General features: G+C 47.1%; 1 protein-coding gene and 1 long non-coding RNA gene across 7 annotated transcripts; both read right to left on the bottom strand.

Annotated features, from left to right (window-relative positions):
- Positions 1-4776: 4776 nt before the first annotated feature.
- LOC146041978 (uncharacterized) lies at positions 4777-9764 on the bottom strand. The gene is made up of 3 exons (XR_014463696.1): positions 9626-9764; positions 6611-6722; positions 4777-4895 (listed from the first exon to the last, which is right to left on the bottom strand). It is a non-coding gene; the product is annotated as an uncharacterized LOC146041978 (long non-coding RNA).
- A 13570-nt stretch (positions 9765-23334) lies between these two features.
- PAX7 (paired box 7) lies at positions 23335-137149 on the bottom strand. 6 transcript variants are annotated; one of them, XM_083161897.1, is made up of 10 exons: positions 136690-137148; positions 134705-134940; positions 133426-133555; positions 133082-133216; positions 69291-69490; positions 67814-67979; positions 67501-67697; positions 30530-30776; positions 26956-27014; positions 23335-25459 (listed from the first exon to the last, which is right to left on the bottom strand). In XM_083161897.1, exons 1-9 carry the CDS (start codon positions 136772-136774, stop codon positions 26989-26991), a joined length of 1422 nt encoding a protein of 473 aa, XP_083018023.1. In that variant the 5' UTR covers positions 136775-137148; the 3' UTR covers positions 23335-25459; positions 26956-26988. The 6 variants fall into 6 exon arrangements, with proteins under 6 accessions (XP_083018023.1, XP_083018022.1, XP_083018018.1 ...); XM_083161896.1 differs by lacking the exon at positions 26956-27014 and having other exon boundaries at positions 69291-69466; positions 136690-137149; XM_083161892.1 differs by lacking the exon at positions 26956-27014.
- Between the last annotated feature and the right edge of the window lie 7030 nt (positions 137150-144179).

Genomic DNA, 144179 nt, shown 5'->3' with positions numbered 1-144179 from the left:
CCGCATTACACCTCCTTACCCTATCTGCCCCCGCATTACACCTCCTTGCCCTATCTGCCCCCGCATTACATCTCCTTGCCCTATCTGCCCCCACATTACACCTCCTTGCCCTATCTGCCCCCACATTACATCTCCTTACCCTATCTGCCCCCACATTACACCTCCGTGCCCTATCTGCCCCCACATTACATCTCCTTGCCCTATCTGCCCCCGCATTACATCTCCTTGCCCTATCTGCCCCCGCATTACATCTCCTTGCCCTATCTGCCCCCGCATTACATCTCCTTGCCCTATCTGCCCCCGCATTACACCTCCTTGCCCTATCTGCCCCCGCATTACATCTCCTTGCCCTATCTGCCCCCACATTACACCTCCTTGCCCTATCTGCCCCCACATTACATCTCCTTACCCTATCTGCCCCCACATTACACCTCCGTGCCCTATCTGCCCCCACATTACACCTCCGTGACCTATCTGTCCCCCACATTACATCTCCTTGCCCTATCTGCCCCCGCATTACATCTCCTTGCCCTATCTGCCCCCGCATTACATCTCCTTGCCCTATCTGCCCCCGCATTACATCTCCTTGCCCTATCTGCCCCACATAACACCTCCTTGCCCTATCTCCCCCCACATTACATCTCCTTGCCCTATCTGCCCCACATAACACCTCCTTGCCCTATCTGCCCCACATAACACCTCCTTGCCCTATCTGCCCTCACATTACATCTCCATGCCCTATCTGCCCCCACATTACACCTCCGTGCCCTATCTGCCCCCCACATTACATCTCCGTGCCCTATCTGCCCCCCACATTACATCTCCTTGCCCTATCTGCCCCCACATTACATCTCCTTGCCCTATCTGCCCCCACATTACACCTCCTTGCCCTATCTGCCCCCACATTACATCTCCTTGCCCTATCTGCCCCACATTACATTTCCTTGCCCTATCTGCCCCCACATTACATCTCCTTGCCCTATCTGCCCCCACATTACACCTCCTTGCCCTATCTGCCCCCACATTACACCTCCGTGACCTATCTGCCCCACATAACACCTCCTTGCCCTATCTGCCCCACATAACACCTCCTTGCCCTATCTGCCCCACATAACACCTCCTTGCCCTATCTGCCCTCACATTACATCTCCGTGCCCTATCTGCCCCCCACATTACATCTCCGTGCCCTATCTGCCCCCCACATTACATCTCCTTGCCCTATCTGCCCCCACATTACATCTCCTTGCCCTATCTGCCCCACATAACACCTCCTTGCCCTATCTGCCCCACATAACACCTCCTTGCCCTATCTGCCCTCACATTACATCTCCGTGCCCTATCTGCCCCCACATTACACCTCCGTGCCCTATCTGCCCCCCACATTACATCTCCTTGCCCTATCTGCCCCCCACATTACATCTCCTTGCCCTAACTGCCCCACATAACACCTCCTTGCCCTATCTGCCCCACATAACACCTCCTTGCCCTATCTGCCCTCACATTACATCTCTTTGCCCTATCTGCCCCCACATTACATCTCTTTGCCCTATCTGCCCCCACATTACATCTCCTTACCCTATCTGCCCCGCATTACACCTCCTTGCCCTATCTGCCCCGCATTACATCTCCTTGCCCTATCTGCCCCGCATTACAACTCCTTGCCCTATCTGCCCAGCATTACACCTCCTTGCCCTAACTGCCCTGCATTACTTCTCCTTGCCCTATCTGCATGGCATTACACCTCCTTGCCCTATCTGCCCCTGCATTACACCTCCTTGCCCTATCTGCCTCACATTACACCTCCTTGCCCTATCTGCACGGCATTACATCACCTCTATTTGCCCACTGCGTAATGTTACTTCTGCCTTTGGAACACTCTTATTGATCACATTAATATAATACAGAGGAGACAAAATTTGACATTATAGTAACTGTAAAACTAAAACACTAAAACAGAGGTAACAGCAGCACAATGCTCAGTACACAATACAGCTGGGATGCAGGGAAGCAGAGGACAGATACCCGTGTACTAACAGGGACAGCACTGTACATAGGGCACACATTAGTACAATACAGCTGGGATGCAGAGAAGGTGTCCTTGTACTACCAGGGGCAGCGCTGTACATAGGGCACACATTAGTACAATACAGGTGAGATGTAGGGAAGCAGAGGAGGTGTCCGTGTACTACCAGGGGCAGCGCTGTACATAGGGCACACATTAGTACAATAGGGGACACAGAACATTACAGTAACTGAGACACTACAACAGCACAGGTAACAGCAGCACAATGCTCAGAACACAATACAGCTGGGATGTAGGGAAGCAGAGGAGGTGTCCGTGTACTACCAGGGGCAGCGCTGTACATAGGGCACACATTAGTACAATACAGCTGGGATGTAGGGAAGCAGGTGTCCCTGTACTACCAGGGGCAGCGCTGTACATAGGGCACACATTAGTACAATACAGCTGGGATGTAGGGAAGCAGAGTCGGTATCCGTGTACTACCAGGGGCTGCGCTGTACATAGGGCACACTTTAGTACAATACAGCTGGGATGTAGAGAAGCAGAGGAAGTGTCTGGGTACTACCAGGGGCAGCGCTGTACATAAGGCACACATTAGTACAATACAGCTGGGATGTAGAGAAGCAGAGGAAGTGTCTGGGTACTACCAGGGGCAGCGCTGTACATAAGGCACACATTAGTACAATACAGGGGACACAGAACATTACAGTGACTGAGACACTACAACAGCACAGGTAACAGCAGCACAATGCTCAGTACACAATACAGCTGGGATGTAGGGAAGCAGAGGCGGTATCCGTGTACTACCAGGGGCTGCGCTGTACATAAGGCACACATTAGTACAATACAGCTGGAATGTAGAGAAGCAGAGGAAGTGTCTGGGTACTACCAGGGGCAGCGCTGTACATAAGGCACACATTAGTACAATACAGGGGACACAGAACATTACAGTGACTGAGACACTACAACAGCACAGGTAACAGCAGCACAATGCTCAGTACACAATACAGCTGGGATGTAGGGAAGCAGAGGAGGTATCCCTGTACTACCAGGGGCAGCGCTGTACATAGGGCACACATTAGTACAATACAGCTGGGATGTAGGGAAGCAGGTGTCCCTGTACTACAAGGGGCAGCGCTGTACATAGGGCACACATTAGTACAATACAGCTGGGATGTAGGGAAGCAGAGGAGGTGTCCCTGTACTACCAGAGGCAGTGCCTTACATAGGGCACACATTAGTACAATAAAGCTGGGATGTAGGGAAGCAGAGGAAGTGTCCGTGTACTACCAGGAGCAGAGCTGTACAGAGGGAACACATTAGTAAAATACAGATGAGATGTAGGGAAGCAGAGAAGGTGTCCGGGTACTACCAGGGGCAGCGCTGTACATAGGGCTCACATTAGTACAATAAAGCTGGGATGTAGGGAAGCAGAGGAAGTGTCCGTGTACTACCAGGAGCAGAGCTGTACAGAGGGAACACATTAGTAAAATACAGATGAGATGTAGGGAAGCAGAGAAGGTGTCCGGGTACTACCAGGGGCAGCGCTGTACATAGGGCTCACATTAGTACAATACAGCTGGGATGTAGAGAAGCAGAGGAGGTGTATGCGAGATGTCAGAATAGGTGAGAAAAGATGTGGGAACAGACGAGATGTTGGTATAGACGGGATGTGCGTATAGACGAGATGTGGGTATAGACGAGATGCGGGTATAGACGAGATGCGGGTATAGACGAGATGTGGGTATAGACGAGATGTGGGTATAGACGAGATGTGGGTATAGACGAGATGTTGGTACAGATGAGATGAGGGTATATACGAGATGTTGGTATATACGAGATGTGGGTACAGACAAGATGTGGGTATAGACGAGATGTGGGTATAGACGAGATGTGGGTATAGACGAGATGTGGGTACAGACGAGATGTGGGTATAGACGGTCGCTGAGTAAGAAAGCACTGTATCAGAAGTAAGAGAGAAGAGGGCGGTGAGAACAAGAGGGAAGTAGGCCCTGTTCCAACGAGCTTACAATCTAGACTAGAGGGAGGGCCGTTTGGCCTGGAACTCCACTGGTTCATCACGGTTTGTCTCTTCCAGCGGCTCCTGCTAGCCGTGCCATCGCTATTGGAGACAGCTTCCACCCTTCACCATTTCCTCCCTCGCTCAGCTCGCTTCCCAGTTGTAGTGTGTATGGGAAATTGTGGTGCTAATTGTTACTTGCGCTGTTTCTGTTCTTTGCACCCTGTACCGTCCCTACTATTGCCAGATACACGGCACGCCAGTGGGCACTTGGCAGAAAATGGGCCAGGTCCCTGGTCAGTGACGAGAGAAGCCACTTTGAACAGGTCTAGGAAAGCGACACCTCAGTATATGTGACTGGCTTCCACCATTCATGGTAATGAATGCAATAAAGACAATACGTTGTATCCGGGGTGTGATAAATATGGGTGCCGGAAGTGATCCCAACAGTCGGGATCCCGACAGTCATTTACCCGACGTTGGAATCCCGACTGTCAAAACGGCGACAGACAGGTGCCCAAAGGCCACCCGCTATTTTCCCTCGTGGGGGTCCACGACCCTCAGAGGGAGAATAGAATAGGTGGCGAGCCCGCACGGGGCTTTGTCCAGGCAGTCGGGATCCCGATGTCGGGATAATGACTGTCGGAACCCTATACCACACCCGATAAATAATATGCTCATGCGCTATACTAAACATTTGTATTGAAGTAAGGTAACAGTAAAGCTGGCTTGTATGACAGTGTATTTTGCGTTAATATCCATGTAATCTTCTCTTCTATGTGTACAAAGGTAATTGATTATATAATATGCTGCAGCGCTCTTCTCCGAGGCTTGTAAATAACATCAGAGATCCTGGGGAGAGAAGAGCGGGAAGATGAAGAGGCGCGGTGATAATGACACGCCGTGCGCAGCGTCACAGTAGGACGTCGGCTTGGGACTGTACTGTGGAACGAGGCACTCGGAGAACAAGGCTTAAATACTGCATACAAAGGCCCTTATTCTGTTTCGAGCGGTACGGCCCGCGTGCGGCCGTACCGCCGATGTTTTCCGTCTGCACATGCGCAGAGGTCAATCTGCGCATGTGCAGGCGAATTCGCCGCACATAACGTTACTACGCCGCAAAGGGGGCGTATAGGGGAGTGAGGGGCTTCATGCCCTCATTTCCCTATGTATACGCCCCGCGTTTCATGGGCGTTCCCATGCAAACGCGGGGCGTACGCATGGTAATGAGGGTATGACGCAACTCATGGGGGCGGAAAGCTGACGTCGCCGGATGTCAGCTTTCAGCCCCCATACAAGCTAACACACGGACGATTGTCCGTGTGGTCTCAGCTTGCGGGAGCTGCTGGGGCGTGCGGACCTGCCTTCGATGGTCGACGACCATCGAATGCAGGGGGCAGCTCCCACCATGGTGGAGGCGTACGCCTCCACCATTTTCGTGCGGATCGCCAGCCGTCCGTGTACGGACGGCCGTGGCGATCCGTAGTGTGGGCGGGGATTGGTTTGTGCGGCCAGAGCACCGTGTGCGGCTCTGGCCGCACCAACCAGAATAAGGGCCAAAGTTATCTAACACCCAACTCCCAGCACATCAAACACTGGCTGGAATGTCTAACCCAGAACTTCTCATCCCTCTTCTCAGTGACAGACACTGGGGGTTATTCTAGTTCACTCTTTCTGACATATTCCTTCTTAGATGGACAAAACCATGTGCACTGCAGGTGGGGCAGATGTTACTTGTGCAGAGAGAATTAGATTTGGGTGGGGTTTTACTTCAAAGTGAGATCTATATTGCAGTGTAAAGATAAAGCAGCCAGTATTTACCCTGCACAGAAACAAAATAACTCACCCAAATCTAATTTTCTCTGCACATTTTAAGGTGCGTACCCACGGTACGATTTATGTTCCGTATGATATTGTATACGATTTCCCAGGAAAGTCCCAGTGGTCAAAAGCATAAGATTTGTGCTTAAAATAACGTACAATGTGCATAAGATATCATATACGATATGACATCACAGCTGTACTACACTATACTATCTTATGCTTTCTAGCCAGATTGAGTTGCATGCTCACCCGAGCAGCTCCCTGCCAGACGACCGGCGGGAGCGCGCATCGTACGTCGGATAGTGCGTACACACGGTAAGATATAGTGCACTATCTAGCATGCTACTCGAAACTAGCTAGATAGTGTGCTAGATTTTGCACTATATCTTACCGTGGGTACGCACCTTAACATCTGTCCCCCTGCAGTGCACATGGTTTTGTCCATCTAATTAGGATTTTGTCAGAAAGAGTGAACTAGAATAAGGCCCAGTGTGCAAGGGATCCCCAAGACTAATTATCATGGCATGTTTGTGGGCTGCTTGCAAAAAAGAATGCAAAACATATAATGAACATTGTAAGTAAACTGTAGGCCGTTGGCCGAGACACTTATATTGGTGCATGGTTTAATTGCAATCACAGATATGAAATATGCACGGAGTAACAATGAGTCACCTGGATAAGCCGTGCATAGTTTCATCAATAAAAAAGGATTTGTTTTCTATAAATACAGGTATATCACTCACCGTATCTATGCTGTATAATGGGAGAAGCAGGGTCCTCACCGGTCACCTCCCCAATGCCTTGTACACTTCCACAGGAAGGAGCTGCAGTCAGGATACTGTCACCACACCGTCACTATTCAGAGAGGGGGAATAGGTGGGGTACCAGGGGTAGGTTATAGATGTAATCAATGATATTTAAGGCAATGAGCCCTAAAGTAAGGAATACTATAAAACATTATCTGTAAAGTCACATTTCACTGTCATTCCCAATAATAAATACCAGGCTTCTATTTACCGATGGCTCACATGTTGTGTTCATTCTAAATGTATAGGACAGATACAAAAACACATATTAAACAAGCTCCCCTACATCTGCTCTTACCATTCAAAGGGAGACAGATTCCTTGTAACCAGTATGATGGAGCTGCGGGGACATTGATCAGTAAGGGTGGTGTTTAATGCAGTACTTTCCTATTCAATTGCGGTAGTTTCCGGATAGTTTTTAGACATGAAGTCAAAACTGCGTTGGCGAAACTTGACTAAAACATAGTTGAAATTGGAGGCAGTTCTGACAAAAACACACGGATCCTAATTGGACCATTCCAGATTTTTTAAGTCTAAACATTAGCACTCTAATTGAATAGGTTGAATGTAAATTTGACCAAAACACATAGAAAAGTGCAGATTTTTTGACTGTAGAAAAATCTGGCAACTAATACACCTTTTACACCAAGGAATAACCCAGGTTGGACCCAGGTCAGCCTTGGTGTAAAAGGGGCCAACCCAGGTCCAGTAACACTGGTCTCCTACCCAGGTCCTGACTAGGGTTGAACATTGGTTGGACCTGGGTCGTGGGTGGTGTAAATGGTCCCAACCCAGGTTGGGACATCCGGGTAGTGCTGAAAGGATACAGAAGTGCTGGACGCCTTTCCACAGTGTGCTGCAGTGGCAAAAGACAGCAGCCAGGAAAGATAGGGGCAGTGCACACAAATAATATTTTTTTGGGGGGGGGGGGGGCACATGGGAGATTCGGTGTGCTGCTGCAGGGGAAGGGGCTGGGGAGAGCACATGGGTGATGCTGCACTTTTATACCGCTATGTATGCTTGAGCAGTGAGTAAATCTTTTTTACTAAATAAACAAACCAACATTTTTTAATGCTAACTTGTTATGTCTTATTTTTATTTTAAATCATTGAGGCAGTTTATCAGTCCTAAAATGGACATTTTTAATTTCATCCATAGGGAAAAGCAGTGCTGACCCAGGTTCAGTGTAAACGGCACAGACCTGGGTCCCAGTGCTATGTAAATGGGGTATGAAGCTGGGTCCAACCCTGGAAACTCCCATGTTCAAAGACCAGGGTCCGACCAGGGATTTTGGTGTAAAAGGGGGTATAATTGAATACCCCTATAGCAGAATGCTGCGGGGACAGTGATGAGCTGAGGACTCACTAGTACTGTGACATACAGGAAGATGAGGGGGGACAATAATAAATATTACACACAGGTCCGACACTAATGACTGTAACACACAGATACTGCATGAAGGGTAGGGATGGACATCGGGTGCCTAGCACAGAATGGTTGCCGGTCTTCCTATATCAAATCCCAAAAGTAGCCATCACATAGCAACCGTTTCATAGTATAATCATCGATGTGGGGGCACATTACCCGGGCTTCCTATTCCACTTCCTGCAGCTGTACAGAAGCAGCCAACTATCGGACGTGCATTGGAAATCTGCATCCGATGGCTGCCAACCATCAAATACTGTACATGCCATATGATGGGGAAAGGTACTAACATCAAATTGGAAATATTGATGGTTGTTAACCATCGGTTTCTGATGTTTATGAATAATAACGGAACACTATGAATGTAATACAGAGATATGAGGGGACAATAATGACTGTGACACACAGTTATGAGTGGACACGAATGAGCGGAACACACCAATATGAGGGGAAACTAATGCATACCTCCCAACTTGTGTCCGGATGAAATAGGGACACTCTAGCGTCCGAAAAGGGGGTGGGGCGTATGCAAATGAGGGCGCGGCTTATGCTAATTAGCCGCTACCTCATTTTCATACGAGAATAGACGCTGTGCGCATGCGCACAGCGTCTATTCTACTAGATTGGGGGGTCTCCCAACTGCCACCCCCCGCAGCGGGACAATGCCTGCCGCGGGTGGGACATCGGGACAGGACCCGAAAATTGGGACTGTCCCGACGGAATCGTGACAGTTGGGAGGTATGCTAATGAGTGTGACACACATATGAGGGGACACTAATGACTGACACACAGATATGAGAGGACACTAATAAGTGTGACACACAGATACAGTACGAGGGGCAGTAATGACTGACACACAGCTATGAGGGGACAAGGCTAAAATGACACGAATCGCGTCATTTTAGCCCCGTCCCCTACTTGCAGACCCGCGAATCGTGGCGTTTGTGTGGATTGGGGGCGAGGCTGTGATACGACAGCCTTGTACCCGCCCCCCAACCTGCACATTTTGTTGTCCTCTCTGGGATTCTCCCGAAAGTCGGCAAGTACGGCCTAAGGTTGTCAGGGTTGGAAGGTCGACAAAAGCATTAGGATGACAATGGTTAGGTCAACAGTCAGCAGGTCGACATGAGTTTTTCCCATTTTTTTGATCCGACGTGTGCAATATCTCACGCCCTACCATCCACTAGGGTGTGGAGGGAGAATAGTGTGCCCGAAGCATGGCGAGCGCAGCGAGGGGACGCAGAACACTTACATGGTGTCCATGTCGTGTATGTCGACATTCAGGGCAAAAACGTGACAAACTCATGTCGACCTAGCCATTGTCAACCGAATGCTTGTGTCGACCTTCCAACCCTGTTGACCTTAGGCATGTCAACCTAATATGTGTTAACCATACCCGAGAGTGACACACCACTGTGGGGGGAGGGTAATGACAGTGACACCCAGGTGAGGTGCTGTCTCCCTGAGGTAAGCAGGCCAGTATGTACAGTATGACCATGACCAGGTGTTCCGGCCTAGGACGCTTACCTCAGTGAGGGTAGCAGCTGTGTAAAAGCTGCCCCCGGGCCCCGGCCAAAGGATTATGGGGAAATGAAACCGGAAAGCATACGGCAAAGAGTGACTAATTACACAGGCTGCAGCAGAACCACAACACCCAGAGTGCACCGCGGCTACACGGGCGGGCCGCACGGTCACAGGATGGGAGGCAGCCAATCCCTGGTCCCTCGCAGCTGCGCAGTACTAGCAGTGGGCGGGACTCGGGAGTTGGCGCCGCTGGTGCGGGGCTTGTTACAGCGGTACCGCTACTATGCGGCTGCGTCTGAGGTAAATGTCCCGCTATAGCGCTCCAGCCCCGTCACACACCCTGTAACATGGCTACCTATAGTGTGTGCCTCGAAGCACTACTACCCCCAGCATTGCTCCACGGTAATTGGGAGGGTTGTGGCTGGTGTATATATTATACAGTATATTTATTTGAGGTAGGCGATAAATCAGCTACAGAGCCAACAAGGGAAGATGTGAGGTAAGTGTTGGCGGTATCCATGTCTGTGTCACCAGGTAGGCAAAATGCGTCAACAAGGGAAGATGTGAGGTAAGTGTTGGCGGTATCCATGTCTGTGTCACCAGGTAGGCGAAATGCGTCAACAAGGGAAGATGTGAGGTAAGTGATGGCGGTATCCGTGTCTGTGTCACCAGGTAGGCGAAATGCGTCAACAAGGGAAGATGTGAGGTAAGTGATGGCGGTATCCGTGTCTGTCACCAGGTAGGCGAAATGCGTCAACAAGGGGAGATGTGAGGTAAGTGTTGGCGGAATCCATGTCTGTGTCACCAGGTAGGCGAAATGCGTCAACAAGGGAAGATGTGAGGTAAGTGATGGCTGTATCCATGTCTGTGTCACCAGGTAGGCGAAATGCGTCAACAAGGGAAGATGTGAGGTAAGTGATAGCGGTGTCTGTGTCACCAGGTAGGCGAAACGCGTGGAAGATGTGAGGTAAGTAATGGCGGTGTCTGTGCCACCAGGTAGGCGAAACGCGTTAACAAGGGGAGATGTGAGGTAAGTGATGGTGGTATCTGTGTCTGTGCCACCAGGTAGGCGAAACACGTCAACAAGGGGAGATGTGAGGTAAGTGATGGCAGTATGTCTGTGTGTCACCAAGTAGGTGAAACGCGTCAACAGGGAAGATGTGAGGTAAGTGATAGCGGTATCTGTGTGTGTGTGTCACCAGGTAGGCGAAATGCGTCAACAAGGGAAGATGTGAGGTAAGTGATGGCGGTATCTGTGTGTGTGTGTCAACTGCGAAACGCCTCAACTTTTTTTTAAAGTGGAACCTTTTTTACTGTTATATGAATTACATGGGTACTTGTTTCCTAGATGGGCGCCCACGATTTTGATCTTAGGCATCGCAAGGAAAAAAATTGCGTCGGTCGCATCGCATGCGGCCAAAAAATCGCATGCGATGCGACCGACGCGATTACCGCGATTTTACATAGGGAACAATGTTAAATGGCCCAATTGACCCGATTTCACATAGGGAACAATGTTAAATGGCCCACAGACCCCAAATACCCACCCTGAAGGGTGAAATGCCCCCCCCCCCCCTATTGTTAACGCCACCCCACGATCAACGTCAACCTGAAGCGTGGCGAGCGCAGCGAACCCGCGAGGGGCGGCGGTACGCGTCCTCCGACCTTTTCATACCCCCACTATCCACGTCGGCGCGGAGTTGAGAATAGAAAGTGTGGCGAGCCACCGAGCCCGAAGCGAGGGGATGCGGAACACGCTCCCGAAGCGTGGCGAGCACAGCCGGATTACTTAACATGTATTCCGCGTCCCCTCGCCATTTAACATTGTTCCCTATGTAAAATCGGGTCAATTGGGCCATTTAACATTGTTCCCTATGTAAAATCGGTAATCGCGTCGGTAATGGAATGCGATGTACATGCGATGCCCGCGATAGGCGCCCTTCTAGGAAACAAGTACCATTATATGTTATAAAGGCTCAATTTTATATGTTATAAATTGTTGTTTACCAGCGCACTTCTGTATCTTCCACTTTATTCCTTACTTCTTCCTCTACTAACAGAGAGGATATATATATATATATATTTGGTACTTGTTTCCTAGCACGGCCACACCGATTTCCATCGGGGTGGTCGTGTTGGAAAAATCGTGTCGGTCGCATCGCATGCGACCAAATCGCATGAGATGCGATCGACGCGATTTTTTAATTGAATCAAATGTGAATAGGGTCCCTAGGACCCGATTTTACATTTGATTCAATGTAAAATATTCCCTACACCCCCAATTTGACACCCTCAACGCCACCCCACGATTGACGCCAACCCGAAGCGTGGCGAGCGGCGGCGGCAGTGCGCGTCCTCTGACCTTTTCATTCCCCTACTATCCACTTCGTCGTGGAGTTGAGAATATAAAGTGTGGCGAGCCACCGAGCCCGAAGCGTGGCGAGCGGACGCGTATTACTTCACAGGTATACGCGTCCCCTCGCGGGGCTCACTGCGCTCGCCACGCTTCAGGCTCGCTGCGCTCGCCACACTTTATATTCTCAACTCCATGCCGACGTGGATAGTAGGGGAATGAAAAGGTCGGAGGACGCGCACCGCCACCCCTCGCGGGCTCGCTGCGCTCGCCACGCTTCGGGTTTGCGTCAATCGTGGGGTGACGACAGGGCCATATACAATGTGAAATGGGTCATATTGGCCCATTTCACATTGTTTGCTATGTGAGATGGACTTAATCAAGTCCATCTCATCTTGTGCCATTATAATGGCACAAGACCGATGCGATGCTCCCGATTTCAATGTTAAAAAATATTTTAACATTGAAGCCTATGGTAAAATCACGGCCGATGCCCGCGATTTTGCCTTTGCCGGCAAAATGGACCTGATTTCAAAGGAAATCGGGTCCATCGTGGGCATCGTGTACCTTAACTTTAAGGTACACGATGCCCGCGATTGTGGCCGTACTAAGAAACAAGTACCATATATTTAATATAGTATTTAAGCACACGCACACTTTTCCACAGCAAACTTACCGGGTACCTTAACCAGGCATCGGTCCACAAACAGCATACATGATTACAGGCTCCCTGTATCTAGCCCACCACCCTCTATTGCCTGGCATACCATCCTCTATCAGGAGCCCTCTAAACATTTTGAGAGCTTGACCTAAGAACAGGAGGTGGCCACACCTCCCACACTTAGGCCATGCCCCCACATGACAACCAACCTGAGGCACTCCAGCTACGCTCGCCACGCTTCGGGCTCGGTGGCTCGCTACGCTCGCCACAGGTTTATATCCAACTCCATGCCCACTTGGATAGTAGGGGTATGAAAAGGACCCCTTTTTCCCATTGAATTCCATGTTAAAATGGACTCAGTCCATTTTAACATTGATTCCTATGGAAAAATCGGGTCATCGCATCGCATCGCATCCGATGGTCGCATGCGATGCGATGTGCCCGATCCGACCCGATTTAGAAATCGGGCGTCCGGATAACTCACAAGTACCATATATATATATATATATATATATATATATATATATATATATATATATATATATATATACAGTCGACACACTCACCCAATCTCCGGAGCAGACCAAGTAAGAAGATACCAGCACTCAATTGTAGAAGAAAAAAGTAGAATTGTATTTTACAATGTAAGCATATTTATACAGACATTGCCAACAGCTGACCCAACAGCCGTTTCAACCAGGGGGTCCTGGTTTTCATCATATATATATATATATGTGTGTCCTGATGACAAGCTAAGGCTCGAAACGGCGTTGACCAATAACCGTAAATTTTGTGTTGCATCACAAGTTTGGAGTGATGTTTGTTCTTCTCCCATCTGCACTTTTGGGGTCTCCACCCCCCGGGAAAGAAGCAACACACTGTCCTGGCAGCTGGGCAGTGCCGGTCTCTTTCTACAGTGTATTATTACAGTATATTATTACTACGTGATTCATTGCGCCCTACGGGCGCTCTTCACACCGTCGTAAGGGGCTGCGTCCCCTTAATTTGTAAAGGTTTGTATTGAGAGAAATATGGAAATATGGTTAGAATTATATGAAAGATGCCTGTATTGCTACTTGAGTTATAGGTGAAATGTGTTAAATAGAGAGCATATGATTTGGAAGGGGGTGTGTATTGTTTTGTTTAATTAAAAACGGTTGTTTAGGTGTGTGTATGTGTGTGTGCAATAGTATAGTAGGGTGTTTTTGGGTCAGCGGCTCCCCACTGGCGGAGGTCACGACACAGGAAAACAGGAGGCTGGGTAGTGATAGGGGTGTGTGGGCATAAGAGGGAATAAAGAGAAGGGTGGGGGACACTGTGCAGCTTCTGCCAGTGGGTGAGGGTCCAGCATGGCAGCACAGGAGTACAGGACGGTGGCCCTGAGTCAGTGTCTCCTCCTACTGGGTGGGAGTTAGGGTGCATGAGAGCAGGAGGCTGGGCTATGAGGCTTGATAGGGGTATGCAGGCAACACAGCGCAGTGACTCCCCAGTGGTGGAAGTTACGGTTCAGGAGAGCAGGAAGCTGCGTAGTGATAGGGGTGTGTGGGCATACGGGGGACTAAAGAGGAGGGTGGGGGACACTGCAGCTTCTGCCAGTGGGTGAGGGTCCAGCGTGGCAGCACAGGATGGTGGCCCTGAGTCAGTGTCTCTTCCTACTGGGTGGGAGTTAGGGTGCATGAGAGCAGGAGGCTGGGCTATGAAGCATGATAGGGGTATGTGGGCAACACAGCGTCAGCGACTCCCCAGTGGTGGAAGTTACGGTTCAGGAGAGCAGGAAGCTGGGTAGTGATAGGGGTGTGTGGGCATACGGGGGACTAAAGAGGAGGGTGGGGGACACTGCAGCTTCTGCCAGTGGGTGAGGGTCCAGCGTGGCAGCACAGGAGTACAGGACGGTGCCCCTGAGTCAGTGTCTCCTCCTACTGGGTGGGAGTTAGGGTGCAGGAGGCTGGGCTATGAGGCATGATATGGGTATGTGGGCAACACAGCATCAGCGACTCCCCAGTGGTGGAAGTTACGGTTCAGGAAAGCAGGAAGCTGGTAGTAATAGGGGTGTGTGGGCATACGGGGGACTAAAGATGAGGGTGGGGGACACTGTGCAGCTTCTGCCAGTGGGTGAGGGTCCAGCGTGGCAGCACAGGAGTACAGGACGGTGCCCCTGAGTCAGTGTCTCCTCCTACTGGGTGGGAGTTAGGGTGCATGAGAGCAGGAGGCTGGGTGGTAAAGCATGATAGGGGAATGTGGGCAACACAGGGTGAGCGGGTCCCCACTGACGGAAGTTACGGGGCAGGAGAACAGGAGGCAAGGCAGTGATAGAGGTGTGTGGGCATGAGGGGTAGTAAAGGTTTTTGGCTGTTGCTGAGTAGGGATAGGCATTGGTGCAGACGCCATTGATGGTTGGCATTGATGGCGATTTTGCACCCTGCCATCGATAGTAGTAACATATTACTTGGATAACCATCGATTGTTGTAGTTATCGATGGTCATCCATTATATCTGACTGAATAGGCCGTGGGTTAATCAGAACTTGGTTGCGGGAGTTCCGGGTGTGGGGGGCGGAGCTATGCTCCAAGTCCCGGCACCTTAAAAAAATTTGAAACTTGATCGGTTCTTTTTTGCCATCGATGTAGGGAAACCATCTGGTCCTCCCACATCGATGGCAAAAGTATTCAACATCGGCCATAAACCATCGATTATTTGAAATCATTGATTGTTGAACTAGAACTGGAGGAGGGTGGGGGACAGTATGCAGCTCCCGGCAGTGGGTGAGCGTCTCCTCCCACTGGGAGGGAGTGAGCATGCATGAGAGCAGGATGCTGTATAATAGTGGTATGTGGGCAAGACATTGATAAAAGTTGTGGCGCTGGTGCAGAGGACCGTGGGGTCACTTCTGGCAGTGGGGGAACCTGCAGCGCGGCAGCCAGGGCCGGATTTCCTACCTAGGGGCGGCACCTGCTTGTGGCGGTACAGGATCCCCCATTGTCACGGGGGTACGTGAAATGCGGGGTCGCGGGGGTCCGCTGGGGGGTGGAATTGCCGGAAGGGGGTCAGGGGGGTCTGCAAATTGCGGGAGGGGGGGTGTGCAGGGATCCGCGATTAGCGGGAGGGGGCGGGGGTCCACAAATCGTGGGAGGGGGAGCGGGGGGAGGCTTGAATCGCGGGAAGGGGGGTCCGCAAATTGTGGGAGGGGGGTTGTCGGGGTCAGTGAATTGTGGAGGTCCGTGAAACGCAGGAGGGGTGCGGGGGTGCCGTGAATCGCGGGAGGGGGGTCGCGGGGGGTCCTGTGAATCACGGGAGGGGGGGTCGCGGGGGTCCCGCGAATCGTGGGAGTGGGGGTCCCGCGAATCGCAGGAGGGGGGGTCGCGGGGGTGGGGGGTGCTGGCAGAGGGGGGGTGCAGGAGTAATGGTGGGCATGTACTGTAGCCCTGGCTGGGCGGGGGGAGGTGATGTCAAGGGGGTGGAACGTTATACACATGAAAACGTTATACACATAAAACACTGGTCTTTTCCCTAGGGGGGCGTGTTTGTGTATGCCACTGGGCGGGAACGTTAGCTACACAGGGGATGAGTGACAGATCTGGCTAAATATATAAGAGATGACCACTTGACACTTATACGCAGATCGGCCATACCTTCACGTTGTTGCCGATAGAGGGTGAGATACAGTAGCTATAAAAAGGGAAGGCAGGACAAGTGAGGCATCAATTGCACTGTGTTGCTTGTGAAGAAATTGGAAAAAAAACGTGATTTAACTGAGTTTGAACACGGAATGACCAGTATAAGCAAAACGGCTGCACTTGTGAAGTGTTCGAGAGCAGCTGATATTACTGTTTACAGAGAGTGGACTACCAAGCAGAAAACAGTGTCTCAATGTCAGGCTTGTGGTCGTCACAGGCTACTGAATGCTCGATCTGACAGGAGACTTGCCAGAGTTGTCCAGACCAACAGAACGTCACATTGCGGGGAATCTTAATCAAGGAGCAACTGCGAAGGTCTCTGAATGAACTGTTCCGGCACATTACACCGTATAGGCTATGGAAGCCAACGACCTGTTCGAAAGCCTCTACTGTCTGCCTTGAACAAGCGCAGATGTCTCCAGTTCGCAAAGGAGCACAAGGATTGGACAGTAGGTGACTGGAAAAGGGTCATGTGGTCTGATGAATCGCATTTTCAATTACACCATGCAGATGTCAGGGTGCGAACATGGAGAAAGCAGCACGAAAGCATGGACCCCAACTGCATTGGCACAACACTTCCAGCTGGTGGAGGCAACATTATGGTTTGGGGGATGTTTTCTTGGCATTGTATGGGTCCTTTGATTCCTGTGGAACAACGTCTGATGGCCAAGGGTATTTGAGTGTTATGGCAGATCAGTTACATCCTGTTATGTTAATGGTGTACCCTGCCGGGGATAGATACTATCCCCTATAGGACAATGCTCCCTGTCATAAAGTTGGCATTGTCCGCAGATGGCTGGAAGAGCATGACAGAGACTTTACTTAGTTGGTGACAGGACTGATGCGCAGAGCGGTACAGTGGTCAGGACTGATGCACAGAGCCATACAGAGGACAGGACTGATGCGCAGAGCCGTGCCTGGTGCTGGGGACAGGACTGATGCGCAGAGCCGTGACTGGTGCAGGGGACAGGACTGATGCGCAGAGCCGTACCTGGTGCAGGGGACAGGACTGATGCTCTTTTATACAGAGGACAGGACTGATGCACAGAGCGGTACAGTGGTCAGGACTGATGCACAGAGCCATACAGAGGACAGGACTGATGCGCAGAGCCGTGCCTGGTGCTGGGGACAGGACTGATGCGCAGAGCCGTGACTGGTGCAGGGGACAGGACTGATGCGCAGAGCCGTACCTGGTTCAGGGGACAGGACTGATGCGCAGAGCCGTACCTGGTGCAGGGGACAGGACTGATGCACAGAGCCTTGCCTGGTGCAGTGGACGGGACTGATGCGCAGAGCCGTACCTGGTGCAGGGGACAGGACTGATGCACAGAGCCGTACCTGGTGCAGGAGATGGGACTGATGCACAGAGCCGTACCTGGTGCAGGGGAAAGGACTGATGCACAGAGCCGTGCCTGGTGCTGGGGACAGGACTGATGCGCAGAGCCGTACCTGGTGCCGGGGACAGGACTGATGCCCAGAGCCGTGCCTGGTGCAGGGGACAGGACTGATGCCCAGAGCCGTACGTGGTGCAGGGGACAGGACTGATGTGCAGAGCCGTGCCTGGTGCTGGGGACAGGACTGATGTGCAGAGCCGTGCCTGGTGCAGGGGACAGGACTGATGCCCAGAGCCGTACCTGGTGCAGGGGACAGGACTGATGCACAGAGCCTTGCCTGGTGCAGTGGACGGGACTGATGCGCAGAGCCGTACCTGGTGCAGGGGACAGGACTGATGCACAGAGCCGTGCCTGGTGCTGGGGACAGGACTGATGTGCAGAGCCGTGCCTGGTGCTGGGGACAGGACTGATGTGCAGAGCCGTGCCTGGTGCAGGGGACAGGACTGATGTGCAGAGCCGTACCTGGTGCAGGGGACAGGACTGATGCGCAGAGCCGTGCCTAGTGCAGGGGACAGGACTGATGCCCAGAGCCGTACCTGGTGCAGGGGACAGGACTGATGCACAGAGCCTTGCCTGGTGCAGTGGACGGGACTGATGCGCAGAGCCGTACCTGGTGCAGGGGACAGGACTGATGCACAGAGCCGTGCCTGGTGCTGGGGACAGGACTGATGTGCAGAGCCGTGCCTGGTGCTGGGGACAGGACTGATGTGCAGAGCCGTGCCTGGTGCAGGGGACAGGACTGATGCCCAGAGCCATACCTGGTGCAGGGGACAGGACTGATGCGCAGAGCCGTACCTGGTTCAGGGGACAGGACTGATGCGCAGAGCCGTACCTGGTGCAGGGGACAGGACTGATGCACAGAGCCTTGCCTGGTGCAGTGGACGGGACTGATGCGCAGAGCCGTACCTGGTGCAGGGGACAGGACTGATGCACAGAGCCGTACCTGGTGCAGGAGATGGGACTGATGCACAGAGCCGTACCTGGTGCAGGGGAAAGGACTGATGCACAGAGCCGTGCCTGGTGCTGGGGACAGGACTGATGCGCAGAGCCGTACCTGGTGCCGGGGACAGGACTGATGCCCAGAGCCGTGCCTGGTGCAGGGGACAGGACTGATGCCCAGAGCCGTACGTGGTGCAGGGGACAGGACTGATGTGCAGAGCCGTGCCTGGTGCTGGGGACAGGACTGATGTGCAGAGCCGTGCCTGGTGCAGGGGACAGGACTGATGCCCAGAGCCATACGTGGTGCAGGGGACAGGACTGATGTGCAGAGCCGTGCCTGGTGCAGGGGACAGGACTGATGCGCAGAGCCGTGCCTGGTGCAGGGGACAGGACTGATGCCCAGAGCCGTACCTGGTGCAGGGGACAGGACTGATGCACAGAGCCTTGCCTGGTGCAGTGGACGGGACTGATGCGCAGAGCCGTACCTGGTGCAGGGGACAGGACTGATGCACAGAGCCGTGCCTGGTGCTGGGGACAGGACTGATGTGCAGAGCCGTGCCTGGTGCTGGGGACAGGACTGATGTGCAGAGCCGTGCCTGGTGCAGGGGACAGGACTGATGTGCAGAGCCGTACCTGGTGCAGGGGACAGGACTGATGCGCAGAGCCGTGCCTAGTGCAGGGGACAGGACTGATGCCCAGAGCCGTACCTGGTGCAGGGGACAGGACTGATGCACAGAGCCTTGCCTGGTGCAGTGGACGGGACTGATGCGCAGAGCCGTACCTGGTGCAGGGGACAGGACTGATGCGCAGAGCCGTGCCTGGTGCTGGGGACAGGACTGATGTGCAGAGCCGTGCCTGGTGCTGGGGACAGGACTGATGTGCAGAGCCGTGCCTGGTGCAGGGGACAGGACTGATGCCCAGAGCCATACCTGGTGCAGGGGACAGGACTGATGCGCAGAGCCGTACCTGGTTCAGGGGACAGGACTGATGCGCAGAGCCGTACCTGGTGCAGGGGACAGGACTGATGCACAGAGCCTTGCCTGGTGCAGTGGACGGGACTGATGCGCAGAGCCGTACCTGGTGCAGGGGACAGGACTGATGCACAGAGCCGTACCTGGTGCAGGAGATGGGACTGATGCACAGAGCCGTACCTGGTGCAGGGGAAAGGACTGATGCACAGAGCCGTGCCTGGTGCTGGGGACAGGACTGATGCGCAGAGCCGTACCTGGTGCCGGGGACAGGACTGATGCCCAGAGCCGTGCCTGGTGCAGGGGACAGGACTGATGCCCAGAGCCGTACGTGGTGCAGGGGACAGGACTGATGTGCAGAGCCGTGCCTGGTGCTGGGGACAGGACTGATGTGCAGAGCCGTGCCTGGTGCAGGGGACAGGACTGATGCCCAGAGCCATACCTGGTGCAGGGGACAGGACTGATGCGCAGAGCCGTGCCTAGTGCAGGGGACAGGACTGATGCCCAGAGCCGTACCTGGTGCAGGGGACAGGACTGATGCCCAGAGCCGTACCTGGTGCAGGGGACAGAACTGACGCCCAGAGCCGTACCTGGTGCAGGGGACAGGACTGATGCGCAGAGCCGTACCTGGTGCAGGGGACAGGACTGATGCCCAGAGCCGTACCTGGTGCAGGGGACAGGACTGATGCCCAGAGCCGTACCTGGTGCAGGGGACAGGACTGATGCCCAGAGCGATACCTAGTGCAGTGGTCAGGACTGATTTTTTTAAATTTACTAAAGCTTAAAACGTGAAAAGTTGGGATGTTTCCCATAGCAACTAATCAGATTCTGTCTAAAAGTTTCTAGGATGCATCAGAGAAATGATAGAATCTGATTGATTTGTATGGGCAACATGGTAACATTTCACTTTTAGAAGCTTTAGTAAATGTATCCCTTAGTGTTTGCTGACTGTGCCTACAAGTAATCTATTTGGTTCCTCCTAAACATTTCATTGAAAAAAAATTATTATCCAAATACAGATTGTAACATAGCTGTAAAATATATATTGAGCACTAAATGCAGTATTTCTTATATCCTTTTACCTGTTTCTTACCCACAGGGCACTAACACAGCTTCCTGTTACTGGTTATATTACCGCTACAGAGACACTGACACATACCCACAGGGAACTAACACAGCTTCCTTTTACTGGTCATAATACTGCTACAGAGACACTGACACATACCCACAGGACACTAACACAGCTTCCTGTTATTGGTCATAATACCGCTACAGAGACACTGACACATACCCACAGGGCACTAACAAAGCTTCCTGTTACTGGTCATAATACTGCTACAGAGACACTGACACATACCCACAGGACACTAACACAGCTTCCTGTTATTGGTCATAATACTGCTACAGAGACACTGACACATACCCACAGGGAACTAACACAGCTTCCTGTTACTGGTCATAATACCGTTACAGAGACACTGACACATACCCACAGGACACTAACACAGCTTCCTGTTATTGGTCATAATACCGCTACAGAGACACTGACACATACCCACAGGGCACTAACAAAGCTTCCTGTTACTGGTCATAATACTGCTACAGAGACACTGACACATACCCACAGGACACTAACACAGCTTCCTGTTATTGGTCATAATACTGCTACAGAGACACTGACACATACCCACAGGGCACTAACACAGCTTCCTGTTACTGGTCATTATACCGCTACAGAGACACTGACACATACCCACAGGGAACTAACATAGCTTCCTGTTACTGGTCATAATACCGTTACAGAGACACTAACACATACCCACAGGGCACTAACACAGCTTCTTGTTACTGGTCATAATACCACTACAGACACTGACACATACCAAACGGCACTAACACAGCTTCCTGTTACTGGTCATAATACCGCCACAGAGACGCTGACACATACAGGTAAGTCTAAAACAGAGACCGCCGTAACAGTGTGACATAATCCAGTCTTTACTTTTATATTGTCATTTTAATGTAGAAATTGTATTGATTGTTTATGTGAATATATGCTGATGATAAGGACTTGTGCTGATTTGTCATTCAATATATAAATAAACCTTTGTAAAGACTGGAAACTACCTCTAAAATCAACACCACGTGGAATTTGCTGTCGATCATTGTGTTTTGGCAAATTCGTGGCCATTTTCACACGATTTTTAGTCTGTTTTTGCCCATGCCAGTCAGTCATAAAAAATTGAAAAAGTATAGTTCAAATTGAATTACAGATTGGTGAATCATTGCCATTTTTTCACCTGGCAAAAGATTTGTCATGAATTGAATACCCCTATTAGTATGGTATTGGTAGCTTCCATGCCAGCTGGACTCAAGCTTTTCTGATCTAAAAGATTGTAATATACTGTACTGTGGGGTATATTAAATCACTGTCGAAACTGCCATTGAATAGATCGGAAGGGGTTCCAACCTATTCAGTGCTGGCTGTTTTTTTTCCGGCAGGTCGAAATGATCCGATCTGCAGAAAACTAGGTGGCTTGACGGAATAGCCGCTAATCCACCTGCTTGTGACGGAAAAACAGCCTAAAGGTTTTTGCTGTGTTTCCGTCAATCTCAATCGGACATAAAAAGATGCCGGATTGAGGCAGGGAGGACAGCGCCGGGTGACCAACAGCAGCTAACACATCAGCGTCCTCCTGTTTGCCACCTGCTCCCTCCCGCCGCTGCCCGTACCCACCCCCGCTGCCTGCACCCTCCTGGCTTTGCTTGTACCCAACCACTGCCTCCCGTACTCACATCCCGTCGGGCCAGGTGAGAGCAGCTCATCTGGCCCCGCCCAAGCTCCGCCTCCGCTCCCGCTGCCTCCCGCCACCGCGCTCACTCAGATTTGGCCGCTGCAATGAATAATGGATGCAGATCCATTCCGGCAAAATAATTTCAGAATGGATGCGGCATCAATTGAATATATACCGGTGTGATCATTAAAAATAATCTATCACATATCAATTTCCTAAATCTGTAAATATTGAACATGAGTCTTCTTGACCTATTTGAAAACTGTTATACACCTGTACAGTTACTCAGGACGATAAACAGGAACACATGAATTCATTCACGAGGCTTCTACAGGTGCGAGTCGTTTGTATCTGAGCCCTGCAACCATAACTGTAAAATGCAATATATCTTATACAGAAACGTAACATGAGTCACATGTGCATGTAACATGAGTCACACGTCAAAACTGATTTTAACTTAAGCATAGTTTGAGTGCATTACCCTTTTTTGTTTTTTAAGTTTCTGGTGTTGTAAGTGTATTGTGTAACAGCCATATTGGAAGAATTAGTGAGAGCCGATATACAGTCTCCTCGGTGCCTGTGTCCGTTCTGTCGTAACGTCAGTCATGCGTATAAACAATAGAATTTAACTACTAAGTAAAGTTCTAATGAAGATGGGATGTTGGCCCAAAGCAACCAAACAGATTCTATTTCATATTTATTTTTACACCTTTTGAAAGATAATAGGTAGAATGTGATTGGTTGCTATAAGCAAGATTCCCATCTTCACTAGGACTCCCATCTTTCCTGCTTCTAATTAATTATGACACCCGACCCCATATATTATTGTCAGATTTTTTAAATATAGAGAATGTTGATACACTTAAACGTGAGTTCCATGGAACGACCCGGATATCACTCCTGGAAACACAAAACACAACAACATAAGTAGGTTTCATCTTCTTTAATGCATAACAACAATGCCTGAGGTACACAAAAACCACATACAGGCACAGGTAGTTACCCCGACACTGCTACAGATGCCGCCCGTAAGTGTCTGGCTTCCATTAGCAGGAATGAGGATGAAACAAGTACAGGTTTATCTTTCTAATCTACGACTTAATATAGCTGAATAAATTATAGTGGGATTATATATATGTATGCACATATATATGTACACACTTACGCGCACACTTGGAGCGACTTGGGAGTCAGACATAGAGGTGACAGTCAGTTTTATGGAATGCTATCTAGTGCTAGATACGGGAGTCCTTGTCAGCGGAGTTAGACTCAAGGGTTAGGAACTCTTAATATACATGTGTAGGTGGGGCACTGCAGCATCCCCATACAGTCCCTGCATCCCTCAAATGTCCATTTTATAGAAATAATTCAAATAAAAAATAAAAATCAGGAGTTCATTTGTGCATGAAATGATGCCGGCTTCTTCGTATGGAATGTGTCTTGGAGCCGTTCTCCTTGTCCTCCGTAAGGGCCCGTCCTCTGTAGATAAAAGCTTATCATGATAGGGGAGTGCTTGGTATTTTGGAATGGGTGTGCCCTTTGCGCCCCAACAGTCACAACCCTTTTCCTATATCAATATTTCTCTCTTGGAACATAATATATAAATCTTCTGAAGACTTCACATAATTCTTATACATCAACCTTACTGTACAACTTTTGCTGTGAAAATATTCACATGGAACTGCAGATGGGTTTCAGCACTGGAATGATTCGGAACAGGGTTACCTATACTATATACATCATCTTGAACCAGTAGCTAAAATGTGATTTATAAAGGAATTTACACCCCTCAGCTCTGGTTTGAAAGGTTATAACATTCTGGATTTAATAGTGGTGTGCAGTACTGCCGCCAGCCAGCGTACATTGTTGTGTCACGCCGCAATGCGGTCACACTGGAGACCCCGGCGGTCTAAGTGACACCGCCGGTCCATTAATGTGTTCTGGTAGATATCCTCTACCATCCTGGAATGCGAGATAGCATATGGAATAAATATCATGACGACATTGGTTTGGATATTCACATCCGAGATCAGATTTGTCATTGGACACGCTCTATCAGGGTAACAGTTTGAGGTCATCCTAAATTGTTTCTCTGCACCATCCAAATGATGCTGGGATGTGTCTTATTTATTTCATTGGGACGTTTAACTTGGGAGGTAACTAACAGTAAATTCTGGGCATGATGGCACTCATTTATTCCTCCAAACGTAGTTTCCCGAATGACGTCCACACATCAAAGCAGATCTTTCGAGTACGGTTTGATGGCATCTGAGGCCTGACATGAGCGTTTGGTCCTGTGTTACACAGTAGCCAATCCTGCTCAAGGCCACAGTATCAATACTGCTTTAGTAACAGAATTGTCCTTGTTAAAGAAAAATCATAATAAAGGCGTCTATACAAATGTGCCCAATTTTTAGTGAAGTAAACATTGTCCAGTCCGTGTATACTGGCTGGTGGTGGAATTACTTGTACGTACTCTTTTGAGTCATCTTCATTTGACAGTCATTGTTCTACGGAATGTTTACGGGACTGTTCTTCAACCACAACTTACAATGGGGAATGAAATGTGGGTGAGCGACTGGGAGAGGTTGTTCCGACATGGGTCATTCCACGGCAGATCTTCTGTATTTGTGCCTTGTTCTCACCCATGTCATAGCCAAATACTGCTCTAGTCCAGACCAGGCTGCCTCTTGCATCAATTTCTCTGCTGCCGTTATTTAGTGAAAAGTTTTAATAAGAGTGTTTCGGAGCCTGCCGCCAGTTCCTCTTGGGATCAGATGCCGGCACTTTCTGGATGCCGGCAGTGGAAGGCCGGCTGTAAAGTATTTGCTCTATGGTTGTCCCAGGGAATGAGAGCAATGAATGAGCACAAATGATTGCATGGGGAGATGTATAGGGCAGCCCTGGTTCTCGTGGCATTACAGGTGTGAAGACTCTTCAGTAAGCTTGCCCGGTCTCAACAGGTAAAAGGCCCAGGACAGCGGAGTGCTCGCCAAGTTTCATCCGGCGCTGTGTGGACAGGCTGACGTTTTTAGCCAAGTAATCAACAGCAGCTGTAAAGAGATACAAACACAATTAGTATGGCGGGATGGTCCCAACATATCTACAAACTGATCAGCATTGTGGGCTATGGCACGGTCCTTCTATTTGGATCTCGGTTTGTGGAAGTGTTTAAAAGTCCCTGGATTAAGGCCAGTTTCACCCATTGCTCTCTGCGGCCAGCGAAGTCCGCCCTCACGACTGCTGATGGTAGCAAATATCTACCTGCCGTTGGCGGGTGGCTCGCTGCTCAGCAGCTGAGACTTTATTTCTCTGTTTTGCTTCTAGAACCCTTCTGGGTGGAGTAATCCTTATCTCTCTGGCAGTATATTATATGTCTGCAATGCCAATTACCTTTAATCACTCCCAACCAAACAAGCATTGCAGCTAGCTCATCTGAAATAGCTCACATTCCCTTCATCACAAAAGCTCTTCATTCCTGCTAATGCCCCAAATTAAATTAATGCCGATTTAGAAGTTACTGCCAATAAGTAAGCAAATACGAGGCGTCAGTGTTGTGTCAGCTTCATCCCTGGGGGAGAACTCGTCCAGACAGGACTCTTATTAGAGTTGTCATATCCATTAGGTTTCTCTTCACGCTTCTGTGTCCTATCAATGTGGGCATCATAGATAGACCTGTCTGTGCCAAGTGCCCAGGAAAGTCACGGGATCTAGTCTGGCAGGAGTTGGGTACTGCTGAATTACTCTACATTGCATTATAAAAATAAATGCACTCATTCTGGGAGGGGGGGGTGTTAACCCTTTTTTAATGTCATTTTGTAAATAGCTGAGTTCCAGTTTCTTGGTATCCTATTACCAGACAACATGGCTACACAAAAAATTATTCCTGTTCTGCATTAGGTTTTATGCCCCTTCAGCCGGGTACATACTATTACTATAACTATTTCCGACCAAAATGGGCAATACCATTTGGGGCATATCCAGCACTTTTGCCAAATGTTCAGTCAAAAAATGGTCGTTTTTGCTACTGAAAATAGTAAGAGCTGCAATTGGTGTGTCTGCTGCACATCGACCATTTTTAGGATCATCGCGGTCTGTCGCAATTGGTCTGAATCCTATAGTGTGTGCCTAGAGGTAGCACTTTTCATTGCACCTTTCTAGTGGAAGCAGAGTGGGCAGAGTGCCTGGGGCTGGAGCAGATTCTCACTATTAATTGCAGGTGTTCCCCGAACATGCAGGAGGTGGGAGAAAGGCCGGGGTCAGACCAGGAGCACAGGCATCCTAAGCACATGCTTTTAATTTAGGCTGGAGAAATTAGAGGGTGTTTTGGGGGTGAAATTATCTGCACTGTTAGTTCTGACCCTGGCATCCATTAGATATTTAGCTTAAGGGCACATTCGAATGGGCAAGAATTTCACGCGTTCAGCACCTGGTGCATGCAAAGCTGGAAGTTGTGATAATAATATAAGCCACAAAAGATGTACAGATTGTTTGCTGTTCTTTGTGTTCATGTCAATGTTGTGTGCAATATTTAGTACAACAAACGTACGTCTTGTTGCAGGGAGACCCTGAGAACCCACTTCTAACACCACACGAGCCCTTGCACTGCTAAAACAGAAACATACCCTCACACATTGTTTTATGCATATAAGAGTCACAATACAAACAGTAACTAAAAGGTCCTACCAATGTATAATCATACAGCAATGGGATTGCAGACATTACACTCACAAAACTTAGAGCACACCAATATCTAAAATGCTGGAGGAGCCTAGTGTCCTCCTGGTGGTAGCATACTGATGTGACAAGGGGACAAATTCATGTTCCAGAACATTACATAATCTGCATCCGCACAGATCCTGTCATTACTGTAAGGAGTCTCCATAGCGTATTGCTTTTAAGAGGTTGGAGACTAATCCCTACCTGGGTATCCTGCAGTGTATTTATGATATTGGAGACTATCCCTTCTGGATATCGCACAGTTTCATAATGATATTGGAGACTATCCTGCCTGGATATCCTGCAGTGTATTTATAAGTTGGAGAATGTTGTCTGAATGTCCCTCAGTGTGTTTATGATGATGGAGACTATCCTACCTGGGTATATTTATGATGATGGAGACTACCCTACCTGGGTATATTTATGATGATGTAGACTACCCTACCTGGGTATATTTATGATGATGGAGATTACCCTGCCTGGGTATATTTATGATGATGGAGACTATCCTACCTGGGTATATTTATGATGATGTAGACTACCCTATCTGGGTATATTTATGATGATGGAGACTACCCTACCTGGGTATATTTATGATGTTGGAGACTACCCTACCTGGGTATATTTATGATGATGGAGACTACCCTACCTGGGTATATTTATGATGTTGGAGACTACCCTACCTGGGTATATTTATGATGATGGAGATTACCCTGCCTGGGTATATTTATGATGATGGAGACTATCCTACCTGGGTATATTTATGATGATGGAGATTACCCTGCCTGGGTATATTTATGATGATGGAGACTATCCTACCTGGGTATATTTATGATGATGTAGACTACCCTATCTGGGTATATTTATGATGATGGAGACTACCCTACCTGGGTATATTTATGATGATGTAGACTACCCTACCTGGGTATATTTATGATGATGGAGACTACCCTACCTGGGTATATTTATGATGATGGAGACTACCCTACCTGGGTATATTTATGATGATGGAGACTACCCTACCTGGGTATATTTATGATGATGGAGACTACCCTACCTGGGTATATTTATGATGATGGAGACTATCCTACCTGGGTATATTTATGATGTTGGAGACTACCCTACCTGGGTATATTTATGATGATGGAGACTATCCTACCTGGGTATATTTATGATGATGGAGACTATCCTACCTGGGTATATTTATGATGTTGGAGACTACCCTACCTGGGTATATTTATGATGATGGAGACTACCCTACCTGGGCATATTTATGATGACGGAGACTACCCTACCTGGGTATATTTATGATGACGGAGACCATCCTACCTGGGTATATTTATGATGACGGAGACTATCCTACCTGGGTATATTTATGATGATGGAGACTATCCTACCTGGGTATATTTATGATGATGGAGACTACCCTACCTGGGTATATTTATGATGATGGAGACTACCCTGCCTGGGTATATTTATGATGATGGAGACTATCCTGCCTGGGTATATTTATGATGATGGAGACTACCCTGCCTGTGTATATTTATGATGATGGAGACTACCCTGCCTGGGTATATTTATGATGTTGGAGACTACCCTACCTGGGTATATTTATGATGATGGAGACTACCCTACCTGGGTATATTTATGATGACGGAGACTACCCTACCTGGGTATATTTATGATGACGGAGACTACCCTACCTGGGTATATTTATGATGATGGAGACTACCCTGCCTGTGTATATTTATGATGTTGGAGACTACCCTACCTGGGTATATTTATGATGATGGAGACTACCCTACCTGGGTATATTTATGATGATGGAGACTACCCTGCCTGGGTATATTTATGATGATGGAGACTACCCTGCCTGGGTATATTTATGATGATGGAGACTACCCTGCCTGTGTATATTTATGATGACGGAGACTACCCTGCCTGGGTATATTTATGATGTTGGAGACTACCCTACCTGGGTATATTTATGATGATGGAGACTACCCTACCTGGGTATATTTATGATGACGGAGACTACCCTACCTGGGTATATTTATGATGACGGAGACTACCCTACCTGGGTATATTTATGATGATGGAGACTACTCTGACTGTGTATATTTATGATGATGGAGACTACCCTACCTGGGTATATTTATGATGATGGAGACTACCCTACCTGGGTATATTTATGATGATGGAGACTACCCTGCCTGGGTATATTTATGATGTTGGAGACTACCCTACCTGGGTATATTTATGATGATGGAGACTACCCTGCCTGGGTATATTTATGATGTTGGAGACTACCCTACCTGGGTATATTTATGATGTTGGAGACTATCCTAGCTGGCTATTTAGCAATGTATTAGCCTAGGGAACATTTTGACCTTGATTCAATGAATAAGGAAACTTTTTTCCCATGTATTTTCTGTATCCATGACATCCTAATTTTAACCAAAATACAAAATTAATGTGTCAAGAAATGAAAATATATATTTACCCGTATTGTTTAAAGAGGAATCTACTTACATTAATGAGGTCTAACCGAGTTCAGCAAATCACCCTGGCACCTCTACTGACACTGCTCTCATAAACCTCCAGCCTTCAGAGGGCTTATGGGAAACTGATATCTAGCAGGGAATTATCCTGTTACTTACAGTACGTCTATGGCTCTTCCCTCCAGTGCAAGTCCTCATAGAACACAAGGGTTGGTTTCCAGGGGGCCTATTGTTAAGGGGCTGTACACTCTGTGCTGGCGGGGTACAGGCTAGGAGTGGTATTGAGTCTATAGGGCCTAATTCAAGCACCTCTTTTTCTCAAAGGAGCAAAACCATCTGCCCTGCAGGTGGGGCAGATGTAACATGAGCAGAGAGAGTTAGATTTGGGTGGAGTGTGTTCAAACTGAAATCTGAATTGCCGTGAAAGACTAAAGCAGACAGTATTTACCCTGCACAGAAACAAAATAACTTGCCTAAATCCAACTCTCTCTGCACGTGTTACATCTGCCTCACCTGCAGCGCAGCATCGCTTTGTCCATCTGAGAAAATAGGTGTTTTGCGATCAAGTCTGAATTAGAGCCATAATCAGGTAATGGGCTAAAACATACAATTTATGTATTTCCATCTCATAAATCACCATGGTGTTGGGGCAAACGTCTGGTAATGAACTGCACCCTTGCTGAGAGGTTATATCCAACTTCCTGGGGGGGGATTCAATTGTTCTGAGTGCTCATTAATTATCTTGCTTGTCGCTCCCAAATAGACCGGTTTTAGACACATCTTGCAGCCAAACCCGTCTATAGTAATGGTTGGGGTTCAGAAATGTGTTCTCCCACAGCATGCATACCCAAATGCATACAACTGAATTGCACAGCCACCTGCTGCCTCCTCCATGTCACTTACTTTGTCCATATTGGCCATACTGGTAGCTTGCCACGGGGTCCATGCTGTATCCTGTGGTGCTGTAAGTTGGGGCGCAGTAGGACTGGGATGTAGGGAGGCTCTCTACAGACTTGATGGAGTCACTGCGCTGGCTACAGCTGGCTGAGAGAGAGTTACTGGTTTCCAGTCCACCATGCAGGGGGGAGATGGAAAACTCTGACTGGGACTGTGGGGCTACTCCATTGGGACTGCTGAGAATACTCATTACCTGCAATATAACAAGAGCAAGACATCAGGGAACATGCTCAGCACAGCAACAGCCATATAGTAACAGTGACGGTAACAAATTTATTCAATGTACCTAGAAAATGTAGGCAATCCTCAGGGGGATTAATGCACCATATTTCATACAACATTCAGTATATATGGAGGTGGTTAGGTTACAATGAGCATTGATATTATACCTCCCATTAAGCTTAATGTTTGGTTTCTATGGGTCCACTACAAGTCCTGTGCTATAGAACAAACCCAGCAAAATCTCATCCTAACCCTCTGTTCCATGCTTACTGTCTACCACAGTGATTGGGAACTTTTGGCCCTCCAGCTGTTGTTGAACTACACATCCCAGCATGCCCTGCTAAAGTTTTGCTATTTGGCCATGCTAAAACTGTTGCAAGGCATGCTGGGAAGCGTAGTTCATAAACAGCTGTAGGGCCAGAGGTTCCCCATTTGTGTCATCCCTGTCTATCCCCTCCCTTTAGAATGTAAGCTCTCACGAGCAGGGCCCTCTCCCCTTATGGGCTTTTCCATCTCTTACTGAAACCATCTTTGATGGCACTATGAACTGCGCGGGATCGCGCATCGCATTGCAAGACATAATAAACGTAGTGCGATATGAACTGGAAAGGTCAAAACGCATCCAAGAACCGCCCATGTGTGGAAACCATACGTCACTGTTTCCTTTCTTGCTTAATAATGCATTTACTCTGTAATTGGCCGCTGCGGATCCCTTGTGGTGCCATATATATAAAGGATGATAATAATAGACGACCTTATCGGATAGAGGCAGCAGTGGGAGAGATGAATCTATGGCGATGCCATGTACAATACCATTTGTTTGGGGAGCCACGGTTGGCCTACATGGGTACATAAGGAGAGATTTACATGTCCCTGACCCCAGTTCCTTAACTAATGATTATGGGGCCCATTTAACATGTGAGTTAAAGTAAAAAAATAGTGAAAAACTCATGCCAATCTTCTCATGCCTTGACAATTGCCGTGTCGGCTTTTTGTCAATGACGGAGCTATTGCATGCCGACCTATAATCCGGATACCATGCAGACATCCCGCTTGTCCTGCCAATGACCCCTCTTCCCTTCTATCCAGCCTCCTTTCACCTACCCCCTGCACTTTGCCAACAACTTGCCGAGCAGTTCCGCTGCAGACAGGGGCGAGGAGGAGGAGGAGGCTGTTCCTCTGGAAACAGGTTAATGTGATTTCTAGAAGTGTTTGAAGCTGGGGTCTTGAGGAAGGGGCAGTATAATCCCCTGCAGTACGGGGGGACGCCGCTCCCCCTTCACCTCGCCTCTATAATGTATTACTTCTCAGTATATTACCATCACTAACCAAAAATCAATTGCAAGGCGACATCTGTAAGACTTTATCTGCAGGGATATCGGGGGCCTGTCAATCCGTGTGAGTGGCAGCTTTCTCTCCCTCCCCCCTACTCTTTCTGTCACCCCTTCCTACTCTCTCTGCACTGCTGCCCCAAATCAGTCACACTCTATTTACATTAACCTTTCCACTGCCTGCCGGCACGGAACGCTCTACACCCTGTTTGTAGGCACAAGGACCGATATTTATATAACGATTAATGAGCTGAGGAGAATGGGGATAGCAGAGTGTTTTACTATGACACATTAGTGGCTACTGGCCTGCAACAGTCACTCTGAGGTGCGGAATAGCTGTATAATCACCGGGCACATTCACTTAGCGGCAACAACGTATAAAGGATGGGTGATAAGCAGCATGAATGGGCGCGTACACATACCCCACTCATATAACAGTATGCGGGCATGCTTCTATACTACGTACCATAACAGCCCCAGCCCTCATGTTCCTGAGCTTACCCCCTGCTAAATACAGGCCCAGGTCCCAACCTTGACCTTGGCCAGTTCCCAACCTTAACTAAATATTTACAGGCCCCGTAGCAAAAGTTTGTAAGGGCCCCTATGTGCTAGCCAATGGTGACAAATGTGTCTAGCAATGTTAACGGGACAGGGAGGGTGGCCCATTTCAGCTGTGGGCCCCATAGCAGCTGCACCCCCTGCACTTATACTAGCTACGCCCTTGACCATAGTTCACTTTGTCAGTAGCCTGAGACGCGTTCTCCCTGGTAGTGGGATATGTCCTTTCACTGCCCGATTCCTCTGTATCTCTCTTCACATTCACTCTCTTCCCTCAGCAGACACTTTCCCCCTCAGGAGGTTTTCATCATCCTCTCCGTACTTTAAAAGAAGAGGAGTTAAAGAAATGTAATTAATTCCCTCTATTTCTGAGCTGGGCCTGAGGGTCTGTGTCCGCGGAGGCTCCAGCCAGCGAAATCTGCACCCTTTATGATAAACCGAGTCAGCTTTAGACGTTCCGAGTGCAATTAGGATCCCCCATCTCCAGACCATCAGTTCCTCTAACTTCCTGGGCCGCAGGAGGAAGAGAAATTGAGCTGCAGAGAAAACTATATGAAAGTGGGAGATAGGGATGAAAGCCACACGGTACACAATGCGGACAGATCTGCCGTGTGCAGGGATGTTAGGAGATTAGAAGCCAACTTTACACACATGGCAGCTTCTCCTGCGTTCCGGAGACATCCTACTCCCGTAATGGTTACACTGGTGCCAAGTAATATAAGTGATAAATGCGGTAACAGCATTCAAGTGTCTGTGCTGCGGGCTGTATTGAAATGGGATATTCCAGGATACTGAAGAAAAAAAATTCTAAAAATATTTTATTTTAAATGTTTTTTTTTTTTTTTTTTAATGTATGCAATTGAAGGATACAGCTCTATATAATGTATTTTATACCCCCACCCACACACACACACACACACTAGACTATTCCAACATTAATTGGAACTTTGAAAACTGATTCATCTACATATTAAATCAATTGTTTGTTTTAAAAGAAATAAAATAGTTTTTCTAATCTGAAGCGCTCCATAAAGTGCACAAATGGGCAAATAATGTACACCACATGGCGCTGTTCTGGTCCACATGGGCTGAATGCAGAACCGGCCCGCGGCCGTGTAATATCGCGGCCTGTAATAGTTACAATAGGTAACATGTTTGAGTAATGGTTCGCATTGCTGCCTCCCAACCTTGAGGTTCAGTTCCCACCGCAGCCCTTACTGTGTGGAGTTTATATGTTTACGTGGATTTCCGCCCAGGCGACCACAGTGGCTGCCATTATTGGTAACAAGTAACAAGAAAAAGACGTATAATGTTTTATATTAGTATTATAGTCTAATTGTAACTTTCGTTGTAGGCCGAGCTGCCCGGTATATTGCTCGCTGCGTGCTGCCAGAATTCTCCCTGTGTCTGCACCCTTTGCATTGCATCCTGGTATGTAGAAGGAGCACATTGCTTGCTCCTCTTTCTACTTCCATCTCCTTCTAACTGCATCAGGCCCTATGTGACTCTGGTTTAGAATAAACCGGGATCACAAATGAAACCAGAAGATTAAGTTAACTGGGGTATGTAACTGAACGGGCCCAGTCCTCACCTTTCCATCACCCTCTTCTCGCTAAGCAGGTAGCCCTCCCCTCTTTTCCTTTGTTTCCCCCCCAGGCTCTTAGTAATGGAGAGTTCACACTGACTTATTGCTTCAAAACAAGATTTCCTGAGATCTTTGGAGCTACCCCACCAGTTCCCCCCTTCTCCTTTCTGGTGGAAGGTTCGATAAAAGTGAGGGAGGCAGAATACAAAGCGTTCTCCGAATGACACATCCCTGCCCAGGGCGCTCTTTCCCCAGCACAGTCCCCAGCACTGCGCTGCTGCTTCTCTGATCAATCACAGACCTCTATCTATTAGCTGCGCTTAGTACAGCTCCCTGGGCCTGATCTCCCAGACAAGGAGGTCAGGCCCTGATAACATAGCTGGGGACAGAGAGGAGCTGCAGATAACCATGATATGCCGGAGAGTGCACTGATCTGGACAGATTGTAATGAATAACTTCCCACAACAAGACTCTGTTTCCTTTATTTTGTAGCAAGGTTCAAAATCTGAAAACATCTTTTAGTTTGCTGACATTTCTAGCTTTACTGACGCATTTTACTCTCTTAATCCCAATGCTCTATTCCAAGTCTTCTACATGCAGAGGAGAGATTCGCACCTTTTACTTATGACAGGAATGATATTGCAGTGATAAGAGATGTGATAATATTAAGGCTGCTTACAGCTGGCTACCGGGATTTGCTGGCAGTGGATATAAAGCCAGACAGGACTGAAGTGCTTAGCTGCTTGGGCTATAAACATGATCTCAGAGTTAGGGGCTTTAATCGCACCTGATCGCTGATCTGCTAAGGACTGCGAGTAGATAGCCTCTGCCCAGACCAAGCCAAAACCCAGCCTGTGCAAATCTGCCAATGTGTCGCTGAGCACATTCCATCTGTAAATCCATACGTAACGCGTTTATTGTTGACTGTATCTCCCAGTATATGCAAGCGTACGTAACCCTGACCCTTCCACAGCTCTGTGACACAGAGAGGCTGATGGAGGCCGGCGCTGACATCACCGGCCCTCCCTTAAATCGCACTGCATTTGCCCAGACACTCCCAGAAAACAGAAGGTAACCGCCCACAAATGGCGACTCCAGTCAGTCAAATTCCGAAGGGATGGCGATTTGATTCTTAGCTATGTTTTTGGCCTTGTGCATGTGCGTGATTATCAGCATGCATGCACAGTAGTTCAATAATCGATTGTGAACTTGCACAACAGCGATCAACCCTGAATAACCCCCTAGGTTAGGACGTTTGAACGCCACGTACCCCCTGTACGGCGATAGTGCGCACAACTGGTTTCTTACAGTCTACATGAACTGCTACAGGAAACATCGATTGCCGGTATACCAGGCTTCTCCAGGCCCTTCCATGAATTAGCCTCCTGGTTCTGCTAACAGTGAGTCCGTAGCGACTACAGAAAAGCAACATGGAAGCAGCCATATGCCCAGTGGGTCAGCGTTACCATTACATCCAGATGTAAGTCAGCCTCCAACATCTGTAACTTATCTCCATCGTAACGTCTGTACGCCGCACCGGCACGCCTTTTATTTTCTTCTCAAATTGAAGCTGAGAAATGGGAAGTTTAGGAGCAATAGGAAATTGAGCAAGAAAATTAGAGGAGAAAAGGGAGAAGATGGAAGAGGGAGGGGGGGCGCAGCGAGAGAAGAGGCCAGCTGATTGTTTGAAAGATATGACTATTTAGAGAGAATGACTGCATAAATTTAATTAAAGCGTTTTCACGCTGCAAATGGCTGATTGTAATTATGTTCCCAGCCTCACTTAGCGGGGAAGATGTTGGCTCTTTGTGTAATGAAGGACAGCGAGCAGATGACAGCACCTATTCAGCGCGCTTCTGTGTGTCAGGTGTTTATCTGTGGGATGAAATCGGGGGGAAGGGGGTGAACAAAGATAGGGCCGGACTCCGAGCAGGGAATGTGCGCTGTTCTGTTACTGACATAACACTGTACTGTGTACACACATAATGGACATCTGGGCCGGTTTAACTTCATTACTTCTCATGACCAATTGATGAATTTATTCCCTGCTGTATTGCCACATCTACAGGAAAGTGCTGTCCGCAGAAGGAGTCACCAGCTCCCTGCACTTATTATAACGGAACTTCCTAACTGACACTCTTGTTCTGGAGGCTTCCATAGAAGTGTTCTGTGCATATATATATATATATGTATATAATACTATAAGCCCGCCTGAAGCACATGCTTCGATAGCTAGTCTGCTACCTTCTGTGTTTGTGCATGTGTGAGAAAGAGATGTGGTATCACTCTGTGCCAGCAGATGGCAGTGTTTCGGAGACTCACGGACAATACACATATATAGACGATGGGTCTCCTGGCGAGTGGCAGAGATTCTTCCGCACATCTTCTGCAAGCCAAGTGTTGCATGGTCCTCAGGCAATGGGAATATCTGTGTGAGGGGCTGGGGTAGGCTGTGATGGGCTAATTGAGGCAGATTAGGACACAGATTGGCAGTGACAGAAACTGGGCAGTAACAAGGAGGGGACAGTGAGGGCCGATTAACACCCAAGAAAACAAGCTGTCAGATCTCACAAGACGTTAAATCCGCACTCCATTGAAACGCGTCAGTTCCATTAACCTCCTTCTCCCCCAGCAGCGTCTGTCCGTCTATCTCTATTTGCCTTAATTTAATTTGGAAGGTCTGCTACTTTGTTCCTCCGTTTAAAGGCTTCAGCCTGGCTCCCGCTGAGCTACCTTACAGCAGGTAGTTTGTGAACGTGGGTCCGCTCTATCCTGTGAATGTGAAACAGCCAAGGCTGATGGGCTCATATAACAGGCACAAATGCCCCAGGAGACTTCTGTGTCTACAGCGGAGTATACAGAGAGATACCGCTGGTCAGATGGGATCTATGTGTGATTGCATTTGGACCTTACTGTACTGACATTCTATGTGCAAGAGGCCTGGACTGGGAAGGTGCCAGAAACTGATCTTACGCCTGTCAATTTTGTATGTAGTGTATATAGGAGGTCATTCTGGTTGGCTGCTGAGCAGTGTTAGCGAGCCTAGCAATGCGAATGCCCGCTGCACAGCGAATGAATGTTTGACATAAACATCCATTCACAGGCTAGCGTGCGGGCCCAAAATCATTCGATGGTCGGCGACCATCTCTGCTGACTTAGATTAGCGGTGCCCTCCTCCGAGAACTGGGCGGGCAGATGGCGAGCACCACGGAGACTATGCCAGTTTCCGAAGGCGCCCACATAGAAGCCCTGCACATGCAAATATGCGCAGTGCTTCAGCATGAATGGGCGGGTACAGTATCCTCAAGCATCTGGTAACTTGTCGCCTGATACCCCTACATCCTAAAATAATGTCTGTCCAGGAGACTGGAAGCGCTATTGTCTTGTATGTGTCCTTCCAGGACTGACCCGTTATATAGAACACTAACAAAGAACTTGGGGCCTAATTCAGATCTGTTTGTTAGGCTGCAAATGCCCGCCTCCCTTTCGCAGAGCGAATGCCCGCTGTTTCATGCAAATGGATGTGTATGCTTATGCATCCATTCACCTGCGGGCGTACGGGGTCACTGCCCATTGAATCTTTTGTTACCCGTTCACAAATAAAAGTCAGTCAGGACTATCTTTTATTTGCCACGGACATGGCCGAATTCGGGGTGGGCGATATCGTCATGGGATGTCTGCCACCTACCCCAAAGCAGGCTTCGACGCGCCCGCAGAAAACTGCGCAGTAACCCAGAAGGCCGTTGTCTATAACCGCAGTCCTGTGACCTTTTAGACAGTTACTAAGGGGAACGGTAACTTCCTGGCTGGGTCTGAGTACAGTATCGGTCTCTATTGAGTGCGACACTTGTTTCCCATTTCTGACCCCGTCTGTAGGAAGAGAGTGCAGGCATGAATGGTGAGTCAGACAGGCAGCGAGAGGGTGGGGGCAGGAGATGTCAGGGCAAATTACTCCTGACACTGTTAATGTCTGCGCCTCCTAGCAGTAATTGCAAATAAATAAGTAGTGAAGTGACTCTCAGCTGGAGCCCCTAACCAGATGCGGCTGCGGAGACCGCCCACTCCCCTACACCCCCTAACTGGGGTACGCCGAGGAAATTAACCCTTCCAGGTCGCCTGCGCCCTGGATAAACCCCATTTCTGTGTATGCTACATCCTAGTCATCAGCACGGATAACAATGTCGCTTACAGGCCACTTATCTGATGCAGCGTAAACAACAAAAAAAGATACTTTGTGTTTTTATTTATTTATTTGTGTAAATCTCCTCATTTTCTGTAACAATAGATAAGCCTAAATTCATATGTTCTAAAACCTGATCAGCTTGCGTGTATCTGCTGCGATTTCCTCTCACAAAGCGGAGATAGCGGGAGCTTTTCATCCTCCTATTTAGTAAGCAGCCCCCAGTACCGGCGGATAAATCTATTAAGATGTACAGTGCTGCATTGTGGGATATCGCAGGAGAAGCTGCAATCTTTGTCTTCCAGTGAAAGGAACTGGAAGCAATTTATATCGGTGTCAGCGTGATGGAAACTTTCAAACTCTGCTGGAAAACTGTTTCCAGGATCCATTTATATTGTGGGAACGCTCCCGCCCACGAACAAGGTGTCTTCATAGGAGTGTACAGACTAAAGTGGGCGGCACGACGTGCATAGTGGTTAGCATTGCTGCCTCGCTACTCTGAGGCCATGGGTTCAATGCCAGTACTGTGCCCATTCTCGTGGTTACCGTCCTATATTTAGTTGCATGTTGTGAGTAGGTTAGACAAGAGATGCATAAAATGAAACATTCAACCTTTTTGCTTTGTTTTATGAGACCCAAAAGTTGGACAGTTATACCCCTGCATATATATGTATATATATATATATATATATATATATATATATATATATATATATACCCCTGCATATAAGCCAAAATGGGTCTATCAACCTGGTGTCTACATTGGTACATTGTCGAACAAATGACCTGTCGAACTAACAACCTGTCGAATTAATGACCTTTCGACCTAGAACCAGGTCAACCTTTTCCTATGTCGTCCTAGATCCATGTCAACCTTTTCCCATGTCGACCTAAAGCTGTCGACCTAATGACTGCCGACCATCATGCTGTAGACCAACTGACCACATCCCATCTCAACTATGTCCTGAGGCAAAAGTAGGTCTATACAGATCCACACCTCTAAACTACATGCCCACAACACTGCACTACACAGCCAAAACACTTTGCTACAAACCCACAGCATTCAACTGCACAGCTACAGTACCACCCTCCTATATATGCCTACAATGCAGGGGAATTTAGGAGGGAGAAGAGGAGGACCACATGGTCTCCTCCCTGCCAGCCGCGTTGTAGAGTCTGAGTGCTAGAGGGCTCGCCATCTAATGCACATAGCGATTTGACTGCAGCGCAGCCTCAAAACACTGGTAAAATGTCAGCTGCGCCATTTTTTGGGTGATTTCTACAGTGCTTCTGCCATCTGTGCCAAACTCCAGAGGGGTGAATATTCAAGAAATGGGTGCAGCGTGTGAGGTGTGGGCCACCCCAGGACTTGGGACCCCATGTGCACTGTACCCATTATAAATACACCAATTCCACAACACTCCCATGAAATGCAGCTGTGCATCCAAACACTCACCTCACAGAGACGCTTATTTCCTGTTATATTTCGTCTACTCAACACCTGTCTACTACTATAGACACATCGAGGTCAATCCACTTGGGTGTGATTTGCCATTTTGCAGTCCATTTAAAAAAAGAGCACTGAACCAGTCAGTAACAGAGAACTCCCACATTTTCGATTCGCAACTCAATGAGGGTGAGAGATGGCAGGGAGAATCTTATTTTAAGGCTAAACTGTCGGGACGCCGTGCACAAACCCTTGGGCATTGCCTAATGATTTATTAGGCATTCAGATGTTTTCAGTTAGCTTAAATAGTCCAATAATAACATGTCATATATGTGAGTATCAAAATAAATGGTCTCAAATTACCCCAAAATCAACTTTATTTACTCATTTATTTTGCATACTTTGTTTAATTCTTTTGTATTTAAATTCAATTTGTAATCTTTTTACATTCTTTGTACCAAAAAAACACACCCAGATCAGCCATTTGACTCCTTTTAAAAGTGTCTATTATTTTCTGTTTGGCCACTAACGTCATCTATTTGATTCTGCTAATGAAGTCACTTTTTCGGGGGGTAATTGAATATTGTAAAAAATTAAAATTTTCCTGCAAAGTCTTTGATTTTTTTTAAAACAAACTCACTGGAACCTCATTGGATTAACCTTCCCAACATGCACTTTCCCCGTGCATGAGCATTCCGAAATAGGGTGCATCTGATCGCAATCAGCACCAAATTCTGCAAACATGTTCTGTACTTATAGCTGAAGGTCATGGGCCTGGTTTGGTAGCAGAACAATGACCACGTTTTAGGTCATATATTTGCTGACTTTACAGAATAAGGTCCCAAAGGGTGAACTGTCGAGTTTATTCATCTTTTTATTTTTTTACTTTTAATTTGTTGCTGACCATTGATGAATGTCCTGTAAAATGTATTTTAGTACCTATCACTTTGTCCTGGTGTTTCTTGTGGTCTGTGCTTTATAACCTGCAGGTGGCACTGTTGTCAGCGCTATCTATGAGGCTGAGCTCCGCACAGATAGTTACACTGGAGACTCTGAATAAACCACTATCACAGTCAATACTGAGACACTTTTCGCGCAGTGTTAATAGTTTATGACGTAACGGTCTCAGACACCAGGAACAGGTGAGATTTTCTCACAGAGGCATACGTGATACTGTAAAGACACCTACAGGGAGACATGTGGTCAGTAAATGTGACAGCGACCAATGCCGTAAAAACACCATATGGGGAATGATCCAAATAGAGGTATCCAATGACTCCAGTTTCTCCAGGAGCTATCCAATTATCCCCAATTCTGGCCTCCTCATACCCCGATGCTGGTACTTATCGTGTGTTATGCTTCGTCAGAGCTGCGATAACTCAAGAGATCGGGTACCAGATTCCACTTTCCGCGATAATGACCATTGGACATACATCGCAACATCAGACCTTTTTATCGGCTGAAAATGGATCGGGCTAATAGGATCCCCCTCCCCCATAGACGTTGTTCCCATGAAATCTACTTCCATCTGCTGCGGTCAGCATTGTCGCCTGTCAGAGCAAAGTAGGGAGCTTTGGGGTGTTTATAGAGTCAACAATACAGGGAGTTCCCGGAGCAAACTCGCAGGTCTCTTTACTAAAAAGAAACAGAAGCTGCCGTGAGCGAAACGCGTTAGTCCCCCATTTGGGAACAAATCAGCAGTTACCTGTTGTCACTTGGACATCCAAACCAGCTTCCTGTGCTTATTTTAGCCTACAAATTGCCACTTTGCTATTAGAGACACCATTCATTCTTGGTGCAATTAGTTTAAAGCAACAGCGTGTATTTACTAAGACTTGGAGAAAGTAGCAGCCAGTCAGACACATGTGTTTGCTTGCACACCCAACATTGGGTGGTGCTCAGCTGCAGGTTCGGCCGGTCTAGGTTTTACGACTGGTAGTCAACTCTGTCCCTTCCACCTAATTGCTCAATAAGATGAGCACTTACTGAGTATATCCGATATAAATAACTATAATGCTGTAATTTCTCCTTCTACACATACCTACAGCAGGTGCTGGGGGGGTCATGTCTCGGGGTACAGACAGTGTACATGCAGAGGCGTACCTAGATATTCGTGGGCCCCATAGCAAAAGTTGGTACTTCTTTACTTTCACGGCGCCACTAGATAGGACAGATAGGATACTAGATAGGATACGATTTTGTATGCGATTTGACATAAGATATCGCATAAGATATAGGATAAGATTTACTATCCATTTCATTACCCCACTATCCACTAGGGCGTGGAGTTGATTTTATATAGCGTGGCAAGCGCAGCGAGCCACCGAGCCCCGCGAGGGGACACGGAATGTATTTTATGGAATTGCATGCAAATGGCATGCAATATTGGGGACTTGCTTTGAAACAACATCCGTGTCCCCTCGCGGGGCTCGCTGCGCTCGCCAGGCTTCGGGCTCGGTGGCTCGCTGCGCTCGCCACGCTATATAAAATCAACTCCACGCCCTAGTGGATAGTGGGGTAATGAAATGGATAGTAAATCTTATCCTATATCTTATGCGATATCTTATGTCAAATCGCATACAAAATCGTATTCTATCTAGTATCCTATCTGTCCTATCTAGTGGCGCCGTGAAAGTAAAGAAGTACCCAAAAGTTTGTAAGGGCCCCCTATTTAGCAACTGACGGTGATAAATGTATGTTAAAGATATTACTTAGACAGCAAAGATGGGCCCCCTTCAGCTCTGGGCCCCATACCCCTTGCACCTATGGTAGTTACGCCCTTGTATACATGTACTATATCCATAAGCTGCATAGAACATTTAGGTCTCTAGAATTGGCCTGAATGGTGGTTTCCATACAGAGAAGATGATTGTTGTCCCAGAGCAGTCTTTGGTTCTCTAACTGTTGTGAAACTACAAGTCCCAGCATGCCCTGCTTGTGTCACCTGTATTAGAGACTTGGCTGGGGTGATTCATGCACTCGCTCTTTTGGAGCCCATTGAACGCTGCAGCTTGGCGGTGACCCACTGGCTGGTGTACCTTCCTAAAAGGAATGATACCTGCAGGCTCCCCCTACTGCTGAACAAGAGGATCCTGGGTGTACATTGACATACAAACATGGCCCATTATTTGGGAAACAAATATCTTCCTTCCAGCTTCCTCCTTGTCAAACACCTTCTTGTTCAGCTTGCTAAGTAATCCCCTTATCTGAGCGGGGAGCTGCCGGTGAGAGGGAGCTGGATAAAAGCAGATAGGAAATTAGCAGAATTCCGCCCCTGGCTTCTGCCACATAACAAACACACAAGGGTAAATACATCAGCGGCTGCACACACTCGCTTTCCTCTGAGCCCAGTGCTGATCCCTGCCACCGATAACAACTAGAAACACTCCAGAACAGAAGATGGAGATGCTGCCAGGTGATAAGGAGCAGCTAATAAACCCAAGTTTGTGATGAGCCTGATAGAGATAAACACCCATTCATTGCCAGGTAGCTGCATACAGAGGTGAGTAGCTCACTTCTTCCGCCCCATGTGCCTGTGCTGGCTGTAAGGGGGACTATTGTGGGTGAGGGGGTACAAGGATATTCTAGTGTGCCAGCTTGTAGGACTCCAGTTACTGTATATGAGCTGCAGGTCCTGTGTGGTTGCTGCATGTTGTATGTGATTGCTGCATGTATTGCTGTGTGTACTGCATGATCTGTGTGATGGCTGTGTGTCCTATGTGACTCCTGTGTGACTGCTATATGTCCTGTGTGACTGCTATATGTCCTGTGTGACTGCTGCTTGTCCTGTGTGACTGCTATATGTCCTGTGTGACTACTATAGGTCCTGTGTGACTGCTACAGGTCCTGTGTGACTGCTACATGTCCTGTGTGACTGCTGTATGTCCTGTGTGACTACTACATGTCCTGTGTGACTGCTACATGTCCTGTGTGACTGCTACATGTCCTGTGTAACTGCTATATGTCCTGTGTTACTGCTGTATGTCCTGTATGACTGCTACATGTCCTGTGACTACATGTCCTGTGTGACTGCTACATGTCCTGTGTGACTGCTATATGTCCTGTGTGACTGCTACATGTCCTGTGACTACATGTCCTGTGTGACTGCTACATGTCCTGTGTGACTGCTGCATGTCCTGTGTAACTGCTACATGTCCTGTGTGACTGCTATATGTCCTGTGTGACTGCTACATGTCCTGTGTAACTGCTATATGTCCTGTGTGACAGCTGTATGTCCTGTGTGACTGCTACATGTCCTGTGACTACATGTCCTGTGTGACTGCTACATGTCCTGTGTGACTGCTACATGTCCTGTGTAACTGCTATATGTCCTGTGTGACTGCTAAATGTCCTGTGTGACTGCTATATGTCCTGTGTGACTGCTATATGACCTGTGTGACTGCTATATGTCCTGTGTGACTGCCACATGTCCTGTGACTACATGTCCTGTGTGACTGCTATATGTCCTGTGTGACTGCTACATGTCCTGTGTAACTGCTATATGTCCTGTGTGACTGCTACATGTCCTGTGTAACTGCTATATGTCCTGTGTAACTGCTATATGTCCTGTGTGACTGCTACATGTCCTGTGTGACTGCTACATGTCCTGTGTAACTGCTATATGTCCTGTGTGACTGCTATATGTCCTGTGTGACTGCTACATGTCCTGTGACTACATGTCCTGTGTGACTACATGTCCTGTGTAACTGCTATATGTCCTGTGTGACTGCTGTATGTCCTGTGTGACTGCTACATGTCCTGTGACTACATGTCCTGTGTGACTGCTACATGTCCTGTGTAACTGCTATATGTCCTGTGTGACTGCTACATGTCCTGTGACTACATGTCCTGTGTGACTGCTACATGTCCTGTGTAACTGCTATATGTCCTGTGTGACTGCTATAGGTCCTGTGTGACTGCTATAGGTCCTGTGTGACTGCTGTATGTCCTGTATGACTGCTACATGTCCTGTGACTACATGTCCTGTGTGACTGCTACATGTCCTGTGTGACTGCTACATGTCCTGTATGACTGCTATATGTCATGTGTGACTGCTATATGTCCTGTGTGACTGCTATAGGTCCTGTGTGACTGCTATATGTCCTGTGTGACTGCTACATGTCCTGTGTGACTGCTATATGTCCTGTGTGACTGCTACATGTCCTGTGACTTCATGTCCTGTGTGACTGCTACATGTCCTGTGTAACTGCTACATGTCCTGTGTGACTGCTGTATGTCCTGTGTGACTGCTACATGTCCTGTGACTACATGTCCTGTGTGACTGCTACATGTCCTGTGTAACTGCTATATGTCCTGTGTAACTGCTATATGTCCTGTGTGACTGCTATATGTCCTGTGTGACTGCTACATGTCCTGTGTAACTGCTATATGTCCTGTGTGACTGCTATATGTCCTGTGTGACTGCTACATGTCCTGTGACTACATGTCCTGTGTGACTGCTATATGTCCTGTGTGACTGCTACATGTCCTGTGTAACTGCTATATGTCCTGTATGACTGCTACATGTCCTGTGACTACATGTCCTGTGTGACTGCTATATGTCCTGTGTGACTGCTACATGTCCTGTGACTACATGTCCTGTGTGACTGCTATAGGTCCTGTGTGACTGCTGTATGTCCTGTGTGACTGCTGCTTGTCCTGTGTGACTGCTGCATGTCCTGTGTGACTGCTATATGTCCTGTGTGATTGCTATATGTCCTGTGTGACTGCTATATGTCCTGTGTGAGTGCTGCTTGTCCTGTGTGGCTGCTGTATGTCCTGTGTGACTGCTATATGTCCTGTGTGAGTGCTGCTTGTCCTGTGTGGCTGCTATATGTCCTGTGTGATTGCTATATGTCCTGTGTGACTGCTATATGTCCTGTGTGAGTGCTGCTTGTCCTGTGTGACTGCTGCATGTCCTGTGTGACTGCTATATGTCCTGTGTGACTGCTATATGTCCTGTGTGACTGCTGCTTGTCCTTTGTGACTGCTGCTATATGTTCCGTGTGGCAGCTGCTATATGTCCTGTGTGACTGCTATATGTTCTGTGTGGCTGCTATAGGTCCAGTGTGACTGCTGCTTGTCCTTTGTGACTGCTGCTATATGTTCCGTGTGGCAGCTGCTATATGTCCTGTGTGACTGCTATATGTCCTGTGTAACTGCTATATGTCCTGTGTGACTGCTATATGTCCTGTGTGACTGCTACATGTCCTGTGTGACTGCTACATGTCCTGTGTAACTGCTATATGTCCTGTGTGACTGCTATATGTCCTGTGTGACTGCTACATGTCCTGTGACTACATGTCCTGTGTGACTGCTATATGTCCTGTGTGACTGCTACATGTCCTGTGTAACTGCTATATGTCCTGTATGACTGCTACATGTCCTGTGACTACATGTCCTGTGTGACTGCTATATGTCCTGTGTGACTGCTACATGTCCTGTGACTACATGTCCTGTGTGACTGCTATAGGTCCTGTGTGACTGCTGTATGTCCTGTGTGACTGCTGCTTGTCCTGTGTGACTGCTGCATGTCCTGTGTGACTGCTATATGTCCTGTGTGATTGCTATATGTCCTGTGTGACTGCTATATGTCCTGTGTGAGTGCTGCTTGTCCTGTGTGGCTGCTGTATGTCCTGTGTGACTGCTATATGTCCTGTGTGACTGCTGCTTGTCCTTTGTGACTGCTGCTACAGTATATGTTCCGTGTGGCAGCTGCTATATGTCCTGTGTGACTGCTATATGTTCTGTGTGGCTGCTATAGGTCCAGTGTGACTGCTGCTTGTCCTGTGTGACCGCTATATGTCCTCTGTGACTGATATAATTCCTGTGTGACTGCTGCTTCTCCTGTGTGACTGCTGCTTCTCCTGTGTGACTGCTGTATGTCCTGTGTGACTACTGCTTGTCCTGTGTAACAGATATATGTCCTGTGTGACTGCTGCTTGTCCTTTGTGACTGATGTATGTCCTGTGTGACTGCTATAGGTCCTGTGTGACTGCTATAATTCCTATGTGACTGCTGCGTGTCCTGTGTGACTGCTGTTTGTCCTGTGTAACAGCTATATGTCCTGTGTGGCTGCTGCTTGTCCTGTGTGACTGCTATATGTCCTGTGTGACTGCTGCTTCTCCTGTGTGACTGCTATAGGTCCTGTGTGACTGCTATAGGTCCTGTGTGACTGCTATAATTCCTATGTGACTGCTGCGTGTCCTGTGCGATTGTTGCATGCCCCATGTGATTGCTGTATGTCATGCATGTATTCTTGTATGTCCTGCACTGCAGGTGCTGTGTAATTGCTTATGTCCCGTGTAATTGCTGCATGTCTTGCTGTGATTGGTGTATTTGCTGCTCCATGTCCCACTGTCCATTTCCCAGTACATGCAATGAATCAAAATACTTTGGCTTCAATTTATTAAGTATATTTGCTGCAAATTCCACAGAACACACATTATCAGGGGATTCCTGCAAATATGAAGTGTCCCCGAGATGTGACAAGGAGGGACCACAGCAGATATCTCTCCTGGTTTCTCGGTTTAATGGCTGCATCCTCTATATGGACCAAACGCTCCCAGATTTACCCTGCTACAGATTTCCCCAGCCTCTTTTTCAGATGGTGTTAGCCTATAGCCTGCCTTTATGTAATTTTTTAGGGAGAGGGATCTGAATGATCCCTCCCCATTGATTCCAAGTAGTGCATGTGCAGCTGACTGGGCAATGCAGTGATATGAGTGTATTACTTCTCACTGATCGCTGTTCCCCTGACTCACATATTGGTGAATGAGGTTTCCCTATTGGCAGGCATTCTACTTACTATAGTGGGCGAGGTACAAATGACAATATGCCCCTTTATGTGAAAGTTTCCTGTAAAACAGCATATGGCTCTGTGATCATTACCAGCTCATATCAATATAGACCAATGTTCCCTCTAATTTTACGAAGGCTGCGTGCGGCAAAAGATTTTGGCTGTGCAACTTTGGAAGGAAATTTTTATTTTTGTGCGTCACTTCTATATATAACTGGAAAACAACGTGATATTAAACATTCAAAACATTTAAACATTCAAAACACAGCACACAATGTAGTTATTGGGTAAAACACACATTAATTTAGTCCACAACTGCAAAAAGGGGACCACTGTTGCTTTGTGCGCTCTGTTGTAATGTCTGTGCGCATGCTTGGCGAGTTGTGTGCGCGCGCACACGCGCACAGCTTAGAGGGAACACTGATATAGACTGCCCGATATTACGTAACATCATACATGGGATAATCAGTTCCTCTCCTTTAGCTGTAACAGGTGCGTCTGGGAATGTAAGTTGTGTAAGAGCACACAGGGGTGTATTTTGTTCCTGGGAAATAGAGCGGATCTCCGATGACTTGGTCCCTATCTGACTCCTGTGTCGTACATGCGCTGGGATAGCTGGCAGCGAATGGAGAATTTATCACCAGCTCACACCTGTCATGTCGGCATCTGGAACTAAGTGTAAACACTTGCACCAAACTGACCCTTCACCTCTAAGAGACATCGCCACTACCTAAGTAGGAAGATCATTCACATTCAGTTCTATCTGGGCTTAAAAATACTACAAATGTAGTAGAGATATCAAGTATTTCCTCTGTAATTGCAGATCTATTGCTGACTCGAATACTTGGGCAAATCCTCATTCCAGAGGTGCACAACAAGGATCAAGCACTGAACTACCTCAGAAGATCTGTCTGCATTTGTGTCATCGCGCTTGGGTTACTGCCGTTCTACCTGGGTCTCCCAGAAACAGAATGGCACCGCTGGTAGCTGCCCGGCTGGTACCTTGCCAGTCACAATCTCTGATCTATTCTGTGATTGGCTTACTAAAGAACAGTTACTGCCCCTTGCCACACCTGTCTGGGAGATGTATCTTATAGAAGGTGCTATACACGGTGGAATTGGGCCTCACTTTGTATGGTGAGATTATAAGGAGAGATGTACTCCTTGAAGAGAGACAAAATTGCAGCCAATCAGCTTCTTAGTGCCATGTTACAGACTGCTTGAAAAATGACATAAGCTGGTTGGCTGCTACTTTATCTCTCTCATTTATCACTCTACAGGGCTTAGTTCAGCTGCACCTACATCTGTACAGATGTATCCTCACAACTTTTGGCGCCACATGGTGCGAGAGACATGGCGCAACTAAACCCTCCCCCGCAAGTGGCAAATCTCGGATCTTCTAAGGGGCAGATTTATTAAGCTTGGAGAAGAGATAAACTGGAGATAAAGCGGAGAAAATGTAAAAGGAGATAAAGCACAGCCAATCAGCTGTGTTTGAAAAAGACAGTTGGGAGATGATTGGCTGGTGCTTTATCTCCTTTTACCTTTTCTCCGCTTTATCTCCAGTTTATCTCTTCTCCAAGCTTAATAAATCTGCCCCTTAGCATCTTCTACGCCGTATACAGGAGGTCATTCTAGGTTATACGCTCCCCCGTGCGTTTGCATGGGGGAGCGATGTTTTGTTCTTGCGCAAGGCCATAACCATTTATTGGTATATCTGCGGTGAAATGTGTGTAAGATCACAGATTAGCCAGGTTGACGTGTGGCGTGTAGCCTGGCATATTGGCCTTTACCCCCGTTAGCCTCTGAGTTTGGTGTTCTAGACTCCTACTACACTCATGGTACGGCTTTGGTCCATGGTGTGCCAGTGGTGGCCATTTGGCATGAATTGCGGATAAGTGTATGGACAGAGGATATATTGTATATACGCTCTGTGACAAATTAGATAACTATATTAGCTGGTGCTTTGTGATGCTTCCCGTGTGTGTGTGTACACATGCATGTTTGTTTATGCGTGTGCTTCCGTCAGCAAAGTCATGTTCATTACCTGCTCAGATTCCTATAGACAGTGACCACGGCTGTGGTCAGCTCCTCGCTGCGTCCCTATGGGAACTGCGCCGCGCTGTATCCAGCCAAGCAGCGCTGCGTATCATTACTCACATTGCTGCACAGCCATTAGGCCACAGGGAGCTTATAGAAACCAGCTCCAGTGTATCATCCTCACACAACATGTCTTGGCTGCTGCCTCTCGTTTAAAGAGACTCTCCTTCATAGAGAGACGGAGAGGAGGTATTAAATAAAAAAATCCCAGGAAGAAAGAGGCTCCCTTATCTCTGGGAGACAGTTGTCAGGAATCACTTTGGCTGAATCGTTTTGTCTCCATGCTGCTTTGCTGTCAAGCCGGCCTCAGGACATGGATCAAAGGAGAGAGCCGAGCACTGCTGACGCTACTGATCCCCTCGGTTCAGAAGAAGCAAGCGACAGAGAGGCTGTGCTCCACATCAAATATTTGAGAGCGAAAGTGATAGGGATGGAGGGAGGGAACAGGAGGATGCACAGGGGAGCAGATAACGAGGACGTGAGGAGCGAGGATGAGCGGTCCCAGCACTCTGGGGAGGGACATTCTAAAACTTTACAATGGTCTTTAACCCATTTTCCACAGCTACGATTCAGTCATGTCTAGCTTTCCTGCACACTCAGGGGTTAAAGGATGGCTGTGGGTGAGGGTAGTGTGCCCAAAATACCAAATATCTGGAGAATGTGGGTTTACAGAGTTCTTCCACTTCCTGTGCCGCAGCTCCCATTCCTGCTGTCAGTCTGAGCTATGGAAACCGGGCGCAATGTGACGCACTCGCTCTAATGTGTCCAGAATGTACACAGCGCGTGCTGCACACGGCAGTTTTGTGTCCACTTGCATCGCCTGCGCGGTTTTCTGATCGCACACCCCCTGATTCAGAGTTGGAGGTAAATCAGGCGCATCTCTACCATATACATAGATACGTATGAGGTGCAACTGCATCACCCGCACCTAGTGCGACCATGCATATCACGCCAGTGCATCTAGTGCGACCATGCATATCACGCCAGTGCACCTAGTGCGACCATGCATATCATACCGGTGCATCTAGTGCGACCATGCATATCACACGGTGCATCTAGTGCGACCATGCATATCACACGGTGCATCTAGTGCGACCATGCATATCACACCAGTGCATCTAGTGCGACCATGCATATCACAACTGTGCACCTAGTGCGACCATGCATATCACATGGTGCATCTAGTGAGACCATGCATATCACACCGGTGCATCTAGTGAGACCATGCATATCACACGGTGCATCTAGTGCGACCATGCGTATCACACGGTGCATCTAGTGCGACCATGCGTATCACACCAGTGCATCTAGTGCGATCATGCGTATCACACCTGTGCACCTAGTGCGACCATGCATATCACGCCAGTGCATCTAGTGCGACCATGCATATCACACGGTGCATCTAGTGAGACCATGCATATCACGCCAGTGCATCTAGTGCGACCATGCATATCACACCTGTGCACCTAGTGCGACCATGCATATCACGCCAGTGCATCTAGTGCAACCATGCATATCACACCTGTGCACCTAGTGCGACCATGCATATCACTCCAGTGCATCTATTGCGACCATGCATATCACACCTGTGCACCTAGTGCGACCATGCATATCACGCCTGTGCACCTAGTGCGACCATGCATATCACACCAGTGCAGCTAGTGCGACCATGCCTATCACACGGTGCATCTAGTGCGACCATGCATATCACACCTGTGCACCTAGTGCGACCATGCATATCACGCCAGTGCATCTAGTGCGACCATGCATATCACGCCAGTGCATCTAGTGCAACCATGCATATCACACCTGTGCACCTAGTGCGACCATACATATCACGCCAGTGCATCTAGTGCGACCATGCATATCACACAATGCATCTAGTGCGACCATGCATATCACACCGGTGCATCTAGTGCGACCATACATATCACACCGGTGCATCTAGTGAGACCATGCATATCACACGGTGCATCTAGTGCGACCATGCGTATCACACGGTGCATCTAGTGCGACCATGCGTATCACACCAGTGCATCTAGTGCGATCATGCGTATCACACCGGTGCATCTAGTGCGACCATGCGTATCACACCGGTGCATCTAGTGCGACCATGCGTATCACACCAGTGCATCTAGTGCGATCATGCGTATCACACCGGTGCATCTAGTGCGACCATGCGTATCACACCGGTGCATCTAGTGCGACCATGCTTGTCACACCGGTGCATCTAGTGCAACCATGCATATAACACCGGTGCATCTAGTGAGACCATGCATATCACACGGTGCATCTATTGAGACCATGCATATCACACCGGTGCATCTATTGCAACCATGCATATCACACCTATGCATCTAGTGCGGCCATGCACATCACGCCGGTGCATCTAGTGCGACCATGCATATCACACAGGTGCATCTAGTGCGACCAACCATATCACACGGTGCATCTAGTGCGACCATGCGTATCACATGGTGCATCTAGTGCGATCATGTGTATCACAACGGTGCATCTAGTGCGACCATGCGTATCACACCGGTGCATCTAGTGCGACCATGCGTATCACACTGGTGCATCTAGTGCGACCATGCGTATCACACCGGTGCACCTAGTGCGACCATGCGTATCACACCGGTGCACCTAGTGCGACCATGCGTATCACACCGGTGCACCTAGTGCGATCATGCGTATCACACCGGTGCACCTAGTGCGACCATGCGTATCACGCTGGTGCATCTAGTGCGACCATGTGTATCACACCGGTGCATCTAGTGCGACCATGCGTATCACACCGGTGCATCTAGTGCGACCATGCGTATAACACCGGTGCATCTAGTGCGACCATGCCTATCACACCGGTGCACCTAGTGCGACCATGCGTATCACACCGGTGCACCTAGTGCGACCATGCGTATCACACCGGTGCATCTAGTGCGACCATGTGTATCACACCGGTGCATCTAGTGCGACCATGCGTATCACACCGGTGCACCTAGTGCGACCATGCGTATCACACGGTGCATCTATTGCGACCATGCATATCACACCGATGCATCTAGTGCGATCATGCATATCACACCCGTGCATCTAGTGCGACCATGCATATCACATCCGTGCATCTAGTGCGACCATGCGTATCACACGGTGCATCTAATGCGACCATGCGTATCACACGGTGCATCTAATGCGACCATGCGTATCACACGGTGCATCTAATGCGACCATGCGTATCACACCGGTGCATCTAGTGCGATCATGCGTATCACAACGGTGCATCTAATGCGACCATGCGCATCACACTGGTGCATCTAGTGCGACCATGTGTATCACACCGGTGCATCTAGTGAAACCCTGCATCTCCCATAAACCTAATGTGACCCAACATTCCTTGCACCTAGTGTGACCTAATGGACATCTAATGATTTCTCCTGCAGCGCCGGCATGTGTCTTTATTGCACATCCCCATGCATGGTAGGGATGGTACTCGGCTGGGGGGGGGGGGTATTTGGCTTTGTGGGCTCTCTGGCACTCGTTAAGCTGCGGTCCTCGCCAGGGGCGAATTTAGGGGCCAGGCCGCCCCTAGGCACAACATTTTAGTTTCCTCCCCCTCCCCCTATTTTAATGTAAATATACGTATATACATTGTTATTTATATATTTCATAAAATTTTTACTGTAGCCCACCTTAATATTTTTTTAAGCACTCTGGACTGCTCACTGTACGGAGGACCCGGAGGGAGGGCGGCACTTATTAGTACAGTGATTAGCAGTGTCTCCGTCAGTCTCTCTCTGGCTCACATACTGTGACTGACTGAGCGCAGGGAGGATCTGCGTGCCGCTCAGCTCAGCTGCTGGATACACAGCAGCCAATAGACTGTGTGTGTGTAGAGTAGCCAATGGGCGGGATCCGGCAGCAGTGAGCCTGAGCCATTTCCTGACGCGCTGGGGGACCGTCGGACCCAGCCACTAAGCGGTGATGTAATGTGCTTGGCAGAGTGGGTGGGCAGTGGCGGGTGATGAGCGGCGACATATAATAATTAATGTCTGCGGCGCTCGTCACTCGCCGCTGCCCACCCACTGTGCCATTTAACAGAATGTCAGCCTGCCTGCCGCCCTTAGTTGGTGCCGCCCTGAGGCCGGTGCCTCACGGGCCTAGGCACAAATCCGGCCCTGGTCCTCGCAGCTTACTGCGTCAACCAGAATCAGCCGCCTAGTGTGACCCTGCATTCCCTGCATTTGTGCACCTAATGTGACTGCATCACCCCCACCTCTGCACCTATTCTGACTCTGCATCACCCCCACCTGTGCACCTAATGTGACTGCATCACCCCCACCTGTGCACCTATTCTGACTCTGCATCACCCCCACCTCTGCACCTATTCTGACTCTGCATCACCCCCACCTGTGCACCTAATGTGACTGCATCACCCCCACCTGTGCACCTATTCTGACTCTGCATCACCCCCACCTGTGCACCTATTCTGACTCTGCTTCACCCCCACCTGTGCACCTATTCTGACTCTGCATCACCCCCACCTGTGCACCTAATGTGACTGCATCACCCCCACCTGTGCACCTATTCTGACTCTGCATCACCCCCACCTGTGCACCTATTCTGACTCTGCTTCACCCCCACCTGTGCACCTATTCTGACTCTGCATCACCCCCACCTGTGCCCATAATGTGACAGCACAGCATGCACCTCTGCTCCTAATGTGGCCCCTGCATCTGTGCACCTAGGGCCTGAGTTTGCACAGAGGCTGTTTATAGATGAACTGCGCAATCATATTGGCCTCAACGCGACACCTGGCTGCAACTTTGTTTGCTGGCCGTACGCAAGGTGATTGACAAGCAGTGGCCCTCTGGGGTGGGAACCGGCCGTTTCATGGGAGTGACAGAGAAGATGCTAGGCGTGCCTACGCCTGTTAGTGGAGGGTATGTGACAATAACAGCAGTCCGAATGTGCCTGCATTTATCACAGCGCAGAGTAAGTCCGTAGCTACGCCCTACCTGCCATGAGTTGTAACCAGTGTAAACATCGTACGATGGTGAGCCAATTGGGAAGGACTTTGGACTTATTCGCAGAGGTGCCAAAGGATGCGCCAGGCAGGATTTCACTGGAGCAGCTTAACTTAGCCCCCTCCAGCACACTTCTCCTGCGGGTGCCTAAAATTGCAGCTGCGACTGTGTAAGGACGAAATCGGATTTTCTTTTGCTCAGAATGACTATCAGAGCCCTCTCCGCATTCTAGTTTTCTCTGCCACTGAAAGTCGTCGGCTGTGTGATTACTTCTGTAGAACTTGATGTTCTGCGCTACATACAGTGCACATTGACCAGTGGTTCACAAACTTTTTTGAATCAAGGCATCCCTGAGTATCAGAATTTTTTCATGGCACCCCTAGGGAAACTTTTTCATTGATAAAATCAGAAAAAAATATTCAGTTAAGTATATTGTATTAATATAGAGTTATGTGATAATGGGCAGCATTCACTTCTGTTTGTTCACAATATTACATTAGTCATAAATAATGTTTCATGGACATGGACCACCAACCAAGGGCACCCCAACCAAAATAAAGCAGTCAGTATGTTGCCTGCACAGAAACAAAATAACTCACCCAAATCTAACTCTCTCTGCACATTTTACATCTGCCCCCCCCCCCCCCCCCTGCAGTGCACATGGTTTTGTCCATCTAAGAAGGAATTTGTCAAAAGGAGTGAACCAGAATAAGGCCCACAGTTTGGGAACCACTGACATAGACTGATCATAGTCCGAGTATACAGATGGTTACTAAGATGAAGTGTAATATGGCAGCCGGGCGCTGGTGGCGCAGCTTAGACGGGTGACGGTTCCGCACATCTGGCATGGCTGGCCACAAGTGGTTAATAAAAACTAGAGACTGGACAAAATATTTAGGAGAACTCAATAAACGTATTTTCTTCCTCTCCCGCCCCAGTTTTTCTCAGTGAGCGACAAGACCAGATATAAATCCTGCCCCTCTGGGGACAGAAGGAAATCCCAGCCCTGGTCTCTCGGAACAGAAAGAGGCTCTCTGTGTTTTCTCATGTGTGCAGGAATGTGCAGCTCTTAATACCCTGACTGACAGCAGCAGGTGGCTTCTCGCTGCCCAGCATCCCGGATTCCTCACTGTGATGTGCGGAGGGCGTAACCCAGCAATAAAATACTGGAGCTATGCCCGCATCCTGGGACCACCGAATCATGCCCTGCATTGTTCCCTACTGTAACATTCACACTCTGGATCTCACTGTGCCTTATTGTGGGGTATTGCACATGCTAACATGTAACTTATGTGCACACTACTGTACCTATATGTAATGTTACACATGCTGCTCTGTATAACACTCTCCTGCTCTGTGGGTACGCTGCCTATATTACACTAATAATTCACATTACACAATGGGTCAGCTTGTCCTGTAGTCAGAGGAACTCACGGAGACAGCCTGTTCTACCACTGGACAAGGGCCGCACTCAGCCTTATGGCACTCTGACCATTCACAGGGGCAGCCTGTTCTACCGCTGGACAAGGGCCGCACTCAGCCTTATGGCACTCTGACGAATAGCAGGGGAAGCCTGTTCTACCACTGGACAAGGGCCGCACTCAGCCTTATGGCACTCTGACCAATCGTAGGGGCAGCCTGTTCTACCGCTGGACAAGGGCCGCACTCAGCCTTATGGCACTCTGACCAATCGTAGGGGCAGCCTGTTCTACCACTGGACAAGGGCCGCACTCAGCCTTATGGCACTCTGACCAATCGTAGGGGCAGCCTGTTCTACCACTGGACAAGGGCCGCACTCAGCCTTATGGCACTCTGACCAATCGTAGGGGCAGCCTGTTCTACCGCTGGACAAGGGCCGTACTCAGCCTTATGGCACTCTGACCAATCGCAGGGGCAGCCTGTTCTACCGCTGGACAAGGGCCGCACTCAGCCTTATGGCACTCTGTCCAATCACAGGGGCAGCCTGTTCTACTGCTGGACAAGGGCCGCACTCAGCCTTATGGCACTCTGACCAATCGCAGGGGCAGCCTGTTCTATTGCTGGACAAGGGCCGCACTCAGCCTTATGCCCTTATGGCACTCTAACCAATCGCAGGGGCAGCCTGTTCTACCACTGGACAAGGGCCGCACTCAGCCTAATGGCACTCTGACCAATCGCAGGGGTAGCCTGTTCTATTGCTGGACAAGGGCCGCACTCAGCCTTATGGCACTCTGACCAATCGCAGGGGCAGCCTGTTCTACCGCTGGACAAGGGCCGCACTCAGCCTTATGGAACTCTGACCAATCGCAGGGGCAGCCTGTTCTATTGCTGGACAAGGGCCGCACTCAGCCTTATGCCCTTATGGCACTCTGTCCAATCGCAGGGGCAGCCTGTTCTACCACTGGACAAGGGCCGCACTCAGCCTAATGGCACTCTGACCAATCGCAGGGGTAGCCTGTTCTATTGCTGGACAAGGGCCGCACTCAGCCTTATGGCACTCTGACCAATCGCAGGGGCAGCCTGTTCTACCGCTGGACAAGGGCCGCACTCAGCCTTATGGCACTCTGACCAATCGCAGGGGCAGCCTGTTCTACCGCTGGACAAGGGGCGCACTCAGCCTTATGGCACTCTGACCAATCGCAGGGGCAGCCCGTTCTATTGCTGGACAAGGGCCGCACTCAGCCTTATGCCCTTATGGCACTCTGTCCAATCGCAGGGGCAGCCTGTTCTACCACTGGACAAGGGCCGCACTCAGCCTAATGGCACTCTGACCAATCGCAGGGGTAGCCTGTTCTATTGCTGGACAAGGGGCGCACTCAGCCTTATGGCACTCTGACCAATCGCAGGGGCAGCCTGTTCTACCGCTGGACAAGGGCCGCACTCAGCCTTATGGCACTCTGACCAATCGCAGGGGCAGCCTGTTCTATTGCTGGACAAGGGCCGCACTCAGCCTTATGGCACTCTGACCAATCACAGGGGCAGCCTGTTCTACCGCTGGACAAGGGCCGCACTCAGCCTTATGGCACTCTGTCCAATCACAGGGGCAGCCCGTTCTACCGCTGGACAAGGGCCACACTCAGCCTTATGGCACTCTGTCCAATCACAGGGGCAGCCTGTTCTACTGCTGGACAAGGGCCGCACTCAGCCTTATGGCACTCTGACCAATCGCAGGGGCAGCCTGTTCTACCACTGGATAAGGGCCGCACTCAGCCTTATGGAACTCTGACCAATCGCAGGGGCAGCCCGTTCTACCGCTGGACAAGGGCCACACTCAGCCTTATGGCACTCTGTCCAATCACAGGGGCAGCCTGTTCTACTGCTGGACAAGGGCCGCACTCAGCCTTATGGCACTCTGACCAATCGCAGGGGCAGCCTGTTCTACCGTTGGACAAGGGCCGCAGTCAGCCTTATAATACTCTGACCATTCAGTGGAACTCACAGGGGCAGCCTGTTCTACCGCTGGACAAGGGCCGCACTCAGCCTTATGACACTCTGTCCAATCACAGGGGCAGCCTGTTCTATTGCTGGACAAGGGCCGCACTCAGCCTTATGGCACTCTGACCAATCGCAGGGGCAGCCTGTTCTATTGCTGGACAAGGGCCGCACTCAGCCTTATGGCACTCTGTCCAATCACAGGGGCAGCCTGTTCTACCGCTGGACAAGGGGCGCACTCAGCCTTATGGCACTCTGACCAATCGCAGGGGCAGCCTGTTCTACCGCTGGACAAGGGGCGCACTCAGCCTTATGGCACTCTGACCAATCGCAGGGGCAGCCCGTTCTACCGCTGGACAAGGGCCACACTCAGCCTTATGGCACTCTGTCCAATCACAGGGGCAGCCTGTTCTACTGCTGGACAAGGGCCGCACTCAGCCTTATGGCACTCTGACCAATCGCAGGGGCAGCCTGTTCTACCGCTGGACAAGGGCCGCACTCAGCCTTATGGAACTCTGACCAATCGCAGGGGCAGCCTGTTCTATTGCTGGACAAGGGCCGCACTCAGCCTTATGCCCTTATGGCACTCTGTCCAATCGCAGGGGCAGCCTGTTCTACCACTGGACAAGGGCCGCACTCAGCCTAATGGCACTCTGACCAATCGCAGGGGTAGCCTGTTCTATTGCTGGACAAGGGCTGCACTCAGCCTTATGGCACTCTGACCAATCGCAGGGGCAGCCTGTTCTACCGCTGGACAAGGGCCGCACTCAGCCTTATGGCACTCTGACCAATCGCAGGGGCAGCCTGTTCTACCGCTGGACAAGGGCCGCACTCAGCCTTATGGCACTCTGTCCAATCACAGGGGCAGCCTGTTCTACCGCTGGACAAGGGCCGCACTCAGCCTTATGGCACTCTGACCAATCACAGGGGCAGCCTGTTCTATTGCTGTACAAGGGCCGCACTCAGCCTTATGGCACTCTGTCCAATCAAAAGACCTCAAAGCGCCAGCCGCCTGTTACATCTCTGTTATCCACACACTGCAGCCAGGGAGAAGCAGGGAGCTCACTTTCACAGAGGGAAAATCCTTAATGCTTGCTCCCTCAGCCTCTGTAATACTAGGATGTCGCCAATCTGCTTTGAGGGATGGAAAGATTAAGAAGAATAAAAAAATTGCAATAAAATATGTGTGAACGAGGGGGTAATTGTGGACAAATGCAGCATTGAAATTCATTTTTCAGCTCTTTTACACACCATTTCAATCTTATTTTCTGCTTGTTAATGAGATCTTGTTGGTCGAGGGTGGGCCGAGCTGCCCAATATCGCTGGGTAATTGCACATAATTTTCTCTTTACCAATGATTTGCATCAGGGTTTTTTTTTCTAATTTTGTAGTATTTAACATCCCTTGCAGTCCCCTCCCGCGCCCAGCAAGGCTCATTTTAAATGCTTATTATAAGCACAGCGCCTTGGAAGAGAAAAGAATGAGGGCGCGAGAAGAAGGATGGAGGGGGGGGGGGAGCGTATGCCAGAGGACCATGTGACTGCTACAGAGCAGACAACAGGAGCCAGGTTACAGCGGCAATACTGTATGCCTTGTAACACAAATCACCAATGGTAATGCAGATTTTCCAGAATTTGTGGACTACACCCTTTAAAGGCAATTATATCCATGTTTAACACACTCAGGACAAACATAAAGCCCAGTAATGGATATTATACGAATTGTCATCTACAGGAAATCGTGCTTAATATATTAATGGATTAAGCGCTTTATATGTCAGTGCCTCGACTGTCTGCGAACTGCGAGCGGCGGGGCCGGGATACTGTCCATCAGAAGGAGATTAGGACAAAACCCACATTTCTGTAAATCTGTCTGACAATGAGCACGGCCCAAATCTACATGCGAAGACATTATATTTGTAAGGGACATTTCTGCAGATGGAGTAGGAGACCGGGGACTATTGGAGCTGCACAGAACAGTTGGGTTGTGGGGACGTTCTGTGTTCACCATTGCACATGGGCCCTAGGAGCAGATTTTACCCTCTGATACACAAACGTTCTACAGCGTTGCCCTGCGCATCGCCCGTGTGCTCTAATCCATCAGGAAGTGACTGTTCTGTGCAGAAGAAATATAGGCGGCATGTTGTAATAGATTTAACCCTCCCTCAGTCTTGTGTGGCCGATATGATCCCACACACTGTTGCCAATTAACTACACAAGATTAAAGGCATGTCATTCTAGATCAAGATAATGCGATAGTGGGTAATCTAGAATATTTTCTAAGAAAAAGTCACTTTTTATTTGGCTCCCAACATTGTACAAAGCATGTCATCATCAAACACTAATTCCCACTCCACCAAAATGTACCCCAACACTCGGCAACATGTTCATCCCATGCCTCTCAGCCTCCGACATGTCCCCAACTCCCTACAGTGCTTAGATCTTCTACTACAAACTATCCTCTGTTCCATTCAGTAACCGTTACCCACATTCCCCAACATTTCCTCACTTCCCTACAGTGCCCATTACTCACATCCCCCAACATGTCCTCACTTCCCTACAGTGCCCATTCTCCAACATGGCCACACTTCCCTACAGTGCCCATTCTCCAACATGGCCACACTTCCCTACAGTGCCCATTACCCATATCCCCCAACATGTCCTCACTTCCCTACAGTGCCCATTACCCACATTCCCCAACATGTCCTCACTTCCCTACAGTGCCCATTACTCACATTCCCCAACATGTCCTCACTTCCCTACAGTGCCCATTCTCCAACATGGCCACACTTCCCTACAGTGCCCATTCTCCAACATGGCCACACTTCCCTACAGTGCCCATTACTCACATTCCCCAACATGTCCTCACTTCCCTACAGTGCCCATTCTCCAACATGGCCACACTTCCCTACAGTGCCCATTCTCCAACATGGCCACACTTCCCTACAGTGCCCATTACTCACATTCCCCAACATGTCCTCACTTCCCTACAGTGCCCATTCTCCAACATGGCCACACTTCCCTACAGTGCCCATTACCCACATCCCCCAACATGTCCTCACTTCCCTACAGTGTCTATTACCCACATTCCCCAACATGTCCTCACTTCCCTACAGTGCCCATTACTCACATTCCCCAACATGTCCTCACTTCCCTACAGTGCCCATTCTCCAACATGGCCACACTTCCCTACAGTGCCCATTACCCACATCCCCCAACATGTCCTCACTTCCCTACAGTGTCTATTACCCACATTCCCCAACATGTCCTCACTTCCCTACAGTGCCCATTACCCACATTCCCCAACATGTCCTCACTTCCCTACAGTGTCCATTCTCCAAAATGGCCACACTTCCCTACAGTGCCCATTACCCACATTCCCCAACATGTCCTCACTTCCCTACAGTGCCCATTCTCCAACATGGCCACACTTCCCTACAGTGCCCATTCTCCAACATGGCCACACTTCCCTACAGTGCCCATTACTCACATTCCCCAACATGTCCTCACTTCCCTACAGTGCCCATTCTCCAACATGGCCACACTTCCCTACAGTGCCCATTACCCACATCCCCCAACATGTCCTCACTTCCCTACAGTGTCTATTACCCACATTCCCCAACATGTCCTCACTTCCCTACAGTGCCCATTACTCACATTCCCCAACATGTCCTCACTTCCCTACAGTGCCCATTCTCCAACATGGCCACACTTCCCTACAGTGCCCATTACCCACATCCCCCAACATGTCCTCACTTCCCTACAGTGTCTATTACCCACATTCCCCAACATGTCCTCACTTCCCTACAGTGCCCATTACTCACATACCCCAACATGTCCTCACTTCCCTACAGTGCCCATTACTCACATACCCCAACATGTCCTCACTTCCCTACAGTGCCCATTCTCCAACATGTCCTCACTTCCCTACAGTGCCCATTACTCACATTCCCCAACATGTCCTCACTTCCCTACAGTGCCCATTCTCCAACATGGCCACACTTCCCTACAGTGCCCATTACCCACATTCCCCAACATGTCCTCACTTCCCTACAGTGCCCATTACCCACATCCCCCAACATGTCCTCACTTCCCTACAGTGCCCATTCTCCAACATGGCCACACTTCCCTACAGTGCCCATTACCCACATTCCCCAACATGTCCTCACTTCCCTACAGTGCCCATTACCCACATCCCCCAACATGTCCTCACTTCCCTACAGTGCCCATTACCCACATTCCCCAACATGTCCTCACTTCCCTACAGTGCCCATTACTCACATTCCCCAACATGTTCTCACTTCCCTACAGTGCCCATTACCCACATTCCCCAACATGTCCTCACTTCCCTACAGTGCCCATTACTCACATTCCCCAACATGTCCTCACTTCCCTACAGTGCCCATTACCCACATTCCCCAACATGTCCTCACTTCCCTACAGTGCCCATTACTCACATACCCCAACATGTCCTCACTTCCCTACAGTGCCCATTACTCACATACCCCAACATGTCCTCACTTCCCTACAGTGCCCATTCTCCAACATGTCCTCACTTCCCTACAGTGCCCATTACTCACATTCCCCAACATGTCCTCACTTCCCTACAGTGCCCATTCTCCAACATGGCCACACTTCCCTACAGTGCCCATTACCCACATTCCCCAACATGTCCTCACTTCCCTACAGTGCCCATTACCCACATCCCCCAACATGTCCTCACTTCCCTACAGTGCCCATTCTCCAACATGGCCACACTTCCCTACAGTGCCCATTACCCACATTCCCCAACATGTCCTCACTTCCCTACAGTGCCCATTACCCACATCCCCCAACATGTCCTCACTTCCCTACAGTGCCCATTACCCACATTCCCCAACATGTCCTCACTTCCCTACAGTGCCCATTACTCACATTCCCCAACATGTTCTCACTTCCCTACAGTGCCCATTACCCACATTCCCCAACATGTCCTCACTTCCCTACAGTGCCCATTACTCACATTCCCCAACATGTCCTCACTTCCCTACAGTGCCCATTACCCACATTCCCCAACATGTCCTCACTTCCCTACAGTGCCCATTCTCCAACATGTCCTTACTTCCCTACAGTGCCCATTACCCACATTCCCCAACATGTCCTCACTTCCCTACAGTGCCCATTACTCACATACCCCAACATGTCCTCACTTCCCTACAGTGCCCATTACTCACATACCCCAACATGTCCTCACTTCCCTACAGTGCCCATTCTCCAACATGTCCTCACTTCCCTACAGTGCCCATTACTCACATTCCCCAACATGTCCTCACTTCCCTACAGTGCCCATTCTCCAACATGGCCACACTTCCCTACAGTGCCCATTACCCACATTCCCCAACATGTCCTCACTTCCCTACAGTGCCCATTACCCACATCCCCCAACATGTCCTCACTTCCCTACAGTGCCCATTCTCCAACATGGCCACACTTCCCTACAGTGCCCATTACCCACATTCCCCAACATGTCCTCACTTCCCTACAGTGCCCATTACCCACATCCCCCAACATGTCCTCACTTCCCTACAGTGCCCATTACCCACATTCCCCAACATGTCCTCACTTCCCTACAGTGCCCATTACTCACATTCCCCAACATGTTCTCACTTCCCTACAGTGCCCATTACCCACATTCCCCAACATGTCCTCACTTCCCTACAGTGCCCATTACTCACATTCCCCAACATGTCCTCACTTCCCTACAGTGCCCATTACCCACATTCCCCAACATGTCCTCACTTCCCTACAGTGCCCATTCTCCAACATGTCCTTACTTCCCTACAGTGCCCATTACCCACATTCCCCAACATGTCCTCACTTCCCTACAGTGTCTATTACCCACATTCCCCAACATGTCCTCACTTCCCTACAGTGCCCATTACTCACATCCCCCAACATGTCCTCACTTCCCTACAGTGCCCATTACCTACATTCCCCAACATGTCCTCACTTCCCTACAGTGCCCATTACCCACATTCCCCAACATGTCCTCACTTCCCTACAGTGCCCATTCTCCAACATGTCCTTAGTTCCCTACAGTGCCCATTACCCACATTCCCCAACATGTCCTCACTTCCCTACAGTGTCTATTACCCACATTCCCCAACATGTCCTCACTTCCCTACAGTGCCCATTACTCACATCCCCCAACATGTCCTCACTTCCCTACAGTGCCCATTACCCACATTCCCCAACATGTCCTCACTTCCCTACAGTGTCCATTACCCACATTCCCCAACATGGCCACACTTCCCTACAGTGTCTATTACCCACATTCCCCAACATGTCCTCACTTCCCTACAGTGCCCATTACCCACATCCCCCAACATGTCCTCACTTCACTTCAGTGTCCATTACCCACATTCCCCAACATGTCCTCACTTCCCTACAGTGTCCATTACCCACATTCCCCAACATGTCCTCACTTCCCTACAGTGTCCATTACCCACATTCCCCAACATGTCCTCACTTCCCTACAGTGCCCATTACCCACATTCCCCAACATGTCCTCACTTCCCTACAGTGTCCATTACCCACATTCCCCAACATGGCCACACTTCCCTACAGTGTCCATTACCCACATTCCTTAACATGTCCTCACTTCCCTACAGTGCCCATTACTCACATTCCCCAACATGTCCTCACTTCCCTACAGTGCCCATTACCCACATTCCCCAACATGTCCTTACTTCCCTACAGTGTCCATTACCCACATCCCCCAACATGTCCTCACTTCCCTACAGTGCCCATTACCCACATTCCCCAACATGTCCTCACTTCCCTACAGTGCCCATTACCCACATTCCCCAACATGTCCCCACTTCCCTACAGTGCCCATTACTCACATTCCCCAACATGTCCTCACTTCCCTACAGTACCCATTACCCACATCCCCCAACATGTCCTCACTTCCCTACAGTCCCCATTACCCACATTCCCCAACATGTCCTCACTTCCCTACAGTACCCATTACCCACATTCCCCAACATGTCCTCACTTCCCTACAGTGCCCATTACCCACATTCCCCAACATGTCCTCACTTCCCTACAGTACCCATTACCCACATCCCCCAACATGTCCTCACTTCCCTACAGTGCCCATTACCCACATCCCCCAACATGGCCACACTTCCCTACAGTGCCCATTACCCACATCCCCCAACATGTCCTCACTTCAGTTGGTTTTAGTACATGCACTACATATATTTGGGTACATGGGTTTCAGTACATGCAATACGTGCCACTCTGCAGATGAATTTTAATGGTGCAGAGCATTCTAATTTTGTCATAATACCCAATATCTGGTATCATCATTACTGTATAGCATATTGCATTCATCTCAGCACACAATCTCAGCATACACGGTGCAGAACGTAACACAATATCTCCCATATGATGCAGAGCATTCTGCACTCCTCGCAGTACAGAAAAACGTAGCATATATTGTGCAGAGCAGTCAGCACACAGTACCTCAGCACACAGTACCTCAGCATACATGGTGCAGAGCATTCTGTGCTGCTCTCGGCACACAGTACCTCAGCATACATGGTGCATTCTGCGCTGCTCTAGGCACACAGTACCTCAGTATACATGGTGCAGAGCATTCTGCGCTGCTCTCGGCACACAATACCTCAGCATACATGGTGCAGAGCATTCAGTGCTGCTCTCGACACACAGTACCTCAGAATACATGGTGCAGAGCATTCTGCGCTGCTCTCGGCACACAGTACCTCAGCATACATGGTGCAGAGCATTCTGCGCTGCTCTTGGCACACAGTACCTCAGCATACATGGTGCAGAGCATTCTGCGCTGCTCTTGGCACACAGTACCTCAGCATACATGGTGCAGAGCATTCTGCGCTGCTCTCGGCACACAGTACCTCAGCATACATGGTGCAGAGCATTCTGCGCTGCTCTCGGCACACAATACCTCAGCATACATGGTGCAGAGCATTCAGCGCTGCTCTCGACACACAATACCTCAGCATACATGGTGCAGAGCATTCTGCGCTGCTCCCGGCACACAGTACCTCAGCATACATGGTGCAGAGCATTCTGCGCTGCTCTTGGCACACAGTACCTCAGCATACATGGTGCAGAGCATTCTGTGCTGCTCTCGGCGCACAGTACCGCAGAATACATGGTGCAGAGCATTCTGCGCTGCTCTCGGCACACAGTACCTCAGCATACATGGTGCAGAGCATTCTGCGCTGCTCTTGGCACACAGTACCTCAGCATACATGGTGCAGAGCATTCTGTGCTGCTCTCGGCACACAGTACCTCAGCATACATGGTGCAGAGCATTCAGCGCTGCTTTTGGCACACAGTACCTCAGAATACATGGTGCAGAGCATTCTGCGGTGCTCTCGGCACACAGTACCTCAGCATACATGGTGCAGAGCATTCTGCGCTGCTCTTGGCACACAGTACCTCAGCATACATGGTGCAGAGCATTCTGTGCTGCTCTCGGCGCACAATACCTCAGCATACATGGTGCAGAGCATTCAGCGCTGCTCTCGGCGCACAGTACCTCAGCATACATGGTGCAGAGCATTCTGCGCTGCTCCCGGCACACAGTACCTCAGCATACATGGTGCAGAGCATTCTGCGCTGCTCTCGGCACACAATACCTCAGCATACATGGTGCAGAGCATTCTGCGCTGCTCTCGGCACACAGTACCTCAGCATACATGGTGCAGAGCATTCTGCGCTGCTCTCGGCACACAGTACCTCAGCATACATGGTGCAGAGCATTCTGCGCTGCTCTCGGCGCACAGTACCTCAGCATACATGGTGCAGAGCATTCTGCGCTGCTCCCGGCACACAGTACCTCAGCATACATGGTGCAGAGCATTCTGCGCTGCTCTCGGCGCACAGTGCCTCAGCATACATGGTGCAGAGCATTCTGCGCTGCTCCCGGCGCACAGTACCTCAGCATACATGGTGCAGAGCATTCTGCGCTGCTCTCGGCGCACAGTGCCTCAGCATACATGGTGCAGAGCATTCTGCGCTGCTCTCGGCGCACAGTACCTCAGCATACATGTGCAGAGCATTCCGCACACTGCATCATTTTGCTGCCCACATAAATCTACGTATATCCTGTTACTATTATACTATAGATACAGTAATATCAGCATTGGTCTCCAGACGTGCAGTACAGGAGGCACAAATATCTACTCAAAGGGAATAGGACAGGTAAGGCTAATGGGCCCTACAGGCTGCTTACCTGTGGGGAGAGGCCATTACTGACCGGGTTCATGTGGTTGGAGGGTCCGCCATGGTTGATGAAACTGTCCGAATAACTTGAGAAGCTATGCCTGGCACCATAGGCAGCACCAGGATCTGCGCTGGCAGCTGATAGACCACCTTGGTGCATGGAGGATGGTGGAAGAGGCTGGGGTCTGTGGACTGTGCTCCCGCCATCTGTAAAACAGCCCGATGCAACATATAATACACCAGTGATAGGACCCTATCCTTCTTCATGCGTGTGCTGCGCAGTCAGTATAATAAGTACATAGACCCAGAACAAGCATACTGACCTTGGGAGAGGCTGGCTCCTGGGTATGATGCCTCAGGAAGCTGGTAGGGTGGCAATGCTGGCATTCCCGTGGGAGGAAACCCTCCTGGCAACAAGTGGTTAAATGCTGCCAGCTGATTGGCTCCTGCCTGCTTGCGCCATCGAGCCCTTCGATTGCTGAACCAGACCTAAGCAGAGAAGAGATAACACTTGTACAAAACGATTGGAGGAAATTCTTCATGGCGAAACGCGTGGCACGGGGGAAATGGACTTGTGCGGTGGATGTAGAATGCACAATGGAATATGATCATTAATAAGGAGTTTATTTACTGAGTTATATTGAAGATAGGATGTTGCTAAGTAGTTATTCTACAACCTGGAGAAAACAGGTTGCCAATCATTTCGGCTTTCAGGTTATAGGAAAGGGTCATGTACAATAACGAGGAGCAGTCATTGGGTCCTTTGCTCCAATTTACTTTACCACTGAATAACTCTTGTCCCAGTATGTGTCAGTGCTGTGTCAGTAGGGGGCGCCACTGTGTGACCCCTGCAGTCAGCTGTGAAAGTCTGCTTTGTCTAACAGGGGCTCTGTCCCAGCCAGGACACTGCAGTGGGGTGGTCGGCAGCGGCTCGGTGGGAACGCTCCTCAGCTGCCAGGATATTAGCGTGAGGAATGGGACAAGAATGTGCCAAACAGCTGCTCGTAGGAACACTGGCAGGTTTACTGTACAAGCTGCCAGGGCCCTGGGGTAATTCGGTCATGTGGAGTGCAGCTCTTCCCAGAATCCCACATCTCAGCTGAGTGGGTGCCTGAGATGATTTCACTCTGCAGACCCTTCCTCTGCACCTCTGCACTTTGGTGGTCTGTAGGTAGTGGCACTGACAGCTCATCGTGCTGTTACCTCACACTCCAGCTGCTTCCCATAGAATGTCAGCTCTTGGGTGAATTTTTCACCACACTCTTTTTTGTTTTTCTCCTAGCTGGCAGCTGTTTAGGTTTGCACGTTGGTGAGTTTGCTGTACTGATAACAGGCTTGCTGATATTGTAGTGCTCCGATTGTAATGAGCTATGTCTTCTGTACCCAGCCCCCTCTCCGAGTCTGTAACCCAATCCCTGTCCTGCTGTAAGTGCTTATGACTACATCTCACTGTACCCCCCGCTCGGTTTCTGTCCGGAGCCTCTGGAGACCCTATTATATCCACAGATCTGTTCACACCCTTCATCCTCTGGCACTTTGTATACATGTCGGATACAGTGATTGTCAGATAGTTCCCACAATCCGCGAGCTGGGATCTGCGTGCACCTGCTCCGTTCCAGGCTACTCTACTTCTGCTGTGAAACGCTATGGGCTCGCATGTCCTGAAGAGCTTACACCCACTTCAATGGTAAGCTCTTCAGGACTGGCCTTTCCTTAAGAATCCTCTATTGGGTTTCTCCCAACATATTCCCTGTAAGCGTCTGTAGCACTGTACGAGTCCAATAACCAAAAAGGCTTTACCTGCACTCTGGCTTCAGTCAGCTTGGTCCTCTGTGCCAGTTCCTCCCGTGTGTATATATCCGGATAGTGCGTCCTCTCAAAGGCCTTCTCCAGTTCCTCCAGCTGCTCTGCGGTGAAGGTGGTACGGCTGCGCCTCTGTTTCCGTTTCAGGGGGAGATCTGGTTCGGACTCTACGTCTGATCCATCGTCCAGGCGGTTCCCTAGGAGAATAATAACATGTTCAATGGCGAAGGTACAACTTTACCGCCTGCAGCAAATCAGTAGGCACGCCTAGTCTACACTTCCTGTTCTATTGATGGACAAAGCGGAGTAATAAGCCCCGTATTACTAATAAGTCAAACTTTGTTTTGTTGCAGGTTACAGATCTGTTTGCAGACAGTAAAAGGGAAATGGGGATGTTTTGAAGGCCCTAAACCAATGATAACCTAACACCATCCAGAGCCCTCTAATCTGTATTCCCTCGGTTACCTTTGTCTCATCAATAACTCAAACAATACATTGAATAAGACACCTATCTGTAATAACATATAAGCAGGCGTTACATGCTATAGCCATTGTATACATCCTGAAAAGGAAAGAGCAGGGGCCATAGGTGAAGGCTTGGGGGTACCTCTTGCTCTTCAGTACGGATGACAATGTACTACAGGGTCAATTTGGATCTGTAATACTGTCTCTCTGCCTCAAGCGTTATACATGTCCCCCATCCAGGGCCAGTGTAAGGCTTATCGGCACCCTAGATACACTTCAACCTACTGCCCCTCACTACCCCCAATACCCACTTTCCAGCCCCTGAAGTGAAAGTGTGCAGGTACCGTCTTAGAAGTCCCACAGTCACCACCTGTATTCATTTCAAGAAAGAGGTCTTCCTCATAGACATCCTTACATTTGTGTCCCAGGTAAGACACCACTAGACCACCAATGTCTTTTTGTTGACACTTCTTTGGGGTCGATATTACGGGCATGTCGACAAATATCCCACAACCCATTTCTCTGAGTACCGGGCCCTTTACACATTCTGTACCACTTTGCCGCTGGGATAGATATTTCTATAATCAATAATAATCATTTCAGGATCTACACTTGGCCGACTGACATGAATTCTATTGGAATCAAATTGTGCTAAGTGTCCAGTCTACGGATCCTGTGCCAATGCACTTTCACTACGTAAATGCCAAACCACTGTGTTGCCGGTCACTTTGCTGGACGTAAGTTTATACAGTCCCTCTATTTTCTTATGCACATTATTATTCTGGCCTATGACTATGGTAAATTGATGTATTCGACAACAAAATAAGATTCCCCCTAAAAGCAAAACATCAAATCGGTACAGGTTGGGTTTGCACTGACAGCCCAGTCTGGCGCCCCCTGGCTGCCGCTCTCAGCCTAGCTAAGTGCAAATCTCAGGGCGAAATTACTTTTGAACTTAATATATTGGAGAACTTGCTGAAAGCCTTTCATCCTTATTACTTCATAATGATGCAATTAACGGCCTCCAGCTCAGAACTATTAAAGTCCCGGCTCAGAGCGGTGTACACGTATCCAGATAATCTCTGGAAATGTGCCCACCTTGTCCATATATTTGCTGCTCAGTAATTTCCGATAATCCTCTTACCAGAGGCGGCTGCAGAATGAGGGGAGATGTGACCTTATAGTTTTTAATCAAAATGCATGAGTCCGCAGGAATGCCGCAGCAATTCCACGGCCTACTCTGATATGGTGCGATAAATAGCCACATGCGTCAGCAATCGGCGTAACCATGATAAATAATACAAATAAGAATCATTTTATTGATATAGCGCTCATTCTCCAACAAGGCGCACGTCGGTGGGTGTTTTCTAATTGTGACAGGGGAAGTGGAAAGTGTCCAACAGCGACCCCATTATGGTGCACGGCATTCAGGGCCTATCTATCATTAATATGGCAGAGACGACTACAAGCCACACTTAATCTCTCTGTGACCTCTGCTTCACTTTGTAAGGAAAGGAACACAAATATCAAGATTCCCAGCTGCTCTCTTCTTACAGTTATGACAGGTCCAGTGGGGGGGGGGGGGGGGGGGTTGGTGGGGGGGGGGGGGGGGGGGGAGAGCGATACACAGCATCAAAATCCCCGGCACGGAGACCCCAAACTCACAAACAGCTGGTAACATATTGCACCAGCTCAGTGGCTAATAAATAGGATAAATACATAAAACTCTGGTACCCTCTTTCAGAATGTGAGGTACGCGGCGTTGCTCTGCACCCCTCCCCCCCAACACACACACTTTATTACATTTAATGTACTTTAGAATCCATAGCGCGCAGCGATAGAAGGAAAATGAAGCCAGTAATAGTTTATATGCGTTTTAATCAAGTAATTCGGCCAAAGCAGAATGACACTCTGGGTCGGCGCGGTGCCCTTGAATACCAAACAGACTGGGGAGCAGGGTTCGGAAAATGAAAAAGTGATTTACAGCTCAGCTGGAGTCCGAGAAGCCGCGCGGCAATATTTGGGGGGGCTCGGCGAGGCCGGGCTTATTTCTCTGTTTTCTAACCACAGCTAAAAGCAGCCAACTGTGACGCGGGAAAGATGTAAGTGGTAGATCTCGGAGCAGGAGAGCCAGCGCTGCCCACACCAGCGCCTCTCCCCCGGCCCCAGTCAGGAGTGAAATCTGCCTTCATATTGATTTCAATGGGGATTTTCATCTGATATCTATGAGAGAGAAAAGCCAGCTTCGGCTGTGATGTGATCGTCTAATGAGGTGTGTGAATATCTGCGAGGATTCATAATGGCATTGGCAGCTTAAGTTGTAGAAGGCCAATTAGAATGTCATCTCTTAGGATGGGATTATTCACTGAGGCTAGTTATGCTGGGACTTCTCTACAGCTCTTTAATATTACAGTCTAAAGCCCCAGAAATTACAGTTCATTGAGGCATATCTGAAAAGCCTAAATACTGTTTTATCCCATCTGAAAAGGCCTCGAATACCATGTACAGTCTAATGCTGCAAATATACAGCTGTGCATTGTTCTGCCGCAGCTGCACCCCTAGGAGACCCCACTGTCGTTATCTATTCATTGGACCGGATTCAGAGGTGGGCGCAGTGCCAATGTAGGACTCAACATCTTGCGCACATGTTCTGTGCATGCGTCACGATTGCGTCCGCGCAGGCGCAATCTCAGGTACATGCAGGGAGGAATGTATTGGGTGATCCTCAGATGTGGCAGGGAGGTGGCTCAGATCTTCTGTCTGATGGGTGTGTCTGGGAAGGTGGTTGAGGGCACAGGCACTCACCCCTCATGTAGTAATTTGCAGTATGGCTGGTGACTTCTAAGCCTGGAGCCACCTGTATTTCTGCAGACACTGACAGAGGGCTTCTCCGTTCATGCACATTTACAGTCACTATTGCTAACCTCATCTGGTGGTCACTAACATTTCCAAGATCCAATTCCAGAGCACAGGAGCCCCCCAGACCAGCACAAGCCACCCGGTCCAAGCCATCACTCTGGTCACAGATGTATACAATGGATGTTGCAACCACCGAAGGATGAGCAGAATCAGCCAGGATGTGTTGTATTAGGTAAAGGGGGAATGGACTTCCCGGAGTAAGATAGCAGGGTGGCATACTACCTCTATTGGTACCGTGGCAACAGTGCTCCAGAATATTCATTTCTGAGCATAAAAATATCTTACTGGGCTACAAATTTAAACGCCGTCCTCAATAACTGGATGTTATACCTTATACAAGCTAAGTATACCGGCACACACACAGCCAGAGCTGGGCGCCATTATTGCCTTATGCCGCTATCACGCCTGCGGCTGTTGCTACCATCTCATATATCTAACTCAGAATCTGCATTTTACATGAAATAAATCAGTTTTGTTCTGTTTTCAGGAGCAACGACTGCACTCAGTAGCTGGACTCATGTTAGCCTCCATCTGCTACAGGTAAGCTGTGCACTTCTCAGCACTTCTCAGCCTCTGTAACCATTATAGTAACATGCTAAGTACTGTATGCACTCTATTAAATCTGTGAATCTAGAATCCCTAGAGATACTTCCTTATTTCACATTATGCCAACACAGCAATGCCCCTTATACACCAGGAAACAGTAGTGCCCCTTATACCCATTATGCCACACAGTAGGGCCCCCTTTTACCAATCTGATACTATAAGAGTGTACTGGGTCTAATGCTCAGCAGGGGCTCATACTATTGCCCACCTACCATAGGGCACATAAAGTGCCCCCCTAACGTTCCCCACAGGCCTGATGGCATCCACGGCCTAATGCAGACATCTAGTGATCTAGGGAGGGCAGGCAGGTTACTGGTGGCCGCTGGAGCACACTGGTACATTGGGAGAGGCCGCAGTGGGGCTTCGCATAGCACTTTACTTCTCACCATTCTCCGGTCCTCACCTTCTTCCTTCAGAGGTGGACAGAACAACAATTTCAGACATTGCATTGTCCCACAGTACTTGCTGGAACTGAATGTATATACAGTAGGTAAGTGCGGAGATCCTGCCGATTTATCTGATGCAAGGTGAGAAAAGCCCGGTGGTACAAGATAATGGTGGTTCTAGATATTGCAGCGTATTATCACAGCCCAACCCTACAGGTCACCTGCATGATGTGAGTATGGACTATTTGTCCCTATGCAGGTCATAATCGTGGATTTGGAGAGAATGAATGTGCAGGTGGCGGCCAAGATCTGTCATGCAGCCACTGAAACCGTCACGTATTTGGCGGCTGTGTTCTCCACGTTGGCCGTAGGTGGTGACTTTGAGCTAAGTGTACGTCCTGTCTCTCAGGATCTCACAGTATAGACACCTGCACCTTCATCCCGTTCTTCCCAGCTGTTGGGATCAGTCTGTGATATTCATCTCGCTCACAGTACTGGGACAGGATGTTATACCATCGGAAAACACCCAGTAGAACGTTCTAGTCATTTGGTATTTTTGTATTTTCAAGCATGTTTGTGAAAGAACAGAAGAGACAGAAGACATGGTATAAAGTCCAGCAGCAGGTTCTGTCTAATTTCATTTAACTCTTGTTTTCTGCTGGGCTCTTGTGACCCCAGTGCCCACCCCTATCCCGTAATACTATGGTAAAGATGGAGGAGGCAGGCTCAGCAGAACATCTAGCGGTATAAACAGAAATATAAGAAGTTGCTCTGCCGCTCCAGCCTTGAACAGCAGAACTAGATCATCCCATGTTTTGTTCCATCACATCAAACGTGTAGCGATATCCTGACACCTGAGACTCACCTGTTCTACGCCGTGTCTGTATACAGCAAACGCACCGCTGGCATGCTGCAGTCTGAGCTACGCAGACAGTGCTGAAGCTGCCCACATTGGGCCTGATTCAGTAAGGATGGCATATGTTAAGCTGCTCGCAGCAGGTTATCGAACAATCCTTAGCAATGTAAATGCAAGACCAGGCACATATATCACCTCCTGCCTGCAATGGCGATAGCATTAATCTCCCATCTGATCATAAATTAAGAGGAGCGTTGCAATACTCCTAAATCTAAGCTTACTGGCCACTCCTGCTAAATGGGGGCGATGCACCCCCGCTTCCAGAGAGGTCCCACGTCCCTCCCTGCAAATGCCTCTACCTGTCAATCAAACCGCACTGCGGATCACTTCTGCAATCCTTACTGAATAGTGGCCAATATACATTCTGTATGAGTAAAGCCATGGCACTCTTATTTATAGAGTAACAATAGTCATGTTTTGGTGTAGAGGCCGCTGCGGGCACCCTGCCCAGACCTGATCTGTTTATATTGGACGTTATCCCATGAAATAAGACGGACTCTCTGTGCAGCAGTGTGTTGTGTTCTACCTGTATTGTTAGATTGTTCTGCTTGAGATAAGGATTGGTGGGAGAAGGGAAGCTGCGCTGTGAAAGGAACTTTGGGGGACGCTGGGCATCTCCAGGCCTTTGTGAAGCATGTCCAGCCCTGCGAGATGTCTTTCATTGTCTCACCTTGCATGAAACTCTCAGCGGTTTTTGTGGCCGGTCTTTTAGAGCTGCACCCTAGGGGGCCGTTACATGCTGAATGTCCCAGTGACAGCCCTGAACAGTCCAATGTGATATCAATAAAGCCAGACATGTGAACACTGTCTCTCTGCTCCTAGGGAAGGTGCATTCTGCATATTAATACCTCCGGGAGGGAGGAAGCAGGAGGGGGGCCGCTAGCAGTAATCGCCACTTTAAGAAACTCTGCCGTTGTTGTGTGTTTACCCTTTCAGCGCTGTGATGTATAGACACTAATGTGCCACTTCCAAACCGTAGTGGGTGCAGTAAGTACACAAAACGCAGGAGCGCAAAATGTGCCTCTTGCATTGTACCACAGGCTCTGGTATTGATTATCATTACGCTGGCATTGGTTACCATTAGACTTGCTGCAGAACACACATCCAGTGCGCGGTGGTTTAAGGTCGTTACCCAGAAATGTGTCATTGCAGACAATCCGGCCGGACAGGTTGTGCAAAGACGGACGATTTATAAACTAAATACCAACTGTTTTCATAGCGTGTAAATATATGTCCCATCACGTCTTCAACTGTTGTAAGTTTTTTAGGGATTGTGCACTATAACCATAATTATATTAAGTTAATATATATATATATATATATATATATATATATATATATATATATATAGTTATATATTTCTCACAGTTGATGAGGAAGAACACTAATACATAGATTAATTAATCTGGATTTTGCAGGTGTCAGTAACTTGTATCAGAGCCGTGACTGGGGACAGAAATGTAACATGAGTCACATACGTATGTAACATGAGTCACTCGTCAAAACGGATTTTAACCCCTTTGAGTGCCAACGTCTCTGCGAGAGATGTGCAAAATTTCAGCTTAAAATGCCCACATTTGTTATATAAATTCAAATAAAAATTGTTGGGTAAAATAAAAGATGATATTTCCCATATGATGTAACATTACCGGTCATCATGATGAATAAAAAAAATTTGCTTGGCAATTTTCACACCTATTTTGACTAATTCACTTGGCACTCAAAGGGTTAAGTATAATTTGTGTCACATTCCGTTTTTTTTGTTTGCGTGTCAATCGTATGTTTAGGGTCTTAGAAGCATAATGTATAACAATCATATTGTAAAAATAATTAGGAGAGCAGGTTTAAATAAATAAATAAGTCCCCTGCGTGCCTACAGTATGTCACACATAAACAATAAAATGTAACTACTGAGTGCACATTCTTTTCCGCTTAGAAGCATGAGTTACTGTATGACACCCTACCCAATATATTATTGTCATATTTTTAAATAAAATGTTGAATTTCAACTTCATTTTTGTGTGGGGGGGGTGCATGACCTGTGGCATAAATTTGTCTTCTACAACGTCAGCTTTCTTGCACAGTTTGGCTGTTCCTCACCCAGTTTTAAGCACCCTACACAGTTGTTTCTGTTTTAGTTAATGACTGTGTTTCAACCTGTATATGAAAATGGTAATTATTATTATCACCTGTTTGGTATTATCGGCCAACCATACACCTGACTATAATCCTATAAATCCCTCACTTTGTGCATTGCACCTGGAAGGATTGATGCTGTGTTGATGGCAGAGGGCGGTCACTTCAAATATTGATTTTATTTACATTTCCCTTCTGTTCAGTCACTTTGTATTTTGTTATTTGATTAAAAAAAAAAAAATGTTTAGGGGGCGACTGCCCTAAATTCAATTTAGTGGACGCGTACCCTTAGTAAAGTTCGGTATTTATTTATTTCCTTCCAACTTCTTACAAAAAGGAAAACCTCTGACAGATGGGACAAAGATATCCTGAGGAGACTTCCACCGCAGGGGTCGCTCCGTTTACCGGAGAGAATCGAACTCATGCCTGTGAAAGACTACCTTGTGCCCCTATAAAGGTGTCATATCCTCCTCCCCCCATCCCACATGTAGCAATGATTTCCTTATATGAGTGGGGACACCGCAGGGACAGAGCCCTCAGCCTTCCTGGCCCCTGCAGGGGAGTATCAGCAAGACCTGTCATTTCAGTCTTGTCCTACCTGGGGTTTAATAACACCAGCCTCATACAGTAGAGGAGTCTCTAACCGTTTACCCATTAACCCAACACCTGAACCTCACATAGAAATCATACAACAACAATGAGATATTTACTAATCATTACATTCATCCTGCCTAAGGTAGACAGTGAAAGCAAATGTCTGACTCGTTGCTATGAGTTACTGCAAATATTCCTGAATTACTAAATTACAAAATATCAGTAGACACTTGTTTTCTGCAGACAAACACCACTATATTTTCTATGGAAAAAACAAAGCCTTGTTAATGTTTGCACTACAGAATAAAATACAATTGTAGGACCGCCCCTGCGATGTAACATGATGGTACCAATGACGGTAATGTGTTCCTGGGTACAGGCGGATGCGGAAGGGATACCCAGTACACAGGATGGGGCTCCTTTATCAGTACCAACCTACTGTATGTGGTACCTCTCACAGCACAACACTATCACACATGAAATCCACCTCTCCTTCCTTTTGGCCAGTGACCTTACTGCGTGCAGCCGGCAAGCACTGGAAGGTGGTGGAGAAAATGGGACAAATTTCTGATTTGTAACACTCTGGGAACGTGTTTATTGTCATTGTTTAAGCGCAAATGTATAAATACGGCAAAGTGGAGATTCCAGGCGGCAGCTGATGAAAGGCAGAAAATAAGAAATTTTCTGGCCATAAGTGGCGTAAGCTAATGGCGATTTTTGAGGCATTGGACCATGGAAGTTACTTAGCGCATTGATTACTGTGAAACTGGGCAAGAGGCTTATTTCTTAATTACTGTTACACACTGTGTCAGGCTAACACTCCCAGCCGCAGAGTTCGCCAAGACGCATAAAGGAGCCCGGCTTGGTGTGCGAGAAATGCCCATCGCCATGACCAAGGAGAGACCACAGGGGACCAAGGAGAGACCACAGGGTGCCAAGACCCCAGCGCTAATGACTCACATATTATTCATGTTTTTAGCTTCCCGCCACTTGCTAGAACATGTTACAGATCCGCAATGGAAAATTCCTGGCTTTAATAGAAGCGATTCATTTTCCATAAGTGGTAACCTGAAGATTTGTAGTGGTGAGGAAAGGGCAAGGGTGCTTCTCCTATGTATGTGCGCCCAGGCGGCTGGCTGCAGTCCCAGAATCAGGTTCTGCACTGGAAGCGGAGAGAGGCTCTGTGCCTGCCAGAGAACTGGAGCCACTCCAGCAAATTGTGGGAGAAAACAACAGTGGAAGGTACAACGTATAAATTGCAAACAAATGGTCACTATTCCTATGTCCGAAGGCTTCGTCCCCCAATCCGCTTCCTCCAACCAAACATCTGCTGATGTCCTTGACAGTGCTATGGGTTTTTCTTACCTCCCGTGGCCCATTAAATTTACACCACCTCAACATTCTGCCGAGCAAAACAATTAAATGACATGCCTGAATTCCCTCTTAATTAAATGTGGCTTGTTAAGGACCTTGCAGTGACCTGATCCTGGGACGGATGCCTTACACACAGGGTGCGCTTGGCAGTGGAACTCTATGTGGTGTGGGTTAGTGGAGACTAATGTCATTGTTTTATGTTTTTATTCTTTGTGATTGATAAAGTGCGAGCAGTAATGATTATACGCTGCATTACATCTGCCCATTTGCAATAAACATTCTCTTTTTTTTTTCTAACCTGCATCTGACAAAACAAAAAAAACTTTATCAGGCCAAAGGTATATGTAAGCGCCATATGTAAAGGCCGAGAACCGCATCTCATGGTGTACAATGCACACTGTCATTCAGATGAGCATGATGTGCTGCATTAGGGCTCATCACACACTGAGATAGAACAGCAATAACGGAACACAAACTTTAATCACCATAAAACAGACATTTACTTATCCAGATGATTTAGAAAAAAAATATGGGGGGGGGGGGGGGTTAGAGGGGGAGTAGGTTGAAGTTTTGCCTAGGGTGCTGAGAAGCCTTACACCAGCCCTGTACTGTAATATCAATTTATATATATATTTTATTTATAAATGCAGAATCCGACTTCCCAGAGCTGTGGTCTCTACAAATTCGGCACATCTCGTATTGTTGTATTCAACTCTCATAATGAATATCTATCTACAATGTTCTCTGACCTCTTAATGTCAACAAAAGTCTCTTTGCAGATTACAACCCATCATAAATGACATTACTTGTACAATTCAGCCTGTCATTTAGAACATGTTCCACGTTTTTCTAATTTCAGTTTCATTAGCTATAGTTTCACACATCACAAATCCGGGTCAATAGACAATCTATATTCCCAAACTGAGACAAGCTTTATGATTTACTAAACACAGCGGCAGCAGCGGCGGGGGTCACGTGACAGCTCCAAATGCATGCAGAATCCTAACACCACCTGAAGTCCTCCCATCGGTTCCAGAGGGGCCTGCAACACATTGCTCCTCCATAAATAATGTTCTGTAGAGATGGCGGCTACCTGCACGACATGTAGCGGTGGCTGGATCTGCTCAAACGCAAAGCTCCAAATATATTTATTCAGCATCTTGGCAGAAAGAAATCAGTATTGGGTTATCTTCTTATTATTGCACTTTATTTATCAGGTGCCACAAGGGGTTGGCAGCGCCGTACATATGGCACGCATTAGAACAATACAGGGTACGCGGAACTAAATATTTGCTGTTTGTATGTGTTCCTTGCACTTGACCTTAAATGAACAATATGGTGGGAATTGTGTTATAAATAGGTTATATATTGTATTATATAGGGGTAGTGTTACCCAGGAATTAGCACAGTCCTGTATCTGAGAGTATAGTCCATCTGTGGCCTCTAAATATAGACACCCCCCCCCCCCCCCCCCCCCCCCCCCCCGTGATAACTGCCCTAGGCAACATTCCTGTTCCTGTTATATAGAACATGTGCTTAGTTGGTCTCTGAAGACCCCTGTCAGTGTGTAAGGTCAGGTAAGTACATACTGTCATCTTTCACTCCCCTGACCTCTCAGAATAGTCTCCAGTTAGCATCTTCCTAGATGAGCGGACAGAGTGCCTGATTCACTCCCCATCGTCTCACATATTTCCATCATGTGTCAGTTATCAGGAGATGTGTCATGTATCAGCTTATGGGGAAGTGTGTTCTGTGCATGACTGTCAGAGGGGTACAGAGGAAATCCCAGTCTGAGCATTCCTTCCCTGACTGTTCTGTGGGTACTTCAGTCACAGCCATCGTACAGAACTCAATTCCTACCTATATGTCATTTATCGGGTATTGTCCTCTATCAGGTTATGTGTTACCATTGTGTAATTGTCCTATATGGTTACATGTCATTCATCAGATGTGTGACTGGTGAGAGTAGATCAGAACAGACATGCCTACTCCCCACATCTATGAGGTGACGTACCACCACCGACCACTAGAGGCCACTCGGTGGACCAAATTACTCCTTTGTGTGCTAAACAATGCATAACAGAAAGGGAAAACTATTTTTGCAGGGACACTGATCTCTTTCAAACTTGCTGAATATGGCGAGAGGTGTGAAGACAGAAATTGGAGGTAGGAGCAGATAAGGATTTGGGGTGGTGTGGAGAGTTTGTGGGATAAAAACTGTCACAGCTCAAAGTGAAAGTACATTGCAGAAGCCGTCATTTAACTAGTATTGATATAAAGCCTCATTATAGTCCGAGTTATAATTTCCAGATGAATGCAGCCATCCTATACATTAAACTATTAATATGTACATGCCATCCTATCGTGCACATATTTATATACGGAGGACGCGTTGACCATTGCCATGTGTGTCTGCGCCAGACAGATGGAGCAGCATACGGTGCTGCACAACTTATTCCCAGGACAGAGGAGGCTTCTTCTGTCATCAGTGTCATCTGCAGTTCAGCTGAAAACAGACCTGCAGCTGCATCAGCCACGTGTGTAGCACACATATGTACAGGACTGTGTGACTTGTGCACCTTGGAGAACGGACCTGGCCCTATTAGTCTGGTTAGGTCAAGTGATCTACAAGTGATTTGTAGTAAGTGAGAAAACAGGGCACCAACAAGGCGGGAGGAGGGGGGGGGGCTGCTGCCTGACACTGATGGGGAGTAGAGACCCTCTTACTAGGAGAATATTTAATATTATTAGGGGAAACTGAATGTAGCTGGCGCTATACACTATTAATATCACAACTGCCATTGCAAGACTGGCACAGTGCCACTGGCTACACACTTACAGGTTCACACGCAAAACACAAAACCATGTGCACTGCAGGTGGGGCAGATGTAACATGTGCGAAGAGAGTTGGATTTTGGGTGAGTTATTTTGTTTCTGTGCAGGGTAAATACTGGCTGCATTATTTTTACACTTCAATTTAGATTTCAGTTTGAAGTACAAATGCCACCCAAATCCGATTTGCGTCAGGCCCTTGTTCAAAGCCTAGACCCCCAAATCATTCTTCCCTCTGTTTTCTCACTTTAGACCCCTTCACGGCCCACTCCTATTTACTCCTGATCCTGCTGCAGGTTTGGGAGTCGGCTCCTGCCCAGGTCATCTCTCCGGGGCCACGGCATCCTTTGAAAGTGTTAAGTAGTGGCTGCAGGGGTCACAAGTCAGAGTGGACCCCGGAGGGGAGTTCTACTTTCCCCAGCCATGAAACAGCGACTGTTCTATTCAGCAGGGGGAGGAGGCCAGGGGCTGCTCGCTCTGTTTTCTTTTTGCCTTTTTGATTACCACTTGACCTCCCGCCCCTTTATGCTAACTCCTACTAGGGCATCTGGCCTTTACATCACACTGATAGATGTGAAGGCATCGTATTAACCCTTTCCGTGTAGCAGATTGTCACCCGTTAGCTGCCTATGGTCCGAGCGAGTGTCGCTTCTGTGCACATAGGAGACAGATTTCCCACATTGTCCTCACGGCTGCAGAATGTTTTTCTTTATTATTAACGTTTACTTACTGTGTATAGAACCAACAGATTTTGCTTCAGCTTTGTTAGCTAAGCACAAAACCTAGCAAAACCACGCTGCGCCGCAGGTGGGGCTGATGCAACATGTGCAGAGAGAGTTACCTTTGAGCGAGTTATTTTGTTTCTGTGCAGGGTAAATACTGAATGCTTTATTGCTACACTGCAATTTAGATTTCAGTTTGAACACACCCCACCCAAATCTAAAGGCCCCCATACACTAAGCCGAGGTATCGCATGCAGCCTGGCATACCTCTGCTACTGTCGCTGGTCTTCCTGGGGGCTGGGCCGCATCACATACATTATATAGGCTCCTTTGGCATATAATGTATCCTATGCGATGCCGTTGACTTGCACAGGATCCAACAAATCCTTGTGGCAGCCATGGGGATCTCTGGATCCGATCCAGTGCACACAGGACGACACATCGGATCAGATCCGGAGGTAATACACACGATATAGCTCTCTTCACGCGGTTTATCAGCCCGATGGGTCAAAATTGTGCAATATCGTATAAGTGCATGGCCACCTTAGCTCTCTGTGCATGTTACATCTGCCCCACCAGCAGTGCAGCATGGTTTTGCTCAGTTGTGTGCTGAATCCGGCACTATGAATTATACAGAAGTGTAAAGGAGAGGTTAATAGCAGTGAGATAGAGGGGTACGAGGCCCGTGCTCATTGGCTCACACTCTTTAGGGAAACGGGCATCTAATACACAAGTGTTAGTAGTTTGCTCTGGGCCCGCGATTCATGTGTCAGCCTAATGCTGTTTATGATGTGTACATAGTGATCCAGGTGCTAGCATGATCCAAGGCCTAAATTGGGAACCCACTGATGCCCATAATGTGGCCACGAATGGTGCATTTTAGTCTGTCCTACTTGCATGAGAAGCCTTTGGTGTTAACTTCCCTCCTTTTCGCTGAGTACGCTGGGGGGGGGGGGGGGAGTGGGTACTAATTATACCAAAGGTGCCCCCAAAACTGCTCTCAGAAGATTTTTTAATTCATTACTTGACATAGTAGGGCGTGGTCATGCCTCCCTCAATTAAGTCACGCCCCTGAAAAGTTACCTGGGCCCACCACAGCCCTCTACACCCCTGGCTCTCCACAGAGAACATGAATCTTTACAATGTAAGCTCTCAGGGCCCTCTTCTCTCATGTGCTTTTTCTTCTCTTATTTTAACATCTTCGATTGTAACATCTCTTACAGGTCTCTGCCCCCTGATACTTATGTCAGTGCCACCTGCTGATGCAGCTATGGTTTGATACCCTGTCCTCTATTGTATTCAGCTGTAAGTCACTGTCTCCTGGGTTATATACTGTGTAATAGGGCACTGCGGATCCCTTGTTCTCTGCCCCCTGATACTTATGTCAGTGTCCCCTGCTGATGCAGCTATGGTTATGTGCCCTGTACTTGTCCTCTATTGTATTCAGCTGTCAGTCACTGTCTCCTGGGTTATATACCCTGTAATAGGGTGCTGCGGATCCCTTGTTCTCTGCCCCCTGATACTTATGTCAGTGCCACCTGCTGATGCAGCTATGGTTATGTGCCCTGTACATGTCCTCTATTGTATACAGCTGTAAGTCACTGTCTCCTGGGTTATATACTCTGTAATAGGGTGCTGCGGATCCCTTGTTCTCTGCCCCCTGATACTTATGTCAGTGTCCTCTGCTGATACAGCTATGGTTATGTGCCCTGTACTGTAAGTCACTGTCTCCTGGGTTAAATACTCTGTAATAGGGTGCTGCGGATCCCTTGTTCTCTGCCCCCTGATTCTTATGTCAGTGCCACCTGCTGATGCAGCTATGGTTATGTGCCCTGTACTTGTCCTCTATTGTATTCAGCTGTAAGTCACTGTCTCCTGGGTTATATACTCTGTAATAGGGTGCTGCGGATCCCTTGTTCTTTGCCCCCTGATACTTATGTCAGTGCCGCCTGCTGATGCAGCTATGGTTATGTGCCCTGTACTTGTCCTCTATTGCAGACCTGGCCAACCTGTGGCTCTCCAGATGTTGTCAAACTACAAATCCCATCATGCCTTGCCACAGTTTTGCTATAAGGGAGTGTTAAAAATGTGGCAAGGCATGCTGGGATTTGTAGTTTCACAACATCTGGAGAGCCACAGGTTGGCCTGTCCTGCTCTATTGTATTCAGCTGTAAGTCACTGTCTCCTGGGTTATATACTGTGTAATAGGGTGCTGCAGATCCCTTGTTCTCTGCCCCCTGATACTTATGTCAGTGCCGCCTGCTGATGCAGCTATGGTTATGTGCCCTGTACTTGTCCTCTATTATATACAGCTGTAAGTCACTGTGTCCTGGGTTATATACTGTGTAATAGGGCACTGCGGATCCCTTGTTCTCTGCCCCCTGATACTTATGTCAGTGCCGCCTGCTGATGCAGCTATGGTTATGTGCCCGGTACCTGTCCTCTATTGTATTCAGCTGTAAGTCACTGTCTCCTTGGTTATATACTGTGTAATAGGGCGCTGCGGATCCCTTGTTCTCTGCCCCCTGATACTTATGTCAGTGTCCTCTGCTGATGCAGCTATGGTTATGTGCCCTGTACTTGTCCTCTATTGTATTCAGCTGTAAGTCACTGTCTCCTTGGTTATATACTCTGTAATAGGGCACTGCGGATCCCTTGTTCTCTGCCCCCTGATACTTATGTCAGTGTCCTCTGCTGATGCAGCTATGGTTATGTGCCCTGTACTTGTCCTCTATTTTATTCAGCTGTAAGTCACTGTCTCCTGGGTTATATACTATGTAATAGGGCGCTGCGGATCCCTTGTTCTCTGCCCCCTGATACTTATGTCAGTGTCCTCTGCTGATGCAGCTATGGTTATGTGCCCTGTACTTGTCCTCTATTGTATACAGCTGTAAGTCACTGTCTCCTGGGTTATGTACTCTGTAATAGGGAGCTGCGGATCCCTTGTTCTCTGCCCCCTGATACTTATGTCAGTGTCCTCTGCTGATGCAGCTATGGTTATGTGCCCTGTACTTGTCCTCTATTGTATACAGCTGTAAGTCACTGTCTCCTGGGTTATATACTCTGTAATAGGGTGCTGCGGATCCCTTGTTCTCTGCCCGTCTGATACTTATGTCAGTGTGTCCCCTGCTGATGCAGCTATGGTTATATACCCTGTACTTGTCCTCTATTGTATACAGCTGTAAGTCACTGTCTCCTGGGTTATATACTCTGTAATAGGGAGCTGCGGATCCCTTGTTCTCTGCCCCCTGATACTTATGTCAGTGTCCTCTGCTGATGCAGCTATGGTTATGTGCCCTGTACTTGTCCTCTATTGTATACAGCTGTAAGTCACTGTCTCCTGGGTTATATACTCTGTAATAGGGAGCTGCGGATCCCTTGTTCTCTGCCCCCTGATACTTATGTCAGTGTCCCCTGCTAATGCAGCTATGGTTATGTGCCCTGTACTTGTCCTCTATTGTATTCAGCTGTAAGTCACTGTCTCCTGGGTTATATACTCTGTAATAGGGTGCTGCGGATCCCTTGTTCTCTGCCCCTGATACTTATGTCAGTGCCACCTGCTGATGCAGCTATGGTTTGATACCCTGTCCTCTATTGTATTCACCTGTAAGTCACTGTCTCCTGGGTTATATACTATGTAATAGGGTGCTGCGGATCCCTTGTTCTCTGCCCCTGATACTTATGTCAGTGCCACCTGCTGATGCAGCTATGGTTTGATACCCTGTCCTCTATTGTATTCACCTGTAAGTCACTGTCTCCTGGGTTATATACTATGTAATAGGGTGCTGCGGATCCCTTGTTCTCTGCCCCCTGATACTTATGTCAGTGCCGCCTGCTGATGCAGCTATGGTTTGATACCCTGTCCTCTATTGTATTCACCTGTAAGTCACTGTTTTGCTTATTTGTTTATGTAGTGTGTAACTGGCCGCTGCGGATCCCTTGTGGTTTGAATATCATTATGACTGCTCCTAACTATAAAGGCTTCTGCCCTTTAAAGTGGGCTTGGAAAATAATTTTACCAACTGCTCAACAGTGACCCCCTTCCCGTCAGACGTGTGAGATTACTTGTCTCCCCCTGGATATTGTTGGTTTACTAAAGACCTCTCTCATTTGTGGCATATGGCGGAACAAAATCAGGGTGTTGGCGGCGAAGGGGGCTGGAGACACAAATCCCCGGTATTATTCCACCCACTGCAGATGTACATTAATGCAGACCCCGAAAAGGGACAGATCTTTGGCCGGAGAAAGAAAACAACCCTCCTTTTACATGCTGTTGTCTAGCTTGATCTTGTCACTCTAAAGAAGGCCATTGAGGAGTATTCATGCGTCAGCCGTACCAGGACAATGGCACCGACTTTATATACTGGCCTGCAGTTGCATGAGCCCTTTACAGCCTTTGTTTCCTCTCTCTCTTAATAAACTTTTTGGTCGAGTTCATCAATCCGCTTGAATAGGTGATGTTCTCATTTGTAAGAATTGAAGAAGAAAAAAACTGACGGGTGTGTTTCGGGGGTAGGGACTTTCATACGTCTCCCCATAAAACACAGTTTAAAACCCTTTCAAAGAAAAACAGATGAAAGAAATATTTGGGCCCATCCTGATGTGACAATACATCGGTTATACAAATTGTGTCGGCGAAGTCCTTTGTTGCCTATATACATGAAAGCATTTAGCTTTACGTTCCCACTATATATTTTCCTCCATTGATTGAAACAACCAAGAGACAGAGATTATTTTTATATATACGTGTGTTTCGGTACTTGCCATTTACATGAAATTATATTTTACTCTCTGTAAATCCTGTAGAAAATAGTGGAGAACTGTTGCGGACTAATTACCCCCTCGCTTTTACCCCAATGTTATGTAAATATCTTTCCCAAATTATTCCGTTCCCTGGCGCTCACACATGACTCTTGCTGCCATTCTGTTTGCAGACTGCAATATTTCTTAACGATGGGGAACAAATTCAGTGACGAGTGAGGGATTTATAAAGGAATACTTAAATAACGGGCTACCTCTGCCCCGCTGTGTTACCGTATGTGGGTCTTGGGCTTGCACTGTGCCGGTGAGAGGTACTACATTGATACTGCTCTGTGTGTCCCGTATACTGTACCATGCATGTTTCTGTCACAGAAGGGCTTTCCATTTTGTGCCTCATTTATGTTGCATATAATTAATGACCGTAAGGGAAAATTCCAATTACTGTCACCGACATACATTGCTTTATGTGATTGCACTGTGAACAATACTGGCTTCTGCTGCCTCCTAGGTGTTCCGGGGTTTTTGATCATTTTCTTTGGCTCAAAAGCCACGCATCGCCAACAAACAACCCGGAACAGCGTCATACATGTGCGTAATTTGCCCCTGCCAGGTCATATATGGTTTACACCCAACTAGGAGCTTCAGTACCCCAATCCCACATTGGGATTGGCTCGTAACCAGTTATAGAGCCATTTTCTCAGACAATAGGGCAGATGTATTAAGCCTGGTAAAGTGGAAGCTGATGACACGCCAGTCCGTCTATTCTCCCGTACTGACAATACGAGCGCTTGGTTTCTTTGCTGTATTCAGTTTATTTTCAGCTCTTATTATATCTTTAAACTAAGGAGCGCCAACAGAAGCGCAGTAACAGTTTAGGAATTATTCCTAATATTCCTAATATCACACCATCAGCTGTGTTTGAAAAATGGCAGTTAGGAGGTGATTGGCTGGTGAGTTAACATCCTCCACTTTACCAGGCACAATACATCTGCCCCAGTGGCTCCTAAGACTTTACGCCACTAGGTGCGTGTCACTATATTCATATTTACCATATACTTGCCCCTAAACCTTATTACAACATTTGTTTTACTTCCACTCGTTACACACGTCATTAAGCTCATTAGTGCAGACACCACCATCCGCGGCAGAGCGCAGGCACTGCCACCTGTTAGCGCACCCACCCTCGGAGGTGGCCAGATGCGTTTGAGTGGTGGTCCTAGTGGCTCCATGATATTTACCACTGTGTTTATTGCGCGGCACTTACTAACAGTCAGAGAGGGCAGCCATTACCAGCAACTATTTACGTTTTGTAAAGACTTTCATTAAATGTTCTGCTTTTTCATCTCAGTAAACAGCTTTCCCCTCGGAGTCCGGGGTCACGCTGAGCCCCGGATTCTGACTGGATGAACTTTCAGCCACTCTGATTAGGTGTTTCTCGTTTTTCAATTTCTGTACTTCCTAGGTCTCTCTATTGTTCCCCGTCCGAGCAGCTGCTGCTGCTACTAATCTTTTGGCTATTTGCAATCAGAAGGCAGGAATATTCACACCCCAGAGAGCGGGATATTAGCAGCGCCAGTGGGTGAGGTGACCACTGAGACCAGGCGACGAATAACCAAGAAAACACTTCATTGAACTCAGTTTGACTCTGCTGCTTTCAGGTAGATCTAAGTCACAATGCTAACATGCATAAAGTTATGAAAATCAAACAGAAAACAGCCTCTGAGGGCCCCAAAAATCATATTGCTTTCTCTGCACCCCATGCGGCACCTGGGGCAGGGGGTTAAACTGGCATCTCCCCCGGACTATGAAAGTAGCAATGATTACGGCCCTGGCAAAAGGTGCGTATTAATGGGCTTGATACAGATTTGTTAGAAAATACAACTGGGCTAAATATGCTGCACTGCATGTGGGGTAGATGTAACATGTGCATAGAAAGTTAGATTTTATGAAATTGCAGGGTAACAATAAAGCAGCCAATATTTGCCCTGCACAGAAACAATATAACTCAACCAAATCTAACTCTCTGCACGTGTTACATCTGCCCCACCTGAAGTGCAGCATGGTTATGACCAATTGTGTGCTTTTTTGCCTTGCTAACAAAGCTGAATCGGGCAGTTTATCACTATACAATCCCTCATTGATTTAGTTTGGGAATTTAGCACCTGCTCTGTCGGTGTACGGAATATTTCCAGAATTCCAGCCTTGCTAGTTGCAAATACACATCTGATCAGCGCTATTATTTACTATTACAGTCTGGCTACCTGCGGGACATCTGTAGCATGTAACACTGGCATGGCATGGAATACAGTGTGTAGCTACCATAGGTGCAGCCTGTCGTCAGAGCCGCTGTGTCCCGGCGAAAAGGGGCCTGGTCAATGGAAGGGCGTGACCAACGGGATGGGCGTTGTCACACTCTGTAAAACAAATGTAATTTAGCAGGGGTGCGGACCAGTGACAGCACCTGGTGGGTGCGACACCCCTTCTGAGAGAGAGAGAAGACCTGCTCCTGCTGAAGCTGCTTCTCTCCCCATCCCAGCACACGGCACTGCGCAGCATGTGCTGAACTGCAGAGAGAGGCTGTGCTGCAGCAGCCTGTCCTCTACTCCCACTGCTGGCTCCCTGCAGCGGGGGAGGGGGTGTGGGTGCTGGGCCCCCCAACAGACTCGGACCCAAGTCAAAAGTACCAGCTCCCGCCCTTTTGATGGCCCTGGCTATGGGGCCCAGAGCTGAGAGGGGCCACCTTCCCTGTCATACATAGGGGTCTGCTATGGCCTATGTGGTCTACAATCTAGTTCCGCCTCTGATCAGAGGTGACCTTACTACAGTAGCAGTGTCATGCAGTGCCACGGCAGGGGTGTCTAGAGAGCTGGGAGGATGCCGACAGATTCCTGACTATTCCCACTCCCAGCTCTGTTATGTGAAGCCATTCCAGGCCAACAACAAGTACTTATCAGCAGTGCCTGCTTAGCAAGGTGCTAATCCCTAAACAATCCAGTTACCCTTCTCTATTCTTATCTACACCTAATTAGAACTTTCAAATGTCACTTCCCTTCTTCACTTCAAACCACTTTCCTCCTCTGCAATTGCTGTCAGGTTAAGTCCCTCTGCCTGGTAACCCTTCGCCGGTCCCTTCCTCTGATCTGAACGATAATTATGGCGTTGCGAACAAGTATCCTGTAATCTCCTCTAGTCCAGGTGGTGACAATAAGCGGTGAGTCAGGTATTGTAACATGTGCGTAACATTTCCCTTCCTGCGTCTGACATGATGATGCCGGGGCTAAAGGTCAGATCTTCCCTTTCCCATGCAGGGTTTAAAGGGACAGGGTGACACTATAACGCACACCAGAATCCTGTAATCAGTGCTAAAGAAATGTATTTTTCTTCTAGCCACTTACATTGCGCTCTTCTTATTACTGTATACAGTGATTGCTAGTCTTTCACACATAGGGGGTTATTCTGGTTTAATCGGTCCCCCGCGGGTTCGCACTAGTTTGCACGAGTCACGCCCATGGGAACGCTTAGCATTTCATGGGCTTTCTCAATGGTATTGGACCAGTGACGTGGGTGCGGGGGGCTGGCAGCTGACATTAGCAGGGCGCTTGTGGGTGTGAGACACCAGACAGATCTGCGAGCGCTGTAGAAATCATTTAATGGTTGGCTAATCGAATGATTTCCTCCACACACGCAAGCTGTGAATGGATGTTTATTCTGAACTTCTATTCGCACAATGGGGGGGGGGGGGGGGTTTGGTGGAGTCGCGAGGCTGCGAAATTCACAGCCTTGTTTTTCAACCACAGTAAGGCCTATAGTCTTTTTTCAGCCTTAATTACTATGTTACTGTACAATGTGAGCACACTTGGTTTTGTGGGTTATTCAGACCTGATCGGATGGCAGGCTGCGCAATAATTGAGTGACTGGCCATGCTAAATCTGTTGCAGGGCATACTGGAATGTGTAGTTCAACAACAGCTGGAGGTCCGAAGGTTTCCCATCCCTGCTTTATTCTATTGGCAATAGTGGCGATCTCTTAGTCCATATGTCTCACTTTCCCGGCATCAGTTGGATTCCTATCAGCATCGGTTGGATTCCCAGCATCGGTTGGATTCCTATCGGCATCAGTTGGATTCCCGGCATCGGTTGGATTCCTATCGGCATCGGTTGGATTCCCGGCATCGGTTGGATTCCTATCTGCATCGGTTGGATTCCTATCGGCATCGGTTGGATTCCCGGCATCGGTTGGATTCCCAGCATCGGTTGGATTCCTATCGGCATCGGTTGGATTTCTATCGGCATCGGTTGGATTCCTATCGGCATCGGTTGGATTCCTATCGGCATCGGTTGGATTCCTCTGCCGTTTTGCTGTAGGACACCAGGGCCTGCTCCTCGGCCCAGCCGGAAATACTTACAGATGAATCGTTTGTGCAGTTGTCTTATTTCATGCAATTCAGCCTATAAAGTAAAACCCAGCATAGCAGCTCCAGAACCCCCGTGACATTCCTGCCCAGACATCACACCCCAATATCAGGACAACAGCCTGAGAGTGACATCTATCCAGCCTGAGCTGTTTTCTCTGCCGATTTAATCTCGGGGAGGAGTGTTGTCGCCCCCGTCACTCTAATCTGGTTTGAACAGTCATCCAAAAAGAATGGAAGAAGGGGGGAAAAATCAGATACAGGTTATAATACTTTGGGACGCATTAGATTTCAAAGGAGCAATTCAGCCAGATTGTAAGTGGCATTCTTAGCACTGGGTGAGACCCAGCAGGAGAAGGGCAGGGAAGATCCTGGCAGTGATGATCTAACTAGCCAGCCTCTATTTGAAGGCAGAGGATATTATTGCAGTCTTACAAGTATTGGGAGATTCAGTTAATTTAATTAATTCCCTGGCCAGGGGAAGCCTGCTCAGATCAGCCTTACAAAAAGCAATTCCACAAGCAGTGTGAACAAGAGGAATTGTGCACTTAGAGATTTGGCTGCCGCCGGTCTCCACAATGTATTATTCTCTACGCTTCGCTCTCTTAAGCTGTAGCAGCACCTTGGAAAAAAAAATGTGTCATCCCGCAGATTATTTAATTGACATGTTTGAATTGAGGGAACCGATTTATAGGGTGCCAAGGTGTACGGGGCTAATTAACCCCTTCAGGGATGGCTCGAGCAGCAGTTCATGTGGGGGGGGGGGGGGGGGGTGTGCAGGTTGTGTTCTCCAGCGTGCTGGAGGGCACTCACCTTCTCTGTAGGCCCCAGAGCGCTGGAGAGTCTCCATTATGAAGCGGCTGTTCACGTTCGGCTCTCAGGGGCCAGTCAGCCTGTATGAGCGGCAGGGCCCCGTGCAGCTAGCACAGCAAAGTCAGTCATTAAAGTCTGAACTTTTACTATGTTACCATTTGGTTTGACATGGTTACACTGGGGATTATTATTGTTATAATATCATCTTCCGCAGCACTGGACAGAGGGCCCTAGAACAGTAGTCAGTGTTCTTAGAATGTGGGTGGAGACCGGAGTTCCCAGAGGAAACCCAGGCTAACACGGGAGAACATACAAACTCCACACCGAATGACCATTGCCGGTCACAGACAGTGTCTAAGTCAACTTGCACTAGGTCGACATTGATGAAAAGGTTGACAGAAGATTATGGTAGACATGGAAATTGTTGACACATTGAAAGGGTCGCCATGTTGATCATTTCCATGTCGACCTTTTGCTTGTGTCGATCTTTTGTCCTAGTGCATGTCAACCGTTTGTTGTAAACCTGTTGACCGTGAACCGAGACCTTTGTCTGTGATATGATCCACATCTACCTTACAATGGGTGAGTCTGCGACAGATTCCTCTGTAGAAGGAGAGATATCCTGGAGCAGGATCCGGAGGAGGAGGGACTACTTTTGGAAAGCGTGAGATGCTCCGCAGAATAAATCTGTTAATGAGCAGGTAAAAAGAGGTGAATATCCGCCGATCTCTACAAAAGGAAGTGTAATGAGCTGTAAATGTGAAGAGGTGCTTTGTGATGAAGGAACGCAGAGACATTTGGGTGTTGTGAGAGCGCAGAACCGATATTACTCGTGTAGTCCCCTCCCTAGGATCTGAGCTGGAAGCTATGTCTACAGCACTGATTCCCTCCCTGTGTGTAATTCTCCCATAACCCACTTACATTGTGCTGCAGACTTTATATAGAGGCTACTGCCACAATGCATCACATCACTGTGGCCCCTAAGTGGCACCATCATACCTTCATCAGGAGGACATATGTAAGAAACACGCCAGGAGGAGTCCCTGGTATAGCCCTCTATATGTATATATTATAGAACTTCATAACTTTTCCACCACAGTCCACCAGACTCTCTGTGTTCCATACGCAATCAGCCATGGCTGACTATGCTCTGGTAGATTCCTCTCTTTACAATATGGGTGTGGGTTGGCACTGGCGGGTATGAAAATTGCTGATCTATAATTATGAACGTACAAATATTGTACCAACATTGTTACCGCGCACAGGTAGACTGGTCAGCGGTGCCCGGTTGGCGGTGCTCCCAAAGAAAGTTCAGCGAAATAACTGAAAAGGTTTTTAGTCACAAGGGTGACGAAAGAAGAACAAAAAACGTTTTTTGGGGCACACTTGTAAATTGTAATTGATAAGATTTATTTAAAATTTAACTTTTATTGGAAAACTTATACTAAAATATCAGTACGTGTGAAAAGTACATGTTAATTACAATATACATGGGGGCATAGTGTCATGCGTCATGTACACCTCTGTGTAAAACACAGATTAATTCGGTAAATTTGTCCGAACAACCTATTTAAGGATTGCTTTGATTTGAATTGTGTCACAGAGTTTACCTATTCTAACCATTTTCGCCAACAAATGTTAATTTGTGACCACTATTTCTTCATGTATTATGTTCACCATGTATATTGTAATTAACATGTACTTTCACACGTACTGATATTTTAGTATAAGTTTTCCAATAAAAGTTAAATTTTTAATAAATCTTATCAATTACAATTTACAAGTGTGCCCCAAAAACTGTTTTTGTTCTTCTTTCGTCAAACCCTTTCAGATTCCTCTCTTTGGCAGACATCAGATAAGTGTGAGGAAGGTTGTGTAGTTGCATACCCTCCAACTGTACTGCATTTGCCGGTACAGTACCATTTTTTAACGGTCTGCACCGGCAAACAAAGATAGTACCGAATGTACCAATTTATTTGTCTTTGCTCCCCCTGACTCCTGTGGCGACGTCATCACTGTCAAACTCTCCACCAATCATTGTGCACTTCCTCTTGACATTGACCAATAGCCGCACGCAGCGGGCGGGGTTTTTATTGTCAATCATCTTGACAGTGTCATCTTCACAATAGATACCCGTTTCCAGCATTAGGGGATTACAGTGTGTTATTTTGTTTGTCCTGGCTACAGTTTCTGTAACCTACTGCTAGACAGGTTAGGGAATTCCCTACACCAATATGGTGGCTTGATGGGGCGGTGTGCACCGTTTCCAGGACAACAGGCGCAATGTCTGATGGGAAAGAGGCGGGACGGAGACGTGCTCCGACCAATGAGGATGCAAAGACGGCTGGATGGCGTCCAATTGCATTTGTGCTAGTCTGGGAGCGGGAACTTGAAGCGGTGACAGGCAGCTAGGAGGAACATGGAAGAGACCAGTCAGCAGTAGGTACCGGCCTCTCACACGTAGTGGCCCGTGATGTGCCCTGTGGTGGTCCCCATTGGATAATGTGCTGCTATCCTTGCTATAGTCCATCGCCACAGGCCGCATACTGTCCTAATATCATACAATTGTCATATATGAAACCGACTGTACCATTGAAATTATATGAAAGGGGGCTTGGCCTCGCCTCCTTTTCCAGTGGCCACACCCCCTTTCTTCCCCTCAGATGTTGGAGGGTATGTAGTTGGCACAAGTACCACCCAAGCCTTTTCACCTAGGCCAAGTATCCTAAGATACCAGCTGACTACAGAGCCCTAAATTGCTGCTGCCACCTCTGCCACCCTCGGTCTGGCCCATCCTATGGCGCTTTAAGAGTGGGTCCTGCAGAATAGGGCCACATCATAAGTAGACCAACGTCTATGGCTCGTCAATGACTGAACCAACAGCCTAATAGTTTTATATTATTTCCCATAGATCGTTGTGTTGGATCCAATGTCCAGGCATCGCATGCACCTGAGTAATTCTGCCATCGTATTCTCAGCACTCCTCTATGTGACACAACAGTCCACAGATCAGATCAATTGTATTTCTATAAATCGATACTTGTCACAAATCCACAACTTTTACTGTATTATAATTAACTAGTTCCTGCCCCGACATCGCACAGGGTCATTGGGAAATAGACTCGGGCTTTTGGATTTGTTTCTGTAGAAATCTACAATATGTACATAGCTTAAGCTAAAGTCCATTGTTATAAATCTTTAACGGTTAAGCCAGAGGTTCCCAAACTGAGGGCCTGGGCACTCTGGGGTGCTGCGGGGCTCTTGCAGAGGTACCTTGGCTTGGTGGTCCAGGTCCAAATGAAATTATTTATGGTCAAAGTTATAGGCAAAACCAGTGATAGTGGCTGCGAATTATAACACGTGGACCATCAGAACCATAACTGTACAGCACCACATAACTGACAGGTCAGCAGAGTTTACTTAATAAAAAAAAAATTCCAAATTTATCATTACTTTTTTAATTTATGCCTAGACGCAGACTGTAGCATAGAACATAGTACAAAGTAACCACAGCATAATTATACAACTCAACAATGTAGGTGAGATTTATTAGACTTTGTGACCTGCTCATTTGCACAACTCCAACACAACCCAGAGCTGAACTGAGTGTACCCCTAAAATAACATTTGTTACGTGTTACATAAGATAGTGAGAGATATGGTAAGAAATTGCCAGTTTTTTTTTTTTTTTAAAGCGGCAATGATTGCCGCTTTAAAAAAAAAAACCTAGAGATGAAGTTTCACCCCATAAATCAATCATATTTCTTTTTATCGGTGTTATTTATGACACCTGTTGTAGAAGTGTCTGCACACAGATAGTTACCAGGTGCCACATACCCATCATTCATATCCTATGCACACTGTTATGTGTGTGTCACGGCTAGAACATCCCCCATCGTAAGACGTTCTCCAACCTAGTAAGGTCATCCTGTGGCAGAGAAAGGGTCTTTGCTCCTGACTGCACAAGTCAGTAGTCAGGAGCTTCTCTGTGCACACAGACCGGAGCCCCCTGCCCCCCTCCCATTTGGCTTCTGTGGATAATGGGGGGCTTTTGTTGTGTAATCAGGCCCCTGATGGGCTAGGAGACAGATACAGATTCTTGGCATTTGTCGGGGAAATGAAAGCCGGATTAGGCAGACCCCGCTGCACACTCCATGGCAAAAGTAAGACAGCTATCCCCCCATTCAAAGTCCCATTCTAGTTTGGTTACTCTATCTTTAAGATGTTTGTATTGCTAAAGTGCCCATTGATAGCCTCAAACGTGCAGCAAGCTGTAAAGAGTCACTTCAAAGACCAGGCAAAGCAAAGGGAAGTTTATTAACTTACAAAGGGGCTGAATGCCGGGGAAATGACACAACTAATGGCGTGGCCTGACTCTTCTGCTGATTACGCAGATATGAGATATGTAGATACCGATAACTAGGAAATAGATCAGCACTATTATATAGAGTTTAGGAGGATACAGCCATGAGACAGATAAGTACTATGGGATATGTAAGATACTAGTGATATAGGGATGAGATAGATAAGTACTATGGGATATGTAAGATACTAGTGATATAGGTATGAGATAGATAAGTACTATGGGATATGTAAGATACTAGTGATATAGGGATGAGATAGATAAGTACTATGAGATACTGTATGTAAGATACTAGTGATATAGGGATGAGATAGATAAGTACTATGGGATATGTAAGATACTAGTGATATAGGGATGAGATAGATAAGTACTATGAGATATGTAAGATACTAGTGATATAGGGATGAGATAGATAAGTACTATGGGATATGTAAGATACTAGTGATATAGGGATGAGATAGATAAGTACTATGGGATATGTAAGATATTAGTGATATAGGGATGAGATAGATAAGTACTATGAGATATGTAAGATATTAGTGATATAGGGATGAGATAGATAAGTACTATGAGATATGTAAGATACTAGTGATATAGGGATGAGATAGATAAGTACTATGAGATATGTAAGATACTAGTGATATAGGGATGAGATAGATAAGTACTATGAGATATGTAAGATACTAGTGATATAGGGATGAGATAGATAAGTACTATGAGATATGTAAGATACTAGTGATATAGGGATGAGATAGATAAGTACTATGAGATATGTAAGATACTAGTGATATAGGGATGAGATAGATAAGTACTATGAGATATGTAAGATACTAGTGATATAGTGATCAGATAGATAAGTACTATGAGATATGTAAGATACTAGTGATATAGGGATGAGATAGATAAGTACTATGAGATATGTAAGATACTAGTGATATAGGGATGAGATAGATAAGTACTATGGGATATGTAAGATACTAGTGATATAGGGATGAGATAGATAAGTACTATGAGATATGTAAGATACTAGTGATATAGTGATGAGATAGATAAGTACTATGAGATATGTAAGATACTAGTGATATAGGGATGAGATAGATAAGCACTATGGGATATGTAAGATACTAGGGATATAGGGATGAGATAGATAAGCAATATGGGATATGTAAGATATTAGTGATATAGGGATGAGATAGATAAGTACTATGAGATATGTAAGATACTAGTGATATAGGGATGAGATAGATAAGTACTATGAGATATGTAAGATACTAGTGATATAGGGATGAGATAGATAAGTACTATGGGATATGTAAGATACTAGTGATATAGGGATGAGATAGATAAGTACTATGAGATATGTAAGATACTAGTGATATAGGGATGAGATAGATAAGTACTATGAGATATGTAAGATACTAGTGATATAGGTATGAGATAGATAAGTACTATGAGATATGTAAGATACTAGTGATATAGGGATGAGATAGATAAGTACTATGAGATATGTAAGATACTAGGGATATAGGGATGAGATAGATAAGTACTATGAGATATGTAAGATACTAGTGATATAGGGATGAGATAGATAAGTACTATGGGATATGTAAGATACTAGTGATATAGGGATGAGATAGATAAGTACTATGGGATATGTAAGATACTAGTGATATAGGGATGAGATAGATAAGTACTATGAGATATGTAAGATACTAGTGATATAGGGATGAGATAGATAAGTACTATGAGATATGTAAGATACTAGTGATATAGGGATGAAATAGATAAGTACTATGAGATATGTAAGATACTAGTGATATAGGGATGAGATAGATAAGTACTATGAGATATGTAAGATACTAGTGATATAGGGATGAGATAGATAAGTACTATGGGATATGTAAGATACTAGTGATATAGGGATGAGATAGATAAGTACTATGGGATATGTAAGATACTAGTGATATAGGGATGAGATAGATAAGTACTATGGGATATGTAAGATACTAGTGATATAGGGATGAGATAGATAAGTACTATGGGATATGTAAGATACTAGTGATATAGGGATGAGATAGATAAGTACTATGGGATATGTAAGATACTAGTGATATAGGGATGAGATAGATAAGTACTATGGGATATGTAAGATACTAGTGATATAGGGATGAGATAGATAAGTACTATGAGATATGTAAGATACTAGTGATATAGGGATGAGATAGATAAGTACTATGGGATATGTAAGATACTAGTGATATAGGGATGAGATAGATAAGTACTATGGGATATGTAAGATACTAGTGATATAGGGATGAGATAGATATGTACTATGGGATATGTAAGATACTAGTGATATAGGGATGAGATAGATATGTACTATGGGATATGTAAGATACTAGTGATATAGGGATGAGATAGATAAGTACTATGAGATATGTAAGATACTAGTGATATAGGGATGAGATAGATAAGTACTATGAGATATGTAAGATACTAGTGATATAGGGATGAGATAGATAAGTATTATGGGATATGTAAGATACTAGTGATATAGGGATGAGATAGATAAGTACTATGGGATATGTAAGATACTAGTGATATAGGGATGAGATAGATATGTACTATGGGATATGTAAGATACTAGTGATATAGGGATGAGATAGATATGTACTATGGGATATGTAAGATACTAGTGATATAGGGATGAGATAGATAAGTACTATGAGATATGTAAGATACTAGTGATATAGGGATGAGATAGATAAGTACTATGAGATATGTAAGATACTAGTGATATAGGGATGAGATAGATAAGTATTATGGGATATGTAAGATACTAGTGATATAGGGATGAGATAGATAAGTACTATGGGATATGTAAGATACTAGTGATATAGGGATGAGATAGATAAGTACTATGAGATATGTAAGATACTAGTGATATAGGTATGAAATAGATAAGTACTATGAGATATGTAAGATACTAGTGATATAGGATGAGATAGATAAGTACTATGAGATATGTAAGATACTAGTGATATAGGGATGAGATAGATAAGTACTATGGGATATGTAAGATACTAGTGATATAGGGATGAGATAGATAAGTACTATGAGCTATGTAAGATACTAGTGATATAGGGATGAGATAGATAAGTACTATGAGCTATGTAAGATACTAGTGATATAGGGATGAGATAGATAAGTACTATGAGATATGTAAGATACTAGTGATATAGGGATGAGATAGATAAGTACTATGAGATATGTAAGATACTAGTGATATAGGGATGAGATTGATAAGTACTATGAGATATGTAAGATACTAGTGATATAGGGATGAGATAGATAAGTACTATGAGATATGTAAGATACTAGGGATATAGGGATGAGATAGATAAGTACTATGAGCTATGTAAGATACTAGTGATATAGGGATGAGATAGATAAGTACTATGAGATATGTAAGATACTAGGGATATAGGGATGAGATAGATAAGTACTATGAGATATATAAGATACTAGTGATATAGGGATGAGATAGATAAGTACTATGGGATATGTAAGATACTAGTGATATAGGGATGAGATAGATAAGTACTATGAGATATGTAAGATACTAGTGATATAGGGATGAGATAGATAAGTACTATGAGATATGTAAGATACTAGTGATATAGGGATGAGATAGATAAGTACTATGAGATATGTAAGATACTAGTGATATAGGTATGAGATAGATAAGTACTATGGGATATGTAAGATACTAGTGATATAGGGATGAGATAGATAAGTACTATGAGATATGTAAGATACTAGTGATATAGGGATGAGATAGATAAGTATTATGGGATATGTAAGATACTACTGATATATGGATGAGATAGATAAGTACTATGAGATATGTAAGATACTAGTGATATAGGTATGAGATAGATAAGTACTATGAGATATGTAAGATACTAGTGATATAGGGATGAGATAGATAAGTACTATGGGATATGTAAGATACTAGTGATATAGGGATGAGATAGATAAGTACTATGAGCTATGTAAGATACTAGTGATATAGGGATGAGATAGATAAGTACTATGAGCTATGTAAGATACTAGTGATATAGGGATGAGATAGATAAGTACTATGAGATATGTAAGATACTAGTGATATAGGGATGAGATAGATAAGTACTATGAGATATGTAAGATACTAGTGATATAGGGATGAGATAGATAAGTACTATGAGATAAGTAAGATACTAGGGATATAGGGATGAGATAGATAAGTACTATGAGATATGTAAGATACTAGTGATATAGGGATGAGATAGATAAGTACTATGAGATATGTAAGATACTAGTGATATAGGGATGAGATAGATAAGTACTATGAGATATATAAGATACTAGTGATATAGGGATGAGATAGATAAGTACTATGAGATATGTAATATACTAGTGATATAGGGATGAGATAGATAAGTACTATGAGATATGTAAGATACTAGTGATATAGGTATGAGATAGATAAGTACTATGAGATATGTAAGATACTAGTGATATAGGGATGAGATAACTTTATAGATAAGTGCTGTGAGATAAATAACAATAGGGAATACCACGGCCATGAAGGGTTGTACTTGGTCTGCAGCATTGCTTAGGTAGGTGATACATGAGTACCAAGACCCAAGGTTGCCCAGAGGAGCATCACACTTCCTCTGCCGGCTTGCCTTCTTCCCATAGTGCATCTTGGTGCCGTCCCTTTCACAGGGAAAAGACGCACACACACAAACACACACACCGTACACATGATTCAAAGACAATGTGATGCATCGGACCAGGCCAAGTTCTTCCATCACTCCAATCACTCCATGCAGCTCACTTCCTCTTATGCAGCAAGCTCTGACAACGTTCTATCATTGCCTGTGTCATTATGCTACAGTATATAGGCAAACATGACACGACCATGCCACCGGATTACCGGCTGTCCTTACTTGGACCATGGTTGGTGAGTACTAACCACTGCATACCAGGAACCCCCAGGTACTAACCACTGCATACCAGGAACCCCCAGGTACTAACCACTGCATACCAGGAACCCCCAGGTACTAACCACTGCATACCAGGAACCCCCAGGTACTAACCACTGCATACCAGAAACCCCCAGGTACTAACCACTGCATACCAGGAACCCCCAGGTACTAACCACTGCATACCAGGAACCCCCAGGTACTAACCACTGCATACCAGGAACCCCCAGGTACTAACCACTGCATACCAGTAACCCCCAGGTACTAACCACTGCATACCAGGAACCCACAGGCACTAACCACTGCATACCAGAAACCCCCAGGTACTAACCACTGCATACCAGGAACCCCCAGGTACTAACCACTGCATACCAGGAACCCCCAGGTACTAACCACTGCATACCAGGAACCCCCAGGTACTAACCACTGCATACCAGGAACCCCCAGGTACTAACCACTGCATACCAGAAACCCCCAGGTACTAACCACTGCATACCAGGAACCCCCAGGTACTAACCACTGCATACCAGGAACCCCCAGGTACTAACCACTGCATACCAGGAACCCCCAGGTACTAACCACTGCATACCAGTAACCCCCAGGTACTAACCACTGCATACCAGGAACCCCCAGGTACTAACCACTGCATACCAGGAACCCCCAGGTACTAACCACTGCATACCAGAAACATACCAGGCAGTGCTCAGATCCTTATAATAGTGTACCGTTGTAACCAGATAGATGCTGTTATTCCTTTCACCTGTCTGATGGATAGATTGATAGATAGATCTGTTGATTGATAGATAGATAGATAGATAGATAGATAGATGTTCTGTAACATGCAATAGTCACACAATGTCTGTATTGGTCTGGAGTGACCTCGGTGAGCGCTTGCCACTGATGTTATGACTTGTTGGCCAGTCTGCTCTAACACTGGCTCTGAGTGGATGTTAATCCCATCTCTCGGAATAAGCAGCGGTCCCAGGAGGATCCTTTACTTTGATCTGAGTTATAATGGATAATAGAATCCAATGTGGAGCCAGAAATCCCCCCCCCCCAAGTCATAGACATTTTTATAATGGGTGCAGAGTGCGCTTGGTGCACACAGACCCCAAAACCACACACCCTGCACCCATATATTATACTTACCCCTCCGGCATCCCACAGCATGCCTCTGCAGTGCCACCAGCTCTGCGCAGGTGCATAACGCCAGAGACTACTCACTGTCAGGGAGGAGGGAGCCCGCGCACACATCCTCTTCTATCTTAGAACACCCCTGCCCAAAGTTTGTGTTAACTAATGCTGCTCCTCAACACTATGGGGGGAATTCAAGTGTTATGCGACGGCAACTAAAGTGCTTCACTGTTCGGGTGCGCACAGTAACCAGTGCTGATATTACTAGTACCTGTAAGCACTAATTACACGGTGCACAATGGAACAAGGCCACATCCATGTGTGAGGCTGGCCGTACATTGTGTGTTTCGGATGTACCTGTGTGATCATTATACCCAGCTGCTCCCTTCTATCTGCCACTCCTGATGCATTCAGTAACAGTCCGCTAAGTGATGGTAGGGATCAGACTGAAGCAGGCAGGGAATCCTATCACAGGCAGGTGGCGGAATGAGAAAATTAATACGGGAAAAGAGCAAATTAATACAGGTCAAGTTCTTACCATTACTCTCTATTTGTGTCTTACAAAAGTGAATGTTATGGTTCTATGCGGCAGCCAGGTATCTCCCAGCTGTAAGGACTCGGGGATATGCGATTCCAAATCCTGCCATGTAAATTTCTATGAAAATTTGGATAGCTGTGAGGGGGGAACTAGGAGGTTAATCCGAGTTTAATGCAATGATGCAGTCACAGGACCCGGCCTGCTGATTCTGTTATCTCTTCCCAACATTTCACTTTCCCCACATTTCACCCAGCCAAATAGCTTGAAGAAAAGTGCGGATGGAGGCAATCCTAGCGCCTCAGGAAAATGTGTTATTAATATCTAAATAACTTCCCAATACTGTCTCTAAATCTCCCCTTCACCAGTCCAGATGAATTCTTTGAAGTTGTACCCTGTCTCATCTCTTCAATGTCTCTTTTTTAACTGGGCTTATTTCAGACTGGTAAACATCTAATTCCTTAAACCAAAGCCCTACTCACGCAGCCCCCCACCCCCTCTGCAGCGGGGACACAAGTACAGCCACATAAACCAGGGGTTCCGCTCGCTTCCTGATCGCACACATTAAGGATTTGGCTACATTTCCGCTCTTTCTCTTACATTCAAATAATGACATTTTCTTTGGAGGGATAAGTTAGTCAGTTAGTGTCATAGGCGTAACATGGAAGCCGCAGTATGGAGGCCAACCTATCGCACCAACGGACAACTATGGGGAAGGATCCTGAGTTGGTGACTGGCACCCTGAACCAAAAGAGCTAGATTGCAGCGCCATGCAATGCCCTCTGGTGTAGGCTTTGTTGGCCATGAGTAACCACATGTCAGAGATACAACCTAGGAATAGGTAGCCCTCATATCATGGAATGCCCACTCCAGTCGTACCCTCTGTCCAACAGGTTTGGCGTGAGCTGAACCAAGGGATGAAATCAAAGTAGCACATTGGTGGAAACTGTGGGGCTTTCTATGGATACACCCATGATTCCTGGGTCTGGGCTGAGGGGGCAGGGCTAAATGTTGCAATCCATTCCTTTAGCCCCGCCCCACTCCCACAATTGCTGACGAGTGACATACAATCCTACCTGCTTCACTCGGAAGTTAGAAGGATTGGGGAGAGCAGCCAACTTTTCCATGACTGCTGTCTATCTATATTTGCCTACCTGCCCCTCTCCATCAGGGACACAATGCTCTGTTCCTGGGCTTCCCTTGTAATGTACTATTACCAGCACCTGTGGGGAGCTAGGTAACTGATAAGAAAGGTGTCACCACAGGTGCTGGCAATCATACATTACCAGGTAAGCCCAGGAACAGAGCATTGTGTCCTCCTGGAGAGGGGCATGCTGGGAGGTATGGATAATGTAGGATTGCCAGCACTTGTGGGGAGCTAGGTAACTGATAAGGAAGGTGTCACCACAGGTGCTGGCAATCATACATTACCAGGGAAGCCCAGGAGCAGAGCATTGTGTCCTCTTGGGGAGGAGCATGCTGGGAGGTATGGATAATGTAGGATTGTCAGCACCTATGGGGAGCTAGGTAACTGATAAGAAAGGTGTCACCACAGGTGCTGGCAATCCTACATTACCAGGGAAGCCCAGGAACAGAGCATTGTGTCCTCCTGGAGAGGGGCATGCTGGGAGGTATGGATAATGTATGATTGCCAGCACCTGTGGGGAGCTAGGTAACTGATAAGAACAGTGTCACCATAGGTGCTGGCAATCATACATTACCAGGGAAGCCCAGGAGCAGAGTATTGTGTCCTCCTGGAGAGGGGCATGCTGGGAGGTATGGATAATGTATGATTTCCAGCACCTGTGGGGAGCTGGGTAACTGATAATAAAGGTGTCACCACAGGTGCTGGCAATCATACATTACCAGGGAAGCCCAGGAACAGAGCATTGTGTCCTCCTGGAGAGGCATGCTGGGAGGTATGGATAATGTATGATTGCCAGCACCTGTGGGGAGCTGGGTAACTGATAATAAAGGTGTCACCACAGGTGCTGGCAATCATACATTACAAGGGAAGTCCAGGAGCAGAGCATTGTGTCCTCATATAAATAGTGCGTATGTACAATGACCTGGTTAACCATATCGTTATCATATCATGTATATTGTTAATGATTATTATATAGTTCAGGCATTCCCAACCACGGTCCTCAAAGCACGCTATAATGCTGGGTACACATCTACAGATTTATCTGTCCAATCTATCTTGGTGACATATGGGAGCATACAAGAATCCAACCTTTGCTCCCAAACACTGGAAAACAGACAAGGGTCCTTCAAACAAATTAGTAAAAACCATTTAATTCAACAAATTCATCGGAACAATCATTTTTAGGACAAGTACAAACCCCCCCCCTTGTCTGTAAATGCAGCTCAATTTGACACATCGTCAAAGACTGCATGCGTGAAGCGGGAACCCGGTGACATCACTGTTCAGTGTGTATGCGCTATATACAGTATATAGAAGTTGCCCGGTAACTATATCGGTGTTGCCGCGAGTCGCCCGGTGTTTCCAGTTGCTGCATTGCTGAGCGATACTGGATGCTTTGCACCATGTGCACCCCAAGTTCCCGCTGCACTCACAGACATGCCTCCCCTGCGCTCAGCATGCACAGATAACTGAGTAGGGTATCAGTAAGTGTAATGTGTAATAATATTCGCCCTTATCTCCTCTTCCTCCGTCTCCCTCTCCTCCTGTCACACTTCATTTATCGTACATTCGCCTACCCTCTTCTTGCGGCTACTCGTTCCCAAAAGCCAATGTTTGCCTTTGTCATTGTTATCTGTGTTTATTGTTGTAGCTCATTTGTTTCAGGCTGCCTTGTGACATGTAAGCTGCATGAGCACTGAGAGGCTGTCCCTGGGTCTCTGCGCAGCATCCCGTGACTGCGCAGCCCCCTCCCGCCCTCATCCCTCGCACAAATCCCAGCCTGCTCCCTGTTTGATTACATTGGAACCTCGGGTAATCCCCTGACTTAATGAAGTGCACACAGGGGCATAATGGTGTAATCAATGCAGTTTGCTTCTGGTAAATGGGGTAATATAGCAGGTGGAAGTAAACAGGTGATACTGTAAAGGAGGGTTCTGCTGGTCCCTCTCCCCTACATGACATGTGGCAGCCCTTGTCCACAGAGTACTCAATGGAAGCATCCAATCATCTAAGCACTACTGACATCCTTCTAATGCCACCTCATCCTGCCAGTTACCCTATCACCCCTGATACCTCCTGGTCACCTTTCACCATGGCCTTCTAATGCCACCTCATCCTGCCAGTTACCCTATCACCCCTGATACCTCCTGGTCTCCTCTCACCATGGCCTTCTAATGCCACCTCATCCCGCCAGTTACCCTATCACCCCTGATACCTCCTGGTCTCCTCTCACCCTGGCCTTCTAATGCCACCTCATCCCGCCAGTTATCCTATCACCCCTGATACCTCCTGGTCTCCTCTCACCATGGCCTTCTAATGCCATCTCATCCCACCAGTTACCCAATCACCACTGATACCTCCTGGTCTCCTCTCACCATGGCCTTCTAATGCCATCTCATCCCACCAGTTACCCAATCACCACTGATACCCCCTGGTCTCCTCTCACCATGGCCTTCTAATGCCACCTCATCCTGCCAGTTACCCTATCACCCCTGATACCTCCTGGTCACCTCTCACCATGACCTTCTAATGCCACCACATCCGTCAGTTCCCCTATCACCCCTGATACCTCCTGGTCACCTCTCACCATGGCCTTCTAATGCCACCACATCCGTCAGTTCCCCTATCACCCCTGATACCCTCCTGGTCTCCTCTCACCATGGCCTTCTAATGCCACCTCATCCATCAGTTCCCCTATCACCCCTGATACCTCCTGGTCACCTCTCACCATCACCTTCTAATGCCACCTCATCCCACCAGTTATCCTATCACCCCAGATACCCTCCTGGTCACCTCTCACCATCACCTTCTAATGCCACCTCATCCTGCCAGTTATCCTATCACCCCTGATACCTCCTGGTCTCCTCTCACCATGGCCTTCTAATGCCACCACATCCATCAGTTCCCCTATCACCCCTGATACCTCCTGGTCACCTCTCACCATCACCTTCTAATGCCACCTCATCCCACCAGTTATCCTATCACCCCATATACCCTCCTGGTCACCTCTCACCATCACCTTCTAATGCCACCTCATCCTGCCAGTTATCCTATCACCCCTGATACCTCCTGGTCTCCTCTCACCATGGCCTTCTAATGCCACCACATCCATCAGTTCCCCTATCACCCCTGATACCTCCTGGTCACCTCTCACCATGGCCTTCTAATGCCACCACATCCATCAGTTTCCCTATCACCCCTGATACCTCCTGGTCACCTCTCACCCTGGCCTTCTAATGCCACCACATCCGTCAGTTCCCCTATCACCCCTGATACCTCCTGGTCTCCTCTCACCATGGCCTTCTAATGCCACCACATCCGTCAGTTCCCCTATCACCCCTGATACCTCCTGGTCTCCTCTCACCATGGCCTTCTAATGCCACCACATCCGTCAGTTCCCCTATCACCCCTGATACCCTCCTGGTCACCTCTCACCATGGCCTTCTAATGCCACCTCATCCCGCTAGTTCCCTTATCACCACTGATACATCCTGGTCTCCTCTCACCATGGCCTTCTAATGCCACCACATCCATCAGTTCCCCTATCACCCCTGATACCTCCTGGTCACCTCTCACCATGGCCTTCTAATGCCACCACATCCATCAGTTCCCCTATCACCCCTGATACCTCCTGGTCTCCTCTCACCATGGCCTTCTAATGCCACCACATCCGTCAGTTCCCCTATCACCCCTGATACCTCCTGGTCTCCTCTCACCATGGCCTTCTAATGCCACCACATCCGTCAGTTCCCCTATCACCCCTGATACCTCCTGATCACCTCTCACCATGACTTTCTAATGCCACCTTATCCCTCCAGATACCTTATCACCACTCAAACTCTCCTGTTACCTCTCACCCTGGCCTTCTAATACCACCACATTCCATCAGTTCCTCTATTACCCCTGATACCTCCTGGTCACCTCTCACCATGGCCTTCTAATGCCACCTCATCCCGCCAGTTACCCTATCACCCCTGATACCTCCTGGTCTCCTCTCACCATGGCCTTCTAATGCCACCTCATCCTGCCAGTTACCCTATCACCCCTGATACCTCCTGGTCACCTCTCACCATGGCCTTCTAATGCCACCTCATCCTGCCAGTTATCCTATCACCCCTGATACCTCCTGGTCTCCTCTCACCATGGCCTTCTAATGCCACCTCATCCTGCCAGTTACCCTATCACCCCTGATACCTCCTGGTCACCTCTCACCATGGCCTTCTAATGCCACCTCATCCTGCCAGTTATCCTATCACCCCTGATACCTCCTGGTCTCCTCTCACCATGGCCTTCTAATGCCACCACATCCATCAGTTCCCCTGTCACCCCAGATACCCTCCTGGTCACCTCTCACCATGGCCTTCTAATGCCACCTCATCCCACCAGTTCCCTATCACCACTGATACCTCCTGGTCTCCTCTCACCATCACCTTCTAATGCCACCTCATCCTGCCAGTTATCCTATCACCCCTGATACCTCCTGGTCTCCTCTCACCATGGCCTTCTAATGCCACCACATCCATCAGTTCCCCTATCACCCCTGATACCTCCTGGTCACCTCTCACCATGGCCTTCTAATGCCACCACATCCATCAGTTCCCCTATCACCCCTGATACCTCCTGGTCACCTCTCACCATGGCCTTCTAATGCCACCACATCCATCAGTTCCCCTTTCACCCCTGATACCCTCCTGGTCACCTCTCACCATGGCCTTCTAATGCCACCACATCCATCAGTTCCCCTATCACCCCTGATACCTCCTGGTCACCTCTCACCATGGCCTTCTAATGCCACCACATCCATCAGTTCCCCTATCACCCTGATACCTCCTGGTCACCTCTCACCATGGCCTTCTAATTCCACCACATCCGTCAGTTCCCCTATCACCCCTGATACCCTCCTGGTCACCTCTCACCATGGCCTTCTAATGCCACCTCATCCTGCCAGTTCCCCTATCACCCCTGATACCTCCTGGTCACCTCTCACCATGGCCTTCTAATGCCACCTCATCCTGCCAGTTATTCTATCACCCCTGATACCCTCCTGGTCTCCTCTCACCATGGCCTTCTAATGCCACCACATCCATCAGTTCCCCTATCACCCCTGATACCCTCCTGGTCACCTCTCACCATGGCCTTCTAATGCCACCACATCCATCAGTTCCCCTATCACCCTGATACCTCCTGGTCACCTCTCACCATGGCCTTCTAATGCCACCACATCCATCAGTTCCCCTATCACCCTGATACCTCCTGGTCACCTCTCACCATGGCCTTCTAATTCCACCACATCCGTCAGTTCCCCTATCACCCCTGATACCCTCCTGGTCACCTCTCACCATGGCCTTCTAATGCCACCTCATCCCGCCAGTTACCCTATCACCCCTGATACCTCCTGGTCACCTCTCACCATGGCCTTCTAATGCCACCTCATCCTGCCAGTTACCCTATCACCCCTGATACCTCCTGGTCACCTCTCACCCTGGCCTTCTAATGCCACCTCATCCTGCCAGTTATCCTTTCACCCCTGATACCTCCTGGTCACCACTCACCCTGGCCTTCTAATGCCACCACATCCATCAGTTCCCCTATCACCCCAGATACCCTCCTGGTCACCTCTCACCATGGCCTTCTAATGCCACCTCATCCCACCAGTTCCCTATCACCACTGATACCTCCTGGTCTCCTCTCACCATCACCTTCTAATGCCACCTCATCCCGCCAGTTCCCCTATCACCCTGATACCCTCCTGGTCTCCTCTCACCATGGCCTTCTAATGCCACCACATCCGTCAGTTCCCCTATCACCCCTGAAACCCTCCTGGTCTCCTCTCACCATCACCTTCTAATGCCACCTCATCCTGCCAGTTATCCTATCACCCCTGATACCCTCCTGGTCTCCTCTCACCATGGCCTTCTAATGCCACCTCATCCAGCCAGTTCCCTTATCACCACTGATACCTCCTGGTCTCCTCTCACCATGGCCTTCTAATGCCACCTCATCCCGCCAGTTCCCTTATCACCACTGATACCTCCTGGTCTCCTCTCACCATGGCCTTCTAATGCCACCTCATCCCGCCAGTTCCCTTATCACCACTGATACCTCCTGGTCTCCTCTAACCATGGCCTTCTAATGCCACCTCATCCCGCCAGTTACCCTATCACCACTGATACCCTCCTGGTCTCCTCTCACCATGGCCTTCTAATGCCACCTCATCCCAGTTACCTTATCACCACTGATACCTCCTGGTCTCCTCTCACCCTGGCCTTCTAATGCCACCTCATCCCAGTTACCTTATCACCACTGATACCTCCTGGTCTCATCTCACCCTGGCCATCTAATGCCACCTCATCCTGCCAGTTATCATATCACCCCTGATACCTCCTGGTCACCTTTCACCATGGCCTTCTAATGCCACCACATCCCAGTTACCTTATCACCACTGATACCTCCTGGTCTCCTCTCACCCTGGCCTTCTAATGCCACCTCATCCCGCCACTTATCCTATCACCCCTGATACCTCCTGGTCACCTCTCACCATGGCCTTCTAATGCCACCTCATCCCACCAGTTACCTTATCACCACTGATACCCCCTGGTCTCCTCTCACCCTGGCCTTCTAATGCCACCTCATCCCGCCAGTTACCCTATCACCACTGATACATCCTGGTCTCCTCTCACCATGGTGTCTAATGCCACCTCATCCCACCAGTTCCCCTATCACCACTGATACCCCCTGGTCTCCTCTCACCATGGCCTTTTAATGCCACCTCATCCCGCCAGTTTCCCTATCACCACTGATACCTCCTGGTCACCTCTCACCATGGCCTTCTAATGCCACCTTATCCCTCCAGATACCTTATCACCACTCAAACTCTCCTGTTACCTCTCACCCTGGCCTTCTAATACCACCACATTCCATCAGTTCCCCTGATACCTCCTGGTCACCACTCACCATGGCCTTCTAATGCCACCTCATCTCGCCAGTTACCTTATCACCACTGATACCTCCTGGTCACCTCTCACCATGGCCTTTTAATGCCACCTCATCCCGCCAGTTACCCTATCACCACTGATACCTCCTGGTCACCTCTCACCATGACTTTCTAATGCCACCCTATCCCTCCAGATACCTTATCACCACTCAAACCCTCCTGTTACCTCTCACTCTGGCCTTCTAATACCACCACATCCCGTCAGTTCCCCTATCACCCGATACCCTCCTGGTCACCTACACCATATACCACCAGTTTTGTCCACCTGAAGTGACTGTAACCACACCATCTGCTGGATGACTGTAGTTGGCCAACTCTGAGGGTTTTACCATGTAGACAGCCAAGAGTGGGCAGATGAAGCAATATATACATATCGGAGATCGTTCATTTACTACACAAGGTTAGTGATCTTGCTGCTTTTAATGTTACACTCCCACATGCACTGTCACTTTGGGGGAAATTTACTAAAGGAAATGTGTAAAAAATAGGTGTTTTTGTATCCAGAAATAAACTTATTTTTGACATTTAGGGGGAAATTTACTAAAGGAAATTTGTAAAAAATAGGTGTATTTGTATCCAGAAATACACTTATTTTTAACATTTACTATCCCAAAAATACGGCAATTCGTATTCGTATTGATAGCACATCAATACGAATATGAATTGCCTTATTTTTGGGATAGTAAATGTCAAAAATAAGTGTATTTCTGGATACAAAAACACCTATTTTTTACAAATTTCCTTTAGTAAATTTCCCCCTTTATGTCTATCCTGAAGAAGAGGCATGTTGCCTTGAAATGCCGATAACGCTTTGGACACCTATAAGCTTTAATTTCACTAATACAAGAATTTCTCTAAGTCCAGAAATGGTAATTACCAGTATATTGCTGGGCTTCTAATAATCACAGTATCAGCATACATACCCGTATATTTATATATATCATATTACAGTAATAGCATATATACCTGTATATTTATCTATATTGTATTACAGTAACAGCATATATACCCGTATATTTATCTATATCCCAGTAACAGTATATATACCCATATGTTTATATATATCGTATTTCAGTAAAAGCATATATATCTATTGTAAAGCGCAACGGAATATGCTGCGCTATATAAGAAACTGTTAATAAATAAATAAATATATACCTGTATATTTATCTATATTGTATTACAGTAATAGCATATATAACCCTATATTTATCTATATTGTATTACAATAATAGCATATATACCTGTATATGTATCTATATCCCATTAACAGCATATGTACCCGTATATTTCTCTATATCCCTGTAACAGCATATATACCTGTATATTTATCTACAATAGAGCCATGTAACAGCATATATACCTGTATATTTATAGATATCCGATTAACAGCATATATACCTGTATATTTATCTATATCTGAATAACAGCATATATACCTTCATAATTATCTACATCCCAGTAACAGCATATATACCTGTATATTTATATATATCCGATTAACAGCATATATACCTTTATATTTATCTATATCCAAATAACAGCATATATACCTTTATATTTATCTATATCCCAGTAACAGCATATATACCTTTATATTTATCTATATCCCAGTAACAGCATATATACCTTTATGGAATGCAGTTGTAAGCTGGCACCCCCTGTGTTGATCCCAATAATTAGACCAACCAAGCCTTGTAATATTTTCCTGAAGCATATAAAATAAAGTCCATCAATTTCAAATGTTTATTAAAAAGTCTCTGATTTCACAACATTGATTACGGTTATTCCAGATTATTTTGTGGTTCATTGAGATATTTCAAATACTTGGAAATAGCAAATAAATAACCAACGCGTTTCATCCCTTAACGGGACTTCATCCGGGTTTTTTTGCGATTGTCAATAATTTTTTCGTGCCACTTTCATAAGAAGGTCTTCTTCTAGAGATGTGCTCTGTATTACAGTCATTCATGCAGAGCTGTTGACCAGAGGACATCTCTAGAAGAATTGAATATGTTGCTTTTATATTTTGAATAAGACAGAGAAATTGACCAGGAACATCTCCTGGACCTGTAAAAACTATATTGGATCTACTAAGATCACATGAAGCCGTCTATACTATTGTTTTAATCTAGTAAATGTATGACCACGTATGAATAATGAGAGGTCTCGTTCATTAGCTTACTGCCCAATGAAAGACTTGGAGAGACATTGCACATAAGAAGATCGTTTCCTGGTTAATGGGCCTATTTAACCAATTAATAGGAGAAGAAGGGAATAGCTACTATCCACATCTTCCCTTATACGAAATAGGGAGAATTCATTTGAATCTCACTCCGTATTTTAGTAGGCTCCTTAATTCTGCTGGGACCCAACAACCACCTTCTTATGAAAGTGGTACGAAATAATTATTGACAATCGCAAAAAACCCCGGATGAAGTCCCGTTAAGGGATGAAACGCGTTGGGTATTCGTTTGCTATTTCCAAGTATTTGGAATTTCTCAATGAACCCACAAAATAATCTGGAATAACCGCAATCAATGTTGTGAAATCAGAGACTTTTTAATAAACCTTTGAAATTTATGGACATTATTTTATATGCTTCAAAAAAATATTATAAGGCTATGTTGGTCTAATTATTGGGATCAACACAGGGGCGCCAGCTTACAACTGCATTCCATATTTTCCCCATCACCCATCCAACAGGGGATTTTGTGAGCAAGGCAGTCTCTACACAGTAACTTTAATGTTGTGGCGCGAAGCAAGGGTCTGTTCTTGTTATATACCTTTATGTGTATCTACAGTAGATCCCTGTAACAGCATATATACCTGTATATTTATCTATATCCCAGTAACAGCATATATACCTGTATATTTATCTATATCCCAGTAACAGCATATATACCTGTATATTTATCTATATCCCAGTAACAGCATATATACCTGTATATTTATCTATATCCCAGTAACAGCATATATACCCGTATATTTGTCTATTTCCCTGTAACAGCATATATACCTGTATATTTATCTATATCCGAATAACAGCATATATACCCGTACATTTATCTATATCCCAGTAACAGCATATATACCTGTATATTTATCTATATCCGAATAACAGCATATATACCCTTATAATCATCTATATCCCAGTAACAGCATATATACCTGTACATTTATCTATATTCCAGTAACAGTATATATACCCGTATATTATCTATATCCCAGTAGCAGTATATATACCCGTATATTTGTCTATAGTAGATCCCTGTAACAGCATATATACCTGTATATTTATCTATATCCGAATAACAGTAAAAATACCTGTATATTTATCTATATCCGAATAACAGCATATATACCCTTATATTTATTTACATCCCAGTAACAGCATATATACCCGTATATTTATCTATATCCCAGTAACAGCATATATACCTTTATATTTATCTATATCCCAGTAACAGCATATATACCCTTATATTTATTTATATCCCAGTAACAGCATATATACCTTTATATTTATCTATATCCCAGTAAAAGCATATATACCTGTATGTTTATCTATATCCGAATAACAGCATATATACCTTTATATTTATTTATATCCCAGTAACAGCATATATACCTTTATATTTATCTATATCCCAGTAACAGCATATATACCCGTATATTTATATATATTCCAGTAACAGCATATATACCTTTATATTTATCTATATCCCAGTAACAGCATATATACCCATATATTTGTCTATATCCCTGTAACAGCATATATACCCATTTATTTATCTAAATCCCAGTAACAGCATATATACCTTTATATTTATCTATATCCCAGCACATGATTAAGGTGCATACTAGCACCGAAACGGCCGTCGTGCATGACCTGCTTGTGGGGGAGAACCATGTCCGCTAAGTATCTTTTTACCTTTGGATAATATCTTTTTTTTGGTCTCCTCTTGTTGTCACTTCTGCACTTTAAAATGCCATAAAATATTTTTACTTGTTTACAAATATGATGCTGCTGGTCTTACTTTCTTCATATCCCAGTAACAGCATATATACCCATATATTTGTCTATATCCCTGTAACAGCATATATACCCATTTATTTATCTAAATCCCAGTAACAGCATATATACCTTTATATTTATCTATATCCCAGTAACAGCATATATACCTTTATATTTATCTATATCCCCGTAACAGCATAGGTACCTGTATATTTATCTATATCCCTGTAACAACATATGTACCTGTATATTTATCTATATCCCAGTGACAGAATATATTTATTATTTATTTATTTACAGTTACTTATATAGCGCAGCAGATTCCGTTGCACTTTACAATAGTAGACAGTGATAAGACAAACTGGGTAACAACAGACAGACTTGGAGGTAGGAGGGCCCTGCTGCAAGCTTACAATATATAGGATATATATACCCTTATATTTATCTATATCCCAGTAACAGCATATAAACCTTTATATGTATCTATATCCCAGTAACAGCATATATACCCGTATATTTATCTACATCCCAGTAACAGCATATATACCCGTATATTTATCTATATCCCTGTAACAGCATATATACCTGTATATTTATCTATATCCCTGTAACATCATATATACTTGTATATTTATCTATATCCCTGTAACAGCATATATTCCCGTGTGTATATATATATATATATATCCCATTAACAGAATATATACCCGTATATTTATCTATATCTCTGTAACAGCATATATACCCGAATATTTATCTATATCCCAGTAACAGATACCCATATATTTATCTATATCCCTGTAACAGCATATATACCTGTATATTTATCTATATCCCTGTAACAGCATATATACTTGTATATTTATCTATATCCCTGTAACAGCATACATACCCGTATATTTATCTATATCCCTGTAACAGCATATATACCTGTATATTTATCTATATCCTAGTAACAGCATATATTCCCGTATATATATATATATCCCATTAACAGAATATATACCCGTATATTTATCTATATCTCTGTAACAGCATATATACCCGTATATTTATCTATATCCCAGTAACAGATACCCATATATTTATCTATATCCCTGTAACAGCATATATACCTGTATATTTATCTATATCCCTGTAACAGCATATATACTTGTATATTTATCTATATCCCTGTAACAGGACATATACCTGTATATTTATCTATATCCCTGTAACAGCGTATATACCTGTATATTTATCTATATCCCTGTAACAGCATATATACTTGTATATTTATCTATATCCCTGTAACAGCATATATACCTGTTTATTTATCTATATCCCTGTAACAGCATATATACCCGTATATTTATCTATATCCCTGTAACAGCATATATACCTGTATATTTATCTATATCCCTGTAACAGCATATATACCTGTATATTTATCTATATCCTAGTAACAACATATATTCCCGTATATATATATCTATATCCCATTAACAGAATATATACCCGTATATTTATCTATATCTCTGTAACAGCATATATACCCGTATATTTATCTATATCCCAGTAGCAGCATATATACCCGTCAGGGCTAGAGTCACAGTAACAGGACATTGCACTGGCAGAGCTAGAGTCACAGTAACAGGACATTACACTGACGGGGCTAGAGTCACAGTAAGAGGACATTGCACTGACGGGGCTAGAGTCACAGTAACAGGACACTGTACTGATGGGCTAGAGTCACAATAACAGGACATTACACTGGCGGGGCTAGAGTCACAGTAACAGGACATTGCACTGGCAGGGCTAGAGTCACAGTAACAGGACATTCTACTGGCGGGGCTAGAGTCACAGTAACAGGACATTGCACTGGAAGGGCTAGAGTCACAGTAACAGGACATTGCACTGATGGGCTAGAGTCACAGTAACAGGACATTGCACTGACAGGGCTAGAGTCACAGTAACAGGACATTACACTGACAGGGCTAGAGTCACAGTAACAGGACATTCTACTGGCGGGGCTAGAGTCACAGTAACAGGACATTACACTGACAGGGCTAGAGTCACAGTAACAGGACATTACACTGGAAGGGCTAGAATCACGGTAACAGGACATTACACTGACAGGGCTAGAGTCACAGTAACAGGACATTACACTGACAGGGCTAAAGTCACAGTAACAGGACATTACACTGACAGGGCTAAAGTCACAGTAACAGGACATTACACTGGCGGGGCTAAAGTCACAGTAACAGGACATTGCACTGGCGGGGCTAGAGTCACAGTAACAGGACATTGCAAAGACGGGGCTAGAGTCACAGTAACAGGACATTACACTGACAGGGCTAAAGTCACAGTAACAGGACATTGCACTGGCGGGGCTAGAGTCACAGTAACAGGACATTGCACTGATGGGCTAGAGTCACAGTAACAGGACACTGCACTGACGGGGCTAGAGTCACAGTAACAGGACATTACACTGGAAGGGCTAGAATCACAGTAACAGGACATTACACTGACGGGGCTAAAGTCACAGTAACAGGACATTGCACTGGAAGGGCTAGAGTCACAGTAACAGGACATTACACTGACGGGGCTAGAGTCACATTAACAGGACATTGCACTGATGGGCTAGAGTCACAGTAACAGGACATGGCACTGACGGGGCTAGAGTCACAGTAACAGGACATTGCACTGACGGGGCTAGAGTCACAGTAACAGGACATTACACTGACGGGGCTAGAGTCACAGTAACAGGACATTACACTGACGGGGCTAGAATCACAGTAATGGGACATTGCACAGACGGGGCTAGAGTCACAGTAACAGGACATTACACTGACAGGGCTAGAGTCACAGTAACAGGACATTACACTGACAGGGCTAGAGTCACAGTAACAGGACATGGCACTGGCGGGGCTAGAGTCACAGTAACAGGACATTGCACTGATGGGCTAGAGTCACAGTAACAGGACACTGCACTGACGGGGCTAGAGTCACAGTAACAGGACACTGCACTGACGGGGCTAGAGTCACAGTAACAGGACATTACACTGGAAGGGCTAGAATCACAGTAACAGGACATTACACTGACGGGGCTAGAGTCACAGTAACAGGACACTGCACTGACGGGGCTAGAGTCACAGTAACAGGACATTACACTGGAAGGGCTAGAATCACAGTAACAGGACATTACACTGACGGGGCTAGAGTCACAGTAACAGGACATTACACTGACGGGGCTAGAGTCACATTAACAGGACATTGCACTGACGGGGCTAGAGTCACAGTAACAGGACATTACACTGACAGGACTAGACTCACAGTAACAGGACATTACACTGACAGGGCTAGAGTCACAGTAACAGGACATTACACTGACAGGGCTAGAGTCACAGTAACAGGACATTACACTGACAGGGCTAGAGTCACAGTAACAGGACATGGCACTGATGGGGCTAGAGTCACAGTAACAGGACATTACACTGACAGGGCTAGACTCACAGTAACAGGACATGGCACTGACAGGGCTAGAATCACAGTAACAGGATATTACACTGACAGGGCTAGAGTCACAGTAACAGGATATTACACTGACAGGGCTAGAATCACAGTAACAGGATATTACACTGACAGGGCTAGAGTCACAGTAACAGGACATGGCACTGATGGGGCTAGAGTCACAGTAACAGGACATGGCACTGATGGGGCTAGAGTCACAGTAACAGAACATGGCACTGACAGGCATCTAAAGACAGTAAATAAGATACATGTATGTAAATGTCTCTGATCACAACAGTCAGGATAAATACTAATATACAGATGAGCTTCATACCATAATAAACTGGTTAGTAATATATTGACAAATCTCTATAAACATGTGTGTTTGTGTGTGTGTGTGTGTGTGTGTGTATATATATATATATATATATATATATATATATACACACACACACAATTAGAGATGTACTAAGCCAATGGTTCCCAAACTGTGTACCGTGGCACCCTGGGGTGCCTCGATGCTCTTCCAGGGGTGTCTCGGGTTGGTGGTCGAGGACCCATTCAAATTATTTAGAGTTAAAGTGATAGGCAAAACCAGTGCTAGTGTCTGCCAATCATAAAACATAAGACAATGAGAAGCACAAATGTGCACCACCACATAACTAACCCTAATGCTGACAGGGAAAGCACCATTCATTTAATATTGTATTTCAAATTTATCAACAAATTATTTTATCCTAAGGGCACCGTGAAAAAATTCTGATACGCTAGGGCGCCGTGATCCAAGAAAGTTTGGGAACCCCTGCACTAAGCAGTGTAGTTTCAGCAGGCAGAGGACGTTGCATTGATGGCTGGCTGCTGACAGTAATTAGCAGTACAATGCTGCAGCTATGGGCAAACAGGTAATTATATTCTCCATTTACCGCACACAAGGCTTACACATCTGTGGGGAGAGGGGGTACACATCCCGGCTGATACTGGATTGCAGGTACCCCTGACTAATCTACAAGGAGACGTGTGGAAGAGGCCGATAAATGGTGGCAGCAATGATAAATCAGGCGCTGCGCTGGAGGGAGAAGTGGCCCCGGGCGAGCTATCAGCCGTTTAAAGATGAAAGTGCAGAAATAAAGACTCAATTTAATCTGCCTTAAAACCCTCAACTTAGCGTTTGTGTCTGAGACCCAGAGAGTGAGCAGCGATGGGGGGAAAAATAGGCGTCTAACCATGGCCCGGGGCACTTACCGCTCTCCAACATCGGCAGCGGTTTCATTAGGCGCTAATGCGGCTTCGGAAACAAGCAGCGTCTCTGTTCTACCCTTTGTTTTATTAACCATTTCCAGTGTCCTCACACTGTCCAGCCAGTGTACAGCTGGGGTATACCGGCTACACATTCCTCCTGCCTATAGAGCAGGCATTCCCAACCACGGTCCTCAAGGCACACCAACAGTGCAGGTTTTGTAGATATCCAGGCTTGAGCACAGGTGACTTAATTAGTACCTGAGTGATTCTGATTAAACCATCTGTGCTAATGCCTGGATATCACTAAAACCTGCACTGTTGGTGTACCTTGAGGACCGTGGTTGGGAATGCCTGGTATAGAGTAATACATTGATCCTGCCGCAAACGCCAAACGCTAAGGATTTACAGAATACAATGTATACCAGCAGCAAATATATACATAAATAAATACAAACATTGTAATAAAACCAGCTGAAATTCTAATATAAAATATATATCTGATACATATAATACTGAATATACAGTGTATATCTCCTATATATTTGGCTAACATCTGTCACTCAAAGTGGGTGTCTGTGTCTATAACGCTCTGTTCCTGGACTTTCCTCTTAATTTGTGATTGCCTTCATCTGTGCTGAACACCTTTCTGAGAAATTAACCTGTTTAAAACAGGTGATGGCAATCATACATTAAGGGGAAGTCTAGAAACAGAGCATTGTGTCCCTCCTGGAGAGGGTCATGTTGGGAGGTATGTGACAGAGAACCAGCCCAGTGAGCCCACAGACAGTGCCAGACACCCACTGCCTTCCCATGTTGCCCAGCACTGCTACTCCACAGCCACCAGGTGAGCGCCCCCCTCCCGCGATTTGCGGCAAACCTCCCCCCCGCGCGACCCCCCCCCTACCGCGATTCGCAGCAAAAACACCCCCGCGACCCCCCCTCCCGCGAATTCGCTGCAAAAAGAACCCCCACGACCCCTCCCGCAATTCGTGGCATAACCACCACCCCGCGACCCCCCCCCTCTGCGAATCGCGGCAAACCCTCCCCGTGACACCCCCCCCCCCCCCGATTCGTGGAAAAAACCAGCCCCCCCCGCGACCTCCCTTCCGCGATTCGCGGCAAAAAGAACCCCCCCGCGACCCCCCCTTGCACAATTGGCGGCACCCCCCCTGCGACCCCCCTCCCGTGAATTCGCGGCACTCCCCCCCCCCCCCCCCCCCCCCGCAATTCGCAGCAGCCCCAGGATTAAATGGCACATGCAAAACACTGACATGGCTATGGTCGACAATGAAAAAGGTTGACATGAGTTTTTGAAGATTTATTTTTATTTTTTTTAATTTTTTCATATTCATTGTCATGTGTCGACATGGACACCAATGAAGTGGCACACTTATGTCAACATTTACATGTGTTGACCTTTCTGTGTCGATTTTTTCTTGTGGCGATTCGCGTCACACCCCCCGCAACCCCCCCCTCCCGCGATTCGCGGCACCCCCCGTGACCCCCACCTCCCGCAATTCGCGGCAACCCCCACCGGAACCCCTGTGAACCCCGCCCTCCCGCGATTCGCGGCACCCACCCCCGACCGCCCCCTCCCGCAATTCGCGGCACCCCCCCCCGTGATTCGCGGCAGCTCCAGAATTAATTGCACATGGAAAACACTGACATGGCTATGGTCGACAATGAAAAAGGTTGACATGAGTTTTTGAAGTTTTTTTTGTCATTTTTTTTATATTTTCATATTCATTCTCATGTGTCGACATGGACACCAATGAAGTGCCACACTTATGTCAACATTTACATGTGTTGACCTTTCTGTGTTGATTTTTTTCTTGTGGCGATTCGCGTCACACCCCCCGCAACCCCCCCTCCGGCGATTCGCGACACCCCGGCACCCCCCGCGACCCCCCCCCCTCCCGCAATTCGCGGCAACCCCCCACCGGAACCCCCATGAACCCCCCCTCCCGCGATTCGTGGCACCCACCCCCGCGACCCCCCCCTCCCGCAATTCGCGGCACCCCCCCGCGATTCTCGGCAGCTCCAGAATTAAATTGCACATGGAAAACACTGACATGGCTATGGTCGACAATGAAAAAGGTTGACATGAGTTTTTGAAGATTTATTTCATTTTTTGAATGTTTTCATATTTATTGTCATGTGTCAACATGGACACCAATGAAGTGGCACACTTATGTCAACATTTACATGTGTTGACCTTTCTGTGTTGATTTTTTCTTGTGGCGATTCGCGTCACACCCCCCCGCAACCCCCCCTCCCGCGATTCGCGGCACCCCCCGTGACCCCCCACCTCCCGCAATTCGCGGCAACCCCCCACCGGAACCCCTGTGAACCCCGCCCTCCCGCGATTCGCGGCACCCAACCCCGCGACCCCCCCCCTCCCGCAATTCGCGGCACCCCCCGTGATTCGCGGCAGCTCCAGAATTAAATTGCACATGGAAAACACTGACATGGCTATGGTCGACAATGAAAAAGGTTGACATGAGTTTTTGAAGTTTTTTTTTTCATTTTTTGAATATTTTCATATTCATTCTCATGTGTCGACATGGACACCAATGAAGTGCCACACTTATGTCAACATTTACATGTGTTGACCTTTCTGTGTTGATTTTTTCTTGTGGCGATTTGCGTCACACCCCCCCCCCCCCCCCACAACCCCCACTCCCGCGATTCACGGCACACACACACACACCTCCCCCACGATTCTCGGCACCCCACCCCGTGACCCCCCCTCCCGTGATTCACAGCACACCCCCGCGACCCCCCCTCCCATGATTCGCCGCAACCCCCGCCCCGTAACCCCCCCTCCCGCGATTCGTGGCACCCACCCCCGCGACCCCCCCTCCCGCAATTCGCGGCACCCCCCCGCGATTCTCGGCAGCTCCAGAATTAAATTGCACATGGAAAACACTAACATGGCTATGGTCGACAATGAAAAAGGTTGACATGAGTTTTTGAAGTTTTTTTTTTTCATTTTTTGAATGTTTTCATATTCATTCTCATGTGTCGACATGGACACCAATGAAGTGCCACACTTATGTCAACATTTACATGTGTTGACCTTTCTGTGTTGATTTTTTCTTGTGGCGATTCGCGTCACACCCCCCCACCCCCCCCCCCCCCGCAACCCCCACTCCCGCGATTCACGGCACACACACACCCCAGCGCGATTCACGGCACCTCACCCCGTGACCCCCCCTCCCGTGATTCACGGCACACCCCCCGCGACCCCCCCTACCATGATTCGCCGCAACCCCCGCCCCCGTAACCCCCCTCCCGCGATTTGCGGCAACCCACCCCGCGACCCCCCTCCCGCGATTCTCTGCAATCCCTCCCCTCCCGCGATTCACAGCTTCCACCCCCCCACAACCCCCCCTCCTGCAATTGGCGGCACCCCCCGCGACCCCCCCTCCTGCAATTCGCGGCACCCTCAGCGACCCCCCCTCCCGCGATTCGCGGACACCTAAGTTGCAATACAGGGCATCTTTCATACAATTCTAACCATATTTCTCATATACAAACGTTCACAAATTAAGGGGGCGCAGCCCCTTACGACGGTGTGAAGAGCGCCCGTAGGGCGCGATGAATCACCTAGTATATATATATATTATATATATATATATATAAAGTATATAAATATTTCACTACATATACTGTAGACTTCGTTGACATAGTTGAATGTATTTAAGTGAAATGTTTAAGAAAAAAAAGTATAAGTGTGTGTGCATGCATGTACATACCTCCCAACATTGCCCTCTCCAGGAGGGACACAATGCTTTGTTTCTGGACTTCCCTCTGAATATATGATTATCATCACCTGTTTTAAACAGGGTAATTGATAAGAAAGGTGTTTCTACGCAGGTGATGGCAATCATACATTAAGAGGGAAGTCCAGGAATAGACCATTGTGTCCCTCCTGGAGAGGGTCATGTTGGGAGAAATGCATGTATGAATGTGTGTGTATATATATATATATATATATATATATATATATACACACACACACACACAAAATATAAATGCATATTACAGCGTCTCTAAAATATCAAGTACAACTACATACACTGTATAGGTATTTACATACATGAGTAATTATAATACATATGTATACTCACACACACACACAGATATAAGTGCCCATTACAGTGTCAGTGTACACAGATAGAAGTGCCCATTACAGTGTCAGTGTACACAGATAAAAGTGCCCATTACAGTGTCAGTGTACACAAATAGAAGTGCCTATTACAGTGTCAGTGTACACAGATAGATGTGCCCATACAGTGCCAGTGTATACAGATAGATGTGCCCATACAGTGTCAGTGTACACAGATAGATGTGCCCATACAGTGCCAGTGTATACAGATAGAAGTGCCCATTACAGTGTCAGTGTACACAGATAGAAGTGCCCATTACAGTGTCAGTGTACACAGATAGAAGTGACCTTTAAGTCGGGGTGGGGGCGCCCCGGTGTCTGCCGCCCGGGTACCTGTCCTGCGGCGCTGTAAAGCTGGCGGCGGCAGCGAGGGGTTCCTGCAATCAATAAGAAATAACGAGCGCTATCCGCCGGGCTATGCGGAAGCGCTTCTGTTTTGGAAACACTGGCCGCACGGCACACGCTGATTGGCTGAATCTCAGCCAATCAGCGTGCGGCCAAAACAGAAGTGCTTCCGCATAGCCCGGCGGATAGCGCTCGTTATTTCTTATTGACTGCAGGGACCCCCCGCTGCCGCCGCCAGCTTTTACGCACATATATACGCCGCAGGACAGGTACCCGGGCGGCAAGGGGGGGCGAAATACCGCCCTTCAGTGGCCGGCGCCCTAGGCAAATGCCTAGATTTGCCTAGTGGTGGCGCTGGCCCTGAATATAATGAATTACAGTACAAGGCAATTTAGGGCAAGTACATGGTAAATAAAGACAGTTCTTCTAATACCCCTTTCACAACAGCATAGTTTCCCAGGTTGATCCTGGGATTTCAACCCTGCTAGCTAGCAGGATTGCTCCCAAGATACAGGCTGGTGTGAAAGGTACTTAGCTGGCTTTACTGTCCTGGCCGCGGTTCTTGAAGCAAGTGCGCACTCTCCGCTGGTGGGGCGTTCCCCGGCTGGCCCGTCCCTTCCTCCCCGCCTGCCTTTATGGTGACCCCATCGCCCCACTGCATTGTGGAATGGGGGATCGTAGGAGGCAGCCCAGGTCCGGACGGGAGTGCTGTCCTCGAACAGCAGCTGCGAGCATTCCAGGAGGTACAGTACACAGCTCCTCCCACTACCCCCCTAACACCAGAAAATGCAGGTACTATGCTGTTGTGAAAGGGGCCAACCCGGGAATGTCCCTGCATGATCCCGGCACTGTATTCCTGGATAAGTCCCTGCATTTTCTGGTGTGAAAGGGGTATTAGAGAAGCACATGAGGAGAGAGGGCCCTGCTCGCGAGAGCTTACATACTAAAGGGAAGGGGCAGTCAGACTGGGGTGACACAGAAGGGATAGTGTATATACAGTCAGTTTATACAGATAGATGTGCCCATACAGTGTCAGTGTATACAGATAGAAGTGCCCATTACAGTGTCAGTGTACACAGATAGAAGTGCCCATTTCAGTGCAAGTGTACACAGATAGAAGTGCCCATTACAGTGTCAGTGTACACAGATAGAAGTGCCCATTACAGTGTCAGTGTACACAGATAGAAGTGCCCATTACAGTGTCAGTGTACACAGATAGAAGTGCCCATTACAGTGTCAGTGTATACAGATAGAAGTGCCCATTACAGTGTCAGTGTACACAGATAGAAGTGCCCATTACAGTGTCAGTGTACACAGATAGAAGTGCCCATACAGTGTCAGTGTATACAGATAGAGATGCCCATTTCAGTGCAAGTGTATACAGATAGAAGTGCCCATTACAGTGTCAGTGTACACAGATAGAAGTGCCCATTACAGTGTCAGTGTACACAGATAGAAGTGCCGGTACTTGTGAGTTATCTGGGCGTCCGATTTTTTGATTGTATGCCTTAAGTTAAGGCATACAATCAGATGCGATGCGATGCGATATCGCATCGCATCGCATCGCATGCGACCATCGGATGCGATGACCCGATTTTTCCATAGGAATCAATGTTAAAATGGACTGAGTCCATTTTAACATGGAATTCAATGGGAAAAAGGGGTCCTTTTCATACCCCTACTATCCAAGTGGGCATGGAGTTGGATATAAACCTGTGGCGAGCGTAGCGAGCCACCGAGCCCGAAGCGTGGCGAGCGAAGCGTGGCGAGCGAAGCGAGCCCCGCGAGGGGACGGTATTCCGTGTCCCCTCGCGGGGCTCGCTACGCTCGCCACGCTTCGGGCTCGGTGGCTCGCTACGCTCGCCACAGGTTTATATCCAACTCCATGCCCACTTGGATAGTAGGGGTATGAAAAGGACCCCTTTTTCCCATTGAATTCCATGTTAAAATGGACTCAGTCCATTTTAACATTGATTCCTATGGAAAAATCGGGTCATCGCATCGCATCGCATCGCATCCGATGGTCGCATGCGATGCGATGCGATGTCCCGATCCGACCCGATTTAAAAATCGGACGCCCGGATAACTCACAAGTACCGAAGTGCCCATTACAGTGTCAGTGTACACAGATAGAAGTGCCCATACAGTGTCAGTGTATACAGATAGAGATGCCCATTTCAGTGCAAGTGTATACAGATAGAAGTGCCCATTACAGTGTCAGTGTACACAGATAGAAGTGCCCATTACAGTGTCAGTGTATACAGATAGAAGTGCCCATTACAGTATCAGTGTACACAGATAGAAGTGCCCATACAGTGCCAGTGTACACAGATAGAAGTGCCCATTACAGTGTCAGTGTACACAGATAGAAGTGCCCATTACAGTGTCAGTGTACACAGATAGAAGTGCCCATTACAGTGTCAGTGTACACAGATAGAAGTGCCCATACAGTGCCAGTGTACACAGATAGAAGTGCCCATTACAGTGTCAGTGGACACAGATAGAAGTGCCCATTACAGTGTCAGTGTACACAGATAGAAGTGCCCATTACAGTGTCAGTGTATACAGATAGAAGTGCCCATACAGTGCCAGTGTATACAGTTAGATGTGCCCATACATTGCCAGTGTACACAGATAGATGTGCCCTAACAGTGCCAGTGTATACAGATAGAAGTGCCCATTACAGTGTCAGTGTATACAGATAGAAGTGCCCATACAGTGCCAGTGTATACAGTTAGATGTGCCCATACATTGCCAGTGTACACAGATAGATGTGCCCATACAGTGTCAGTGTATACAGATAGAAGTGCCCATTACAGTGTCAGTGTATACAGATAGATGTGCCCATGGTGTCAGTGTACACAGATAAATGTGCCCATACAGTGTCAATGTTTACAGATAGAAGTGCCCATTACAGTGTCAGTGTATACAGATAGATGTGCCCATACAGTGTCAGTGTATACAGATAGATGTGCCCATACAGTGTCAGTGTATACAGATAGAAGTGCCCATTACAGTGTCAGTGTATACAGATAGATGTGCCCATGGTGTCAGTGTATACAGATAGAAGTGCCCATTACAGTGTCAGTGTATACAGATAGATGTGCCCATGGTGTCAGTGTATACAGATAGATGTGCCCATACAGTGTCAGTGTATATTTATATAAGTGCCCATTACAGTCAGTGTATACAGATAGATGTGCCCGTACAGTGTCAGTGTATATTTATATAAGTGCCCAAACAGTGCCAGTGTATAATGATAGATGTGCCCATTACAGTCAGTGTACACAGATAGATGTGCCCGTACAGTGCCAGTGTATACAGATAGATGTGCCCATTACAGTCAGTGTATATTTAAATAAGTGCCCAAACAGAGCCAGTGTATACAGATAGATGTGCCCATACAGTGTCAGTGTATACAGATAGAGGTGCCCATACAGTGCCAGTGTAACTGTATACAGATAGCCATAGCAGGCAGTGTATACATAATAAAGTGCCCATAAATGAAGGACACAGAAGTGAGGGAAAGGACAAACAATGAACAATCCCAATACTGGGATGAGTGGAAGCAGTTTGCAATGTGAATTTCGCAGTAATATTACAGCCCCGGAGCCCAGCGGGAGCCCGGAATAACTTATAGCCCCATTCTCCCGGGACTCGGCCCTTTGTGCAAACTTCTCTTCTCCTCGCAAGTTTGTCAATGAGAATGGGACACTCTGCAGCCCCCCTGCATCACCCTTTATTTTATGGGGGTGGGTTTCTTCTTTTGTGACCAGGCATCTTTTCCTTCTGATGCTTCAATAGACTGCAGCCTTTTGTCAGCCAAGTTCATCTTCAAGTTTGAGATAAAAGGGGGTCGCTTGGCAGAGGAGCGGCCATTGTGCCCGCACTCAGTAGCTCAGACAAACGCTGCACCGGGGTCACTAGGATCGGTCTGCTGGCCCTAAACTCGGCTTTAGATGCCCGGAGGAACACCTGGACCGGCCACGTTTCTACCACGTTATAACTATTATTATAAATATTCTATCTATATGCCCGTGTGCGTTCGTGAGTCTGTTGATATATATATATATATATATATATATATATATATATATATATATATATATATATATATATATATATATATAAAATGTTGTTAGATCTGTAATATCTCATTTCTTGCCGCAGTAAATCGGATCTAGATTACACATTACAAATCTAAACTGTCTGATAAATATTTACCCTGGCTTTAAATCTCCGCCGTTTGTTTACAGCCAGGGTAAATCGTTTTCTCAGTGTTTAGATTTTTTTTTTCAATAGTTTGTATTGAGTTTTTTGCATAAAATAAGAAATATGTATATAAACATGCAGGATAATAAATTGTCTTAACATGAATAGACCTAAAGTATATTGTATGAAAATTTTCTTCTACTCAGTGTTTAGATTTTTAATGTGTCACAAATTTAGTTCTGATTGAATATGTAAAACTTACTAGGCGCAAGATTCCTGGACTGCAATAAATGTGTAATTATTTGTCCTGGGATAACAGTCATTTGCATTGTTATTTGCTGTTTATTTTTAGACTTCTTATTAATATTATTTTTAGTTGTTAGTAATATATTTGATATAATAATAATACAATTATTACTACTACTGGTTATTATTATTATTAATTTATTGTTGCTATTATAGTAATAATAATAATGTTGTTATTATTATATTTATTATTATTCCTTTTACCATTTATTGTTATTATTTTTTTCTTGTTGCTATTATAATAATAATAATATTATTTATTTATTTTATTATTTATATAATATTATTACTTTTCCTATTTTCTATAAATAATGATTTGTTTCTATTATTATTATTACTACTACATTTTATTAATATTTGTGTTGCTATTATATATTTTTATTGTTTATTCTACTGTTTTTCTATTATTATTTGGCTATTATGCTATAATTATTATCCTTATCCTTATTATTATTATTATTATTATAATTATCCTTATTATTATATTAGCGATCAGAGAGCAGTTGCAGTGTTTAGCACATAATGACCCCATACTTTGTGGTTTGCACCCTGTGCTGTGTATTTCCCAGCGCTACTGTTGTCACCCCTGCAGAACGCGATGCTGTCACTTATGATCACCAGATTCTAGAGTTGTCACAATAACTAGATCTCTGATTGTCAACCAGATTGTTCCTGCCAGTGTCCAACAGATCCCGCAGTGCTAATTGCCAGTGATTACTCCAATCGGGGAACTGTCACGCGCTTCCAGGGGACCATTTACACAGCCGACAATCTGTTTAACAAATTAACGAGGCCATGAGATAGAGTCCCCCCCGGTCCTCTATAAATAATTGATCAAGGACTGGCTGACAGACCGCTGCCCGGGACAGTGATCTCACAGCTGTATCAGATACACGGGGGCTCTGCATCCAGTGTGTGCGGCCACAAAAGCATCAGCAACTGGGAAACTCTCCCAGTAATATAACGTGTGTAACACAGGATCCAACTCTTCCAGTAACATAACGTGTGTAACACAGGATCCAACTCTCCCAGTAACATAGAACGTGTGTAACACAGGATCCAACTCTCCCAGTAACATAGAACGTGTGTAACACAGGATCCAACTCTCCCAGTAACATAGAACGTGTGTAACACAGGATCCAACTCTCCCAGTAACATAACGTGTGTAACACAGGATCCAACTCTCCCAGTAACATAATGTGTGTAACACAGGATCCAACTCTCCCAGTAACATAGAACGTGTGTAACACAGGAACAGGAACTGTAAAACTCTCCCAGTAACATAGAACGTGTGTAACACAGGATCAATAACTGGGAAACTCTCCCAGTAACATAATGTGTGAAACAGAGGATCAAACTCTCCCGGTAACATAGAACATGTGTAAGACAGGATCAGTAACTGTAAAACTCTCCCAGTAACATAGAACGCGTGTAACACAGGATCTACTTTCCCAGTAACATAACGTGTATAACATAGGATCAAACTCTCCCAGTAACATAGAACGCGTGTAGCACAGGATCTACTCTCCCAGTAACATAACGTGTATAACACAGGATCAAACTCTCCCAGTAACATAGAACGCGTGTGACACAGGATCTACTCTCCCAGTAACATAGAACGCGTGTAGCACAGGATCAGTAACGGGAAAACTCTCCCAGTAACATAGAACGCGTGTAGCACAGGATCAGTAACGGGAAAACTCTCCCAGTAACATAGAACGCGTGTAGCACAGGATCAAACTCTCCCAGTAACATAGAACGCGTGTAGCACAGGATCAGTAACGGGAAAACTCTCCCAGTAACATAGAACGCGTGTAGCACAGGATCAAAACTTTCCCAGTAACATAGAACGCGTGTAGCACAGGATCAGTAACGGTAAAACTCTCCCAGTAACATAGAACGCGTGTAGCACAGGATCAAACTTTCCCAGTAACATAGAACGCGTGTAGCACAGGATCAGAAGCATTACTATGACATACCCATACATAAGGCGCAGAATGCTGCGCCCTGTCCCTGCACCTCTTGTGGCAGGGGTTACCAGAGGCGTTATATACCCGCCACATACTGTGTCTTGTCTGAGGACTCTCTGGGGCCTTTCTACAGCTTAGTCCATTTGTTTCTCTTATTCTGAGTTACTTTACTGCACAGTATATTCCACTGCCCTGGTCTGCACATTTATCCTACTGCATCTTTACTGCACATTTATCCTACTGCATCTTTACTGCACATTTATCCTACTGCACCTTTACAGCACATTAAACCTCACTGCACATTTGCTGCACATTACATCCCACTGCACCTTTACTGCACATTCATCCTACTGAACCTTTACAGCACATTAAACCTCACTGCACATTTGCTACACATTACATCCCACTGCAAATTATACCCAGTGCACCTTTACAGCAAATTATATGACTGGCTCTTTACAGAATATTATTCCCACTGCACCTTTACTACACATTTATCCCAATGCACCATTACTACACGTGTCCTACTGCACCTTTACTGCACATTATATGCCACTGCACCTTGACTGCACATTATACCCACTGCACCTTTACTGCACATTACATCCCACTGCACATTTACTGCACATTATACCCACTGGACCTTTACTGGACATTATATACCACTGCACCATTACAGCACACTATATGACACTGCACCTTTACAACACATCATAACCACTGCACCTTTACTGCACATTTATCCTACTGCACCTTTACAGCACATTATATGACACTCCACCTTTACTGCACATTACATCCCACTGCACCTTTACTTCAAATTATACAAACTGCTCTTTTACTGCACATTATGTGCCACTGCAACTTAACTGCACATTATATTCCACTGCATCTTAACTGCACATTTATCCCACTGCATCTTTACAGCACATTTTATACCAATGCAATTTACTGCACATTATACCCCACTGCGCATTACTGCTCATAATATTTCACTGCACATTTACTGCTCATAATATTCCACTGCAACTTTGCGGCACATAATATTCCACTGCACCTTTACTGCACATTTATCCACTGCACCTGTACCGCACATTTTCCCCACTGCTCAATCACTGTACTTTTCTGCACTGCTCCATCACTGCATATTATCTCACCGTTCCATCACTGCATGTTATCGCTTTACTTCATAAATGCATATTATCACACTGCATATTATCTCACTGCTTCATCACTGCATGTTATCTCACTGTTCCATCACTGCACATTATCTCACTGCTCCATCACTGCATATTATCTAACTGCTCCATCACTGTACATTATCTCACTGCTCCATCACTGTACATTATCTTACTGCTCCATCACTGCATATTATCTGACTGCTACATCACTGCACCTTATCTCACGGCTCCATCACTGCACTTTATCTCACTGCCCCACCGCTGCACATTATCTCACTGCTCCATCACTGCACATGATCACACTTCTCCATCACTGCACATTATCTCACTACTCCATCACTGCACATTATCTCACTGCTCCATCACTGCACTTTATCTCACTGCTCTATCACTGCACATTATCTCACTGCTCCATCACTGCACATGATCTCACTGCTCCATCACTGCACTTTATCTAACTGCTCCATCACTTCACATTATCTCACTGCTTTATACTGCGCATTATCTCACTACTCCATCACTGCACTCTATCTCAATACTCCATCACTGCACTCTATCTCAATACTCCATCACTGCACTCTATCTCAATACTCCATCACTGCACTCTATCTCAATACTCCATCACTGCACTCTATCTCACTGCTCCATCACTACACTTTTCTCACTGCTCCATCACTGCACATTGATCCCTGTTGTGGGTCACATATATGCGCCTACCTTTGTCGCCCAGGATACCGTCGATGCTGTGCTTGGTTTTCTTGTCTCCATCTTCTTCTTTCTTGTCACAATCTTCATCTTCCTCTTTTTTCCCGAACTTGATTCTTAGGACCCGGCTAATCGAACTCACTAAACCTCAGAAATAGAAAGAGACGGGAGGGGATATAAATTGCGTGGCAGAGACCGCGCTGCTCCCAACAGGCACTGAGTGTGCCATTACCCCACCATAGACATTCTGTAGCAGTATGCCATTACCACCCCCCATTAGACATAAGAGAGTCAGCTCTGTCGCCAAGTCGGGGCACATTGTGTTAGAGGAGCGAGATTTCCAGCCCTGCGCTCACCTGAGGGGACCGAGCTCCGATCACAGTGTCCGTCCTTCAGCAGCCGATCCCGGATCTCCCAGCTGAACATCCCCGGGTTCTCCCGCTTATACTCCTCAATCTTCTTCTCAACGTCGGGAGTGGCTACCTGCTTTATAGTTACACAAGGCCGGGACATGTCAGCATGGAGACGTCACCTGTCCTGGTCCTAGTATTATATGATTATATGTGTGTGTGTACACAAGTACTATATATATATATATATATATATATATATATATATATATATATATATATATATATATATATATATATATATATATATATATATATATATATATATATATATTATATATTATATATATATATATGGCCTTATACCTCTAATCTTTACTTTTTTATTCACTGCGTATATATATATATATATATATATATATGTGTACTTGTGAGAGGTATACTGTACCTTGCATGTTTTTTTTTTTACTTATGACACCCATGATGCGTGTTTTACGTACATTGCGTGTATGTGTGTGTGTGTATATATATATATATATATATATATATATATATATATATATATATATATATATATATATATATATATATATATATATATATATATATATACAGATCCACAAAGCCTGCACTCTCACCTTCACCAAATGCTTATCTAGTGGAGAGTGCTTTTTTCTTACAAAGTAGTAAGGAAGTCTTTTATATATATATATTTATCCAGTTTCATATAATTTGTAACTGTTTTATAAAACACATAAAGGGTGGACAAGATATATATATATATATAGCCGTATGTATGTATTTATATTTGGTTTATATTTATGATTAGTAACATATTTCCCTGATGAAAGTATTTATTAAATAGTAATACTGTGATTGCATGTGACTGTATTGTATATTTCCACATGTGGATCTGACTCAGGCAGCGGGACCCGTAATAATAATACATTAATCAAATGCATTTGTATAATAATGTATATAGATAGTAATTATACACATTTCTGTATCAATAAGATTCATAAATACAATTATATTTATTCAATAAAATTATATATATATTCATCTATGTAGCTATATATATCTATGTGACTTATTTATTTACAGTTTGTTATATAGCGCAGCAATACACTTCATGGACACTCTGTGTGTGTGTGTATATATATATATATATATATATATATATATATATATATATATATATATATATATATATATATATATATATATATATATAGTATGTGCCCCTCCTCTCCAGTGAACGTACGGCTGTCTCTGGGACACTCACCCTGGGCTTGCTGCCTCCGATGGCCCCGGGCCGGATGGATCCAGTCTCCTGGTATCTGCAGAGTATTTTGGACACGCACCCATGGGACACCCTGAGCTGCCTGGAGATCACGCACGGCCTGATACCATGGTGAGCCATCTCTACGATCTTGTGGCGGATATGGTTGGGCAAGGGTCTCCCATTGATGAAGACTCCTCCGAGCTGATTAACTCGTCCCTGTCCCAGGGGAGTAGACACTGGGAGCAGAAGAAGACACGGACCATGAATATCTGCCGGCGGCATGCACATAGCTGTACCCTGCGCCGCAAATTCTGCAATGCGCAAGCCGCAAACACTCAACAAGATGTGTAAGAAATATGGATTTATTTGTTCAGAAATTGCACACAATATTTATTATTCGCCAGGAAAATACCAGTTATTGGCGGAGAATACAGAATAACAATAGACGACACTACAGATCTTCTGAGACAACTATCCCAAAGTGGAATAATGCTGATAATTATGCTATGTACTAAGCAGCCGGCTCCAGGCCATTATATATATATATATATGAGTACAATGTTCTGCTTGTGATCCGAGGATCTAGCTGCAATATGCCTAATATCTGGCAGATTAGGGCAATTTTCCAGCCTGGGAGAGGAACTAGCCGGATGCATAATTTAAGAGTAGAGAGGGAGAGGGTGAGAGCTGCGGGGAGCGGGCTGGAAAAAGCAGATATTTGGAGATTTAATGACAATCATGCGCTGCTAATTCCGAGTCACTTGGCTCCTACACCCTGGATATGTGATTACGGAGAAGGGCCACTCCACAGGCCCATTGTACATTCAAGTGCTAGCAAGAAGCCGTCCTTATTATTCGCAGTCATGTTGTGCAAACACTGCCCTAATCCATTGATCCGTCTCTTTGCCGTCTGTTTTACTTTCATTTGCTACAGAAAAGTACTTGAGTAAATCCCCCCAGCTTGTGTGTTTTGCTGTTTTCGTGGCTTTTCACAGTTTTATTCCCCGCACTTGATCACGGAATGTATGAATGTGGATTTGCAGAAGTGTGCGCGCATTGGGGCATCAGATGCGCAACGATGCGCCCACTGACATATACCGTAGCGGTGCGGGAGCCTAGCACCCTAATTATCTGTCCAATTCGCCAAACACAAAATTCAAGTCACAAGTCTCATACAATAGTCATTGCCCCTGTAATGGACCCTGCTAGAGTCCCTTTTAATGGGCCCTGCTACAGTCCCCTGTAACGGTCCCTACTAGAGTCCCCTGTAACGGTCCCTACTAGAGTCCCCCAGTAATGTTCCCTGCTAGAGTCCCTGTAATGGTCCCTTGCTACAGTCCTCTGTAACGGTCCCTGCTAGAGTTCCGTGTAATGTTCCCTGCTAGAGTCCCCAGTAAAGTTCCCTGCTAGAGTCCCCTGTAATGACTTTTACTAGAGTCCCCAGTAATGGCCATTGCTAGAGAGTTATGTGCAATGGGTTATACATGCCAGAATGAGCTGTACGCAAAGCAACACTGTAAAATGATAACGTGTGAAATATGTGCCCACAAGTGCCCTTCATTAGCACAAATGTAACCGGAGTTCCTAAGCCCCCCTTTCCCACGGCTGGGAACTAACTGCTCACATCCCAGATCATTTCTGGGAAAAATGTGTTCGTAACATTAAATAAATAAATACAAAATGAAATACAAAAGCAAATAAACCAAAGGAAATACATAAACAAATAAACAAAATGAAATACATCAACAAAGAAATAAAAAAAATAAGCAAACTAAAAATAATACAAAAAATAGTAATAATACAAATACTACTAGTACTAATAATTAACATAATAAAATAATAATACAACTTCTACTACTACTTTTAACTAATAATTAAAAAATTATAATAAAATAATAATACGATCAAAATAATGCTGAAAGTTTATTAAAATGTACTTCATTTTTACAATGTATTTAATAAGAGGGAGCTGCGCAGAGACCTACCTTCCAGGGGGAATCCTGTACGAGGGTAATTCTGACCTGGAGCCGGCCGCATCATCCTTGGGACAGTGCCAGGCAGTGCAGCCATCCGCTGGAGGTCACAGTACGCCAGGAGAGCAAGTATTTGGAACAGCCGCAGAAATGCGCTCCGTCCTGCGCAGACCCCAGTGCGGCCAGATATATAGGACAGTTACTAAAGAGCGCAAACCCAAACTGCACTGAGAAGGAGCTGAGATTTGGGGACGTTGAAGGTGCCAGGAAGCTGAAGTAGGGTGATCATACAAGGGCAGGGACCTGGGCAGGGGTGCGGGACGCACAGTGATTTCTTTGCTTCCTCTTTCGGTAGGTGATGGCTTTTGGGGGAACAAATTGTGTCAGCTGAGAGCTTTGCAAGTTGTTAAAGTGCCCAACTTTGGCGCACTATGTAGGAGGAAAGCCTGTGATCAGTGATAGGCTCATCCCTGGGTCCTTTATTCATGAAGAGGGATGGGGCAATGGCATGGGCTGCTGGACCAATAGCAGGCAGAAGGCACAATGCACAGACTGGGAGGGTTCTCATTACTCTATACTTGGCCTCGCTTTCAGTAAGAGGGAAAAACACTTTCATTTTTTATTTTTACTGTTTCTTAAAATGCACCCAGGAGGGCACTGAGTGACTGAGACAGGAGGACACAGAAACAGTGAGGGGCAGGAGGGGAGAGAGTGACTGAGAGGCATGAGGGCACAGAGTGACTGAGAGGCATGAGGGCACTGAGTGACTGAGACAGGAGGACACAGAAACAGTGAGGGGCAGGAGGGGAGAGAGTGACTGAGAGGCATGAGGGCACAGAGTGACTGAGAGGCATGAGGGCACTGAGTGACTGAGACAGGAGGACACAGAGTCAGTGAGGGGCAGGAGGGGAGAGAGGGACTGAGAGGCATGAGGGCACTGGGTGACTGAGATAGGAAGACACAGAGTCAGTGAGGGGCAGGAGGGGAGAGAGGGACTGAGAGGCATGAGGGCACAAAGTGACTGAGAGGCATGAGGGCACTGGGTGACTGAGACAGGAGGACACAGAGTCAGTGAGGGGCAGGAGGGGAGAAAGTGACTGAGAGGCATGAGGGCACAGAGTGACTGAGAGGCATGAGGGCACTGGGTGACTGAGATAGGAAGACACAGAGTCAGTGAGGGGCAGGAGGGGAGAGAGTGACTGAGAGGCATGAGGGCACTGGGTGACTGAGAGGCATGAGGGCACTGGGTGACTGAGAGACAGGAGGGCACTGAGTGACTGAGACAGGAGGGCACAGAGTTACTGAGGGGCAGGAGGGGAGAGAGTGACTGGGAGGCATGAGGGCACTGAGAGACAGGAGGACAGAGGGCCTTATTCTAGTTCACTCTTTCTGACAAAATCCTTCTTAGGTGGACAAAACCATGTGCACTGCAGGGGGCAGATGTAAAATGTGCAGAGAGAATTAGATTTGGGTGAGTTATTTTGTTTCTGTGCACGGTGAATACTGACTGCTTTATTTATACACTGCAATGTAGATCTCACTTTGAAGTAAAACCCCACCCAAATCTAATACCCCTTTTACACCGCCGAAAAATCCGGGTCAGCGGCGGGTCAGACCCGGATCTTCGGCGGTGTAAATCCCTAACGCCGTGTCCCTTTACACGGGACTTCTACCCAGGTCCTGACCTGGGTAGAACACAGCTAGGACCTGGGTAGAGGGCGGTGTAAATGGGAACGCCGGGTCGGATGACCCGGCTCCCATTTACATGAATGGGGAACGTCCAACCTGCGGACCGCAGCGTCCGCAGGTTGGACGGGTTGTCAGCCTGACACTGACAGCCGGCGCTGTTGTCTGCTATACTCTGCAGGCAGCAGCGGAGGCGGGGGAGGGAGGTGAACGGATGCCTGTGTGCAGCATCCATTCACCTCCTGTGGGATGGCGGGGGGGTGCGCGCGGTGACTGGGGGCAGCCCAGCAGCTTACCTTAGTGCTGGGCTGCCCCCAGCAGCGTTCCGGTCCGGTGGCGGCGGTGATTGGCGCTTGGAGATGACATCATCCTGTCATCTCCAAGCACCGGAAGGGGAGGGGGGGCGGGTGCGGGCCGGGCTGTCCGCCCGGTGTAAATTGCACTAAACGCCGGGTCGCACCCGGCTTGAACCTGGGTCTAAAAAAGCCGGGTGCGACCCGGCGTTTTGGTGTAAAAGGGGTATTATTCTCTCTGCACAAGTTACATCTGCCCCCTGCAGTGCACATGGGTTTGTCCATCTCAGAAGGATTTTGTCAGAAACTAGAATAACCCCTAGAGTCACTGAGACAGGAGGGCAAAGGGTGACTGAGACAGGAGGGCCCAGAGTCACTGAGAGACAAGAGGGGACAGAATGACTGAGATACAGGAGGGCACAAGGTGACTGAGACCAGAAGACACTGAGTGACTGAGACAGGAGGGCACAGAGTGACTGAGAGACGGGAGGACACAGAGTCACTGAGACAGGAGGGCACAGAGTCACTGAGAGACAAGAGGGGACAGAATGACTGAGATACAGGAGGGCACAAGGTGACTGAGACCAGAAGACACTGAGTGACTGAGACAGGAGGGCACAGAGTGACTGAGAGACGGGAGGACACAGAGTCACTGAGACAGGAGGGCACAGAGTCACTGAGAGACAAGAGGGGACAGAATGACTGAGATACAGGAGGGCACAAGGTGACTGAGACCAGAAGACACTGAGTGACTGAGACAGGAGGGCACAGAGTGACTGAGAGACGGGAGGACACAGAGTCACTGAGACAGGAGGGCACAGAGTGACAGACAGGAGAGAACAGAGCCACTGAGACAGGAGGACAATGAGTGACTGAAACAGGGGGGAGCAGAGTCACTGTTACAGGAGGGCACTGAGTCCCTGAGACAAGAGGGCACAGGGCGACTGAGAAAGCAGGGTACACGTTGACTGAGATAGAAGGGCACTGAGTGACTGAGAGACAGGAGGGTACAGAATGAGAGACAGGAGGGCACGGGGTGACTGAGAGACAGGAGGGCACATGGTGACTGAGACAGGAGGCACAGGGTGATTGAGAGACAGGAGGCACAGGGTGACTGAGACAGGAGGGTACAGATTGACTGAGACTGGAGGGTACAGAATGAGAGACAGGAGGGCACAGGGTGACTGAGACAGAAGGGCACAGGGTTACTGAGACAGGTGGGCACAGAGTTACTGAGACAGGTGGGCACAGGGTTACTGAGACAGGTGGGCACAGAGTTACTGAGACAGGTGGGCACAGGGTTACTGAGACAGGAGGACACAGGGTTACTGAGACAGGTGGGCACAGGGTTACTGAGACAGGTGGGCACAGGGTTACTGAGACAGGAGGGTACAGGGTGGTGGAGACAGAAGGGCAATGAGTAAATGAGACAGGAAAGCGCAGAATGATGGAGAGACAGGAGGGCACAGGGTGACTGAAACAGGGGGGCACAGGGTGAATGAGAGAGGAGGGCACAGGGTGACTGAGACAGGAGGGCACTGAGTGACTGAGACAGGAGGGCACAGGGTGATTGAGAGACAGGAGGGCACAGGGTGACTGAGACAGGAGGGTACAGAGTCACTAAGACAGGAGGGCACATGGTGCCTCAGACAGGAGGGCACAGAATGTGGAGAGATAGGAGGGCACATGGTGCCTCAGACAGGAGGGCACAGAATGTGGAGAGATAGGAGGGCACATGGTGCCTCAAACAGGAGGGCACAGAATGTGGAGAGATAGGGGGCACATGGTGCCTCAGACAGGAGGGCACAGAATGTGGAGAGATAGGAGGGCACAGAATGATGGAGAGACAGGAGGGCACAGAGTAACTGAGATAGGAGGGCACAGGGTGAATAAGACATGAGGGCGCAGAGTGACTGAGAGACAGGAGGGATAGATGCCTTCCCAGACAGGAATGGATGGGTGGGGGTCACAGAAGTCATACTGCACAGATGGCAGTGGTAAACACAGAAGTCATACTGAGCACGTGGCACTGTTATATGCAGAATTTATACTGTGCATGTGGCACTGGTATAGGCAGAAGTCATACTGTGCATGAGGCACCGGTATAGGCAGAAGTCATACTGTGCTGGCGGCACTGGTATAGGCAGGAGTCATACTGTGCAGGCGGCACTGGTATAGGCAGAAGTCATACTGTGCAGGCAGCACTGGTATAGGCAGGAGTCATACTGTGCAGGCAGCACTGGTATAGGCAGGAGTCATACTGTGCAGGCAGCACTGGTATAGGCAGAAGTCATACTGTGCAGGGGGCACTGGTATAGGCAGAAGTCATACTGTGCATGAGGCACTGGTATAGGCAGAAATCATACTGTGCATGTGGCACCGGTATAGGCAGAAATCATACTGTGCAGCGGCACCGGTATAGGCAGAGGTCATACTGTGCAGGCGGCACTGGTATAGGCAGAAGTTATACTGTGCATGAGGCACCGGTATAGGCAGAAGTCATACTGTGCATGAGGCACCGGTATAGGCAGAAGTCATACTGAGCAGGCGGCACTGGTATAGGCAGAAGTCATACTGTGCAGGCGGCACCGGTATAGGCAGAAGTCATACTGTGCATGAGGCACCGGTATAGGCAGAAGTCATACTGTGCAAGCGGCACTGGTATAGGCAGAAGTCATACTGTGCATGTGGCACTGGTATAGGCAGAAGTCATACTGTGCAAGCGGCACTGGTATAGGCAGAAGTCATACTGTGCATGAGGCACCGGTATAGGCAGGAGTCATACTGTGCAGCGGCACCGGTATAGGCAGAAGTCATACTGTGCAGGCGGCACCGGTATAGGCAGAAGTCATACTGTGCATGTGGCACCGGTATAGGTAGAAGTCATACTGTGCATGAGGCACCGGTATAGGCAGAAGTCATACTGTGCAGGTGGCACCGGTATAGGCAGAAGTCATACTGTGCAGGAGGCACCGGTATAGGCAGAAGTCATACTGTGCATGAGGCACTGGTATAGGCAGAAGTCATACTGTGCAGGCGGCACCGGTATAGGCAGAAGTCATACTGTGCAGGCGGCACCGGTATAGGCAGAAGTTATACTGTGCATGAGGCACCGGTATAGGCAGAAGTCATACTGTGCAGGCGGCACCGGTATAGGCAGAAGTCATACTGTGCAGGCGGCACCGGTATAGGCAGAAGTTATACTGTGCATGAGGCACCGGTATAGGCAGAAGTCATACTGTGCAAGCGGCACTGGTATAGGCAGAAGTCATACTGTGCAGGCGGCACCGGTATAGGCAGAAGTCATACTGTGCATGTGGCACCGGTATAGGCAGAAGTCATACTGTGCAGGCGGCACCGGTATAGGCAGAAGTTATACTGTGCATGAGGCACCGGTATAGGCAGAAGTCATACTGTGCAAGCGGCACTGGTATAGGCAGAAGTCATACTGTGCAGGCGGCACCGGTATAGGCAGAAGTTATACTGTGCATGAGGCACCGGTATAGGCAGAAGTCATACTGTGCAAGCGGCACTGGTATAGGCAGAAGTCATACTGTGCAGGCGGCACTGGTATAAACAGAAGTCATACTGTGCATGTGGCACCGGTATAGGTAGAAGTCATACTGTGCATGAGGCACTGGTATAGGCAGAAGTCATACTGTGCAGGCGGCACTGGTATAGGCAGAAGTCATACTGTGCATGAGGCACCGGTATAGGCAGAAGTCATACTGTGCATGAGGCACCGGTATAGGCAGAAGTCATACTGTGCAGGCGGCACTGGTATAGGCAGAAGTCATACTGTGCATGAGGCACCGGTATAGGCAGAAGTCATACTGTGCACGAGGCACCGGTATAGGCAGAAGTCATGCTGAGCAGGCGGCACCGGTATAGGCAGAAGTCATACTGTGCAGGCGGCACCGGTATAGGCAGAAGTCATACTGAGCAGGCGGCACTGGTATAGGCAGAAGTCATACTGTGCATGAGGCACCGGTATAGGCAGAAGTCATACTGTGCATGAGGCACCGGTATAGGCAGAAGTCATACTGTGCAGGCGGCACCGGTATAGGCAGAAGTCATACTGTGCAGGCGGCACCGGTATAGGCAGAAGTTATACTGTGCATGAGGCACCGGTATAGGCAGAAGTCATACTGTGCAGGCGGCACCAGTATAGGCAGAGGTCATACTGAGCAGGCGGCACCGGTAGGCAGAAGTCATACTGTGCAAGGGCACCGGTATAGGCAGAAGTCATACTGAGCAGGCGGCACCGGTATAGGCAGAGGTCATACTGTGCAGGGGCACCGATATAGGCAGAGGTCATACTGTGCAGGCGGAGGGATGAAATGGTGATCTTTACATGCGGGTTACCCTGCCTGCCATGCGCTCCGTGCTGGGTTGGGTGAGTGCCCCCTACAGCACATCTCTCACACTCTAATGTCACCTGAGTACAGATAAACACCGATATGACAATACTAGTTATTAGTATTATTAGTATTTGTATTGCAGTCAGGGCCGGCGCTACCCACTCAGCAGCTCCTGCAAAGCAGGGAGGCGCCATGCTGAAAAGGCGCTGCCTCCCTCCCTGGTATGCTAAAGCTTCCTCAGCCCTCACTGTCACTGCCTCCTGCATGCCGCCCGCAGCGCCTGTCTGACAGCGGGCGGCAGTATGGAGAGGCTGAGCAGCTCCCTGCACCGTGCACACACTGTCCTCCTCCTACGACCTGCCCCCTCTTCCTCACAGACACTTGCGCTGAGGCATGTAGCGCTGTCTGTGAATGCCTGGATGACATGTCATGTCCGGATCCGCCCCCTACCCATTGCTCCCTGCGCCTGTCAGCTGTCAATCAAATGACGAACAGGCAGCAGCGCCGCCTGCCCTTCCTTCCCTTTTCTCAGTGTGCTGTGCCAGTGCCACTGCCAGTCCTCAACACTCCGCCCCCTCTATCTCCTCCCCTCTTCTTCCATCTCCTCCTTCTCGCCCCTCCTTTCCCCCTCAGTCACGAGTGCTGCACATACTTTTTGTACTGCTTTCGGATCGCATCACACACACATTGCATGCATGCCGTGCGATGCGATCTAGCCCATATCGTATGCGATTCTCGCAGCGTGTATGGGCATCTTTAGTGCCTGCAACATTTTGCGGACACAGCACTGAGATGGTGTATGCAATGCATACATGTACATGCACCCGAGATCCTCCATAGGATCGCATGTTGCATACACTCCCACAATCGGGCTGCAGCTTGTTGCAATGGCAATGTGAAAGGGCGCAAAATGAATGGTTTGCAGGAGGGCGCCGGACACCATAGCACCGGCCCTGATTGCAGTTAATATAACATGTCTGTGTTTTGTTATTACAGTCTATTATTTTGATAACATTATTATTGCTGATATTCGGGGGGGGGGGGGGGGACGTCGCTGTTGCTGATGACAGATCTAGTTGCTGATGACATATCTGTCTATCTATCTATCTATCTATCTATCTATCTATCTATCTATCTATCTATCTATCTATCTACCTACAAA

The sequence above is a fragment of the Crinia signifera genome, chromosome 19, assembly GCF_055691185.1.
Source record: "Crinia signifera chromosome 19, ASM5569118v1, whole genome shotgun sequence".
Taxonomy (NCBI): domain Eukaryota; kingdom Metazoa; phylum Chordata; class Amphibia; order Anura; family Myobatrachidae; genus Crinia; species Crinia signifera.
The sequence above is the reverse complement of the archived record's forward strand: the minus strand, read 5'-3'. Positions and strand labels throughout refer to the sequence as shown.

Excerpts from the sequence above, each read along its gene's own strand:
- PAX7 (XM_083161892.1), bottom strand. The coding sequence starts at position 136,774 with ATGGCTGCACTGCCTGGCACTGTCCCAAGGATGATGCGGCCGGCTCCA. Across the intron at positions 69,491-133,081 it reads CGGTATCCTGGGCGACAAAG|GGAACCGCCTGGACGATGGA; the intron begins GTAGGCGCATAT and ends TTATTCTCCTAG. Across the intron at positions 67,698-67,813 it reads AGGAGCCAGCCTCTCCCAAG|ATGGCGGGAGCACAGTCCAC; the intron begins GTCAGTATGCTT and ends GCTGTTTTACAG.